The following is a 122,823-nucleotide window of genomic DNA, read 5'->3' on the forward strand; positions in this document are numbered from 1 at the left end:
ATGTTATATTATAAATTATAAAACAAAAGAATAATCATGGAAGCCATAGAAATCGAAAAACACCCCCTCAATATGAATAAACATGATTATACGTTCCGCCTACCAAAAATTTCGAAGCCAGCCCTAACCAAAAAAACCCATCACAATCACTACCATGTCAATCATCTAACTAAATGTGATTCCACCAACGATTCAAATTATTAAAAAACAGCCACCCAATCTACTTGCAACATTTAAACCAGAATTCCACCCCCCACCACTATTTATAAGGAACAAATGGCATTTGCAAACAAACCATATTCAAAGCAGCACGACTATAATATAAAGTATAACTTCACGACTATACAGTAAGTTCAGCCTGATGATGGTGAATGTGATTTTGCCAAAACATCGCATAGATACTCAAAATATTACACGGGGTAAAACCCGAACTCAGAGCAATCTACATACATATACCTGTGAAAATCTACGAAAACAAATATAACCCATTGATATATTTGGTTTGCATTAAAAAAATATCTTCCAGGATAGAAAAGCCTATGCCTCAGTAAATATATTAGCCCTGAGAATGCCACTTTGGTTGGTTGTTGCTTTCATCTTGAGATGTAACATTTGCTTGATGTTTGTTTTAAACATTTATTGATCAATGAAAACTAAATGCCTGTTCAGTTGGGCTGTAGAGATTTTCAATTCATATTATGCAAGTATATTATATCAGGAGCTGGTTTTTTATCAAGACTGGTCACTGCCACACTTTTATCAGGAGAAGATGGGAAGTAGGATCTAGTTTTGCTCTGCAAGAAGAAAACAAATTGATTGATTTATTTATTAGGTTTGTATGCCTCTCCGTAGACTCATTGTCTCTGTAAAATGGGCTTAACAGCCCCCCTATGTTTATTATTCGGTTGTACTATTGGCTAACAAGATTATTTTTCCTGGAAAACTGCAGAATGAATTCATGGGGTTCGATCAAATTTGTGCTTCAAACAAGAAGAATTAAACCTTTGGCTTGCACTGCAGTCTCACCCTGTACCAATCTACATTTGTGTGCCATTTGCACTGGAAGGCAAGAAGGCTGGCAGGCAGGCAGGCAGAGGAAATAAATTATTACTCCCGTTCCAGATTTTAATGCAATTATAGAAAGCTGTATTCTACAGTTGGCCTGTTGATGAATACTAGCAGGGGTGAAATCCAGCAGGTTCTGGAGAAGTGGTAGCAGAAATTGTGAGTAGTTTTGGAGAAGTGGTAGTGGAAATTGAGAGAACTGGCAAATACCACCTCTGGCTGGCCCCAGAGTTGGGTGGGAATGGATATTTTGCAGTATCCTTCCCCTGGAGTGGTGAGATTTTGCAGTATCTTTCCGCTGGCATGCCCACCAAGCCATGCCCACCAAGCCACATCATGCCTACCAAGCCACAGAAACATAGAAGATTGACGGCAGAAGAAGACCTCATGGTCCATCTAGTCTGCCCTTATACTATTTCCTGTATTTTATCTTAGGATGGATATATGTTTATCCCAGGCATGTTTAAATTCAGTTACGGTGGATTTACCAACCACATCTGCTGGAAGTTTGTTCCAAGCATCTACTACTCTTTCAGTAAAATAATATTTTCTCACATTGCTTCTGGTCTTTTCCCCCAACTAACCTCAGATCGTGCCCCCTTGTTCTTGTGTTCACTTTCCTATTAAAAACACTTCCCTCCTGAACCTTATTTAACCCTTTAACAGATTGAAACGTTTCGATCATGTCCCCACGAGGCGCGGGTTCCAACTTACCACTGCTACTGGTACTGATGCGAGTGCAGCTCCAGGTAACTGGCGGGTGCACACATTGGAGAGAGATTTGTCTTCTTTGCATGCGCAGGAAGGAAATCTTGTGAGAAGACACAAGGGTGCATGATATTTGGGTGATTTTTTTTGCTTCTGTGCATGTGCAGAAGCAAAAAAAATCACCTAAAATTGCTGAAATCTTGCACACTCACAGGATTTTGCTTCCTGTGCATGTGCAGAGGCCAAATCTTGCTCCAATGCATGTGCCTGCCAGCTGGTCCCTCAGAGCTGTGCGCACAGCTCCATTTCTGCTACTGGTGAGATGTCATCCCCCCCAGTCTGTTAGGAACCCGATATTGATGCCCACACAACCGGTAGTTTAAAAATTGGATTTCACCAATGGATACTAGTCTTGATAGCTGTAAGAGCAAACAATCATAATGGGGGTTTTTTTTGGAGGGGGGGAAATAATTTTTTTATTTTTCTCTCCAATCACGTGTACAGAAAAAAGAAAATACAATTAATTTTAATTTATATTACAATTCCTTGCTGAGTTAAAGCTATGGTGGGCATTAACATAGTGGCTTATGCCTCTCTCCCAGACGTTTCCTACTGGGAATGACAGTGATGGCATTTAGCTGCCACATTCCAAAAAGGGACACGCTGCAAAAGATCTGATCTTGCCCCCAGGATGTGAGGGCAAATCCAGATGCCACCTCCCTACAGCACAAACCATAAGTTCAAGTCCACGGAGAGGGGCGGCATAGAAGTCCAATTAATAAATAAACTTTGCAACCTTCTGCAAAGATTCCATCTCACTCGTTGCATTCTACTAAAAGAGACCCAGTTGAAGAACCAGTGAAGGGGACAAAATATGCACACACCTTACTTTCGCCAGACCCACCCTCGAATACAGCTCATCTGTTTGGAATCCATATTGCATCTCAGACAGTAACACCCTTGAAAATGTTCAAAGGTACTTCACAAGAAGAGCCCTTCATTCCTCCACTTGAAACAGAATACCCTACGAGACTAGACTTTCAACCCTGGGCCTAGAAAGCTTAGAACTATGACACCTTAAACATGATCTAAGTATTCCCACAAGATCATATGCTGTAATGTCCTGCCTGTCAAAGACTACTTCAGCTTCAACCACAACAACACAAGAGCACATAACAGATTCAAGCTTAATATTAACCGCTCCAAATTTGACTGTAAAAAATATGACTTTAGTAATCGGGTTGTCGAAGCGTGGAACTCATTACCGGACTCTATAGTATCATCCCCCAACCCCCAACATTTTACGCTTAGACTATCCACGGTTGACCTATCCAGATTCCTAAGAGGTCAGTAAGGGGCGAGTACAAGTGCACTAGAGTGCCTCCCATCCCCTGTCCTATAGTCTCTCCTATATCTCGTACGTCTTCTCTACTATATCCTCTATAACCTTCATTGTGTATTATTGTGTATTGGACAAAATAAAAAAATAAAAAATAAACCTTGAAACTGTAGTTGAGCTGCTTTCTTCATTGCCTTCCCCGGGGACACCAAAGAAAGAATGTCTGTTAAGCACTTTCTGAGTGATATTGACAATGTTAAAATGCACAGGTTAGTGATCATGACATTGGCAGTGTCGTGACAAGGACAGTATATTTTGTACAGCGTATCTGTGGCAGAGTGTGATGGAAGATTGATGATTATTTGCTTTGATGTGTGTTCCACCTTCGCCACCACCAATTTAGGGATAGTCCCACCAACAGGCTATGCTTTGTGCCTTTGTTTGACTGCTTGCTACTTGATTCAGAACCCATTAGAAACTTCTTAAAGTTAAATACTTTCTAATCTTTCAGAGCCCATTAAATCCTTTCTCGGTTTGGTTGCAATGGGCTATCGTAACTACCTTTCTGGAATTATTTTCCCTGATTTTCATTTGATTCAAGGAATCTAGTCATAAAAACCCAAAGTACACAAGAAAATTAATTTGATTCTGCTTTGCAATGGACCCTTTCAGCTGAACTAAGTATTTTAGTTATCGTTGTTACAGTAACCATAATGCTATATTGTGGTTCTTCTAAAGCAGTGTTTCCCAACCTTGGCAACTTGAAGATATTTGGACTTCAACTCCCAGAATTCCCCAGCCAGCATTGAAGTCCAAATATCTTCAAGTTGCCAAGGTTGGGAAACACTGTTCTAAAGTAAAAGTGAAGGTATGTATGCAGGGAAGAGCTACCAAAAATTTTACTACCACACTGTGGGTGTGGCTTACGCAGGACGCCCTGCATTTTCTTTCAACATCTTTCAATGCAAATTGGGTGCCCTTGGGTGGAGCTCCATTTTCGCTACCCCACTGCATCCCCCCCCCCGTCTGAGCAGTAGCCCACCCCTATATGTATGTGTATGTAAAAATTGGCCTAGTGAGTTAGTCCCTTTTTTATGTGTTTTATCTCCTGGGACTGTCTTTTATTACATCAATATATCTATGCCAGAAGGGATTTTTTTTTAATGTTCACAGTAGAGATTAGGAACACAGAGCCAACCAAATTTCTATAACTCATGCTGCTTTCTCAGTATCCCTTGTGCTGACCTCAGCATTTATATCTGCTGCGGAAGGGAAGGGATCTCAGGAGCGGCTGTTGGGGGAAAAGTCAACAGCCGCCATCAGACTTCAAAGGTATCCAAGAAACAATAAAACCTTGATTATGCACTGAAATGATCTTCTGGAAAAAGACTCTGATTTTAAAAAGTTATAAAACAAAGCAGATTTTATTTTCCCAGGCTCCAAGATCACTGGACATGGGGACTTCGACAGTGATAGGTTGCTGCTGGTTCAGACTGTTTGGTGGAAATTTGCCCCTGCTTGCCAAACTGGTAGCGATGGTTGGCTGGCCCCGCCCCCAAACCGGTCTGCTGGTTGCCACTCTTTGTAAGCGGTTTGCAAAGAACCCTAATGTTTATTTCTCTTTTTTTCATAATAAAATATAATCTTTACTGAAGATAGATGGGGGTGGGGATACAGAAAGCAAAAGGACTATGTAAATATTAGTACACATTTATATGAATTTAGGGTATGCCGTTATAAAATAAAATACACACTTACATAAAGGAAGAAAATAAAGAGGAAAAGTTAAAGAGAGAGAAAGAAAAAGAGAGAAAGGAGGGAGAAAGAGAAAAGAAGAAAAATAAAAGAAGAAGAAAGAAAGAAGAAATAAGTTCATCTATGAGTTTATCAAATGTCAAAAATAGTGTCAACTTATCTGTTGACCTGATTACTCTACAGCTTTTATGATCTTTACTATCAATAGAGATAAAAGTTTTAAGTTTCTAAACTTGGGTTAAGGTTTGAGTTTTGTGGGGTGGTTTAATTTCTATCCTTATTTTTTTTTTAATGTAAAAGTTTCTGGAAGTTGAAATTCACAAATCTTAAAGTTACCAAGTTTGGGGACCTCTGGTTTAGATACACCCTGGCATTTAAATATCTTTTCCAAGGCTTCCCTGGCTGTCCTATCATGTGCATTTTGTGACAGCTTGTTTCTTTACAACTAAAAAAAAATCCATGATAGAGGCACCATTAATTATGCATGGCAGAGAGGAGGTAAAAGGAGTCCCCTCCCTTTTAGCCAGTTTATCCACATCGTACAAAGAAAACAGATTAAGGAATTCAAGACAGATAAATATAATACATTTTCTCATGGCACATAATTAAACTATAAAAATCACTATCTATAAGATGAGGTGATAAGACAACTGACCAAAATGAATTTAAAGGGCAATTGGATACACTTATGGTAGATAAATCATGTTAGCTGTACCTTATCTCCATTATAAGGGAACTATACTGTTTGAACATGGCAGGCTCCCCCAGAGTATTAATTTAGCACAACGAGATGTCACAGATTACTTTATAGCAATAGCAATAGCATTTAGACTTGTATATGGCTTCATAGTCCTTTGCAACACTCTCTAAGTGGTTTACAGAATCAGCATATTGCCCCCAACAATCTGGGTCCCCATTTTACTCACCTTGGATGGATGGAAAGCTGATTCAACCTTGAGCCAGTGGTAAAATTTGAACTGCTGATCTACAGGTAGCAGTTTGCCGAAATAGCCTGCAGTTGCTGCATTCTAACCACTGCGCCACCCCGATGCAGTGGTTAGAGTGTTATTACAGGCATCCACAATGATAACTCACGGTTATAATGTGATTCTTCTGCAGTGTAACCTTTCCCATTGTACAAGTAAAAAGAGGTTGAATCACCCCGGCTCTGCCCTCATGCTGTTCTACATGTTGCTTTTACATGCTGACTTCCTTAGTGAAAAAACAAAGAACCGGCTGAAATGTTCTCTACAATTACCCATCATCAAGGGTCAGAGCCAATAGGCAATTTCCTTGCCTCTCAATTTCATTTATAGTGCTCTTTCAAGAGCCCATCAACCATTATGCACAGATGTGGTCACATATAAAACTACATTACCCAGAGTGCAACCTGACTACATTTCCCCTAATGCAATATATCTTAATACAAGCCAATTATTTCTATCTGTGGTGACAGCACAGGAACTACCTCACTTTTCTTAATGTCACTGCCATATTCCTAACCACTCTTATTCCTGAATTATATCACTCTTCACTATTCTTCCTCTACTTTCAAATTATTTATACAAGGTGCTGGGCTGTCAGCCAGAAAGTTGGCAGTTTGGAACCCAAATACTGCATGATAGAAGGAACTCCTGTTCTTGTAGATAAATAAATACCCCTTTGGTGGGAAGGTAACAGTGTTCCGTGAGCCTTGGTGTTTAGTCATATTGGCCACATAATCCACGGAAGTGTTTTTTGGACAATGCTGGGGCTCCCTGGGCTAGGAAATGGAGATGAGCAAACCCCCTAGAGTTGGACACAACAAAAGGGGGGACATGATCGAAACATTTTAATATGTTAAAGGGTTAAATAGGGTCCAGGAGGGAAGTGTTTTTAGTAGGAAAGTGAACACAAGAACAAGGGGACACAATCTGAAGTTAGTTGGGGGAAAGATCAAAAGCAACGTGAGAAAATATTATTTCACTGAAAGAGTAGTAGATCCTCGGAACAAACTTCCAGCAGAAGTGGTTGGTAAATCCACAGTAACTGAATTTAAACATGCCTGGGATAAACATATATCCATTGTAAGATAAAATACAGGAAATAGTATAAGGGCAGACTAGATGGACCATGAGGTCTTTTTCTGCTGTCAGTCTTCTATGTTTCTATGTTTCTAACTAGACAGGAGAATTTAATTTAATAATTGGATTTATATGCCTCCCCACTTCAAAGAATTCTGAGAGTCGAAGTCCACAATATCGCGCTGAAGTCCACAATGTTGCGCTCCAACATTTTGAGTTGGAGAGTTTGGCCTGCCACAAGTAGAATAGTACTGTGGGAAATGGCAGAGTGGTTGCATGAGGGGGAAAGATACTAGCCACAACAAATTCCTTCCAGAAGATTCAAGGTCATCCTTTGTTCAGCACCAGCGGAAGTACAGGGGAGGACCGTGGACATTCAGAGAACCGGATTTGTCCACATGGTAAACTCGTGGGTTTGGGGATGAAGGATGAACCTTAACCTGGGTGGGGAACTGTAGGAAAAGTCAGTGTCGGTTTGACCACAGTCTGTATCCCACATGGCTCTATTAATAAATTGGAACTTGGAAGAGGCCAAGGTTTGGATGCTGATTTATTTCTCGGATGTTTACTGGGACACTGACATTAAACCGATACTCACTTTTCCTATCCTGAGACACAAGTCTTAAAGTTGCCAAGTTTAGTCAGAGTTGCCTCTGACTAAACCTACAAAGATCAGAATTCTGCAGGCAATGGTTTTTTCCTGAGACATTCTGTGGAAACAAAAGCTGGACTTTAAAAAGAAGGACAAAACGAGTCTTGCCCTTTTTGAACTTTGTTGTCCAAGATCCCTGAGAATACTGTGGAAACAAACAAATGAACCATTGAACAAATCAACACAGAGTTCTCGCTTGAGGCACAAACGTCTGATTTCAAGTTATTTGAATGCATTATGTAAAGGCCTAGCTTCTCTCACAATGAAGATGTATCTATAACGCTAGGAAAGATAGAAGGGAAGATGAGGATAACCAGCAGAAAGGTGGGTGGATTCATTTACAGGTAGTCCTCAATGTACAGGTTCCCAACCTACGACCACAGCTGAGCACAAAATTTCTGCTGCTAAGCCAGACAGCATTGAGTGAGCTTTGCCCCATTTTATACCCTTCTCTGCCACAACTGTCCATTGAATCACTGCAGTTGTTAAAGTTAGTGACACGGTTGTTAAGTGAATCAAGCTTCCCCATTGACTTTGTTTGTCAGAAGATCACAAAAGTTGATCACATGATTCTGTCAAGCATTTGATTATGTGACCACAGGGATGCTGCAGTGGTTGTAAGTGTGAAAAACACAAACATAAGACACTTTCTCCAGTGCCATTATAACATCAAACAGTCACTAAATGAATCTATACAGTGGCAATAAGTGCATCATTGGCAAACCTGGAAGATAAGATTAGGGATTCTTTTGCAGGAAATGTCTCTACATAGTTACTACAAATCAACAATTCTCTCTCTCTCTCTCTCTCTCTCTCCCTCTCTTCCTCCACTCCCTCCATCTCTATCTCTCCCCCCCCCTCCCCTCCCCACTCCCTCCCTCCCTCTCTCTCCCTCCCTTCTCCCTGTTCCCTCCCTCTGTCTCTCTCTCTCCTCCCTTCCCCCTGCTCCTTCTCTTCATGTCTCTCTCTCCTCCTTCTTCTGTTCCCTCCCTCTGTCTCTTTCTCTCTCTCTCCCTCCATCTCTCTGCCTCCTACACTTCCACCTGCTCCCTACCTCTCTCTCCTCTCTCTCTCCCTCCCTTCCGCCTGCTCCTTCCTTCCATCTCTCTCCTTCTCTCTCCCTCCCTTCCATGTTCCCTCCGTCTGTCTCTCTTTTTTTCTTTCCCTCCCTCACTTCCCCCACTCCCTCCCTCCATCTCTTCCCCCACTCCCTCCCTCTCTCCTTCCTTCCTTCCTCCCCCCCTCTCTCTTGCAATTAGGTATAGAGAAATGGTTAAAACTTTTCCATTGTGTAACCAAACGGTTCTGTGCTTTCTGCACAATTACAGTCACCCTGCAGGGAATTTTATAGATGCTCTATGGCAGCTGTTGTGTACACAACCCATTTTGCTAGAGGGGGAAAAAAATCAGGCAGACAAAAAATAAAATTCAGGGTATTAACAGAGTCTATATCAATTCCATGGGCAAAAGTAAGAATAGTTATTTGTGTCTACATTTGGGGAACTTTTGATGGATCAAGCTAGCATATACAAGCCAGAATATTTATTTGAGTCCCTGCCTTGAGGCATTGTATTTTAATCTATTTTTCCTACATTTTTTTTTCAGTCTAAGGGGATATTCACACTGCCACATTGCTCTGTGGGTGCAGGCCACCAACCATTCCTAGTTCAGCTGCTAGCCCCCTACGAAAGCAACTTCTGGCCATATTTTTTGGTGAACGCATTATGTTTTCCATCTTCTGGCAGCTCAAATATTGCTTCAGTACAGTAGTACCTCTACCTAAGAACACCTCTACTTAAGAACTTTTCTAGATAAGATCTGGGTGTTCAAGATTATTTTGCCTCTTCTCAGGAACCATTTTCCACTTATAAACCTGAGCCTCCGAAACCGTGACCAGAAAAGGCAAGGAGAAGCCTCCGTGGGCCTCTCTAGGAATCTCCTGGGATGAAACAGGGCCAGAAAAGGCAGGGAGAAACCTCTGTAGGGCGTCTCAAGGAATCTCCTGGGAGGAAACAGGGACAGAAAAGGCGGGGAGAAGCCTCTGTGGGGCCTCTCTAGGACTCTCCTGGGAGGAAACAGGGCCAAAAAAGGCAGGGAGAAGCCTCCATGGGGCCTCTCTAGGAATCTCCTGGGAGGCAACAGGGCCTCCCCACTCCCTGTGGTTCCCCAATCGCACACATTATTTGCTTTTACATTGATTCCTATGGGGAAAATTGCTTCTTCTTACAAACATTTCTACTTAAGAACCTGGTCACGGAATGAATTAAGTTCGTAAGTATAGGTACCACTGTGCTTGATTTTCTTCTAGGCAAATGACTGCACTTGGAGAAAGAAGGGCAGAATTTTCATTGCTCTCCTATATCTCCTATACCTTTCTTCTATTCCTATATCTCTTCTTCTATTCTTTCATTAATATGTTCATTGATTTGTTCCTATATCTTCTATTCTATTCTTTCTTAGATATATTTTACTATGAGTATATCCTTTATAACCTTCATCGTGTATTTTACTATGTGTATACCCACTAAAACCCTCATTGTGTATTAGACAAAATCAATCAAATCAATCAATCAATCAATCAATTTAAAAAATGCAGGAGAGGATCTAAAATAAATCTAAAGTACCATTGCTGAACTGTGTAAAATATTTATCTTCAATCCATTGGGTTTTTTTTTATCTCTGTGGTTTCTCTTTCATAGTCCAGTCCATGACCCTTTGTCTTTGTTAGAAATGTCATTTGAGTTTGGGGCATTGGCTGGTCATTGATTGGTTCCTCAGTAACCCCAAAAAGAATCAATGAAGAGTAAAAGCAGAGCCCTCTTCTTCCAAAGAATGCCCTTTATTGGCTCTCCTGCTTTACCATCTGTGACTTCTTAGGAAACAAAAGGAAGAGGGAAAGGAAGACACCCAGTTGCAACGCATTTGCTCTTAATGAGGTATTCAGGGGGAAGAAGCAAGCAGGAATTACTCATTTTGAGTGTGTCATTCTAGATTAATGGCCTCTGCATTTCTCCTCTGCAGAGCTGCACTGGTGAACGTGGTGACTGTCCAAAACTTTTCAATAAATGATGGATTAGCACTGGGCTCTAACTGCAACAACTTTCATCCTGTTCGGTTGCCAGGTGGCTTTTTGCAGAACCGAGTCCCAGAGCCAATAAAATGAATCCCACCCCGCAGCATTTTGCATATCCATACATAACATAAAATTAATGGGTAGGGTCCAGCCAAAGGATTCCTCAACCATGGTGATTTCAGTGAGATGGAAGAGAAGTGGAGCCTCCTTCAAAGTCAAAGTTAGAAAAGGAGGGGGAGACGGAGGAAGAGAGGGAGGGAGAGAGGGAGGGAGAGAGAGAGAGAGAGAAAGAAAGAGAGAGAGAGACTACAATAACAGCTGAACAGTTCGTGCATATAACAACTTGGAATGCTCATATCAAATGACCTAAGTGCCAAAGCCCACTGCAACAACATCGCCTAAAAGGATTCAAGAGTTATTAACTTAATCCTATGTAGCTTTTGCTCCGGTAATCTCACACTACTAATCAGAGCATGCAAAACTTTCACCAGACCAATCCTTGAATACAGCTCATCTGTCTGGAACCCACACCGCATTTCAGACATAAACACTTTAGAAAATGTCCAGAGATACTTTACTAGAAGAGCCCTCCACTCCTACATGCACAACAGAATACCTTACACAACTAGACTTACAATCCTAAGGTTTAGAACTACTGTACGTCACTTTAAACATAACCTAAGCATAGCTCATAAAATCATTTGTCCTTTCTGTCAACGACTACTTCAGCTTCAACCGCAACAACACACGAGCACACAACAGATACAAACTTAAAGTAAACCACTCCAAACTTGACTGCAGGAAATACGACTTTAGTAACCGAGTAGTTAATGCGTGGAGCTCACTACCTGACTCTGTAGTATCATCACCTAACCCCCAAAACTTTACCCTTAGACTATCCACTGTTGACCTCTTCTGATTCCTAAGAGGTCAGTAAGAGGCATGCACAAGTGCACCAACGTGCCTACCGTCCCCTGTCCTAATGTTTCTCTCTTACTAGTATCATGTATATAAACACTGTTATATCTTTGTATACCTCCAATAAGTACTTGGCAAAATTAGTAAGTAAGTAAGTAAGTAAGTAAGTAAGTAAGTAAGTAAGTAAGTAAGTAAGTAAGTAAGTAAGTAAGTAAATAAGTAAATAAGTAAGTTAAATTAGACTACAGTAATAGTTGTAATTGGTGCATATAACAACAAGCCACTGATGCACACTCATTCTGCCTTGTGAAAAATATGCGCATCAGCTCTGTTCCTAAAGATGGGCAATGACTAAGAAATGGGCGCCGCCTCCAACAAGCTTTGAGGAATGAGTATAATGCAGCAGAATCCTGTACGTCAGGTATTATCTCTAATCTCCAACAGGCCTTGGGTAATGCGCATACCTGGGCAACAGTCATTTTGCACATTCCCTGGACTGTATGCTTATTCTTTCCTTTATCTCTAGTTTGGAGGGGCAAGCTGCTATCTAACTTTTCTGTGAATTATAGCATTCTCCCGGCCACTCAGCAGAAGGGAAAAGAGGGGTATTACTGCAGTTATTCAGCTGTTTTCTAACCACCAGCTTTTTAATGGGAGGAGGAGAGAGATAAACTTTCCATCGCTCCTAAACTCCTCATTAAACTGTCCCTACATTCCTCCATTGCTATTAAGGTTTTTATATTATCAAAGGCCATAATAGTCCCAATCTGAATCTGATCTTAATTTGCATTTCAGGCCAAAAGGTGTAGAGAGCCAAGATGATAAAAGCAATGGGCAGCGTTGGCCAACGCTGAACCAAAAATGAAATGGAGTGTATTTCTCAGAACATATATATTGGTGCCTAGTAGTGATGGGCAAACCGAACCCGCACAATTCGGGTCCGTACCGAATTTTGTGGTGTTCGTGTATGCCAAACATGAACCCAACATTTTTTGAAACTTCAGGCAAAGTTCGGGGTCGCGTTCAGCGTTCGGAGCTTTGACGTCACCGGCAGGTTGCTAAGGATGCCAAGGTGATCACTTCCTGGATTCCAAACAAAAATAAGCTAAAATTAACTATGCTGGCCCATGATGCAGAAAAATTCATACTTGGGCAAGGATTTTATTGGGTCAGTATAGATTCCACAAAGGAATGTGCAAGAATTTGTATCTTCCATAAAAAGTCTAAGTTACAATAATAATAATAATAATAATAATAATAATAATAATAATAATAATTTATTGGATTTGTATGCCGCCCCTCTCCGTAGACTCTAACCACCTGTCATCAAGGAACTAAACAGCCTCTGTGACAGAACTAATTCATTTCATTGGAACAGCAAACTTTTGAGAAAAATAAAACCCACCATCATGGTGAACAACATTAAAAAAGGGTTCAAACTAGATCTACCTCTGAAGTAGACCCAGAGGCAGGGTTTTGAGCAATCGGTACTTTTATTCAGCTCAGAGAACAAGTGACAGCTCAGCAAAGCAAAGTGACAATTCAGCGAGTACCGACTGACTCTGCCTGGAGAAACCGCTCCTTTTATACATTTGCGGTTCCCGCCAAAGCTAGAGCCGGCCGCGTCTGAGCCAATCAGGAGCGACTTCCTGCTTGGGCTCAGACAGCGCTGGAAAGAGGAACAAACTATTTACAGAGTTACAAGGTAGCCATTTCAGGATACAACACCCCTCCCCTCATAGTTGGACACATCCATCAAGAAAGCCATGTGACAAAGTCGTCCAATCGGTGGGGCCTCCGAGGAGCTCGCGCTGACCTGTGCAGTTCAATTTCTCCTTCGCCACCGACTGTGGAGGATGGCTCGCCGCTGTTCTCCCGGCGCGGCGGACTTGGCCTGGCGGGCCCAACGAAGGCTTCGGAGGACGAGGATGGCTCGGCGTCGCTGGATGGTTCCCCCTGGCCCGATAAGTCTCTTTGCGTGTTTCTTAGCTCGGGCAATGTACTAAAGTCTGTTGAAGGGGGAGAGTCCATGTCAGCGGTTTGTGGCAATTGATTTTCTGCTCGCTTTCGAATGTGGTCTATGTGTCGTTTCCACAAACGACCATCCTCCAGTTTTACAATATAAGTCTTGGGTGCATTTTGCTTAACAACAATTCCTTTCATCCAGTTTACATTTCCATCAAAGCTTTTTACATATACATTTTGTCCCAAATACATTTCTCTTTCAGGTTTTACACACATTTGGTTATTATTAATACAGAACCTTGGGTTTAACCTGTCTAGTGGTGACCTCAACTTTCTTCCCATCAATAACTCTGCAGGGCTTACATGTGTGTGTGAGTTAGGGGTAATGTGCTGGGTTAGTAAGAATTGGTCCAAGTTTTGTTGCACATCCCCAGGGCCTGACCTGCGCAATGCCTCCTTTGCCACCCGAACGTAACGTTCTGCCAATCCGTTAGCCCAGGGCGAATAAGGTGAGATGAGGGCATGCCTGACCCCTAGGCCATCTAAGAACAATTCGAATTGCCTGGCTGTTAGCTGAGGCCCATTGTCAGACACTAAGATAGCTGGGCAACCATGGGATGCAAACAGTCTACTCAATACCTTGATGGTGGCACTTGTGGTTATATTGTTCATTGCTATTATTTCCACCCATTTGGAGAAGGCATCAACCGCTATTAAAAAATACTGGGACCCCACCGGGCCAGCAAAATCAATGTGGATTCTAGACCAAGGACCAGCAGGCTGTTCCCACTCAGCCGGAGTTGTTTTGGGGGGACTAGGCCGTGACTCTTGGCACGGGTCACACTTTGAAACCCAATTTTCAATATCAGCATCCAGCCCTGGCCACCATAAATGCTCCCTTGCCAAGCTCTTCATCCTGACAATCCCAGGATGACCCACATGTAACATTTTGAGTACCTTTTCCCTTAGATTTTTTGGGATGATCACTCTATCTCCCCACAACAGACAACCCTTAACATACGATAACTCAAGTCTTTTGTTTTTAAAATCACACAATTCAGGTTTCACAACATCATTCTGCCATCCCTTAAGAACACAGTTCACCACTTGTTTAAGGATTTGATCTTGCTGCGTGTGTGCAGCTACCTCTTTTGCTGTGGTTAGTGGGTTTTCCTCGAGATCTATCATTAACACATCTGTGGAAGGAACAGGGTCTTCCACTAAGTCTGTTATGGGGCACCTGCTGAGGCCGTCTGCGTGATTGATTTCCTTTCCCCCCTTGTGGGTGAGCTCATACTGATACCCTGAGAGGAAAAGAGCCCATCTGATTAGTCTTGGAGACATAAAAGGTGGAGTGGGCTTGTTGGGGGCTAGCAGACCTAGTAGGGGCTTGTGGTCAGTGACTAGCTCAAAACTTCTTCCAAAAATATAATTGTGAAACTTCTTTACCCCTGCCACTAATGCTAGAGCCTCCTTGTCTAACTGGCTATAATTCCTCTCTGTGCTGGTCATGGTTCTTGAAAAAAATGCTATCGGGGCCTCTGTCTTATTAGGTAGAACGTGAGCTAGGACTCCTCCTATGCCGTACGGCGAAGCGTCGCACGTGAGTCTAATGGGTAGCGAAGCACTATATTGGACTACTACGCTTTTAGAAGTTAATAAATTCTTTATTTGAGAAAAAGCTTCACGTTCAGTTTTCCCCCATGTCCAGCGGGCTTCCTTCTGGAGTAAACGATGGAGAGGCTCTGCTACTGTTGCCTTCTGCTTTAAAAAAACGGAATAAAAATTAAGGAGGCCTAAAAATGCCTGCAACTCATTCTTATCTCGTGGCTCTGGGGCTTCTCTAATTGCTCTCAGCTTCTCTGTTGTGGGGTGGATACCTTCCTTATCTATTTTATATCCTAGGAATTCTATACTGTTGGTTCCCCAGACACATTTATCAGGCTTGATCCTTAAACCTTTGTCCTGCAACCTCTTAAGTACTTCCCTTATTCTTTTGTTTACTTGTTCCTGGTTTTCCCCTGCAATTAAGATGTCATCAAAGTATGGAATGGCCCCATTTACCCCTGACAATAGGCGTTCCATAATGCTCTGGAATATTCCTGGGGCTATGCTTACCCCAAACTGTAACCTCGTGCATTTGAAAGCCCCCCTGTGCGTTACAATTGTCTGAGCGTTTGCTGTTTGTTCATCGACCGGAAGTTGCTGGTAAGCTTGCGCCAGGTCGATCTTTGCGAACCTTTTCCCCTCCCCCAGGGAGTGTAGAAGTTGCTGCACAACTGGGATGGGGTAGGGGTGGTGTTGGAGTGCCTTATTCAGGGTCGATTTGTAATCAGCGCAAACTCTTAAAGAACCATCTGGTTTCAGAGGTGTAACTATTGGAGTTTCCCATGGCCCCTGTTCCACAGGGACCAAGATACCTTGGCTAATGAGTTTATCCAGCTGTATGTCTAGTTTGGGGAGAAGCGGAAGGGGGACCCTGCGAGGTTTTAGTCTGATCGGTGGGACCTTGGGGTCAATAGAGAATGATATAGGGGGCCCCTTGTACAATCCCAAGGTGGGGCTGAACACTTCAGGGAATTCTTTAACAAAGTTAGGCATATTATCACAGTTAACATTATACACACCCGAAATCTCGATTCCCAACGGTTCCATCCACGCTAAACCCAGAAGAGAGTGCTTGGCCCCCGTTACAATAAGCATTGGAAGGGTACATTTAACATTCTTGAATGCGATAGGTACATTAGCTGTTCCCAGGACCGAGATTACCCCCCCTTGGAAGTCTCTGATTACCAAAGAGGTTTGATTTAGGTCAGTCTTAGACACATTAGGCATATACAGTTTAAATTTTTCCCAGGGCATGATGGTATATCTAGAGCCCGTATCCAGCTCCATTGAGCAAGGCTGGTTATTTAGTAACAATGAGATAACAATTTTAGCCCCCTTTTTAGTTGCCGTGTTATTCACGGAAAATTGAGAGTTACCTCTATAGTAGTCGCGGTTAGCGTTTGGGTAGTTCCGTTGACCCGAGTTGCGGAACGGTCTCCTTTCTCGCGATTGGGGGGTCTGGTTTTGTGGTCGCTGGTATTGTGGCGTGGCGAAAGTGTCTTCCGGTGTTGTCGCTCTGCAAGCGATGGCGATGTGGCCTCTCCGGTTGCAGCGGCGGCATGTAGCGTCTCGGAAAGGGCATCGATGGCGCTGGTGATTTCCCCGGCAGCCCGCGCAGGGGGCTGGGTGAGTAGCTCTCAGGTGTCTTGGCTGGTCTTGCACCAGGAGGCAGTTGTCTCCGCTGTGAGTTGGTTGGTTGAGGTCGTCTGATTCCACGGCGCTGGAAGACGCGGAGTCAATTTTGGCAATGAGTTCTCGCCTTCCGTGCTCTTTTAATTCTCTAGCCGCTGCGTTGGCTGCTTCTGCGGTTTGCGCCAGTTTAATCACGGTTTGTAGAGTCGGCTCTTCTTCGGTGAGGAGTTTATTCCTCACTGTGCTGTTTTTCATGCCGAAAACCAAGGCGTCGGTTAGGCGAGCTTCCGGGTCTTTAAACTTGCATTGGGCAAGTACCGTTCGAAGCCGCGTTGTAAACTGGTTGATCGACTCGGTTTCCTTCTGAGCCATCATGGAAAATTGATGCCGAAAAACCATGGCCGGTTTTGTCGGCTTGAAGTGGCTCGCTAGCTTTTCCTGTAGGACGTCCCACGCTACGGTTCTTGCTTGCTCCGGTTCGGTGAGCGTTTGGGCCAGTCCACGGATTTCTGCGCCACAGTAATTAAGGAAAATAGCCCGTCTGCGATCGGCTTCGGCGTCCTGTATTCCCGCCGCCTCGAGGAAGATCTCGAAGGTGGTCATGTATTCGTCCCAGGTCGTTTCCTCGGGATTGAAGAGTTCCGGAGCCTGGCCGATCTGGACTTTGTTCATTTTTGCACGCGATGTTCTTTCGTCCGTTCGTCGCCAGTGAAGTAGACCCAGAGGCAGGGTTTTGAGCAATCGGTACTTTTATTCAGCTCAGAGAACAAGTGACAGCTCAGCAAAGCAAAGTGACAATTCAGCGAGTACCGACTGACTCTGCCTGGAGAAACCGCTCCTTTTATACATTTGCGGTTCCCGCCAAAGCTAGAGCCGGCCGCGTCTGAGCCAATCAGGAGCGACTTCCTGCTTGGGCTCAGACAGCGCTGGAAAGAGGAACAAACTATTTACAGAGTTACAAGGTAGCCATTTCAGGATACAACAACCTCGAAACCACACTCACCGTAAGTGGCTGCGAAAGGGATCTTGGAGTCTTGGTAGATAACCAGCTAAACATGGGCCAGCAATGTACAGCAACGGTTAAAAAAGCCAACACAAGCTGCATGAACAGGGGGATACACTCCAAGACTAGAGAGGTAATGATACCATTCTATAATGCTCTGATCAGACCGCACCTGGAGTATTGCATCCAGTTCTGGTCACCACACTTCAAAAGAGATATAGAGACTCTGGAAAGGGTGCAGAAAAAAGCAACTAAAATGATAAGGGGATTAGAGACCAGGCCATATTTATTTACTTATTATTTATTATTTAGATTTGTATGCCGCCCCTCTCCGCAGACTATGAGGAGAGGTTGCTGGAACTGGGCATGGATAGTCTAGTAAAAAGAAGGGCCAGGGGGGACATGATAGCTGTATACAGGTACTTAAGGGGTTGCCATGGAGAGGAGGTGATCACACTATTTTCCAAGCCAACAGAGGGCCGGACGAGGAACAACGGTTGGAAGCTGACCAAGGAGAGATTCAACCTGGAGATAAGGAAGAACTTCCTGACAGTCAGAACGATCAACCAGTGGAACGGCTTGCCAGTGGAGGTTGTGAACTCCCCAACTTTGGACATTTTCAAGAGAAGACTGGACTGTCATTTGGCTGGGGTGCTGTAGGATTTCCTGCTTAGGCAGGGGGTTGGACTTGATGACCTGCAAGGTCCCTTTCAACTCTAATAATAAATAAATAAATACCTACATTTGCCTGTTTTTCTTTCAGGAAGAAGAGTACAAATAGTTGTGGGCCAGGAAAGAAGTTATTTCTGTAGGAAATGCCTATACAAATCAGATTGCCATTTCCCCTGCCTTTAAAAACTGGAAGTACAACACGCAAATTAATAAAACAACAGTGTGACTTTCCAACACACAAATCAAGTGCAACGGTTTCAAACTTAGCAGATACTTTTACTATCCTATCTGTGACCTAGATCTCAATGTTGACTAAATAACACACTTGCAAAGTCCACAGCCCACAACCAGGCACCATCTCCTGCTCCTTCGGTAACAGGTAGCCAAAAAGGACACACGGCGATCTCCCTTTGTAGACCATTGCAACAACAACCCAAAACCTCAATGCATGAGGTGTTAGTTTATACAGCCTACTTCTGTGTGTCTCTCAGTGGCGTGGAGTTGACCAGGATGTGAACAGTTCTAGATGGACTTTGATCTGAGTTCCCTTTATGTATTCTTATTTCATTAACTAGGGAGAGTGCCAGAAGCAGAGGGAGTTGGCTTGGACAACCACTATATACTTCTTGACAGCAATTAATAAAATGAAAAATAGATCATAAAATAGCCTTTTACGTTGCGGTTGGCTTGGTGGATGTAGGCATTTGAGATATGTAGAAGGCTTTAGCAAAAGCCGTCTGTGCCTGGGAAACGCAGAAAACATATTTACAAATTCTGCTCCTAAGCTGTGATAACAATCTCTGAGAACAGGTCCTCATCTTTGAAGGTGTTAAAGCCACAGCATGTTTGAAATGCAGCTTACAGCATGCTTTGGAAGGCCCAGGATTCAAATTTGCTTTGAACGGCTGCATTCTATAAATCCTTCAACATGTGGGAAGAATTATGAAAACAATAACAAACATCGATTCTGCTTTTGGCAAGTGTGTGCAAGTGGTCTTTGGAAATGCAAGTTTCAAAATGACAACCCTCTTACTACATTTGGTCTCACGATGCATTACAGACCTCCACATATCATAAGGTTCAGAGCATTCCATGGTTCCCCACGACACGGTAAAACTAACATATAAGGAAGTTTAGTGGCTTGAGGCAGGCCACACAAGAAGTATTTGCTCAGCCAAGAATTATGATTTACCAGGTCAGCGCTGGGCCATTTCCATCTTAGCAATGTTTCCCTAGGTCTTTTTTTAAAAAAATGCAGTTCATAAACAAAATACTAATTAAAAAAACCCAGTTCCTAGGGAACTTGCTGACGCAATGATTAAGGCTCAGGCAATTCCTTCTGGGCCAGGAACACAGTCGGAATATTTATACTGTACTAGGTACAATCCAAAATGACTGTCATCTGAAAACTGGACTTTGAACAAATAGCTATGATTGTTTACAAAATGCCAATTTTCCAAAAGATGAACTAGTCCCTATACTGTAATGGGACCTAATTTACTAAGTCCAAAAATATGTTGTTGGAAAACTGTGCTTTCAGTACGCCAAATCTCTGTTGTTGCTATTGCTTTTTTTTTTTTCCAAAATTTAAGATGGAAACAGGAGCTTACCGTATTTGTGAAGTATAAGACGCACCGTTTTGCCCCATAAAAGAGGGTGGAAATGTTGGTGCATCTTGTACACCAAATATAGTCATTTTTGGCCTCCCAAAGCCCCACCCTGTTCTGTCGGGCTCTCTGGTAGAATCCTCCCAAAAATTCACAGGTACAAATTTCAGACACAAACACGTTTGAAAATTCAAAACAATGTTCTTTATAATGAAAATTCACTTAAACTAAGCACTCTTTTGGTATAGCATAGAGCACTCGTCTCCAAACAAACTGGTAATTTGTATAAGTCCCTTATCAGTTCTGTGATACTTAGCTTGCAGCTGTGAGGCAATTCAAAGTCCTTCTTCTTTCACAAAGTGAAACACACTTTGCCCTGGTTTAGTTTGAAAGCGGGGGGAAATCAGCACACAAAAGGTCAAAGTCAGTAAAGCAGTCACGAAACACAACGATCAGATAATCCTCCACAATGGCCAAACCCACAGGCTGCTATTTATAGCAGCCTCACTAATTACCACAGCCCCACCCAACCACAGGTGGCTTCATTTTCTTTGATAATAATCTCTCAGTTGTTGTTGCCTATGCATCGCTCTCCGCATGCGTGGCTGTATCATTAACTCTTGTTCTGAATCCAAGGAGGAGCTAGATAATTGATCTCCTTTGAGCTGTCTGCCCCACTCCCCTCCTCCCTGTCACTCATGTCTTCTTGGTCAGAGGAGCCTTCATCAGCAGATTCCACCGGGGGCAAAACAGGCCTGCAGCATGTGGATGTCTCCCCCACATCCACAGTCCTTGGTGCAGGAGCTGGGCCAGAGCTAACCACAACACACCCCATGTCCCATTTTTGGAAAAAATGGCCCTGTTTTTTGCAAAAATTGGGTGCATAGAGGTTTGAGAAGCCTGCAGAGCACTCCTAGGGGATGTGGAAAGGCAAAAACACCCCTGTTTTGCAAAAAAACAGGGCAAAAAATAGGAAGAAAATAAAATCCTGGATCAGCATATCCTGAGGTCACCTATGATGGGAATCATAGTCCAAATTATCTAGGAGCTCAAGATTGGTGAGCTAAACCTTAGTGCCATGATGGTGAACCTATGGCACAGATGCCACAGGTGTCACGCAGAACCATATCTGAAGGCACATGAGGTGTTGCCCTAGGTCAGCTTCAGCACATATGTTTGCGTTGGCCAGCTGATTTTCAGCCTTCCGGATGGCAGGGAAGTCATTTTAGCCTTCTCCAGGCTTCAGGAAAGCCTCCTGAAGCCTGGGGAAGGCGAAAAACAGCACAATGGGCCTATGAAAAGTTCAGAAATGAACTTCCGGTAGGCCTGTTGGGCCCATTTTTTGCCACCCATAGACTCTGGAGGCTTCATGTTATCACAGGCATAAGCGCTCTTTCAGCACCCAAATTAAAAAAAAACGTTTGCCATCATTGCCTTTGTAGTTACTAAAACTACTGCAGTAAAGAAATGGAGCTTTGAAACATAAAAACTTCCTCAAACTGAGGAACTCAGCTTGTGGAGATTACATAGACATATCCAGGTACTGTTGTGTGTTTTGGCAACTTTCATAAAGTTTGGGCCAAGTTATTTTGCTGCTGCAGCTACTGTTGCAATAAGTACCCCCTCTCTCCATTTCATGTACTATAGAAGTCAATTAGACCACCAATGAAATATTATTAAAGGCTGGCAATAGAATAGCCTTTTCCAGTGGATCTAAGGAACCAGGCTCCTGGCATATGTGGAAATGGAGTCTGTAAAATATAAGCCTTGCATTCAACAGAAGGAAACAGCTGGGGTTTTTAAGAAGAGAGTGTGGGAGTGGGAGTGGAACTCTTCCAACATCTGAGCATCTACCCCCCAGGGTAATTGCCTCACTCTGCTTATTGTTAGAGCCAGCCCTGACGCTGCAAGAAAAAATAACCAAGGTGTCAGCATAATCATGGAATAGGACCCATTTCGGACCACGCCGAGTGCAAATACAGTTGAAGAAACAAGAGGACTCCTAATCAGAAGAGATGTGACACACGCCAGACTAACAGCTGAAGATACACCGGACTACACGGGATGTCAGTAACGAAGACTAAATGATCTCTTTCTTTCAGAAGTCATCCGACCAATCACGGAACGAGACAGGATCAAATTCCATAACGTAAATTTTACTAACAAAGTATATAGCACATTGATTTCTTCTCTCTGTCATTAATGAAAGGGTAACAGTCCACCTCTTTGGAACAATTCCATGGGAATAAGGGCGGAAGGTTTTTCCCAAACAAGTGTGGGGCCGATTCAAACACTGGCTCTGTGAATCTTCATAACAGTGCAAAGATTGTAGAGCTCATAGAAAGCTGAGTCAATTAACCTTGGAAGTTCATCTGCTCACTTTCAAGCCAGAGGAAAGAAACACTTTCAGTTATACAATCTAGTATGTCCTAGGGCACTGATTGCGGACCTTTTTCTCCTTGGGTGCCAAAAGAGCGAGGGTGGGCTCTATCGCGTATGTGCGAGTGCCCACACCCATAATTCAGTGCCTGGAGCCCCTCTGGAGGCTGGAAACAGCTTGTTTCCCAACTTCTGTTGGGCCCAGTAGGCTTGTATTTCGCTCTCCCCAGGCTCCAAAAGCTTCCTTGGAGTCGGGGAGGGTAAAAACGCCCTCCCACATCCCCCCAGAGGCTTTCTGGAAGCCAAAAACGCCCTCCCAGAGCCTCTTTGTGAGCCAAAAATCAGCTGGCTGGCACACACATGCACATTGGAGCTGAGCTTGGGCAACGGCTCAGGTGCCACCAGATATGGCTCCACGTGCCACCTGTGGCACCCATGCCATAAGTTTGCCATCACTGTCCTAGGGAGTTTGTTTGTTTGTTTGTTTGTTTATTTGTTTATTTACTTACTTACTTACTTACTTACTTACTTACTTACTTACTTACTTACTTACTTACTTACTTACTTACTTACTTACTTATTCAACTTCTATGCCGACCAATCCTAAAGGACTCAGGGCGACTTACAGCAACGATATAAGTACAATAAAAATAAATACAACACTAAAAGAAATCGGACAGTTAGCTAAAGTTAAAACATAACAAACTAAAAAACCCTATAAAAAGGTTATTATAAAAAGAAAATCACACTCATGTGCATACACCCCATTCTTACAGTTGGCCATAAAGCTGTGAATTTATGGCCCCCAGGCCTGTCGGCAAAGCCTGGTCTTCGTAGCTTTGCGAAAGGCCAGCAGGGTGGGAGCAGTACGCATATCAGGGGGGGGAGTTGGTTCCATAGAGCCGGGGCAGCAACAGAGAAGGCCCTCCCTCGCGGCCCCACCAACCTGCATTGGTTATTCGATGGGACCCGGAGGAGGCCAACTCTGTGTGATCTTACGGCAAGAGGTGGTCCCATAAATAGTCTGGCCCTGAGCCATGTAGGGCTTTATAGGTAATAGCCAACACCTTGGTTGGTTATTGCAGAACAGGAAGATTCTTCCCTTTTTCCCATGGCTTCCCATCCCCCACCAAACAAAAAAGTAACATTGCTGCTACAATAAACAATTTGCTTTTTGTTGTTGATTCCCTACCCACAGTTGCTCTGTGAGCTCCACTGACTGGAAGTTGAATTCTGATAACAGAATAACAGAGTTGGAAGGATTCTTGGAGGTCTTCTAGCCCAACCCTCTGTTCAGGCAGAAGATAGCAGAGATAGCGAACTTTTTTTGGTCCACGTACCAAACGTGGGGTGTGTGGGTGTGCTAGCATGCGTGCATGTGCCCCCCCTTCCCCACATACACATGTGCACACACACCCCATGCTGCCCCTTGCATAGGCGTACAAGCCTTTCTGAAGTCTGATAGGTGAAAAAAATGCCCAAATGGGCAAACCGGAAGTTCAGGAAAACACACTTCCGGTTTGCCGTTGTGCTGTTTTTTGCACACTGGAGGGTCAGGGAAGGTTCCTGAAGCTCTGGAGTGTAAAAAATAACACAATGGGCAAACCGAAAGTTCAGGAAAATGTACTTTCGCTTTGCGCATTGTGCTGTGTTTCTTGCACTTTGGGGTTTCAGGAAGCTTCCCTGAACCTCTAGAATGCAAAAAATAGCACAACAGCAAACCAGAAGTGTCTTTTTCTGAACTTCCGGTTTGTCTATTGGGGGAAGTTTTTGTCTTCGGAGCTTCAAGGAAGCTTCCCTGAGCCCTCCGGAGGACAAACCAGCCTTTCCCAAGGCCAAAAAACAGCTGGCCAGCGCACACATGCACACTGGAGTTGAAACATGGTACAGTCTCGTGTGCCCTCCGATATGGCTCCGAGTGCCACCTGTGGCACACATACCATAGGCTTGCCATCATGGTCCTATAGCATTTTAGATGAACAGCCTCCAGTGTTGAAGCACCCAGAACATTGGGAATATTTCTCCTTAGTTGTATCAGTTGAATTCTGAGTTAATTCAAAATGCTGATTGTCATCCATAAAACTCTTCCTGGCATTGAGCCTGGCTATCTGAGGGAGCATCTCTCTCCAATACATTCTGCTTATTCTGTCTCATCAGCACAGAGTTGGCATGGTCCAGGTCTCACCAATTATACAGGGTTATCTGACAGAATCTACAATGTGGACCATCTATTGTACAGTGCATCTATTGTACTTCACCAGAAGAGCCTTTCACTCCTCCACTCGAAACAGAATACCCTACGAATGCAGATTATCAATCCTAGGTCTAGAAAGCTTAGAACTACGTCGCCTAAAACACAATCTAAGTATTGCCAACAAGATCATATGCTGCAGCGTTCTACCTGTCAATGACTATTTCATCTTCAATCGCAACAGCACAAGAGCACGCAACAGATTCAAACTTAATATTAACCGCTCGAAACTTGACTGTAAAAAATATGACTTCAGCAACCGAGTTGTCGAAGCGTGGAACTCATTATCTGACTCAGTAGTGTCAACCCCTAACTCCAAACATTTTTCCCTTAGACTATCCACGATTGACCTCTCCAGGTTCCTTAGAGGTCAGTAAGGGGCGTGCATAAGTGCACCAGTGTGCCTTCCGTCCCCTGTCCAATTGTCTCTCCTTATCTCATTTATCTTTTCTTCCTTTCAAATATGTTCACCTATACTTTTATATCTTTTCTTTACTTATATTATTACATATCTTTCTCTTCAATGTGTATTATGTATTGGACAAAATAAACAAACAAACAAACAAATAAATTAATAAATAAATTAATAAATTAAATAAATAAATTAAATAAATAAATAAATAAACAGTGCCTGCCTTCTGGAGCATCCTTCTCCAAGAGATTGGTATATTTCCTACCCCAACTTCATGTCAAAGCTCTTTTTTTAAAAAAAATGGCTTTCCCCCAAGCTTTGGGCTAAGATGGTGGGCAATTTTGTCATAAGATTTTGTTGGTTTTGTAGGGAAAAATGCTAGGCAGGAAAAGACATCAGAAATAAGCTGTAGTAGCAGCCTATTTACTTTGATAGTTAGCTCACTTTGATGGTAGAATGGGATTGGCCTATAATAAGGATAGCGGATACACACTTTCTGAAAATATAACATTAAACTAGTAACTTGGATCTGCCCCGGTACAAACCGGACAATTATTTCCTTTATAGCACAAAGAAAAAAGAAATATGGATTTTTTTTTCTCACATAGAAATCTGTTTTAAGACACATGAGACCTGTTGCAGTCCAGTATTGCCTTAAGTGCCCATGTACAGGAATCCAACCAAGTCTTCTTCCTCCCCTGATCTCAGCCACAAGTTTTAAAGCCTCAGTTCTGGAAAAATCAAACACTGTTGCCTCTTTCACAAGGTGGATCAATGACGGACAAGTTGGTTGATGACCAGTTCCTAGTCTGAGTTAGAGCTCCCTTGGGCTATTCCAGGCCGTTTGCTTTTCCATCCCCCGCCCTTTCCCTCAGGTCATCCCTTCCTTTAACATTTGACATACGATAAACATTACTCTGTCCCCAGTTTTACATTTTACCCTACAGCTATTTGATGGTGGTGACTATATTTCTGTAAATAACTCCCTCCCAAATAAAGTGATGATGCATCTCTCCAAGTGGCATTGTGGACTTTTAAGGACAGGTACTGAGAGAAAAGGTTTGCAATGACTATATGGCAGTCATATATAGCAGCCCAATATATAGAACATACATTGGACTCTTCACAGTGATGGGCTCCTAGGGGTATGGTCAGGTACGCAGAACTGGTAGAAATTTTTTTGATCAGGTATGCAGAACTGGTAGAAGAAATTTGAATTATTTTCTTTTTTTTCCCTTCTAGGCTCTGGGTATGTTTTTCCTGTCGCAGTAAATGAGGTTGAATGTGTATAATTTAGAAAAGCTGTGCATATGTGTGTGTGTGTGTGTACATACACATACAGTTTATATAGTAGATAATGTATATTTTTGTATGCCTGTGTGTAATATGTATGTACACATACAAATATAATAATAATAATAATAATAATAATAATAATAATAATAATAATAATAATATATCCATAGAATTAAATAGTGTAGTTTGGATGTTCAGTAATAGTAAATAGGGAAATTGTAGCTCTTTGAAGCGAGGAGAGGCCAGGCACCCTAACCCTAACCCAAACCTTTGATGCAAATGACATCAAGTTTTAAGCCAATCACATGACATTTAAGCCAACTCCCCCAGTCACATGATTATCAAGCCACTCCTACCTGGTCATGTGGCTGGCAAGCCACACCCACAAAATAAGCCACATCCACAGTGTGGTAGTAAAACTTTTTGCAGCCCTTCACTGGCTCTCCAAGTATCTTGGATAACAGTTCCCATATGCCTAGCTATATTATATTGTACTACAACTAATCAGAGGTGGGTTCTTCCCGGTTCAGACCAGTTCTATGAAACTGGTAGTAACTTTAAAAAAAAATACATCTTTGTATAAGATGATACCCCTTTGCTGGTTGTGGTAGGCGAAGAGCTCCGATTACAGAAACACCATCCCATGTGCCTTGCTAATTATAGCAACAAGGAGGTGGTAAGCAGGAGAGAATGTTTATATGAAATAAGTATTCCGGATAAGTGGATAAGTGGTCTTTCTAACTAGGATTGGGGATCCTGCAAAAAAAAAAGACGGTCCAGCAGTCCAGCTGGTTGCCGCTAAAAGACTCCAATGCTGAGTCATTTGTGCTGTTGGATATTTTTAGATCCCTGATCCTCTGGGCAAGGAACAGCTTTATTTATTTATTTTTATTTATTTATTATTAGAGTTGGAAGGGACCTTGCAGGTCATCTAGTCCAACCCTCTTCTGGTGCAGGAGATCCTACATCACAGTAGTCTAATAGCAGTCCAGTCTTTTCTTGAAGGTCACTAGTGTTGGAGCGTTCACCACCTCTGCGGGCCAGCCGTTCCACTGGTTGATCGCTCTCACAGTCAGAAAGTTCCTCCTTATTTCCGAGTTGAATAACAGTCTTAACCCTCCTTCCTGCAGATTACCAAACAAAATCAAGGTTTGTGGCAAAACATTAGATTTCAAGCATTATTCATTTTATTTTTCTAGAGCAGGGCTCTTGGCAACTTTAAGACTTGTGAATTTCAACTCTCAGAATTCTCCAGCCAGCTATGAAGCCCTCTGTTCTTGAGAATACTATAGCCATTCGGAAGGGAAGGGGAGGCAGAAACCCAGATCACATAGAGTTAATTCCAGATACTTTTCCTAGACACTTTTGTTTGCAGAAGAATCGCCAGCTTTGGGGGTTTTAAACGCTTTCGGGAAGAACGCAGAGGCTGCCCAAAGAGGATGCCCTGCATTTTCTTTCAATATCTTTCGGTGTAAATTGGGACCTCTGGGGTGGAGCTCCATTTTCAATACTGCACTGCATTCCCCTTCCCCCAGTCCAGGCAGTAGCCCACCCCTGTATATAATGCTTCACAATGCTTTTGCAGGCCTCTCTAAGTGGTTTACGGAGTCAGCATATCACCCCCAACAATCTAGGTCCTCATTTTACCCATCTTCATGGCACCGGACCAGATTACGTCTGGGACCGCCTTCTGCTGCACGAATCCCAGCGACCAGTTAGGTCCCACAGAGTGGGCCTTCTCTGAGTCCCGTCAACTAAACAATGTCGTTTGACGGGGCCCAGGGAAAGAGCCTTCTCTGTGGCGGCCCCAGCCCTCTGGAACCAGCTCCCCCCAGAGATTAGAATTGCCTCCACACTCCTCGCCTTTCACAAGCTCCTTAAAACCCACCTCTGCCGTCAGGCATGGGGGAACTGAGATATTCCTTCCCCCTAGGCCTATACAATTTATGCATGGTATGTTTGTGTGTATGTTTGGTTTTATAATAAGGGTTTTTTGTTGTTTTAGTATTGGATTGTTACATGCTGTTTTTATCATTGTTGTTAGCCGCCCCGAGTCTACGGAGAGGGGCGGCATACAAATCCAATAAATGATGATGATGATGATGATGATGATGATGATGATGATGATGGAAGGCTGAGTCAACCTTGGGGCTGGTGAGATCTGAACTGCTGAACTACAGCCAGCAGTCAGCAGAAGCAGCTTGCAGTACTTCACTCTAACCACTGCGCCACCAAGGCTCAATGTAGAAGAAATAGTTTCTGCTACTGCTCAGGTCACATTAGTGGGCAGAAATCAGCTCCTAGTCTTTAGGGAACAGAAGTGATTATCACTATTTTATGATGTAGGAGTGTCTAACCCCTTGTGAAAAAACTATCTCCATACAGCAAACAGAATAGCCATCTCCTCAACTTGCAGCATTCTCTTCAGATTGTCCAAGATATTGAAACAGCTTTCTTATATGTATTTGTTTTTATTGGTTGATTTAGATTGGATGGCATTGGACTAGAGTACCTCCGGAACCCCCTGCTACCGTACGAATCCCAGCAACCGATAAGGTCCCACAGAGTTGGCCTTCTCCGGATCCCATCAACCAAACAATGTCGTTTGGCGGGCCCCAGGGGAAGAGCCTTCTCTGTGGCAGCCCCGGCCCTCTTGAATCAACTCCCCCCGGAGATTAGAACTGCCCCCACACTCGTCTTTTGTAAATTACTCAAGACCCATCTGTACCACCAGGCATGGGGGAGTTGAGACACCTTTCCCCCAGGCTTTTTTTATATTTATGTTTGGGTATGTATATGTTGTTTGCTTTTTTAAATATGATAGGGTTTTATGTGCTTTTTAATATTAGATTTGTTTTCCCTGTAATATTGTTTTTATTATTGTTGTGATCCGCCCCTAGTCTTCGGAGAGGGACGGCATACAAATCTAATAAATTGAATTGAATTGAATTGAATTTACTTCTTATTTAAGAAAAGAGCTAAGGAAGGATTAGGCATGAAAAATGCCAGCATGTGCCTGCTCCTTTTTTGAAGTGTTGTTTTTTTTTTAATGAGAATTATATTATTGCTTAGTGACAGAGCTGTTAGAAATTCACTGGAGATTCTTGTTTCCCCTGCAGTATAGAAAAAGACTTTAGCATTAGAACTGATTCGTATTCCAATTTTTAAGGTTACGGTGAAACATTTCTCTTTTCCATTTATGAACAGGAACACAAAACAGTACACTTTCCCCAGCCTCCTTGGGAGAGACCGGTATAAGATCTAAATAAGTTAATGAACATTGGGAGACATTTGCATATCACAGAGATGTTCATAGAATTAGCATCTAACAATTAGTGTCCAAATACTTCTCTTATATCGAGCACAAATTAATTTCCATCACAAAATGGTTTGTCTAATGAATGAATGACAATCTTGTGAAAGGAAGAAGAGAAACTGAGTGGCCCATTTTCCCCTCAAAGTTTATTTAATCTATCTAAATTTGTATGAACGCATTCTATCACATATTAACCATTCTATTAACAATTAACCAGTGGAACAGCTTGCCTCCAGAAGTTGTGAATACTCCAACACTAGAAGTTTTTAAGATGTTGGATAACCATATGTCTGAAGTAGTGTAGGGTTTCCTGCCTAAGCAGAGGGTTGGACTAGAAGACCTCCAAGGTCCCTTCCAACTCTGTTGTTGTTATTCTTGTTGTTGTTCTATTCACAAAAAACAGAAATACACAGCAAACAAGATTGATATGCTGGATTTCATACCACAATATCATAAGCCGAACACTTCCAAAGCGTCTAGGACTGTGTGATGTATTTTCGTATGATTTGTGCAGATCCAGTGGCCGTTTGCAACTGACAGATCATGATTTTGTCAATGTTTATTGTTTTCAAATACTGGCTGAGGTATTTTGGCTATTATTATTGTTGTTGTTGTTGTTGTTGTTGTTGCTATTATTATTATTATTATTATTATTATTATTATTATTATTATTATTTCAATACAGCACAGCAAATGAGATCACTAATGGCCTGTTCTTGTGCTGTCGGTATCAGTCCTTCTGTCTCCTTTTTGAGTGTTCCACTTGTAAGCCATGACCAGGTCTTTTCTTTATCCACTTTGCCTTCAATCTTCTCCAAGAACTGGCCATGCAATGCTTTGTTCCACCAACTGTCCATATGACATTGAGTTACAGTTTTTCTGTACTGGTCCTTAGTTTGCTCCACCTTGAGAAGCTTCCTATTGTTGACCTCCATCAACGCTGACTCTTTGCTCTCCTTCACATAGTCAGCTAATGCATGCTTCTCTTCTTCCACTGTCTGCTTCACTTGCAAAAGCCCTCTGCCGCCTATTTTCCTTGGTAAATACAGCCTGTCAACATCACTGCGGGGGTGCAGTGCATGATGGATTGTCATTAATTTTCTGGTTTTCCTGTCCAAGTTGTCCAGCTCTGCTTGAGTCCAGTTCACTATGCCAGCTGTGTATCTAATGACAGGTATGGGCCAAGTGTTTATAGCCTTGATAGTGTTGCCACCATTCAGTTTGCTGTTCAAAATTTTTATTATTATTATTATTATTATTATTATTATTGTTATTGTTATTTGTACATACACTGTTATTTAAATTCAACCATCAGTACTTTAAAAAAAAATAAAGAAGGAAGATCTTCCTCGAGTCACGTTTCCTTGCTGGATAGATAGTATAGATACTGTAGAGATACTATGGAGTCTGTGTTGCTTTCTTGACAATTTAAATAATATGATCCTCTCCCCCCAAAGATAGTGTTATCTGAGATCTGCTTAAAGCAAATATTTTTAAGTTTATCTAAGAAATAAATTGCTACTTAATACAGATTCCTGGTAATGTTTTCAGGTAAACACTGAACTCTGAACTGGATTTACACCACAGCTGCCAAACAGTAGTGGAGATATAATTTCATCTCTGGTAATATATCATCCTTCAAATTGCTCAGCTAGAAGTGTCTCCTTGCTCAAAAGCTACATAAATTGGCTTTCTTTACACCGGCTCACGCTACTGCATAAATCAAGGTATCTTTCCATTGTTATCCTCTTAAATCCTCTGCTGCAGTTTTGCAGCTTCAAGTGAGTTTTCTTACTGCTGTGCTCCAGACTTCCACTGAGCTGGCCGCTGTGAATAATATCGGAATAAGAATATTACATTTGGATGGGTAAACCAGGGTGTAACCATATATATAGACATATTGGGTCTTATCAATAATGTTCAAGGTTCTTTTGTGAATGTTATGCAATAGTCTCATGAATTGCTGGGTTATTCAATTAATTGGAATAAGATTAAATTGGCCTACATTTCTAGTAGGAAAAAAAGAGTTGTTTATAGGACAAATTCATATAAACATCTTTGAATTCCTCTGAAAATATAATCTATTTATTTCAAATTAAGTCAAATGGATATTGTTATAGATTGGTGATGGTAAACCTTTTTATTCTCGGGTGCTGAAAGCATGTGTGCGTGTGTGTGTTATTGCACATTCTTGAGTGCCCACACCCATAATTCAATGCTTGGGGATGACAAAAAATGGTCCCCCTCCCCACGAGGACCTCTGGAGGCCTGAAATAGCCCATTTCCCAACCTCTGGTAAAACTGGCAGGCCTGTTTTTTGCCTTCCCCAGGCTACAGTTCTTCTCTGAAGCTTAAGGAGGGCAAAAATGCCTTCTCCCATCCCTTCAGAGACTCTCCGGAAGCTGAAAATACCCTCCCAAAGCCTCCGGGTGAGCTGAAAATCAGGCAGCCAGCACACACATGCATTTTGGAGCTGAGCTAAGGAAACGGCTTGCGTGCCAGCGGATAAAGCTTGGTGTGCCTCCTGTGGCACCCGTGCCATAGGTTCGCCATCACTGTGATAGGTGGTTTCAATTTACTTCTTTATAGGGAAGAATGAATGTTCTTAAAATAAATCATTTATCGGGTGGATATACTGTACTGTGCCATCACTGCCCTATACTCACAAGCACAGACTAAAGAGACTAGCATTCTTTTGAATCCAAATAACGATTTTGTACTAACTCTGTAGTCTTCTGTCTAATTGTAGCATTGCAATACACTAAATGGGTAAATAACAATTACCTTCCATCTTGATCTTAGTGTGGAATCTAAATGATTTATTTCAAAACCAATTATGGGCACGAGTGGAGAAAGATTATATCATTGCTCTCATATCTTGGCAGCAAGTTGGTTCTTCTTTCAGCCAAAATTCAGCTGTTTTTACGGCATTAAAAGCTATGAGACATCATTGGAAGGGCACAAGATATAAATTTAAATTTGTTTTATGCTTCCGCAAAAAGTTAACACTTGGAGATCATCCCAATCTAAAAACTGAAGAATTATTTTTTGAAAAAGGGTTAAAGGCTTTAAAATCAGTTGAATTTATGGCCAGGAATATGGCATCATCGACATATAAAGTACATGCTCATTCATGTTTGGAGCCTATACGACAAATTTAAAATAAATATTTATTTCACAGTTATATATTTTTCAGTAGTTTGATGAATAGAACTAGCTTGATGAAAAAGCAAATGTCTGGTCTGCATATCCCCAGCCTAGCATATTGACATACTGCCTTTCCAAATTTTGATGTTTGAAAGGATAGAAAAGGCAATAATCAAAATTCTACCAAACAGTTTCACAGATACATATAACAAATCAATTTGTCTGTATTTATTGGCCTTGCACAGGGAAAGAAACACATACCTATTGGGATAATGTTGAAAAATGATAAGGCTTTGGATATAACTGAAGAAATGTGAAATATATACATGGTTTGCTTACAAAGTGGCTATATAAATTGTTTACGATGTGGAAAGATGTATATGTGTTGAAAAGGGAATGAATGTCATTGTTCTACTATAACAAGGAGAAAGTAACAACTGATGTTTATAACATTTTTTGATGAATCACTATTATTTCCATAACAAGTTCTAAATTTCTTTACATATCCCTCAACTAAGTTACATCCTTAATGATTTCATCATTTTTATGGCACCGGACCAGGGTATCTACAAGACTGCCTTCTGCCGCACGAATCCCAGCAACCGGTTAGGTCCCACAGAGTGGGCCTTCTCTGGGTCCTGTCAACAAAACAATATTGTTTGGCAGGGCCCAGGGGAAGAGCCTTCTCTGTGGTGGCCCCGGCTCTCTGGAACCAAATTCCCCCAGAAATTAGAATTGCCCCCATCTTCCTCGCCTTTCGTAAGCTCCTTAAAACCCACCTCTGCCATCAGGCATGGGGGAACTGAGATATTCTTTCCCCCTAGGCCTTTACAATTTATGCATGGTATGTTTGTTTGTATGTATGTTTGGTTTTTACAAATAAGGGTTTTTTAGCTGTTTTAGTATTGGATTTCCATGCTGTTTTGTACTACTGTTGTTAGCTGCCCCGAGTCTACGGAGAGGGGCGGCATACAAATCCAATAAATAATAATAATAATAATAATAATAATAATAATAATAATAATAATAATAATAAATTTTTTTAATTCCATTCACTTTGCTGAAGGTGCCTTATTTAGCCTTTTTAATCCACTTTCATTTAACAGAAGAATCCCATTAAAATTGCTCCAAGTTTTCTTTACCTCTTTGAAGACAGTTCCTTGTTCATACTTTATACTTTTTGACATGCCTCAACAACTGGAGATAATTTGCATACTCCTCACCTATACCGGAAAGTGAATGAAAGGTCACCGTGAGCAGCGGAGAAATCAGATTTCAACTCATCAGTTCAAGTAGCTGCTCATATACCTAATGGAATCTGAAATATAAATCATTAGCTTTCCTCCTTTTCCTTCTAGGCAAGAAAGTGAACAGAGGAAGGAGCTGTTTGGAATTGGACAATCTTCAGCAGACATTGGCTGTGCTTATCTGCAAGATCGGTACCCTAAGGGACAATTCCAACTACACCTGTGCTAAGTGCACGTTCAATGCATTGCTGGAGGAGAAACTGGAAGCTCTGGAGGCCCAGCAGTTCATGTTGAGACCATTGGGAAAGATGATGAATTTCTGGAGAAGGGAGAAAGAAGTTTCCCGAAGACTAGTGCAAAGAAAACAAGAGCTCTGGGGGAGGAGGATTAACAGCTGTAACTTGGAGGACCAAGTGAGTCAAGGAAGACAGCTCAGATTTCCTTGGAAGTAAAAACAGCAGGCAAATCGAAGAACAATAGTACTAAAGGACTTAGATGCCTACAGCAGTGCTCAGAATACAAGGAACAAGCGGGGAAAACATGAAGACAGTATGATATTTAAAACTTTCCTGATAAAACATCAGGAAAGACTTAATGAACTCAATCTGTATAGTCTGGAGGACAGAAGGAAAGTGGGGAAATGATCAAAACATTTAAATATGTTAAAGTGTTAAATAATGTTCAGGAGGGAAGTGTTTTTAATAAGAAAGTGAACACAAGAACAAGGGGGCACAGTCTGAGGTTAGTTGGGGGAAAGATTAGAAGCAACATGAGAAAATATCATTTTACTGAAAGAGTAGAAGATGCTTGGAACAAACTTCCAGCAGATGTGGTTGGTAAATCCACAGTAACTGAATTTAAACATGCCTGGTATAAATATATATCCATCCTAAGAAAAAATACAGGAAATAGTATAAGGGCAGACTAGATGGACCATGAGGTCTTTTTCTGCCGTCAATCTTCTATGTTTCTATGTTTCTATATTGATATTACTGACATCTGGTGGGATGGAACTTTTGATACGAATATACTGTACTAATGAAAGGATATAATTTCTTCAAAAGAACAGAGTCAGTAGAACGGGAGGAGTTATATTATACATAAACAATCTGAACCAAATTCATGACCCCAATGGTTAAAGTTTGCTGAAAATGTCTAGGTGTGTGCTTCCAACCAAAAGAAGATGTAGTCTCCCTTCATTTTCAATTCAGCAAAAACATGTTACACATACAGAATACAGTTTGTCGGCTATGAAAAAAATAATTAACTGTTTGCATATGGCCCTGGGTTGGGCCGAGAGACAAAAGGAAGCATTAAGCTCCTCCCATATTTGGGTATACCAGCGGTGATTTGACAGAAAAAACATATAACACTTCCCTGGTACAAAGCTGAATGGATGAGATCCTGTGGTCTAGAGGTTAATTCTCTGCCTTACAAGACAGAGGCTGCAGGATCAAATCCCAGTAAGGGTATGGCTGGCTGATGAGAGGAAACAACCTCGAAATAGATCTATACTAGTCTCCCTTCATTTTAAATTCAGCAAAAATATGTTATACACACACACACACACATACACACATTTGCTCAATCATTGGTAGTGACTTCTATCTAGGTAATGGAAATTCACCCGACTACAAAGCCTAAAGCAGCAGCATGAAGATGAAGTGTGGGACCTTGTTCTGTGGGGCTCTCTGATAGACTCCTCCCAAAAATTCACAGGTACAAATTTCAGACACACACACGTTTGAAAATTCAAAACAATGTTCTTTATAATGAAGATTCACTTAAACCAAGCCCTCTTTTGGGATAGCAAAGAGCACTGGTCTCCAAACAAACTGGTAATTTGTACAAGTCCCTTATCAGTTCTGTGATACTTAGCTTGCAGCTGTGAGGCAATTCACAGTCCTTCTTCTTTCACAAAGTGAAACACACTTTGCTCTGGTTTAGTTTCAAAGCGGGGAAAAATCAGCACACAAAAAGTCAAAGTCAGTAAAGCAGTCACGAAACACAATGATCAGATAATCCTCCCCAATGGCCAAACCCACAGGCTGCTATTTATAGCAGCCTCACTAATTACCACAGCCCCACCCAACCACAGGTGGCCTCATTTTCTTTGATAATAATCTCAGTTGTTGTTGCCTATGCATCACTCTCCGCATGCGTGGCTGTATCATTAACTCTTGTTCTGAATCCAAGGAGGAGCTAGATAATTGATCTCCTTCTGAGCTGTCTGCCCCACTCTCCTCCTCCCTGTCACTCATGTCTTCTTGGTCAGAGGAGCCTTCATCAGCAGATTCCTCAGGGGACAAAACAGGCCTGCAGCATGTGGATATCTCCCCCACATCCACAGTCCTTGGGGCAGGAGCTGGGCCAGAGCTAACCACAACAGACCTCGTCGAAACATCACCAGGATTCTATCAATCTTACACGGGAAAAGATTTGAATATGCGAAGACCTACATACCTATACCTATACCCATAAAAATCAAAGATTTGGGAAGTAGAAATCATAGGAACCTTGGGAGAGAGTAACCATATAATTCTACAATCCTCAATATTGCAGGCAGAAGGTGGGTAATCAGATTAGTGCTCTAGATTTCAAGACAGTTGACCTCAATAACTTAAGGGGAAAAGTAGGAAGGGGGCCATGAATGACTATCAGATCAGATCAGAAAAACAGATGGTTAGCAAATTCTGGGAAATAAGAAAACCAAGGGCCAAATTCAAGTTATAACCACGAGAAAGAAATATTGTGAGACAACTGACGAGACAGCTTCATGATGGCATGAAGAACAAAAACACCACGTTTAAAGAATAGAAAGAGGGGCATATAACGAAAGCAGAATTACTGGGAAATAGCCAAGGATGAAATCAGAAAAATTCTAAATTGGCTGAGGCCAGCAATGAATGCCAAAAATAACAACAAAAAACAAAAGGATCCTAGGATGATATGCAGAACAAGAGGAAAGTTAAGGAAATGTCAGTCAGTTGGTGAAGATGGCAATATGATGACGGACAACACAAAGAAACTGGACTGCTTAATTGCTATTTGCAAAATAAAAAAGTGGTTTCATCTGCTAGAAGCTGCATCATGGGAGGTAGAATAGAACTTCAGGACAAAGTACCATATATTTTGTTCTATAAGACCAACTTCCTCCCTTTTTCAGAAAGATGAAATATGATGCAATTACAACGATTTTTTGTGAAAACAAATCTTTATGTAACTAAATTAATTAATCAAAAAGGGTATGGAAGGCGGTTGAAAAATAATAATAATAATAGAGAAGACATTGATAACCAAAAAGAACAACAGTGAAAGCCGATGATTTCTATTCAACAGAAAATAATTTGATATGCAACAAGATTGTAACTCTCCTTCTCTCAAGAGGAAATTGATGATATTTCTATGTTATTTGTAATTTTGTAATTGTCCAGGTGTTTTTTGTTGGTTTAGAAGTGTATGTATGTTTTTCTATTTTCTTTTTTGTGTATTGCAAATATTGCAAATATGTCAATGTATATATTTTCTTGATTATGCTTTTTAAAAAACAAATTAATAAAAATTACTTTTTTAAAAAATAAGACCAACTTCCTCCCTCTCCAAAGTGGGTGAAAATGTCTGTGCGTCTTATAGAATGAATTTTGCCGAAGCCCTACCCCACCCCACCCTTCGGCCATTGCTTCCCAGCAATTTGCCTCCTTGCAGCAAACAGCAAACACGTTTCTGTTAATGTAACCTTAAAATAGAGTTAGCACTTCTAGATGAGCTTCTTGTCAGAAGGCTGCCATACATTAAGAGGGGAATCATAAATATAGTCCCTTTGATATGAATTATGGAAAACCCAGATTACTTCAATTACTTTTACAGCAATTGTAAAAACTGGAGACCTTTACATTCACATGTTCTGTCTCCCCCTGACATACACTTATCTGAACTGAAAAGAGCCAGCAAGGGCATAAAGTGCCATGGAGCATATATGGCCTGTTCACTACTACTCTATATTCTGAGATGGTATGTTAGACCAGAGGTCTCCAACCGTGGCAAGTGTAAGACTTGTGGACTTCAATTCCCAGAATTCCTCAGCTAGCAAAGCTTCTGGAAGTTGAAGTCTACAAGTCTTAAAGTTGCCAAGGTTGGAAACCTCTGTGGTAGACCACACAGTATAGCCTCTGAACTTTCAAAGTTAGGATTTCGCCATGTGGGGGAAACGGCTCATTTTGCCTGGAGTGTCTTCAATCAATTTCAGCTTAGTTTGCCTGATTGCGTAAGTGAGCCCACCCAATGGACTCTTTAGAAAAGGAAGCAAGTACTAAACAATGGGAACCGGCTTTGTTATCCAACTGGCTTCTTGCAGAAGTCTTGGCTTTTTCTCCATACAATTATGGAATTACTAAAAATTGAGCCTTTTGCACGTGGCCAAGAATGACCCCTATGATTAATTTTCATCAGTTGTTATCATAAAGAAGAGAGAATAGCCAATTTTATTTTTTTTTAAGCGAAGCGTCTAATGGTGAGGAAATTAAAAAGCTGGGGCTCTTTTTCCACCATTTATTTACTTTTCCTTAGGGCTTGTTAAAATTTGGCACAGCATCTGGCCCAACCAATAGAAAAACAAAATGTTCAGGATGTATGTCTCATCCTTTGTAATTCCCCAGTTATTTTGTAAAATTTTAAGACCATCTCTGTCTACTATAGTGGACAAATACTATATTGAGGAGTTTACCTGGTCCCCTAAGCGGACAATATCAGTTTGATCGTCCTGATTATCATTATTATTATTATTATTATTATTATTATTATTATTATTATTATTTATTAGATTTGTATGCCGCCCCTCTCCGAAGACTCGAGGCGGCTCACAACAGTAATAAAAACAATATAGTAGTGGAACAAATCTAATATTAAAAAACATATAAAAACCTATCATTATTTTAAAAACCAAAAAGCACATTGATATCAAACATAAAACAAAGTAAAAAAGGCCTGGGGGAAAGGTGTCTCAACTCCCCCATGCCTGGCGGTATAAATGAGTCTTGAGTAGTTTACGAAAGACAAGGAGGGTGGGGGCAGTTCTAATCTCCGGGGGGAGTTGGTTCCAGAGGGGCGGGGCCGCCACAGAGAAGGCTCTTCCCCTGGGGCCCGCCAAACGACATTGTTTAGTCGACGGGACCCGGAGAAGGCCAACTCTGTGGGACCTTATTGGTCGCTGGGATCCTTAGAGCTTTGTCTTCATATATCTACTTAGTATGCTAGTACATGTTGACTGCAATTTTGTGAATCACCTTGATGTCCTTTCAGGTAGAAATGATAACCTGGCTATATAGCTTGGGAAATTCTAAGCCCTCCAATAGTGATTCTGAGCAGGATAAACACTGCAGAGCACAGCAACAACATCCTACAAAGGCATGCACCTTTCCACAGGTATTTTGTTCTCCTTAAGATTGCAAATCTGCAGTTAAATTTCATTTTACAGGTATAACTCTAAAGATAAACAATGCAAATCGGTTAGGCACGTAAATAACATGGGATTTCTCTGCTTCCCTTGAGCCAAATTGTGCAGAAGTGCAGAAGGGAGCAGCTAGGATGATTAGGGGACTGGAAACTAAAACATACGAAGAGAGGTTGCAGGAACTGAGCATGGCCAGTCTGGCAAAGAGAAGAACCAGGGGAGACATGATAGCAATGCTCCAATACTTGAGGGGCTGCCACAGAGAGGAGGGGGGTCGGGCTGTTTTCCAAGGCACCAGAAGGCCAGACAAGGAATAGTGGAAGGAAACTGACCAAGGAGAGATTCAACCTGGAAATAAGAAGAAATTTCCTGATGGTGAGAGCGATCAGCCAGTGGAATGGCTTGCCTGTGGAGATAGTGAAAGCTCCAACACTTGAGACTTTCAACAGGAGACTGGACGGCCATTTATCTGAAATGGTATAGGGACTCCTGCTTTGGGGGGGATTGGACTAGCTGACCTACTGTTCTGCCGGCGTGTTCCAACCGCCCATAATTACAGGGTAATTAATCCAGGAAGACACACCACACGATAAAAGGAAAACCCACAAGTTTTTATAAACAGAAAAACAGAAACAGCTCCCTTTTTAAATGTCAAAGGGATTTTCTGGTACACACAAGGCACAGGTTAAATGCAATCCAATTGCTCACCCAAAAACTGGGAAATTGAGTCCAATTCTAAAGTCCAGAGAGTCCACACACAATCTTGAACAGCGCAAAAAACACGATCTTGACGAAACAATGAATCAGATAAACTGCCATGAGGCTAAAACACCAGGCTGCACTTTTATCTGTAGCACTAATTACAGCAGCCCCACCCAACCACAGATGGCCTCATTTTCTCTTGTAATAATCCTTCAGTTGTTGTCTCCTATGGATGTGTCATTAATTCTTGTTCAGAATCCAGGGATGATACAGATGATTGATCTCCTTCTGGGCTGTCTGCCAAACAACCCTCTTCCCTGTTACTCACACTTCCTTGGTCAAAGGAGGCTTCGTCGGCAGATTCCATCGGGAGCAAAACAGGCCTGCGGCATGTGGATGTTTCCCCCACATCCACCTGCACATTCCTTGGGGCAGGAGCTGGGCCAGAGCTAACCACAACACCTACAAGCAGTGATGGGCTCCTATGGGTACGGTCATCTTTTTTCTTTTTTTCCCTTCTGGACTCTGGGTATGTTTTTCCTATCGCAGTGAATAAGATTGAATGGGTATAATTTTAGAAGAGCTGTGCGTGCATGTGTGTGTACATACACTTTATATAGTAGATAATATATATTTTTGTGTGCCTGTGTGTAATATGTATGTACACATATGGCATATATACATAGAATTAAATAGTATATTTTGAATGTTCAGTAATAGTAAAGGAAATTTATCTCTTAGGCGAGGAGAGGCCAGGCACGCTAACCCAAACCCTTGACGTGAGTGACGTCACGTTGGCCATCTTTAAGCCAGTCACATGACCTTTAAGCCATCCCCTGGTCACATGATTGTCAAGCCACTCCCACCTGGTCACAGGGCTGACAAAATAAGCCACACCCAGAGTGTGGTAGTAAACGTTTTTGCAGCCCTTCACTGCCTACAAGGTCCCTTCCAACTCTAATAATAAATAAAATAAAATAAATCCAGAAATGACAGTAGGGAAAAATAGTGAGCCTGTGTGTGTGCGTGTGAGTGTGTGTGTCTGTGTGTTTGTGTTAAAAAAAGTGTCTAAGTCAAACTTTTTATTCAGTTTTGTGTCCTTCAAATACACGGGTAGAATTCTCAGGCTAGGAAGTCTGGCCTATATCTACCCAGAGGTGCCCTTAACTTGTACTGGCAAGCAATTTTGGTCTTGTTTATAAATACCCAAGAGTAAAACTGAAAGAAGGGAAAAAAGAAAGAAAGAAAGAAAGCAGAAAGTCAGCCCTACCACCACAGCTCAGTTAATTCCCATTCTTTACTTTGGGAAGCCAACACAGCAACAGATATGGGAGGTCTGGATATATGATGTTATGTGCATTACTTCACTTTCCTTCTTCTAACATTTCCCCTGCCTCCTTTTGTGGGTCACACATCTGGGCCTTGTTTGGTCTGACATTCACAGTTAAGCAAGCTGGATAAAGGAATAACCATTTTCAGAGAAAAGCCCTTCCTCCTTCTCGTTGTCATCAGTTATCTCCCGGAGAAGATAATCCAAAGGTACTTCAAAGTCTTTTGGAAATGGCCATGGTTCTTTTTCAATTAGAGCCTAGATAGGAACAGTCCCTTCCCCTCAAAGACGTCAGTCACCCAGCCTTCGTCTGCATAAGCATTTGGTGCCTTCTTATCTAAGCATGTGTTGCCGTGGCAAAAGTATCAGACTTTACCTCTTGGCTGTCTCTTTCTATTGTTTATCACTGTCAGCAAAAGCCAGCTTTATTTTTTTTTCTCCCCTGAACTTTGGATTCGTTTGATTGCTGCAATTTGATGAGGAGTGGATGGGCACATCCATATGTGATTCGTTTTGAAGAAGGGGAAAAGTCGGAGTGTGGAGACTATCATTACTGAAAGGTTAGGCCAAGAAATATTTATTTATTTATTTATTTATTTATTTATTTATTTATTTATTTATTTATTTATTTATTTAGTTAGTTAGTTAGTTAGTTAGTTAGTTAGTTAGTTAGTTAGTTAGTTAGTGTTCTGTCTGGGTCCCCCCAGACGCCAACACCAACCAAAAAGAGTAGCCAGACATACTGGTAAAAAGCAAAGGCAGTTTATATAATTCAAAGCAAAGGCAGTTTATATAATTCAAAGCAAACACAGGTAACAAAAACTGTTCTTACAGACAGCAACACTATGAAGCTTCACAGAGGTTTCATGAAGGCCAGGCACTGAAACAGGATTCTTGCTGGCAAAAACAACGCTGGAGATAATAAAACCCACGCCTCCCTCAAGTCTTCCAGACTTCTAGGCCAAAAGCCAAGATCAGAGACGCCAAGAATCGAAGCAAGGTCACAGGACTCCCAATTGATAACTCTCCACAAGACTGTAAGGGCGGGCCTGCCTTTTCAACCCTGGTGAGGAGAACCACACCCAAACCCAGCTGTTGCCAATTCAGGGATGGAAATACCTTTGTAATTGGCCCCGTCTTTGAGCTGCTCGTCGCTGCCTCATGTCTATTATAGCCTGTGCGTCTTCATCCAATTACTCCAGGCTACTAGCTGGGGAGAGCTCCCCCCCAGAGGTCTCAGGCTGCTCTCCCCCCTCCTCTTCCTGACGTTCCTCTCCCCCGTCTGCCTGGTCCTCCCCCTCCTGTTCACTGTCCTCTTCCTCTGAGCATGGATCCGGCAGAGATCCGGCCGGTCCCTGAGGAGCCTCATGCTGAATCACAACAGTTAGTTAGTTACTTAGTTAGTTAGTTAGTTAGTTAGTTAGTTAGTCCAATACACAATGAGGGTTTTAGTGGGTGTATATCTATATACACATAGTAAAATACATGATGAAGGTTATAGAGGAGATACTCATAGTAAATATATATCTAAGAAATAATAGAAAAGAAGGTATAGTAATAGAACATATCAATGAAAGAATAGAAGAAGAGATATAGGAATAGAAGAAAGGTATAGGAGATATAGAAAAGCAATAGGACAGGGGACGGAAGGCACTCTAGTGCACTTGTACTCGCCCCTTACTGACCTCTTAGGAATCTGGAGAGGTCAGCCGTAGATAATCTAAGGGTAAAGTGTTGGGGGTTTGGGGATGACACTATGGAGTCCGGTAATGAGTTCCACGCTTCGACAACTCGGTTACTGAAGTCATATTTTTTACAGTCAAGTTTGGAGCGGCTAATATTAAGTTTAAATCTGTTGTGTGCTCTTGTGTTGTTGTGGTTGAAGCTGAAGTAGTCGCCGACAGGCAGGACATTGCAGCATATGATCTTGTGGGCAATACTGTACTTAGATCTTGTTTAAGATGTCTTAGTTCTAAACTTTCTAGGCCCAGGATTGAAAGTCTAGTGTCGTAGGGTATTCTGTTTCGAGTGGAGGAGTGAAGGGCTCCTCCACTCCTCCACTCGATATGTATTCCTTCAATACATGCCGACAGCACCAAAACCAGACAAAGGGGGCCAAGCGTCACTTTCAATTAGAAATAAATGAAACACAAACAGACTCTCAATTTGCAAGATGAGTTGAGGAGGCTAAGGAAACCTGTTTCTAGTCAAAGTGGAGAACAAGACCTAACCATGAATTGTTCCAAACTACAGGGAGCATTATTTAATCTCAGAATACAGTGGATCACACAAAGATGTGTGTGATCCCTGAGGGGAAGGGGAAACCACACACAAAATGTTAGGCTACTAATCCTGTACCCTCTATGTAGTTAATTTAGAATTTTAAAACAAGGAGCACCCATAACTCGCTTTTCAGAGTTCTGTTTTTTTTCCCCTCCTCATGTGTACTGGTGGTATAATCAACTTCTCAAAGCTTGTTAATGGCAATGTTTTAAAGATGAATATTGGCTATAAGCAAAAAAAAAAAAATACAATGATACAAGGAATCCTTGCTCCTCAAACTTTTTGTCTTTTGTTACACAGCCTGTTGTCCTTCTGGGAACAGATAAGCCTGTCACATTCCAGATTTCCTCTGTATAACTCTCTGGCTCTCCAAGCAACTCCAACTTTACTTCCTTACTTTCAAAGCAATGGATTTTATTGAGAGCCTGGAGGCCATTTCACCACCAAACATAAACTCACAATGATAAATGTGACATTTTAGGCAACAAAATAGAAGTTACCTTCCTTCTTACTGGCTTTTGTACTTCTTATTGTTGATAGGTTTCATTTGTTTATTTTTACTTCAGGAATGTTTCACCTAAAAATAGCTCCAGTCCCATACAGCCTATAATGCTGAGAAAGAGGGAAGGAAAGAGAAAAGGATGATCCACCAGCAAGGGAAACAGACATCAATTATACATCAATTGTGTTCCAGGTTGGTAACCAAATTCTAGCTGGTGGTTGTGCACATATGCACATCAGAAACCGGAAGAACAGGTAACCGGTGTGCATGCGTGTGCCCGAAACCAGATCATTTTCCCAGTGTGTGCATTCTATCTTCTAAAAGACCTGTCTGTTTCAACTCCTAACCCCAAAACACTATGTACACCAGAACAACTAGACACAGAAACCATTTTTTTCCTGAATGCCATCACTCTGCTAATCAAATAATTCCCTTCAACACTGTCAAACTACTTACTAAGTCTGCACTACTATTAATCTTCTCATTATTCCCATCTCCTGCCACTAATGACTGGACGACTGTAACTTTGTTGCTTGCATCCTTACAATTTATATTGACTGGTTCCTAATATGATTGGACTGATTGTTTGTACACGGACTATCATTAAATATTGTACCTTAAGATTCTCGAACTTTATTTATTTATTTATTCATTCATTCATTCATTCATTCATTCATTCATTCATTCATTCATTCATTATTTCCCTTCTCCTTAGAATCAGGGCAGCTTACAACATGTTAGCAATCCGGATCCTCATTTTACCCACCTCGGAAGGATGGAAGGCTGAGTCAACCTTGAGCCGGTGATGAGATTTGAACTGCTGACCAGCAGGTCTACAGTCAGCTTCAGTGGCCTGCACTGAAGTACAGTACAGCACTCTACCTGCTGCGCCACCCCAGCTCATCAACTTATCTTTTCTTTTATGTACACTGAGAGCATGTGCACCAAAGACAAATTCCTTGTGTGTCCAATCACACTTGGCCAATAAAGAATTCTATTCTATTCTATTCTATTCTGTTCTATTCTATTCTTCCAGGTTTTAGGGAAAGGTAGTTGATAAGCCTCTGTAAAGTTTTGTGTTGTTTGGAGCAGTGTTTCCCAACCTTGGCAACTTGAAGATATCTGGACTTCAACTCCCAGAATACCCCAGCCAGCATTTGCTGGCTGGGGAATTCTGGGAGTTGAAGTTCAAATATCTTCAAGTTGCCAAGGTTGGGAAACACTGGTTTGGAGGATGCAAAAATAGATGGAAGTGGCAGCTAGATGCAGCCTCCCCTGGGACTCCTAAGGAAACCTGCTGTCTTCAGCATGGGTATCACTTATAACTGGAATAGAAGAAGACATCCTTAGACCTTGAGACTGCTCAGCTGATTTATGCAACCCGGTTAAAGTAAACATCTGCTGCAATTGCCCCTTTGGCACAGCAGCCAGCTTTCAATACTAGGGACCTGTAGAGATTCTGCAGCTTGGTAGACACGTAATTCCTTCACAAGAGCACACGTAATGGAGGGAAAGTTTCCTTGTAGCGAGACTGTGCTCTTGTGAATCAACACATAAGCAGTGCCTTGTCTTTTCCCCCTAATTACAACTTCTCAAAGCACATGGTTTTAATATAAAATCCCATTCCGGGAATGTTCATCCACCAGAAAATGACAGAGGATTTAGTGTCCTGGGAAATCTTATTTACAATGGACTTACTTCAATGCATTCTTATCAGACTCGGCTTCTACTTCACCCCATATTTCAGACCCAGAGGCTGAAAAAGCCTTTTGATCAAACCACGGTGCACATGTACAAGTTACCACAGGGCTAAGCACAACCAGATCTTACTAATCCAAGTTGGGTGCTCTCCAGATGTGTACAGCTGCAGCTTACAGGGCAGCAAAAATACATAAGGCCTATTAGCTTGTTACATCACTTAAAGCTTATCCAAGCAATGCTTCCATTTTCGGGATGATTGGGGTGGGGTGGGGTTGAATAACATGAACGAGGCAAAATGTTCTGAAGGTTAACAGGCAACCAGAACTGTTCAGGATATCACCATCACATCTTCCAATGAACAAAACAAGAGTTGTTTACATTTCAAGGCTTTCCAAGTTTCAAGTTACATGGATGGTTTAAGTTGAACCAGCAGTTGTCAAAGATGTAAGCCATCTCCAAGATATTTGCCAGAAACAGGAAAGCTGCAGATACTTCTGATGTCCACTAACCCATATCTTCACTGGGTGTCAAGATTGTCCAAGCTAAACTTCATGAACTTCACTTTTCATCCAACTCATGAAAAGTATAATAAATATTGGGCTGGTGGACGGGAGGGCTCTTTTTCAAACAGCGTAAGAGGAGAAGCCATCCAAACAGGGGAAAGTTCATTAACAATTCCCCCCCAAAATAGTGGGGCCTATGGACTGGCACCGACCATGACATCACCAGCAGGTTGCTACCGGTTCGGGTGTTCCAGTCTGAACCGCGAGGAACCTAACCCTGGATGTTGCCATGTGTTCTTTTTCACTTCTGACATCTTGTATTCCCGATTCTTACAAATGGGACACCAAATTCCAAAGCTCTTAGCAACAAACAATCAAACAATCATACAGGACTGACACAAACTTCAGAGCATAATCAGAACTGCAGAAAAAACTATTGCTGCCAACCTGACTTCCATTGAGGATCTGTATGCTGCACGACTCAAAAAGAGGGCAGGGAAAATATTTACTAATCCCTCGCATCCTGGATATAAACTCTTTCAACTGGTTCCCTCAAAACTTCGCTACAGAACACTGCACACCAAGGAAACTAGACACAAGAGCAGTTTTTTCCCAAATGCCATCCCTCTGCTAAACAAATAATTCCCTCAACACTGCCAAACTATTTACTAAGTCTGGGCTACTATTACTACTAGTTTTTTCTCATCATTCCTATCACCCATTTCTTCCCACTTATGACTTATGACTGTAACTTGTTGCTTGTATCCTTAAGATTTTTATTATATTGATTGTTTCCTCATTGCTTATTTGACCCCTATGACAATCATTAAGTGTTGTACCTCATGATTCCCCGCCCCGAGTCTTCAGAGAGGGGCGGCATACAAATCTAATAAATCTAATAAATTGAATTGAATTGAATTGATTCTTGACAAATGTATATTTTCTTTTATGTACACCAAGAGCATATGCACCAAAGACAAATTCCATGTGTGTCGAATCACACTTGGTCAATAAAAAACTTCTATTCTATTCCATTCTAAATTAATTATGTTTCTCCAAATATGAATCCTTTGGTAACCAAATAGAGAATTATCTGTGTACTAACATAATGAATCAGCGGGCTGGCATACCTACAACTTTACAGAATTAAAAAAAATAAAAAAAACACCTCTTGGGCAAAGATCCCTGCGAATATCCAATCATTAAAACTAGGAACTGAAACTAGATGAAAGGGAAATGAAATGGAGTCTATTCTGCAGGGGAGCATCACCTCTTCTGCAGAAAACCTGCATTCTGCAGACATTTTATTGTATACCACAGTGGTAGAATTAAATTTAGGGGATTCTGAAGTGAAATGGCTTTAGGAAAGCAGAGAAAGTCCGTGAAAATTGCTCAGGGCAGGAAAGGGAAGTATAGAATCCAAGGACTCTTTTGTAGTTATCTTCGGGAAATGCTGTCACCCACTATCATTCCCAAAACAGACGTGACAAAAGCAGTCATAAAATGGCACCAGATGCCTATCTGCATAAGTTGAGAAAAGTCAGGCTTGCTTCTAAGATCCATCTGTGTCTGAAAAGGCTCCAAGAATAATTATTGCCTGAGCCGTATCCCATGCCAACAGAGCAGACTGTCCAAAGCTTGGACTTTGGCAACAAATAAATGAAGCTCTCCTTTCTCACACTCAAGAGGCGCCAATTGTGCCTCCACATCCCCTGGAAATCATTGGCCAGTGGGGAATACTGTATAAAGGTTAAGAAGTAGGACTTGGACCAGGAAACTTCACTCAGTTTCATGTTTCCCGGCAACCATCAAGTTCACAGAATGATTCTAACTTTCAAGCTTGCAAGATGGTGGGGCAGAGACACCAGCTATACCAGTGTTTCCCAACCTTGGCTACTTGAAGATGTTTGGACTTCAACTCCCAGAATTCCCAGCATTCGCTGGCTGGGGAATTCTGGGAGTTGAAGTCCAGATATCTTCAAGTGGCCAAGATTGGGAAACACTGAGCTATACAACAGTGATTCTCAATTATTTTGTTACACACACACACACACAGGAAAAAGTAAACATTTTGTGCCCCCCAACTCTCCAATCTGGGGCCCAATGGAATTTTAGCGCTAATATTTATTATTTTACTTATTATAAGCTGCAAATAAGCTATTGGCTGGGGAAGGCTGCTGTACCCACTTACCTGGGAGTAAGTCACACTGAACTCAGGGGAGCCTGTTTTCGGTTAGGCAGGCATAGGCTACTGTGGTTATGGCCTTCTTTCGAGATGGGGCCAGGCCAGCTTAATCAACCTGATGTTTTGGGGTTTCCGGCCTGGCCCATTAGCGCCGCCTCTGCTGGGCACCCACAGGAAATGTGTGGAAGGAGGCTTTAGGGTACTGTTCGAAGCTTTCACCCAGCTGCAGAGGATGCTTCTCTCCAGCAGCAGGTTCGCCAGCTGTTCATGGTTACCGTGGTGACTGCTGAGAAGAACAAGAACCCACGCAGTTGCCCTGCCTCACCTGGCCACCTTCTCTTTCGTGCTTGGAGCAACGTGCCACTGGAGAAACACTCCCCCTCCGGGGGAATTGAGAGGGACCACACATGTTCATAGGGGTCACACGCACCCCCTACCATCTCTCTGCGCCTCCCGGGAGGTGCCCCACTATTTGAGAAACACTGCTACACACTGTCCTGAATATTGTCTCTCAATCTTAACAACAGCCGGGGTGGCACAGCAGGTAGAGTGCTGTACTGCAGGCCACTGAAGCTGACTGTAGATCTGAAGGTCAGCGGTTCAAATCTCATCACCGGCTCAAGGTTGACTCAGCCTTCCATCCTTCCGAGGTGGGTAAAATGAGGACCCGGATTGTAGGGGCAATAGCCTAGCTCTGTTAAAAATTGCTATTGCTAACATGTTGTAAGCCACCCTGAGTCTAAGGGGAAGGGCGGCATAAAAATTGAATAAATAAATAAATAAATAAATAAACTTTAAAATGTCTGCACTTGCTGGGGAATTCTGGCAGGGGAAACTCCAGTATCTTTTACGTTGTTAGGGTTGAAAAAAGAACCTGGCTTTGTGGGAGCATGTTACTTCCAAAGAAATATGAGATTATTATGTAGTAAATTTGACATTAAAAGTTCTGAAATGACATAATTTATCCATGGCCTCCTTCAGCAATCTCAATGGTTTCAGGAGTAGGCCGATCATGCTAGCTCAGGAATTCTGGGAGTTGAAGTCCACATGTCATAGAAGAGCCAACTTTACTTATCCCTGACCTAGGTTAATTCAGGATCTTTTGGGGGGGGGGGGAGAAGAGATATTAACATCAGATGCACAAATTTAGGTCAAAATGTAATGTATTTACTTATTTGTGATTAATCACATAGAATTAAACTGTCAGTAATTCACTCAACAGATGGGACTGCCTTTTGTATAGCAATGAAGGTTCTTCATCTTCCTGGTTTAAAAAGAAATACTGTATTTCCTAAGACTAACATTCATTCCAGCAATAAACTAAGATGTGAACTTCCCATTACCGAAACTGCATCCAAAGTCAGATGGACCACATCAACTTGAAAATTCAAGAGGTCGGGCAGGCTAAAGATGGTTTACTGGAGCTCCATTCATCCTTGCTACGGTGAAATCACATTGATCCATTTTAGGACGTTAAAGTGGGAGGGAACTTAAGCCACAATGATAGACAATTGAAATGCTTCTCTTTGGATGGAATTCTTCTCAGGGTACCCAAGAAGCCTTACCTGTCAGAGATTGTAGACAGAGATTGAACAAGAGGAAACAGTGAATCCTAAGCCCCAGGTTCTAGGTTTATTTCAGGATTTATATAGTTCTTCTGGAAAACTCATTTTTCAACGCACATTACACTTTTGAAAGCCCTTTTCATAAGGCACAGCAGATAATAAATGTTAGAAAAAAATATTCCAGTAATCTTCCAAATTTCTAGTAACATTCTTAAAACAAAAAAGTCATCCAAAATCTAGAAAAATGTAGGCAGCCGGCAGTATATTGGTATCTGCAGCACTTTAAAAATGCTGTTCGTTTGTACCAAAACAAAATGTTTATTACAAGTTACATGCTTTCTTCAAACAAAACAGTCTTTAATGGATTACACAAAGTTAATTGCTAGTCACTTACGGAATGCATCTATTCTCTTTTCTGTTCCAACATTTTAGCAGCAAAAAGGGAAGTTTCCATTTCTAAAATCATCCATCCATATTTTACCGGGTTTCATGACACGTAATAAAAGCAGAAGGGGAAATATAATATTTTTTTTCTTTAAAAAATTGAAAACTAATTTACATTAGATATTCTAGTGAGACTGTAGGATGTGCATTCTAGATTATGCATTCTTGGGATTAAAAAATGAGTTCTTCAAAATTTATTTTCTCCTGGAAGAATATATTTATTGTTGTTTTTTCATTGGAAAAATGAAAAAGAAGAGGAGACAATAGAATTTTATTTTATTCTAACCCCCACCCCACCCACCCTTTTTTAGTTTTATAGGCAAGAACAATGTCCTGGGCTACAGACAGCTGTCATCTTTCTTTTTGAACAATGTCTGTAGTTTCCAAACAGTGTGTTATAAATTTTGAGGTGCCAAAGCTTGGTATTTTCCTTTGTAATGTGCCAGTTTCCCATCGGAAAAAAACACATTAATCAATTGATATCTACGGAGATTCTCTGTCATCCAGGTCATAGTTGTCCTAAAATTTCCTGGTTTTTCTTTGGAGGAGTTTTGGGTCCAGAGAACTACTCTTTAGCCACACTTGGTCACACCATTAGGTATCTATGCTTTCACTTATTATCTATAAAGATGATCCCACATCTATTTTTTCTTCTACCGAATAGATGAAAAGAGGATAAAGTGAAGCAGTTTGCTCAGTCTGTGCCCTTCAGATTGCATTAGACCAGTGTTTCCCAACCTTGGCAACTTGAAGAGATCTGGACTTCAACTCCCAGAATTTCCCAGCCAGCATTCGCATTCGCTGGCTGGGGAATTCTGGGAGTTGAAGTCCAGATCTCTTCAAGTTGCCAAGGTTGGGAAACACTGCATTAGACTATGACTCAGAGTTTTCCTAGCCACTGTGGATACTGATGGTTATAGTCCAAGACAGCTGGCAGGTAAAACGTTGGGCAGGCTATTGCATAGCACAGGTGGAGGAGAAAAGATTCAAAGTGATATGAGCAATGAAGAACCACCCAAAAGGAATTATTTGCCCTGCTTGCCCTCCCCCCCAATTTACACATTTGTACATGCAATTTCTATATGACATTATTTCTCCGTTAAAAGAGTTAAGAGTTCATGACTTTGCAATAAGAGGCACATCATGATCAATTTGCTTTTTTTAAAACCTCAAAATCTTTAATCAATTTCTTAGGCAAATACTCATGTATTTATTTACTTAGAAAATTTATATTGCCCCCTATTCGCACATCGTGACCCAAGGAGGCCTAAAGGACAGAAAAAACACTCATCCCAAAGGTGAGATAAAATGGATTCCTAGACAGCAAAAGCTTCCAGCACTTCGACCATCACGTAATTGGGAATTTTCCAACTTGGCGTCTTACACAAGACTTAAGACAAATTTGGTAGCCATCTACAGCGCTCTCGTGTCAGTTTCATTCACTGGACTTCTCAGATGGTAACTATGGACTCCAGTGAGGTCAATTCAGACACAATAGTGTTGTGATAGTACCAACACCAACATTTGTCTATCAGGAGGAAATCAAAGCTTTTATGTCTTCAATTATCTACAGTTTCTCTTATACCAATGCAAGTGCACTTAGCATAATCACAAAGATTCTCAGGGATTAAAAAATTATTTGATTATTTGGTCAATTACCTCCACTTCATCATATGCATAGAATATTCATTTGATATGGGCCTCTGATTGCAATGCTGCAATTCAGCAATGTGATAAATCAAAATATAGTTTGTTAAATACCTTTTAACATGGCTTGTTAAACAAGTCCCAATGGCCTAATTCATACAAAACTCTTAACCCAAATCCAAAATACACAGAATTATGTCACCACTGTATAGTGGTAAAATAAGTGGGAAAGATAATGGATGATAAATTACTATTCTCGATATTCATACAACAGTTGTGATGCAGGGTGATGCAAAAATTCTTCTTGGAGTGTAGTCACATGATCTAGCATCTATGATCCTGGTTTAGTCTTCTCTCTCTAGCATCTGATATGAGGTAGCTATATTAATTTTACATGATACAGGTGATGCAAAATAAATTGCTGGTAGTTTGTAGAAGGGAGATAAATCAATGACCCATTTAATGCTAAGCTATGGTTAGCACCAGTCATGGTGTGCTAATGATCCTGCAATGTGATTTTTTTTTTAAAGACAAAAAATGATTTGAGACAAAATAATTTTGATCCATTCCAACATGTTTTGTTCCTGGAATTTTAAAAAAAAGTTTTTAAAAATTAGAAATCCCACATTCAGATGATATAATGTAATGTAGTTAGTATAAAAACAAAAGTTAATAATGGGGTTATTTTACCTTGAACATGAATATTATATATTTATATAAAAAAGAGAGCGGTGTGAAGAAAGAACACTTGAAACCAAGGCTCATCCAGGAATGATAAAGAATTATTTCTTAAATTCAAACATAGGTTGATCATAGTATAAATGCAAAGGGCTACATCAAAAGCAGGGGAGGAAAATTAGACAGAAAAAACAAGCTTCTAAAGTAGCCCAATTATAGTTTAAATTAATTTCTGTATTGCATTACTTAATTAGAACCGGAATCCCCAAAACAGATGTGCAATTACATAATAAATCTACAACAGTTCAGACACAGTTTAATCTATTGCAAAGAAAGGCTGTTTCGCTTTTGTTTTTCTTTGCATGGTCCTAAAAACTCACCCAAGCCACCAAAATAAGTGGCATTTAGCCAATGTTCAGTTTATTCAAATATGGAAGACCAAATAAAACTTGTACAAAAGCATGTCCTCCAAGTAGTTATGAGCACTGGTAATCAGCGTTTGCCATCATTTATTGCTACACGAACATTGCCGGTAAAAGATTTGGCATCTTTTGAATGAAAGTCATTTCCCAACAACTATGCATATTTACTCAAGGTAAATTTCCTGACTTTAAAAAAAAATAGACTTTCTGGAATTTTGAACAGATAATAAGGGGTTTTTTTTCCATTCCAGTTTATCTTACATGAGCAAATATTGTTTCAATGACACAGTATTGTGATAGCCGAGACTCAGCAAAGAAGACTAAAAATTAGTTGAGATTATCTTATGGAAAAAAGTTTCCATGTGAATTTAGACAAGAGTTCCCCAACTTAGAACCTTTCATGTTATAGATTACAACTGACCAATGGTGAGTCAGGCATCATATTTCTGCAGATATTAATACATCTTTGAATGAGCTGTCATATATCCTCTATAAATAGAAAACAAGCCCATTGCTATTCAAAATACGATTTCCCCTTTTTTTCCAAGCCAACAAACATGCACATTTCATGGTGTAAAATGGATCTGTCAGTCGGGGTATACAAGGAAGATACAAATTTTGCACAGCTCCTCTATTTGTTATGACATCCCCACACTGTGCATGAAGTAGGCATATCGTTATAAGAAAAATATATCAGATTCACGTGCAGTTTCTGCTAATTTAGCAACACAAATGTACATTTCAGAAACGTGCTGTAATATTCCTGAAGCCTACAAAACTAAAAACGCAGGCAGGGAAATTCTCCGTTTTTGAGTTAAACGTCCTAAGAGGCACAGGTTTTAGACATCCACTTGGAAAACAATAATTTGGCTATGTGGTACTCTTCACGGTCGTTGTGCAGATTTCTTAGGAGAACCCTCGGTTCTAGCCCTTCCTACACAATGAATTCATGGTTCAACTTTCAGTTCCACCAAAGTGTAGGCCAGCAGTCCTCCACAAAGAAACTACCACTAGTGGGAAAACCTTCAGTTTGGTCAACTTCAGCTTTTCAGCTCACACTCTTCCCCATCTCCATTGGAAAGGGGTAATTTTAGCAGCATGTTCAGGGGTGGATCTTAACTGTGCATTCTGGAATAGAGAGAGGTTCTCAGCCAAAGTCACCTCAAACCACCCTTGATGATTAAACCACCATTTCCAAGGCCTTTGTAAAGACTAAAAAAACCCCATCCTATACAAAACAACAATATTTTTTCCACCAGGATTTAGAGAGGTTTTTCATCTTGTCTGGAGTCCGGCTTTTGGATTTCTTTGGCTGTTGCTGAGCATCCGAGTAGTGAATGCCAGCCACAATGGCTGCATCAAAGACTTCTTTGAGGTTTTTCTGAGTCAAAGCGGAGCATTCGATGTAAGAGGCGGCTTTGATTTCCTCGGCACACAGCCTTGCGGCCTCCTCCGCCACGGGCTTCTCTTTGCATTTGTCAAGCTCAATGAGCACTTTGACGTCTTCTCGGAGGTCCGATTGGGTCCCGACAAGAATAATGGGGGCCTTGGGGCAGTGACACCGGATTTCAGGGACCCACTTCTCAATCACATTCTGGAAAGATGAAGGGCTCACTACACTGAAGCACAGCAAAAAGATGTCGGTGTTGGTGTAGCACAGTGGGCGGAGCTTGTCGAATTCATCCTGTGCAAAAATAAAAGTAAGGGGAATAAGTAACTTTAGAGTAAGAAAAGGGTTTTTCTCTGCTTCCCTAAAAGTAATGTGCCGGATAGAAAGTGGTGGTGTCCCTTACTAATATAGAGCGAAATTATTCTTATCAGCTACTAAATGAGCACAAAACACGTTCTATGAAAATAACAGCCATAATTGTTTTGCAGAAACATAGAAACATAGAAGATTGGTGGCAGAAAAACACCTCATGGTCCATCTAGTCTGCCCTTATACTATTTTCTGTATTTTATCTTAGGATGGATATATGTTTATCCCAGGCATGTTTAAATTCAGTTATTGTGGATTTATCTACCACGTCTGCTGGAAGTTTGTTCCAAGGATCTACTACTCTTTCAGTAAAATAATATTTTCTCATGTTGCTTTTGATCTTTCCCCCAACTAACTTCAGATTGTGTCCCCTTGTTCTTGTGTTCACTTTCCTATTAAAAACACTTCCCTCCTGGACCTTATTTAACCTTTAACATATTTAAATGCTTCAATCATGTCCCCCCTTTTCCTTCTGTCCTCCAGACTATACAGATTGAGTTCATTAAGTCTTTCCTGATACATTTTATGCTTAAGACCTTTTCCTTCTATCCTCCAGAGGGTCAGAAGAGGGTCATTTCCATCCACTCCACCAAGTTGACATGTAGCAAGGAACCAATTGTCTGAATACTAGCTCAGAGAGAAGGAAAGAGGACATGGAAGGCAAAAGTCCCTGAACAGAGAAAGCTAACAACTGTAGAGGAAATTAGAACTCCATGACACAATTTTATTTTTGTTGTTTTATATGGAAAATTATTTAGTTGTGCATACTTGGTAAAACCTCAAGGAGGCTGTCCCATATGGTTCCACAATACAGAAGTGAGTGCGCAACCAACTACAGCATTCAACATCGCCATTAGCTGACAACCATATTTGGAAAACAGAATTGAGTCAATGGGTTGGCTTTGCTGTGATGCGTCTCTGGTGAAAGATGCCACCTTTAACAGATGCCGGGAATTGTCTGTTGGGCCATATACCCATGGTTTGCATATCTATGTGTGCGTGTGTGAGAGAGGTTTTGACACATTCATTAAGTAAATTATGATGTTGTTATCCATGATCATGAGATGGGAATGGAACTCCCCTTCCAAACGCAAGGGTAACCTGAATTGAATACGTATATAAATTAGAGAAAAATGGTATTTACTCTCCTCTGCGACCGGTTAAATCGCACAGTCAGCCTTTCCCTGATCCCATCAGCTAAGCAATGCTGGCTGGCGGGACCATGGGCAAGAGCCTTCTCTGTTGTGGCTCCAGTTCTCTGGAACCAACTACCCCAAGTTCGTAAAGCCCCCACTCTCCTCGCCTTCCGAAAGGCTCTGAAAACACATTTATGCCGCCAGGCCTGGGGCCATTGAGAGATAGTCTTTTTCTCTGGCCAGTAGTATGAATGAGTGATGATTGTATGCTGTTCATACTGGGTTTTAATTTTTCTATTCGTTTTTATTCTATGTATTGGGGTATCTTAATTTTGTAACCATTTTATTGTTGTAAGCCACCCTGAGTCCGCTATGAGAAGGGCAGCCTATAAATTTGAAAAAGAAATAAAAAGAAATAAATAAAATGAAAGCACTGGAGACCTTTATGAAGTTATTATTTCAGGAAATATTAAAGGATTCAAAATATTTTAATTGAAAAGAAACACTGCCATATGTAGTCATCTTCAATTGAAGAAAGTGAGCCTAACATATCTCAGGGATCACAATCGTAAAATGATCAATAAATTACCAATGGAAAATGAGGAAATTCAATTCAGGGATAGATCAACTCTAACATACTAGCTCCTAGCAAACTAGCATTTTAGCGATGAGAATTAGTGCATGTGTGTGTTTGTTTGTATGTATGTGTATACACACACAATTCTGGGAATTGAACTCTGTAAGTCTTAAAGTTGCTAATGTTGGAGACCCCTGCCTTAGACCAAATGTTTCCCCACTCCATCCCACCCCAGGGATTACATTGCTCCTTTAAAGAGGCACCAATAGACAAAGCATGCATGCCCAAACTTAATTTGAAGCATCTTTTACTTCCCAAGAACAACACTCTTTTACCTGTCTACCTTTACATAACTTTCACTTCTCTGATTGGGGAAATTTGTTTGAACCATGAAGGGTTTTACTACTAAAGACAAGGTCTCTAGAAATTTGAAACTTCTAACTTGAAACTCTTCCTCTTGGGGGTTTTATCAGAAATTTATAGTAAAGAAAATGTATACTTGAATATCCATGTAATAACTGCAGCTAGAACTGTATTTGCACAAAATTGGAAAAGTGAAGAGATCCCTACAGAGGAGAATGTAATTAAGAAAATATTAGAATGTGCAGAAATGAATAGGTTAACACTGGCAATTAAAGAGAAAGAACAAACGTAATATTATATGATATGGGAGTCATTTAGAAACATAGAAACATAGAAGACTGACGGCAGAAAAAGACCTCATGATCCATCTAGTCTGCCCTTATACTATTTTCTGTATTTTATCTTAGGATGGATATATGTTTATCCCAGGCATATTTAAATTCAGTTACTGTGGATTTACCAACCACATCTGCTGGAAGTTTGTTCCAATGATCTACTACTGTTTCAGTAAAATAATATTTTCTCATGTTGCTTTTGATCTTTCCCCCAACTAATTTATCGGTGGTTAGAGAATAAATATGAAAGTTAGAAATAAAAATGATAATAAATTTTTAAAAAAGAATAAAAAAAATAAAATTAAAATAAATATAGAAAATGTATTAATAGAGTCAAATAATTTAAGAAGAGGATTGTCATAGTATTAGATATTTAGGGTATTGATATTAACCTAAGAATACGGTATATTAAATAACGGTTATGGCTGTAAAATTTAATTGTTATTTCACAAAACATTTGTACCCAGATGACACACTGTTTAATGGAAGATAGATTGTTTGTATTAAAACAAAATTTTAAAAAATGTATATAAAAAAGAAAGAAACCAACTTCTGGAAAATTTAACACACCAAGGAAAGAATACAACACTCCAAAATCATGCTGATAACACAAAAGGCTGCTTTAGATTAATATTTACTATTGCCTTCTATTGCAATGATCTGAGCTAAAAATAACCCCTTTCCCAACTTCCTGGTTCAATACAATGAACGTTGTCCTATGCTTCATTTTGGAACTCTTTACACAATACACTTTTGAAAAACTTGGCTTTTATTGTTAGATCTGAACTCAACTTTTTTCTTGAAAAAAGAGAGATCTCAAACAGCCTGATAATTACACACGTTCCAAGAGATAGTCAAGGAAAGTAAACAAGAGGAAAATATTAATATGACAACAATGGCCTCTGACGAGGTAGGATTTATCTCTTGTGTTGGTATTTTAATTAAAACCCAGCAATGTTTGACAAGGGGCTTTAAATTAACGTGCCAACATTTTGCTGCCAAGGTAGAATTTGTTTGTCAATTTGCAAATTTGAGGGTTTGAGATCTGTATTTGGAAAAAATACAGCTGTACAGCTCCCTTTTTACTTGAATTCATCTGCAGGGGTACTTGCAAAAGAAAATTGACATCCAGGAGGCAAGATTTCATTAACTCACGTATTTGAAAGATGTAACTCCCCTCAAGAAAGCAAAGAATAAATAAAACATAGCGCTCATCTCTTGGCTAAGGAATCACGCATGTGGGGTGCCGTATGGCAGTCGTATGTACCTATAAGGTTTGCCGTCCTAAATAACTGCATAATTAGAAATTAAGTTATTCATCTTGCAGCTCAGGGGAACAATTGTAAATTTACACAACCGAGGAATAAATGGAGAGGTCAGGGCAAGGTAGAAATGTGAAAGCCCCTAGATAATCAAAGGCTCTTGTCTCATCCCTTATCATCACCAAACACACTATAGAAACAGTCGTGCTTGACAAAAAAGAAGAAGAAGGCATTAGCATCCATAATTCCGAGACGCTTTCTAAAAACCCAGAGGGGAAAGGTTACCAGGGCCTACAGCTGATGCTTCCTCTGACTTGATTATCTGACGTCAATCAGGAGTAGTAAAATACGGTAAGTGTTATTTCTTACAATGCATGTCCCTACCCCCACTATGCTCATCATCACAATGCGGATGATTTTCAATCATTAAAAGGCAGTGAAAACTCCAATCTGAACCGCCCCTGAAAACTTCATAAAAAACCATAATACAATCCAGTCTCCACAACTTAAAAAATCAATACAATGAATAGCACTAGACTCCAGTTTTTTACAGAATAGCAGCATTGTAACTGCCTTTCTTTATAACATGAAGGGGGGGTAGCCTCAAGGGAAGATGTTCCCCCAGGCAGGGGCAGTAAATGAAAAAAAACTATTCCAGGAGTGCCCCCCCCTCTCTCCTTCTCCCTCCCTCCCCCCCCCTCTCTTTGAAATGTACATCAGAAATGTACTGGATGCCCAAAGCTGCTTTATAGAGTGAGATGGATAGCATATACCAGTGATGGCGAACCTATGGCACAGGTGCTACAAGTGGCACGTGGAGCCATATCTGCTGGCACATAACCCGTTGCCCTAGCTCAGCTCCGACGTGCATGTGTGTTCCTGCCAACTGATTTTTGGCTCATACAGAGGCTCTGGGAGGGAGTTTTTGGCTTCCAGAGAGCCTCCAGACTCCAGAGGGATGGGGGAGGCCATTTTTAATACACATCCCAGCTCCAGGGAAGTCTTTGGAGCCTGGGGAGGGTGAAACATGAGCCTACTAGGCCCACCAAAAGTTAGGAAACAGGCTGTTTCCGGCCTCCAGAGGGCCTCCGGGGGATGGGGGAAGCTGTTTTTGCCCTCCCCAGGCATACAATTATGGGTGCGTGCACTTGCGCATGCGCGACAACATGCCTGCATGCTCTTTTGGCACCCAAGGGAAAAAAGGTTCGCCATTGGCATATACATTTAATAAATAAATAAAATTAAAAAATAAATTGGAAATGGAATGCAGTACTGCAAGAGTCTTATTATTGTGCAGCAGGTGTGCAGCAACAGCTTCCAAGTAATCCTGAAAGGGAGTTCTGGGTAAAGCCCATTGCACTAATCCAATCTTGAAATAAGGGTATTGAGCCCTTGTTCCTGCAAACGCCTTCCATTAAACACACAAGGAATACTTTGATAAGAAAACAGGAAGCACCTAAAGCAAGTAAGATTTAGGGACAAAACACAAGGTTCTAACTCTTTAAAGTACTTAAAGTCAAACACAATGTAGTGGTTAGGGCACTAGCCTAGTTATTAGGAGAGTGTTTTCTGGCCTTCGAGCAGGGTGACTCTGGGTCAGTTACTCTCTTTCAGCTCAAGAAAGAAAGCAGTGACAACACAATTTTGAAAACGTTGCCAAGAAAACCGCAGGAACTTGTTGAGGCAGTCGCCAGGAATTAAAAACCTTCCTCTAACGATGGAGACAGAGACAGAGAGAGAGGGAGGGAGGAAGAGAGATCTCTATTACTGTTGATGGACATAAGTTTCCAAGCCAGAGGAGCACAATCTAGCCCTCAAGGCTTGACTAGACCTAAGAGACCTCCAAAATTTGTTACTGAACTCTAATATGCCATGTACCAAGAAGAGGAAAATGTTTTAGTACATGACCAGAGGGATATCGCAATCATTTTTAATTCTAACTGGATGTAATTGAAATGACCCCAGCTTAAGGTTTCTGTCCTGTCCCTGTCCACTTTTTTGGATTTGAAAGCTAATGTAGCCTTCAGCCTAGAAAATGTTATGCAATCCTGCTATAACTCCAAGCGCACCAATGGCCAGATCCCTGTAAGAAACAGAAAAGCCTTTTCTCTGCATTCTGAATGGCAAATAGGCTGCCAGATACAAATATAAACGTGCCCACAGGTACAAGTTCCATTCTTTTGCACTTTCTCTCTCTCTTTCTCTCCACCGCACATACATCTCCATACGCCACATGCTTTCTTTCACACATGACACTCTTTTTTAAAAAAAATATATTTATTAGTTATTTACATTTAAAACAGAAAAAAAGACATAGACAGACATACAAACAAACAAGAAACATTACATAATAAAGCATAATGCTTTATACAATAATATACTGTATATTGGTATCAGAACTCAATATAAATGCCAGCTGTTTGGCTGAACCTTGTTTACAGCTTGTTTATTTACACCCATTTCATTTTCTAATTTCATTATAAATTAATCTGTTTAAATTACCTTGTTTCTATCTCTCTATACTTATTTCCTAGGGTTATATTTAATTACGAATTAGTGGTTCAATAAAAGTCAATGGTTATGTTTGGCAACAGTTTCTTTGTTTCTCCATTTTTCCCATTTTCATTTGAATACGTTTGCAGTATCAAAGTTTCAAGGTTTTTTTATTTATTTATCCAGACATACCACCTGTCCCAAGTACTATGGAATTCTTTATTGTCTCTATCCTGTAACTCCTGTCACACATGACCCTCTTGCAAACCAATAAAGCAACTCTTTTCTTCTCCCCACAGTTGCCATATCCCGTTCAGAGACTGTCAATGTCCTGGCGACAAACAAACCATCATAATCTCAGGCCAGTGGGCAGGTTGCTCCTATCTGAATCCCAGTGCGCTGCACACGCATCATGATGATACGTGTGAATGCATGCTTGCTATGCTCGTGTGCACACGTCCCCTCACTATGGTTCTGTACACGCACGTGTCCCCTCGCAAGAAGCAAAAAAGTGCCAACATCTTCCAAGGGGACGCGCACACACATGTGATTTGAATGAACTTTTACTTCCGCGCATATGCGGAAGCAAAGAATTGCTGAAGTTGTGCATGCATGTCCCCTCACGAGATTTTGCTTCTGCGCATGTGCAGGAAGCAAAATAAAGTGAATTTAAAATTAAAAAAAAGATGGCGGTGCTGACAGACCAGTGAAGACCGCACTGGAGCCATTATGCACAAATTGCATCATCCGTGGACTGCTACCAGAACTCTGAGGCATGCCGGTAGCAACCCACTCCTGCCTTGGGCCCTCAGGGTAACGAAAGAGCCACTTCCCAGCCATGGGTCAAGGGGGGTGGGGGGTGGACTCCTCATGTCACCCTGGGAAACCATCTGAGACAGAGTGGCACTGCTCCCAGGCTATCACCATGGCAACCCAAGGGCCCAACCAAAAGCTTCAGGGGAAGGTTCAGAAAAGCAGGCCCAGAGATGGGCAAAAGGGGGGGGCAGTTCCTTAATGGCAGCTACGAGAAGGGTCTTAGGGCAAATCTGACATGGGAAACCCACACGCCTCAGGAAAGCCCCTTCCTCCAAGACTAAGGACTTCTGGAGATCTAAGAAGGTGGATGGAAGCTTCTAAAGAGTTCAAGGTTGATTTTTTTCCATCACAGATTCACAGACGTGTGCTGTATGTGACACACATATGCTCACAATATACACACACTGTATCATTGAAAACCACTGTATCGACTACGTAGGCATCTTTACTGACCTGCCCGGCTGTGTCACAGAGTTGGAGTCTCACTGGTCGGCCATCTACAGACACCACAGCTGAAATGGAAAGAAGGGGAGAGTTAGAAAAACTTTTTACCTATGAATGAAGAGTTACATCTGTCCTGGGGTAGGAAAAATTGGCTCTTCTGGTGACTTGTGGATTTCAATTCCCAGAATTCCTGAACCAATCATGCTTGTTCAGGAATTCTGGGAGTTGAAGTCCACATGTCATAGAAGAGCCAACTTTGCCTACTCCTGCATCTGTCCTTCTCACTTTAATCATTTACCTTTGAACCCTTTTGAGTCCATTTTAACAGCCTTCAGAGCCCCTAGTCAGCTTCTTCTCCCCAGCCTCCCCCTTGTTTATTCCCAACAATTCCTGGGTTTACACAAGCCCTTCAAGGGCTTCCGGTTTTCATTACAAAGCAGAAAATTGTGACCTAAAGACATTTGCCCCATACAAAAAGAGAGTTGTCCAAAGCACAAAGGAGGCTTTTGCTCCGCAAACACTCTCTAAACATGCTTGAAGATTTATTTGGGGTGGGGGAGAGTCAGGTTCTGTTTTAAAAGCTTACAAACTAGGAAAACCCTTCCCCAATGCTTTAAATCACAAAGGAGACAATACAAATATTTACATATTTCCCCTGTGGAGATATAGTCTCCTCTTATTCTGCTGTTTCTTCTTTGTGTATTAGGTTGAAGTCTGCCTCTCTCTCCCCCTCTTTGGGGGGAGAGAGACTGATTGATTGATTGATAATAAACAAAGAAACAAACAAATAAATGTTGCTTTGGTCTAAGCACTACTCTATCAATCTGCAACAAGGATAGCAAAATTGTGCCCTTCAGGTATTTAGAACAGCACTTTATTATACTAAAAGCATGAGGCAATAAGCATGAAATTTCAAAAATTGTACAAAATTGTACAAATGTCAAGTATTTCATTGGAGATTTTTAACTGGTGGATTATAACAAACCACAACAGTAGCAAAATATAATACACTGGTGATTAGACAATATTTTTAAAAAACCCAAATATATACTACAGTAATTAAAACAAACATTTAAAAAATGAATACCAAAGGCAAATCTTTGATTGTACAACCACAAGTCTACAAAGCTTATTATTTGGGAGTCAATTTGGCTAAATTCAAAGGAACTTATTGTCAAGTAAGCTTAAGAGTGGCTTACAGGTTTTGCAGAAAACAGGGCAATTTAGAGTTCAGATAATTAACTCAACTCACATTTTATATTACAGCAAAATCCCTTGCATTTTGACATCAGGTCAATGCAAGTGTGCATGTCCTTTAAATGCGGACTGGAAAAACATGTTCCCGCACCGAATGAAACACACACGAAACTCCCACAATTGGAGCCCTGTGTTTGCTGTTCAGTGTTTGCTTTCAAGCACATAAAAGCTCTTCAGACCTTACAGAAAAGATTCAACTAATACAGATACTGCCCGGGAGGAACCACCTTTTCGGGAGGCGGAGTGGGGAGTCAAGTAACAATGAATATCTACTTCCAAAGACAAGCATGATGAACTAGTGTTTCCTGGCTTCAGAGCACCACCCTTTAAAAAAAATTAAATATTAGTGAAGTTGTCAAGGGGAATGTAATTACAAACATTCACAAAACACCCAGCAGAAAGCTTCTCTCCACTGTGGTTTTCAATAAAAAGAAAAGGAAGTTTAAAGTAACCTGCTGGGAAGAATGAGGAGTAGGAGTTACCCCCTGTCTTAAAGGGATAAGGATTATTGTGAGTTAGTTAGCTCAAAGGATTTCCCAAAGCAAAACTGCAACCTTCTAGAAAAGGAAGGAATCAGAAATGCAAGGCTAGAGAACACAGTGCAACTTCCCTGACCCTGAGATAACAGAATAACAAGAGTCAGAAGGTCTAAATCCAACTCCCTGCTGTATAAATAAGATACACCAAACTATGCCAACACCCCAAAATTACTCAGCTCTATATGCTGTATATCACAACAGCTCTCCCTTTCCAGCAAGGATTAGCAACAGTTCCTAAAGTTTCTGACTTTAGGGCAGTGAACAAGTTACTAGTCCTCATCACTGGGACTAGTGGAAAAATACAGCAGATAAGGATCACCTATTCCAAAATGAACTAAAGAAAAAGGAGGGGTTTTTTTTTAATGTTGAGGGGGAGGATAAATTCCCTAAATGGGCTGAAACTTTCCAATAAGCCTAGGAAACATTGTGCTACCTTTATAGTTTTAACAAGAGGTGTGTGCATATATGTTTGTATGTCACGTGGGCATATAAGGGTATGGCTAATGAGAACAAAATAGCTTGAAATAGATATCTACTAGTCTCCCTTTCTTTTCAATATCAGCAAAAAAAAGTCACACACACACACTTGTGTGTGGTTTGTTTTCTTTCCATGGAAGCTGAGAGGAAGAGACGCTATGGTCTGGTTAAAGCTATTACCTTACAAGCGGACTCCCTAGGTTCAAATCCCAGTAAGGGTATGGCTAGCTGATGAGAGCAAAATAGGTTGAAATGGATCTCTACTAGTCTTCCTTCCTTTTCACTATCAGCAAAAATATGTTTCATACATACATTCCCACATACACACATCTGACAACAAATAAAAGATGCCCAGGATTTAACACTGGTAACAAGAACTCACTGCAAAATCGAGTATGCAAAACTCTGTGTGTGTGTGTGTGTAAATATATCCTTCCTTTTCATTATCAGCAAAAAAATATGTTACATACACATATATATATATACACCGCTCAAAAAAAATAAAGGGAACACTTAAACAACACAATATAACTCCAGGTAAATCAAACTTCTGTGAAATCAAACTGACTACTTAGGAAGCAACACTGATTGACAATCAATTTCATTTTGTTGTCAGCACATCAGCTTTGTACAGAACAAAGTATTCAATGAGAATATTTCATTCATTCAGATCTAGGATGTGTCATTTGAATGTTGATTTTTTTTGAGCAGTATATATACATATATAAAACTGTGTGTGTGTGTAAATATATCCTTCCTTTTCATTATCAGCAAAAAATTATGTATCATATATATGTGTGTATACGTTTTAAATAAATTTTAAATATTTCAGAGATTGTGATGGCTATTGCCTCTTCATTTATAACTATACCTGGAACTCGCATTTTTAGGACAATTCTTGACACGAGCGAGTTCTTGTTACCAGTGTTAAATCCTGGGCATCTTTTATTTGTTGCAAGGTGTGTTTGTGTGTGTAAATATAGGAATGCACACACATACACACACACCTTGCAACAAACAAGAGATGCCCAGGATTTAACACTGGTAACAAGAACTTGCTGCAAAACCAACCTCGGCTCTTTTAACTATTGGCTCAACCAGAGTAAAGATCAGAAATGGGCTCGTCCACCTTAAGGGAGGGAAAGGAGGCGTCGTCCGCCCATCCTTCCTTCTCACAGGTTGAACAAAACAGCTATCGGAGCCGCTTTACATGCCTATCTCTCCTCCAGGCCCAGAAAGTTGGGTTGTGGGCTTTATTTTTATTTTTTCCCTCTCCCCCGCCCCTGCCCACCCCCCGGGCAGGGATTTAGGAGGCAGTGAACCCCGCCCCACTCGCCATTAGGGATTGATCCCTACCGTTGGTTTGAGAGCACTCCTTCCTTAGCACTCTCCCCCTCCCCAACCCCTCTGATGTGAACCGGCGATCAGGCCAGGTTGACCTTCGCTTTCCCAAGCCTACCTTTCTTTCTTCTTCAATCGGCGGGCACCACCCCTTCCCTGAGTGGGCAGCTTCAAAACCCACCCTATCTCGGCCTGGGGCCTAGAGGTAGAGCTCTTGCTTCACCATCAGGAGGTTGGGAGTTCGATCCTAGATAGAAGCAGGTTTAGGGTTCCCTGCGTGGCCAAGGGGTTGGACTAGATCAGTGTTTCCCAACCTTGGCAACTTGAAGATATCTGGACTTCAACTTCCAGAATTCCCCAGCCAGCATTCGCTGGCTGGGGAATTCTGGGAGTTAAAGTCCAGATATCTTCAAGTTGCCAAGGTTGGGAAACACTGGACTAGATGACCCGCAAATTGGTCTCTCCCAACTCTGTTAAGCTGTCATTCAACCAGGAGGAGACGCCAACGAGCAAACGGGGCGAGCAGGCAGAACAAATTAAACCCAAGTCAGAAGGGACCTTCGGTTCGATCCCAGGTGGTGCTTGAGCTAAGGAAGCGAGCGGAGGGAGTGGGAGAAAGAAGAACAGCGTGAAATCCTTCCTTGGAAACCCAACCGGGACCCAACCGATCGATCGATCGATTTCTATGCCGCCCTTCTCAAGCCAACTCAGGGCAGCATACAACATTAAATATAACAAAATAATAATAATAATAATAATAATAATAATAATAATAATAATAATAATTATTATTATTATTATTTAGATTTGTATGCCGCCCCTCTCCATGGACTCAGAACGGCTCACAACAAAATAACACAGTGTTAAAAATCTAATATTTATTTATATTTAGATAGACAGACAGACAGACAGATAGAGATAGGTAGGTAGATAGGCAGGTAGGCAGGCAGATAGATAGATAGTTGTTAGAGTTGAAAGGGACCATGCAGGTCATCAAATCCTACAGCACCCCAGCCAAATGGCAGTCCAAATGTTAAAAAACATTTAAAACCCAACATTAAAACCATGCAACACAACCATTCCATGCATAAACTATATATGCCTGGGGGTATCTTAGTTCCCTCATGCCTGCCGTATAAAAATCTAATAACTATAACGATATGAAAATTTACTAAAACATTTTTAAAAGACCCCCACGTACACTCACACCCATCCATCCAATCCAATCGTATCTCGTCTCAGCCGGAGACAATCCCAGGCCCGCCGGCAAAGGTAGGTGTTCACCTGAGAAATTATCGAAGGCGGTGGGGATGTATTCCGTCGGGTAGCCGTTGGTGGTGTAACTCACCACCAGGCTGGTTTTGCCCACCGCGCCGTCTCCCACCAGCACGCACTTGATGCTGCGCCGGGGCTCCGCTCCGATGGCTCCGGCTCCGGCGCCGCTAGCTCCGGCCCGGCAGCGGTTCCCCAAGGCGGCTCCCAACGCCGCCGCTCGGCCGCCGCGGACCCGACGCGGAGGCACCGGGGGCACTTCGCAGCCGCCCGGCAGCGGCTTGCTGATGTAGCCGCTCTCGCCTTCTTGCTGCTGCGGCGGCATCCGCCCGGCTCCGGTGCGGGAGACCCCCAAAGACCACGAGATCCGCCGAGCCACAGCCGCGGGAGGCAGCGCTGCGAGAGGCGGCGGCGGGGTGGGCGCGCCCGCCGGGGAAGAGCTCCCGATCTTTCCCCCTTCTTCCAGATCTCGGCGGCTCCCGGGCACCGACGGTGCGATGATCTCGGCTCCTTCTGCTCGCGGGGAAGACTGAGCCGAGCAGCCGAGCGCTCGATCCGCCGCCAGATGACATAATCCCCGAAAAGACCGAGGGGAAAAAACACGAGCCAAAGAGGGCGGGGCAGCCTGGGACGGGCGGGACTTGAAGGGGGGAGAGGGGGGGGAAAGGCTTTTTTGCCGGTAGGTGGCGCTCCAACCAATCCGCAGCCGCCGTTCGGCCGAAAGGAGGAGGAGGCGACGACGTGCGCGATTTCTGGCCGGCATGGACTCGACTTAATCCCTCCCCCCGCCCCGCCCCCGCCCCCGGCTGCGTTCCGCGGCGCTTCCTATTGGTCGATCTTGCTTCTTTTCGAACATTTGACGACAATGGCTTATCTCGTTCGGCTGGACATTTGAACGGGGCCACGTAAGCCGCGCCGCCTGAGGAGGCGTCGCGCGATCTTTTGGCGCCAGTCCTTTTTTAAAAAAACCTCTTTTTAAACTCTTTTTAAAGCTTTTTCCTACGTTTCTTAAATCTTTATAATTTCCTTTCCGCGGTCATTTCTTCGATCTCGTCAGGGGTCCCCCCCCCCTTTTATTTGCTTTCCCCTTTTCCCTTAGTTTTATTTATTTATTTGTTTTATTTATTTGTTTTTTCAAGTACGTATTGGGGATATGTAAAAATATAATAATATTCATATACATGATACTAGTAAAAAAACATTAAAAAGAAACGTTCTTTTTTTGAACTTGTCTTCTCCCATCTTCCAGAACAATTGCAATTTGTTTTCGAAGAGGTGATCGGTTTTAAGATCGGCGTTACAAAAAATAAATAAATAAAACTTGCAAACGCTATAAGGTGTAAATGCTTATTTACCGAATTAGGACTCGAATACCTTAAACTTTCCTAACGTAATAAAATATATGAGACAATGTATACTGCTAAAAAAAAATAAAAGGAACTCTCAAATAACACATCCTAGATCTGAATGCATGAAATATTCTCATTGAATCCTTTGTTCTGTACAAAGTTGGATGTGCACAACAGCATGTGAAATTGATTGTCAATCAGTGTTGCTTCCTCAGTGGACAGTTTGATTTCATAGAAGTTTGATTTACTTGGAGTTATATTGTGTTGTTTAAGTATTCCCTTTATTTTTTTGAGCAGTGTATAAACATGAAATACTGTATATGGATAAATAAGAATAATGTATGAAACTGGGTGTAGACCTGTGCCAAAATAATAAGATATTTAAAGATAAAAAACAAAAAATTTAAAAATGTATTTTGGAGCTTCCCCCCCCCCCCCCAGCCTAAGAACTAATATAAATCTCACTGAGGTTATCCTTATGGCTACAGTATCCAGAACACCTGCTGTACAGTACAGTGGTATTGAGAACTGAGATATTCCAGGTTAGGCACATTACTAGTAGTAATATAAAGAAGTGTAATATGGGTGGGTGGGTGTGTTTTACAGTAATAGGCAACCGGCAACCCTAGCTAATCTGGTATGTTAATAGCAATCACATTTAGATTTATATACCGCTTCACAGTGCTTTATAGCCCTCGCTAAGCGGTTTACAGAGAGTAAGCATATTGCCTCCAACAATCTGGGTCCTCATTACCGACCTTGGAAGGATGGAATCTCAGCCTACTGAGATTCGATCTGCCAAACTACTGGCAACCTGTGATCAGCAGTAACTTGCAGTACTGCACTCTAACCACTGTACCACCAAGGCTCTAAATCGAGTGGTGGGGTTGGACTAGATGACCTTAAAGGACCCTTCCAACTCTGGTTTAATTTGTTATTCCTCCTCGCCCCATTTGCTCGGCGGCGTCTCCTCCTAATGGATTTTAAATCTGATTTTTTGGTCAAATGAATGATTTTGAGAATCCCATTGTGTAGAAGCAAAAATTACCGCAGAGATAAAAAAAATTACTTAATTAAATGATTCATGTTCACTTTTGAACATGAAGTCCAACTTCAGTTGAAGAAGCACGAACATTCCGCTTATTCTTAAATGTTCAGAGTTGCTTTATTCTTTGGACAGTATTGAACTGTAATGTGTCTTTCAGAGTACAGTACACTGGCCTTTTGTTCAACAGGATGATCAACTAGCTGTTGTGCAACACCCCCACCCCTTTCCCCAGTACCGTATCAAGTTAAACCATTTTCTTGCGATGGCGAAATTAAAGAGACTTTGTTGGCGATGTGACATTTCTATACTGTACAACGAAAGGCCTGTTTATGTGTAAGATCTATAGATTTCTTTCTGAAGATTTCTGAATACTGTACTTGAACCTTTGGTATAAACAATACATAACAAGAAAGAAATGTGTGATTCAAATTTAGGGACAGAAGCCATCAAACAAAAGTTCAGATCCTAGGATGCGGTCCAAGTGTACAGGTAGCATCAAAGGAATTTTTTTAGATTCAGTTATAGACTAGAATTTATATTTAATCTCACTTCTAATGTTAGGTATGACTACACTGGTTATGGATTGTTCTGCTGCTTATGCGGCAAGCACAGGTTAGATATGAAGTGCAGTCAAAATAGAACAACTTATTCACGTATTAATTTGTAATAGGATCAGAATAGCCTGTCTCTTATTTTATTGTTTCTAATGCTCTTGTAAGCTGTTAGCATAGACCCTTTCCCCATATTTTTCTCTAAGATTATATCACAAAGTTTTAATATTTGTTAGAATCCCTGTGTCTTGAATTTTTCCCCTCTTCAGGACACATTGTAGGGAGAACTTGTAGCATTTACATTTAAGAAACTTTATATATATATATTTGTTTAATATTCACTATAGTGACTAACACAAAAACAGAATAATATTTCTTCTTTCAAAACTAGCAACTTCCATCCATTTATAATGAACAGGACAGATTTGCAAAAGTAGCATGTGTTGGCTTGTTTCTGGTGAAATCGAGTTGCAGTTTGTCCAATGTTATAAAATCAATACTAGATAAAAAAAGGTAGATCATATATTTTGTGGACTGTGCTTTTCAAAATTAACTCCTGAATTTTAGAATTGCTTTGTTGTAATGGAATTTATGGATTATATGCTATTCAGTATTTGGTTTATTGATCTTAATCAAACAGATTTCTGGGATTTCTCAGTTTTACCCAGAGGTTTTACCCTGTGGCGCACCTGCGTATCGGCATGTGATTTCACTACCTGCCCAGGTGCAGTAGCATAACTGTTAACACTCAGGGCCACAGGGAAGAGCACATGTCACTGTTCCACTTTAGCAGCCCACCTCTGGTTTTACCATTATACCATTATATACAAACCTAATAAATAAATAAATAAATTCCTGACTTTGCATCCACAAGAATCTCTAGGAACACAACTACTGAGATGTGTTCCCCTTCAAGTCTCGTGGTGTTTGCCTACTTTTGAGGGGGAGGATCAAAGAATAATGAGGATGTACACCAAGAGTTCAGTACTACAGGCCACTAAAGCCAACTGCTAGATCTGCAGGTCAGCGGTTCAGATCTCACCACTGGCTCAAGGTTGACTCAACCGTCCATCCTTCCGAGGTGGGTAAAATGAGGACCCAGATTGTGGGGCAATAGGCTGGCTCTGTTAAAAAGTGTTATTGCTAACATATTGTAAGCTGCCCTGAGTCTAAGGAGAAGGGTGGCATTAAAAAAATTGAATAAATAAATAAATATTCCCAGAAAAGTGTGAAAATCACCTCAACTGCCAAGCTGAAACAAGCAGATACCTCATACCCAGTAATGAGCAGCCAAAATTTTTACTGCCACACTCTGGGTGTGGCTTATTTTGTGGGTGTGGCTTAATGGTCATGTGACTGGGTAGGAGTGGCTTGCCAGCCGTGTGACCAGGTGGGAATGGCTTGAACAATCATCATCGTTCAAGTGAACTGTTAAGTCCTCGACTTACAACCTTACCAGTGTTGCTCGCTGGGGTGACAATTTGTGTATCCCGCACTCTCATTCGTGGGTCGCCCCCCCACCTCAGGCTGGGTAGATAGGCGAACAGGTGCCGCCACAAACATAAATGCTGACAGCGGCGTTTCCACCCACACCTGCTTGCAGCTCAGGCGGGAGGTGGCCGTGTGAGGCTGGAGTCGAGCCGAGCAGGAGAGAGGAAAGCTCATCTGAGGCCAGGAAGGAGGAAAGAGGAAAAAAGCAAGGAGCGTGGCCCTCTGGAATCAACTCCCATGGAGATCCGTATTGCCCCCACCCTCCTTGCCTTCCGCAAGAGACTCAAGACTCACTTATGTCGCCAGTCCTGGGGCCATTAGATTCTTGCCCCCTGGCTGATGAATGGACTGAGAGAAACCGATTGAATGAGAATGACTGGTTTTTTAGGTTTTTTAGTGTTAGATTATATATTTAATTGGACCCGAAATGTTATGTATTGTTTTATTATATGTTGTGAGCTATCCCGAGTTCTTGGAGAGAGGCGGCATAAAAGTCCAATAAATAAATAAATAAATAAATGAAATGATCAACCCCAGCAAAATATGTCTTTGTATAGTATTAGTGGAAGGTACTATACTTCCAGCATATAGATATTGAAACCCGACCATTTCTTTAAAATCTTCTAAGGTGGTTCATCCAATAAATATGGAAAATAAAATTTTATTGAATGAATAGCATTTATGGATCATAGTGTTACATTCTTTAAAACTCTGCCCCACCGACTGAGTATTACAGGACATTTTTATCTTGATTAAGTAATCTACTGTCGCTTTCTTGGGCTCATGTCTCAGGTTGAAAGAATCCAGTGGGTGATGCTTAGTGCAGTGTTTCCCAACCTTGGCAACTTGAAGATATTTGGACTTCAACTCCCAGAATTCCTAGCATTTCCCTGCAAAGGCAAGATTCACTTGTGTGGTTTTTTTTAAATCAATGAAATATTAATTAATTGGTTGTGATAGGAGTTGAAAACTGTTAGGCACATTTTGCATTTAAAAAATGAACTTATGTTTTATGGCTTTGATAATTATAGAAAGAGTTATTTAGAGGCAGAGGTTAAAATATAATTGTACTGCTGTGAAGAATATTGGGAACAATTTATTTGTATCTTTGTTTTCTATTCTTTAGGGTTTTTCTTTTCTTGCACTTTCGGCTTTTACTTTTTTTCCTTTCTTTTTCTTTTCTCTTTCTTAATTAATAAAAGCATATAAGATTTCAGGTTCCCTTTAAGGAGAGAACACTATTTCACCCCCATTCCATTCAGAAAGTCTTTCATAAAATAAAAACTACCAAACATGAACCTGTAAAAATACTGCTAAAGAAAAGGATGGAAAAGGATCTTCTATTCTTTCAGTGATATGTTCTATTACCATACCTTCTTTTCTATTATTTCTTAGATATATTTTACTATGAGTATCTCCTCTATAACCTTCATCATGTATTTTACTATGTGTATGTAGATATATGCCCACTAAAACCCTCATTGTGTATTGGACAAAATAAATAAATTAAATAAATAAATAATAAAATAAAATAAAATAAATAAATTATTTCATACTAATCTTCTGGCCAGGGTGGGTGCATGGGAGGGTGTTACCCTTGCTGCTTTCCCCCAAAACCATAGTTGCTATGATGCCTTCACATATAAAAGAATAAAATAAAAATATTACATAAAATATTTTAATCACATAAAAGGCTGGGCCGTATTCCAAATGCAGTCTTAGCATAAACCAGGCATGTCCAACTTGTGACCTCTAGCTGCATTCAACTAATAATGCAACCCCATGTTATAAAAAAAAAATTAAAAAGGGAAGTTTGCTGTTTATATACATTAATTATGTATTTTATATGTGGCCCAAGACAATTCCTTTTCACTCAATGCAGTCCCGATAAGCCAAAAGGTTGGACATCCATGACACAAATATTCCAAGCATTGGCAGAAAACCTCATTATAAAATGTCAGTGTCACAGGTTGAAAGACTACAGGAACTATAGAATAGCCTTTTGGGAGTCCCTGCATTCCAGTGTCAGTTTGCCCAACTCCTGCTTACTTCTGTGACTTTCAATATATTTCAGAAATGTTACTGTCGATGGAAGGGATGTTTATCTTTACTGCATCTATCGGATTATTGGCCATCTACCAATTACGTTACTCTCGTTGTTTATCTCAATCCTACTCAAGCTAGAAAGTGGGCAGGTTTCATCTTGAGTATACAAAAAGCTGAATGAGGATCCAAAGGTTAAAAAAAGACCAAAAAACATGGAAGAATACCAGGTCACCAAGGAAGAGACCATAAAGATAATTCAGAAAAGTAAAGATGTTGTCCGGAAAGAATATAGATACTGATCACATTATTCCCTTTCAAGCTACAAAATACCTGAACTCCATCTCTGCTCAAAAAAATAAAGGGAACACTCAAAGAACACATCCTAGATCTGAATGAATGAAATATTCTCATTGAATACTTTGTTCTGTGCAAACTTGAATGTGATGACAACATGTAAAATTGATTGTCAATCAGTGTTGCTTTCTAAGTGGACAGTTTGATTTCACAGAAGTTTGATTTACTTGGAGTTATATTCTGTTGTTTAAGTGTCCCCCTTATATTTTGAGCAGTGTATTTGCCTACAATACATGGCTAAATGCATCCCTCCCTGACTCCATTATCACATTAAGAGACGATCATGTTTACCGGTCTGATCGTATAAGCCGTAGAGGAGGAGGAGTTGCCATCTTCTATAAAAATCACTAAACCTAAAAAATATCCACGTTAGACATGATCTCAATCTTCAAGAAACCATCATCTGCAAATTGATGTTAAACGCCACACTTTGCTTCCTATTGTGTTATAGAGCCCCTGATTATGACATCATACATGCAGACAAGTTAACCTTACTACTAACATGGCAACGCTAAATGAATGTACAATTGAATCCATACACTCAACTCTTTACAATGCTATTACTAATCTAGGATTCGGACAAATAGTAACAAACAATACTAGACTCAGCAATTGTCTTGATCTCATCTTCTGCAACAGTTCACACTCAATTTATGGACTACAAATAAAAGAGCCCTTTTCCAACAGTGACCACAGTATGATTGACTTTTGTCTCAATCTACGTCCTTTCAATAATCACCATAATAATAGGATAACCAATTACAACTTTGAAAAAGACAACTATAATATCATAGACGTCAATCTCTCAACTCTTGATTCGCAGACATTATTCTCTGGCTGTAATACTGCCAAAGACTATTGCAATATTTTTTAGCTTGAAATGCAGAGTCATTAAACTATATGTACCACTAATAATCACCAAAAAGAATCAGAACACAAATACAAGCTTGGAGGACACGATCTTGTAGATGACCCTCACTCTGTCAAAGACCTTGGAGTACCGATATCTAATGACCTAAGTGCCAGAGCCCACTGTAACAACATTGCCAAAAAGGCACTAATCTAATCTAGCATAGCTTCTTCTCTGGCAATATTACACTAATAACCAGAGCTTACAAAGTATTTGCTAGACCAATTCTTGAATACAGCTCAACTGTCTGGAATCTGCACTGCATATTGGATATCAATACAATCGAGAGAGTTCAAAAATATTTCATAAGAAGAGTTATTCACTCCTCTGCTAGCAAAAGAAGACTTTATTCCACCACACTTAAAATTTTGAGCTTAGATAGCCTAGAACTTCGTCGCCTCCGATCTGACCTAAATGTAGTTCATAGAAGCATCTACCACAATGTCCTACCTGTCAACGATGTCTTCAGCCTCAACTGCAACAATACATGAGCACACAATTGATTCAAACTAAATGTAAACCACTCCAAACTCGATTGCAGAAAATACGACTTTAGCAACAGAGTGATCGATGCCTGAAATGCACTACCTGACTCTGTGGTTTCCTCGAAAAACTTTAACCTTAGATTATCTACAGTTGACCTCACCCCATTCCTAAGAGGTCTGTAAGGGGCGTGTGTAAGTGTACCATTGTGCCTTCCGTCCCTGTCCTACTGTCCTATTGCCTAATTTAGCTGTACCTACTTTGCTAATGTTTATATTCATAACAATTCCTACTACCTTGTATATGTTTGACAAGTAAGTAAGTAAGCAAGCAAGCAAGCAAGCAAGCAAGCAAGCAAGCAAGCAAGCAAGCAAGCAAGCAAGCAAGCAAGTAAATAAATACAGGTAAATGGTAAACAGTGTTACGCAAAGCACAGGCAAGGGCATGAAGTAGTAGGCCATACTGATTAAAATAATGAGGAAAAGAAACATCTTTTTAAATATGGTGCGGTAGTGGTAGTGGGGAGAAGAAGAAGAAGAAGATGATGATGATCCCCCTGATCAATGAGTGTATCAAGTATGAGTGTTGAATGATTGGTTTGATAGGTTTTACTTTCTTTTAATAGAATTTAATGGTTGTTTTTAATGTAGTATTAATTGGATTTATATGATTGTTCTGTTTTTTGTATATGCTGTGAGCTGCCTCGAGTCCTCGGAGAGGGGCGGCATACAAACCCAATAAAATTAAATAAATAAATAAATAAATAAATAAATAATCTTATTATTATTATATAATATTATATAATTATTATTGTTGTTTTGTTGTTGTTATTATTATTATTATTTATTAGATTTGTATGCATTAAAAAACTACAGCTAAAGACCCAATATATTACTCAATCAGACAATTCAATCATATTGCATCATATTTATTGGTCAGGGGGGCAAGATCTAATTGCCCCAGGCCTGGCAACATAGGTGAATCTTAAGACTCTTGCAGAAGGCGAGGGGGGGCAATACGAATCCATGACGGGAGCTGATTCCAGAGGGCCATTGTCTGGTTGACGGGACCTGGAGAAGGCCAACTCTGTGGGACCTAACCAGCCGCTGGGATTTATGTGGCAGAAGGCGGCCTGCCCTCTTTGTTTTTCTCCTTTTTCTTAAATAAGTTCCTCTTTTATATAAAGAGACAGCCAATTTTTTTTAAAAAAAGAAAATCTTCATCAAATCTTCATCACACACAAGTCTACATAGTTTATAGCATGTACTTTCATGTGTAAGTCCTGTGTTTCTGGGTATGAGGCCAGAGCAATGAGTAATGGATCATTCTGGCCTAAAAACACACACAAACACACACATGACGGAAAGGATCCATCAGGTTGCAGAAGCATTAAAGTACAGAGATTAAGTACTAACAAGGGTTCAGTGACATAAATTTTACATATAACTTTACTATAACTTTCAAAGTTTCATTTAACAAAGTATTTAATTATCAATAACATTTCATCACCTTTCTGCGTCCTATTCTGCCTGGACAGTAACAGATTGAAGGTTTTGTCTTATTAAAACTGACCTGATAAATTATCACTGCATTATAGCCATCTCTGTTACAATAATAGATTTAGATTCTGTCCATTAATTTTTGGCACATTTATTCGGCTGCTTTAGTTTAGAGGGAGAAGACTGCCCCCTGCTGCCCATATCCATCTATTGCTTATATTCGATTCAGCCATTGCCAATGTTCATAAATGCCAATCCATAATTAAGAGAATAATTGTTTGCTGAATTAACCCAATTTCTTGAACTGTAACTTGTAATGACCATCAAATTTGCAAAACACTCTAAGCCAAAATTAGCCAATCCCAGCATGATGCAGCCAATGTCTTCAACCACCGGTGACTGGACAGATGGGGATTTCTTTAAAAAAAAACCTGCCCTGGAAACTCTTAAAATGATGGGAGAAAAGTCAGACTAGCTCAGAGTATGCCAAGACTCCCCACAGCTGATATTCAAGGGTGTCTGGATCAGCATAGCTACCAGAGGTTGCTAGTTGTTGAGGCCTTACAATTCCTAGGAACTCTAAACCAGAGTTTAGTTCAGTAGTATCCGATGTGAGGCAGGCTGCCTAGTTTTCTTGCATGTAGCTATTGATAATTTATTTTATCATTAATCATCAATTTAATTGGGTAGATCAATATCTACATAATTAGCCCCATGTAGCGCTCTACATGGGGCTACCCTTGATGAGTGTTCGGAGACTGCAGATAGTCCAAAATGCAGCTGTGTGAGTTGTCACGGTTACACCCATATAACACCAACGCTCCGCGCACTGCACTGGCTACCAATTAGTCTCCAGTCACAATTCAAGGTGTTGGTTATCACCTATAAAGCCCTACATGGCTTAGGACTATCTTCTGCCGCATACCTCCTAGACCTATAAGATCGCACAGGGTTGGCCTTTTCCAGGTCCTGTCAACTAAGCAAAGCAGGTTGGCAGGACCACGGGGAAGGGCCTTCTCTGTGACTGCCCTGGCTCTATGGAACCAACTCCCCACCCCCCGATGTCTGGACTGCTCCAACCCTACTGGCCTTCCGAAAGGCTGTGAAGACCTGGCTTTGCCGGTAGGCCTGGGGGGCATGAATGTTACCATCTTGTCACGGCCAAATTATGATTGTTTGGCTAGGTTTGTTTGATTGGACAGTTTTATTGGGAATAATAATAATAATAATAATAATAATAATAATAATAATAATTTATTAGATTTGTATGCTGCCCCTCTCCGAAGACTCGGGGCGGCTCACAACAATAATAAAAACAATATTACAGTAGAACAAATCTAATATTTTTTTAAAAAGCATATAAAACCCTATCATAGCCCATAATAAGGCACCTTTCCCAAAAGCCTGGGGGAAAGGTGCCTTATTATGGGCTTTACTGTTGTTAGCATTTATTTTTGGACTTTTTATTATTGTATTGTATTTTATATTATGTGTGGTTATGATTGTATAGTTATGTGCGGTTATGATTGTAATGTTGAGTGTTGATTGTGTATTATTGCTTGGGTTTTTTTAAGATAATGGTTTTTAGCCATAGTTTTAATTAAATTTGTACTTATATTGTGTTACTGTTGTGAGCCGCCCTGAGTCTCCGGAGAGGAGTGGCATACAAGTCTAATAAATTATTGTTGTTGTTGTTGTTGTTGTTGTTGTTGTTGTTGTTGTTGTTGTAAGCCACTCTGAGTCCCATGGGATTGGGCGGCAGAGATGTCAAATAAATTCAATACGTAATCTATACTGAGCAACTATGGAGATCTAAGTATTCTAGACCAGTGTTTCCCAACCTTTTTTGAGCCGCGGCACATTATTCATATTTTCAAAATCCTGGGGAACACTGAACGGGGGGGCGGGGGGGGGGGGCGGGGAAGCTAAAGAAAAGTTTGGACAAAAAAAATCTCTTCCTCAATTTCACTCTATTTCTCCCTCCCTCTTTCTCTCCCTTCCTTCCCTTCTTTCTCTCTCTCCATCCCTCTTTCTTTCTTTCTTCCTCTTTTTTGCTCTCTTTCTCTCTCCCTCCTTCCTTCCCTCTATGTCTTTCTCTCTCCCTTGCTCTCTCTCTGCCTCTCTTGCTATGTCTCTTTCTCTCTCTCTCTCTCTCTCTCTCTCTCTCTTGCTATCTCTTTGTCTCTCTCTCTCTCTTGCTATCTCTTTCTCTCTCTCTTGCTATCTTTCTTTTTTCTCTCTTGCTATGTCTCTCTTTCTCTCTCTGTCTCCCTCCCTCTTTCCTTTCTATCTCTCCCTCCCTCTTTCCTTTCTATCTCTCCCTCCCTCTTTCCTCCCTCCCTCTTTCCTTTCTATCTCTTTTCTTTCTATCTCTCCCTCCCTCTTTCCTTTCTATCTCTCCCTCCCTCTTTCCTTCCTATCTTTCTCTCCATCCCTCAGCGGGGGCAAAGAAGGAAGGCAGGCTGCAGAGGGCACCGAGGACAAGAGCGCTTGCTCGCTCCCTCGCCCTCTGACTTCCCTCCCTCGCTGCTGAAGGGACGAGCGCGGCACGCTGCAAGAAGGGGTTTTTTGCTTTTTTTTTTCCTTCCCCCGCCTCACGGGAGAGAGAGAGAGAGAGAGAAAGAGCAGCGCCCTGTCGGTTCCGAGCGCAGCCAGGGAAAGCGGCCTCGAGCCGAGTGCGAACTGCGGGATGCGGCAAAGGACTCCTTGTCAACCAAAAAAGGGTGGGGGTGGCAAAGGCAAAGCCTGGGAGGTGGGGAAGGGAAGAGCGGGAGACCCCCAGACAGAACGGCTGAGGGGAAGGAAAGACGGAAGGAGGGAGGGATTGAGAAGCGAAGCCAGGGAGGGCTGAGAGAAAAGGGGAGCGGCGCGCGCGAGAGAGGGGCGGGGCGTGCATTCCCGAAACGAATGGAGAAAGCCCTCTCTCGCAGCGAAAGCGCTCCCAGCCAGGGGGCTGCGAGAGAGGGCTGGGAGCGCTTTCGTCCCGAGGAGCTGAAGCTGCAGCCGTAGCCACCGCGAGAGAAGTCGCGCCCCAAGGCAGGGGGCGGCGGCGGAGGAGAGGGGGCAGATCGGGCGGGGAGCTTGGCGGCACACCTGCCTGTGTCTCGCGGCACACTAGTGTGCCGCGGCACACCGGTTGGGAAACGCTGTTCTAGACACATATTGTTTTAAAACAAGGATGAGTTAACTTGAAATCTTTTCTGACTGTGATTGCTGAAAATTGGCAACAAGGTTTTCTGCCATCATGAGGGAAGCTTAACATGCATAAAGAATATTGATAGGTCCCCAAACCTTTGCACAAAATCCAGAAAAACATGCAAACTATCTTGATGCACTTTACTATGATCTCTATGGCAGCCCTAAATGTGGTCACACAAAACCCAAGATTATCTGACTTAAAATAAAATGCTAAAAAAAATTAAAATATGAATTGTTCACTGCCTTCTGAGGGTTTTTTTAAAAAAAATTGCAAATATCAAACTTTACCTACAAGCAAGGTAAAATGCCTTAATTTTGATCATTACATAATATTCCCACCGCATTACATAATGGTATATCCAGTATTATAAGTACAGTGGAACCCCGACATAAGAGCTGCTCTACTTAAGAGCAACTCGAGATAAGAGCTGGGAGGGGAGAGATATTTTTGTTCTACTTACAAGCCCAAATTCGAGATACAAGCACCAAGGAGCTGTCTCCTGAAGCCAAACGCTAACTTCCGCGTTCGGCTTCAGGAGACAGCTGCGAAGCGGCGCGTGTTTTAAAAGGTTGCAGCCGGCCTGGGGGGCTCGGGGGGGTGCTTGCAGCTTTCTTTCTTGCTCTTTTTCTTTCTCTCTTTTACCTTCCCTTCCTCTATTTCTTCTTTTCTTTCTCCTTCCCACCTTCTTCCCTCCCTCCCTCCCTTCACTCATTCCTCTCTTACTCTCCCCTTTCATAAGTTTCCTTGCTTCCTTCCTCTGTTCCTGTCCCTTCCCCCTTTCTTTCTTTCTTTCTTTCTTTCTTTCTTTCTTTCTTGCTCTTTTTCTTTCTCTTTTACCTTCCCTTCCTCTATTTCTTCTTTTCTTTCTCCTTCACACCTTCTTCCCTCCCTCCCTCCCTTCACTCATTCCTCTCTTACTCTCCCCTTTCATAAGTTTCCTTCCTTCCTTCCTCTGTTCCTGTCCCTTCCCTCTTTCCTTCCTTCCTTCCCACCCTCCGTCCATTCATTCACCCATTCCTCTCTTGATCGCTTAAAGCCGGTCCCTGGTGCAAAAAGGGTTGGGGACCTCTGTCCTACAGGATTGGGTGGCAGAGAAGTTGAACATATGTAAATTTAAAAGTTTAAGAAAGTTTACAAGTTAAGTGAAAGAAACTTCATTATTCATTTATATGTACATGTACATTTCTTCATTAAAAACATGTCTTTCTGCATAATTTAGACTAACTTTGTGAGTTTTTTGAGGGCTGGAACCAATTAAAATTTTTTACATTAATTCCTATGGGGAAAAGTCGTTCGAGATAAGAGCTGCTCGACTTAAGAGCCCAGGTCCGGAACGAATTAAACTCGTATCTCGAGGTACCACTGTACTGTATTGTGCAACCACAGGGATAATTTAAAACTAATCAACCTCAAAAGTTATCAGATTACGCAGTGACATTTGCCACGAAGGAAATATCCTGACTTGTAATCTGTGGAAAAAGTACACTAATATGGTGGGTTTTGTGCCAGCATTTCTGAATAAGATTGTATATTAGCCAACATATTCACACATTTCCCAGAATACAGTATCCTGAGCCAAATTAGAAGCAGATTATAAAACAAAGAGGAATGAATCCTTCCTTATTCTCAAAGTTACCAATATTAATTGTTTTTGTTGATTGATTGATTGATTGATTGATTGATTGGATTTGTATGCTGCCCCCCCTCCGAGGACTCGGGACAGCAATATGTAAGTAACAACATAACTGATTTTTTTGTATGTTGAACATGAGGATAAAATTTAGAGAAGAAACTATGTTCTGAAGTCTCTGAAATAAAGTGATATTCAAATGTTTCCTTGAATAGTTATTGACTGACCCAGGAGTGAAATTCTCCTGGTTTTACTCATGCCTGTCGGTCATTGGATAGCCGGTCATGAAGGGAGTGTGAGGCTCCGCCTACCTGCCTGGACAACGCCATTTGGGTTCTTTTACCCTCTGTGCATGCGCCAAGCGTTCTGGGCATGTGCAGAGAGTAAACCCAAATGGCAACTTCTGGGCGGGAGGGCAGAACCTTGTGGTCCCTTCACAACTCTCAATAGGCACGAGCAAACCGGACTGACTAAATAAATAAATGTCTAAAATCAGAGCAATTATTTTAGAGATTCAAAACTATTAGAATTAAAGCTGTGCCCTACAGCAAATGATAAATATGTATCATTTTCCAGCTAATTGTCTCCCTAAGCAGTTATGCTGACCAAATAAATAGGTAACTGATGGACATGCAATATAAAATGATTGATCACAGCTAATTTCATTCATCTGGAGGTTATATACCACTATCCACATAAGCATTTAATGTGTCATTCCAGGCTTCAGTGAAAAACTAAAATACATTTAATACTCTGACAAGACTTGTGCCTGATCTGATTAGCATCTGAGTATTGAAATAATAATCTGTGTTGTATTGTCAGTGACAATGTGTATTCAGCACTCTTAATCCCTGTACCTCACAAATTCGTGCATATTAAGAATGCTTCCCATAAATCAATCCAAGAGCCACAGTATCAAATCTCCTCTCCACCCTACCCTCTGGGCTAATAGTAATGGGTATTATTGCTATTAGCCAGCTATTATTATTTATTCTCTCAAAAAAGGCATCTATCCTTTTTATAAAAGCTGCCTTTAAAAATAGGTTTTGGAGAGGGGCAATATACAAGTAGTAGTAGTAGTAGTAGTAATAATAATAATAATAATAATAATAATAATAATAATAATAATAATGGATCTCTCCTATCATTTGTGAATTGAAATGTTGTGGGCATATTACAGGCATTTCACCAAATGGCAGGTTGGTCTTTCACAAAACAGTTGCCATAATGGACAATTACAAAATGTAATTGTAATCTCTTGCTACCTTTAGGATCCCTACCATCAATTTTAACTTTTTGTGTGGTTGGATCAGTAATCTTGGTTCCTTATATAGAAACACAGAAGAAACATAAAACTGTGTTTTCCCAAAAATAAGACCCTGCCTTATATTTTTTGGAACCCTGAAATAAGCGCTTGACCTTATTGCCATGCTCTCAAAAGCCCAATTGGGCTTATTATCAGAGGATGTCTTATTTGGGGGAAAACAGGGGAAAACATGGGGGGGCAGTCAACCTTTTTCTCCCCTAAATGTCTTAGGCCTGGTTTTTTATTAAAGTCTTGCAAACAAAATGATTTGTTTATTAGATTTCTATGCCACCCTTCTCGAGATGACTCAGGGCGGCAATACTGAAAATTGGTGCTTTGATGATACTGAAAATTGGTGCTTCGGTGATACTGAAAATTGGTGCTTCGATGATACTGAAAATTGGTGCTTCGATGATACTGAAAATTGGTGCTTCGATGATACTGAAAATTGGTGCTCTGCAACATTAGCAGGCTTCTTTTGGGCTTCAATGAATGAAGAGCAAGTGTCAATATTTAAACCACTCTCCAATTTCATCCTTTGTTATCAAGTTCATGTGAATATGGCAGAGAAGCTTCTTAGGTGACCTTAGGGCAATCTGTCTCAGCCCAGCATATTTAACAGGGTTGTTAATCTAGGGCGAAAGTATGCCAACTAGTATGCAAACTTATTTGTTTGTATTCAATAATAAATTAATATTAATAAATTTTAAAAAACACACCCCTGGACATTGGGCAGTGTATCCCTTCTTTAAATCTGCATGCAATTTTAGGGCATGACATAAATAGAATTCCTACATTACAACCACTTAGTGTTGTTCAGATACTTAGATCTGCCCTATAAACTTCCCTCAATTAAATTGTAGCTTCTTTGGCCTTCTGAGGCTGTTAGAAGCACAGTCCTGAGAAACAATGTCTTCTTATCTATACTAGAGGGACAAAACAGGTATAATCCTCAGCATTAGGGCTTTTTCTCTTCTTGTCGCAAATAAAATGGCAAAACTGAATTGTGTCCTGTAAAATACAGGCCTATATACTCCCTGTGTACATTAGATTGGCTATGCTCAAAACATATTTATACCCACATTCCTCTGGGAAAAGATGATGCAGATATCCTGTTAAATGTTTTTTCTAGGACCATCAGCTAGAACAAAACATGTATGAAAGTCCCATATTCATATAATTTGATTCAAACATTATTGAAATGCGAGGTAAGAATAACTTTTCTCCTTGCCTCTTTTTTCTGGAATATTTCACCCAATCAATTCACCCAATCGCCATTACACAATTTTAAAGGCCACAATATAGTAGTAGCAAGTCTTTAATATTTTCAAAGTAGCATTTCATTTTACATTCTACTCAACATAATGTTTTTTCTAACAAATTGGAGCACTTCCCTGGAATTATTAATCCTGGCTTAGTACTCATTAGATAATTATACGCCACCAGTATATTTTTCATAGGGATTCCTTCAATAGGCATTTACCTGTACTGTACAATGTACTTGTTCATTAAAAAAGAGAAATAAATCCAACCCTCTACCCATATTAATACATAATCGCTGTGGGCAAAAGTATGGAAAGAACTATAGTACTAGTTTTACACCTTGAATATTGCCTGGGTAATTTTTTTACTTTTTTAACTCAGGTAAACCTCCACCCAATTTCTTCTTGCAGTGCACTAAATATTCCATCCTTCACTACTTATTTGTATGTGGGTGACATTTTATTTGTATCATGAAATTTTCAGGGAGTCAGATTTATTAACACTATAAAATTGTTCTCCATTTCTTTCCAGTTTTCACTGCTCAGTGGATCACTGATCACCACGTAAGGACATAATGAACTGAACAGATTACATATCTTCTCAAATGAACAGGTTTCCAATTGAAAGGATATGTGTAGATGGGTACATGAAAACTAGATCAGGCACAACTTGTTTTATAGTTAGTTATAGCACTTTCCATTTCTAACTAAGGAGACTTTCGTTTTTTTAAAGTAGATTTGGCTTCAGTGAAATCAGGAAGCTGTAGCAAAACTGCAGCAAAAGTCACAAATAGTGGAAGGCTTACCTTTTTGAGACAACTATTATATTATTTAAAATTATTCATCTTTCACCTGCTGAGAGTCAAAAGCCAATTTTATACTTTAATTAATATTTATTATTGCCCAAAATGTGTGTGCAATAGAAATGCTACCATTTTAGGGCACAGACCCCATGCTGGATGACAGTCTGCAAAGAATTTTTGAAGCTGGATCTTTTTGAACTGAACTATTGACTGCAGCTTTTTGTAGTATTTCCTCACCATCCGAGAGGGATTCATGCCAAGGCTGCTTTATTTCCTATACAATTTCTGCTACTTTAGAAACAAAGGGAAATTGTCTGATACTTAAAAGATGTATAAAATCTTTTCATGCATGATATAGCCAGTTTTAGGAGGCCAATGCCTAAATTGATATGTATGTTTTGGCATGATGGACTGTGAATAGCAAACAAGAGGTGTTTTATTTCAGGCAGAAATGATTTTTGGGGGGACGGGGAGAGAAAGGGGCATGACAGGAACCCTGGCACTTGAAAGGAAGGCAAATCCTGGCCCAATCAGTGAGAAAGACAAGCCAATGAATGCAACATGCCATTCTGGAATGTCAAAAACAGCACAGGGGTGGGAAGGCACCAGGAAAAGGGAGGCGAGGGCCACTGGTATATGCCCTACCAGAACACTGGAGGTGGCTTAAAGGGAAAGCACTGAAGAAATGCATGGCACAGATCTCCCCCGTTTCCTTTCCTCCCTTTGGCTGTTCTCAGTATAATGAGATATGGCTTACTGGGAAGCATTGAGGGAGAGGAAGGAAACAGGAGTATTGCATGCTATCTAACTCTATTTGGACGGCTGATATGGAACAGCTCAACAAGACACTGGAAATACAGCAGATTGTTTAAAATGTTCTTCCTATTTCATGTACACACCCCCTTCCTAATGAGGAGAAATCAATAGTCATATCTCATAATTCACATTCCTAAAAAGGTCAGCATTTTCTTTTCCTGGAGCACCTAATTACATACATTATTTATAAACAGATGTCATCATATATTTTGAAATCTAAAACAGTCACTTTTGGACCTTCAAAAAAAAGATGGAGCTTTCTAACTACACTATTTGCTTTCTTTTCCTTTTTTTACTTGCTGTCTCTTGTATTTGCAGAACATAATTAACTAATGAGAGCTTTGCCGTAGTTGATAATCATCAGGAGTTTTATGTATGTATATACAAAGTATATACAATCTCTAAATGAAAACTACTGAGGCGTTACAATTCACACCACTGAGGTAGTACTTTCAGGATTAATACGCATTAGTCTTGAAACATTCCTCAGATCCTGCAACTGCTTGGCAGGCTTTCCAACACCTTCCTCAAATCTTTTTTCCACAACAGGAAGGACAGTTTCATAAAGGAAAGATGCATTTTGCCTGATGAATGCTTTCTTCTCAGGATCCTGTTCACACCGTAAACTGTAATCAACATGTTGGATGGCCACAAGGATTATCTCCATCAGACTTTCTAGCAGAACCATATGCAGCTCAGGGAAATACAACTTGAGAGCGTCCTCCAAGAAACCCATGGTCTGTTTCGTGAAAGCCACAACAGTGTAGCTAAGATTCACCCAACAGTCATCTCCAGTGTACTGGTCAAAATTGGTCACACCACAGCTCCTCATTTCCTCTCTAAGCTTTCCTAAGGCTTCAGGAGTCATCAGGTTCATTCTCCTCCACATCTCTTCAGAGTTGCGATGTTTTGTGGCCTCAATTATGATGTCTTTGTAGCTCTGCAGAGCCCCTTTGATATCCTTTACTAGTAGGGCATGAATAATGAAGGTCAAATCCAGACCAATATCGCCAAGCTGCTTACAATGTTCCTTTGCCACCTTCAACAACAAATGACATTATTAATTTAATTAAATCTAAAGATATTATACAACACAGAGAGGGCAAAATAATATTCCTATTGGAAACAGTAGAGAACACTGAAACATAGCTTTAAATCAATCCCTGCATAGTATTACAGGATCATTAATAGATAATTGTCTAATCCAAGGATAGGCAACATTTTAATCAGCGGACAGCAGGGATGAAATGTTCCCAGTTCACTCGTGCCTGTTGGTCGTCAGAGACCTGTCACGAAGGGAGCACGAGGTTCTGCCCACCTGCCCCGGACACTGCCATTTAGGTTTTTACCCTCTGCACATGTGCAAAGTGTTCTGTGCATGCACAGAGGGTAATAGAATCCAAATGGTGGCGTCCAGGCAGAGCCTCATACTCTCTTCACAACCAGCTCTCCAAAGACTGACAGGCACAAGTGAACCGGGAGCATTTCACCCCGATGGACAATCACATTTCTTGGAAGACTTTGTTGCCAAAGGTCAATAAGGGATGTTAATACCTATTACATATACATAGTAGTCAGAAGTTGAAGGAGATGATGGATAGAAAGTAACTAATTATTTGAATTCAGAAGGTGGTTCTCTTCTTCCAGGGCCTTACTCCATATAGGACACAAATACCTCAAAGTTTGTATAAACCTCAAAAGAGGCTTTGTGCCACTCAACAAAAATGACTAGACATTGCTCATAATTGGAGCCTCCACTTCAAGATATATTACTTTTTACAAACTTACATTTCTTACTTAACATGTGACAGAGGAAGAATGGAATCTATACACAGTTTGAGCCCCATTCTTGGCTTTTATTGTCCCATCTAATGTTAAAGACAGTGCAAATCTAATCCATGTAATACTTATGCAAAAATGTAAATAAAAAATAATAGGTTTGCAGTAACCATCTTAATTTAAAACATATAACTGAAACCTATTTTGTACATTTAAAAGAAATATATTTCCAGTAATTTAAGTATCCCTAATGTTAATGCTAATATGAAATAAAACTGGGTAAAATACCAGTTTCATTTCTATTACAGTACTCCTACCATTCAGATTAACAGAAAAGAGTAATTTGTACCCCATTTCAAAGATACTTTTCAGAGATAAATAAAAACTGAGAGCATATGGTATGTGTTTGCATCTTATTTTGGACAGTAAAAAAGAAACATTCGGATTATAGAGACTCATCCTTTGTTCTATAAAGCAAAATGTGCTTTTTCAAGTAAGACAGGATCTGTGGTTAAGATCCAGCTGCACTGCAGAGGCAGTGCATATGACTAACCTGTATTTTCCAATATGAGAGGGCGAGTCTGTTTACTGCTTGCAGAACTGGAAATGAAAATGTTGCTGGCTTCCAGACCTTTTACCAACTGGTCATAGGCGTTTTGTTTGTGTAACAAATCAACTGTTTACCAACTGGTCATAGGCATTTTGTTTTGTGTAACAAACAAGATGCTGTATGTGCATTTCTGCTCTCCTGTGTTACATTTATGTGTGTATCTGCATTAGGAGGCTCCAGCATAAAATCCATGATTTTGATATGACAAGATGGGAGAAGGATTTAGAGCTGAGCAGCCATTCCATTCCAAAACATTGCCCAAATACCTCTCCCATAAGGGATGCACTGATGGACTTTTTTTTCAGGTCTTTACTCCATTCTCCCTTTACTTACCTTCACACACTCAGCCGCAGTGGATAAACTCTCCTTACTATCAAACACCTGTTTGCTAAATGCATCTACAAACATCCGCATGGTAGACCGGGCCCAGACCACAAAAGCTGAGTAACACCCACTGTTTCCAGCAAAATCTGTCTCAAACTCTCTTGCAGTCTCTAACAGGCTGGTAAAGAAGACGTGACAAAGTTTGTGAATATACAGCAACGTGGCGCCCTCAATGCGCAACTGTCGGATGGCTGTGTGAACAGCGGCTTCTCTATTTTTCAAGAAAAGTTCACATGCCTTCGTTGACTGGCCCAAGCGAATGAGCTGAGAAACAGCTCGCCGGGTAGCCCTGGGTCCTCCTCGGAGAGACCTATCCGGAGACAATTCAAACACGAGGACCTCAGTGAGCTGTCGGACTCTTTCATCCACCTTAGCTCGCAATTCTCTAACCATCTGAGTCACAGGTTTGTCGCTCAGATATTCCTTCAGCTTATCTAACAAATCAACCGCCCCTTCAAAGTCTCTCTGAGCAATGCAGACATCCAAGTCTTCTGGCAGCTCCTGAATCCATTCCAAAGACAGATCCACCGTTTCTTCTTCCGGCATCGCTTTCTCTTCCTTCTCCTCCACCTCCTCCACCTCCTCCTCGTCTACTTCAAAGGGATTCGTCGTCCCCGCAGGCATCGGAAGAGCCCGCGTTGGGACCTCCTGCTCCAGCCTTCGTTTCTCGCTGAGGACCCGGTTCCTTTTCGCCTCGTCCAGCACTTCCAGCCACTCTTTCTTGATCTTGGCATTCTCCGCTTGGAAGATGCGGCTCTCGGGGAACATCAGCAGCTTGAACATATCCTTCATGGGGGGGTTGTCCTTGACGTTGACCACAGCCAGCCCATCCAGCGGGTAGAGGGCGTCGTAACGGTACATGCCCCGCCGGTTGGGCAGCCAGGCCGCCACCAGCAGGCAGTCGTTCATCAGGAAAGCGTGGACCTTCTGGATCTGGACCATTTGGTCAGCATCATACTCCACCAGGTCCCCGTTGTATACCAGGTACTTGCCGGGGCTCTCTGGGAGCAGGTCCCGGCAGCCCTCCACTTTCTCCAGGAGGGTGGTGAGAGTGCGCTGCCGGCCTTCCTCGTTGGCCGAGGCATCCTTGGCGGAGAGAGAAAGGAAAGGGTCGGCTTGGGAACCGGCGGCTCGCCGGACTCCGGCCACGGCCGGGTCTTCCCTCTCGCCCACGTTGGCCTGCAGCAAGAGGGCCTGGGTGACGGTCTCCATGATGCCCTTCTGCTCGGTGAGGATGTGGCTGAGCTGGTACATCTCGCTCTCCAGGTAGCTGATCTCGCGCGCCGTCTCGATGAACTGCCGGTAGTTCTGGTAGACGTTGCGCTTCAGGCTCTGTGCCGTCTCCTCGCTCAGCGCCTGGATGCGCTGCCGGTGCTCTTGCAGGTCCCGGTCGCCGTCCGACTGCTGTGACAGCTGCTTCACGTACTCTTCCGCCGCGTAACTCCCGGACTCCAACTGCCGCCGCAAACGGCTGGCGCCCATCGCCGCCACCTCTCCCAGAGACACCGCCATGCCCTCAAGCAGCCGGAGCAGCAAGAAGACCCTCCCAAAAAAAAAGAAAAAAAGAGCGGAAACTAAGGAGCGTCCGCGCCGGAAAAGGAAAAAAAAAAGGAGCGAGAAGAGCCTTGCGGGGAAACGTAAGACGTCACGGAACAGGCGACACGTCGCGTAGTTAGACGTATCTTGTAGAGGCTTTTTAGCTCCGGAGGTGCGCAAGCGCTTTGGCAGCGTCGAAGAATGTGTACTTAGCGCATGCGCCGGGTTGCGAACCCGCTTCCGGCCGGGGAATGGAGATTTGTTGGTACAGATACAGATGATTAGAGGTGGAAGGGACCTTGTGAGGTCATCTAGGGGGTCCCTTCCGGTGGTTCGGTACCGTCGCTTGTTGGAGGCAGGATGGACGAGGACTTTCTGCTGGCCCTGCAGTTGCAGGAGGAGTGGGAAGCGGAGGACGAGAAGGGGCGGGTTCAAACCATCTCCGCTGATCCGCCGCGGCCGCTCTCGCTGATGGACGATGCCTGGGAGTTGCTGGACCCCAACCCGGACGTGCGAGGCCTCTTTCTGCAGTTCAACGAGACCCTCTTTTGGGGGCGCCTGGCGGCGGTGGAAGTAAAATGGAGCCCGCGCATGACTCTGTACGCCGAAGGAAGCTCTGGGGAAGGAGGGAGGCAGGCAGGAGAGAGACATCCCTAAAACGGACTCCCTTCCAGGCATGGTTGGGACTAGCGCTCCCATATTTCCCTGCTGCTTTGCAGTCCTAGGACTGGTAGTGCAGAGAATTATCTCCTGGAGGGATATTCTCCTCCAAATGATTTATTTCTTACAAAGAATCATATTTACTTTCAAAAAGATTTCACAGTACCAATATCTCCAGGACCGCCTTCTGTCACACGAATCCCAGCGACCGGTTAAGTCCCACAGAGTTGGCCTTTTCCGTGTCCCGTCGACTAAACAATGTTGTCTGGCAGGACCCAGGGGAAGAGCCTTCTCTGTGATGGCCCCGACCCTCTGGAATCAACTCCCCCCAGAGATTAAGATTGCCCCCACCCTCCTTGCCTTTCGTAAACTCCTTAAAACCCACCTCTGCCATCAGGCATGGGGAAATAGATTCCCCTGGGCCGTTTCCGTTTTATGTATGGTTTGTCTGAGATGTATGACTGTTTTTTATATTAAGGGGTTTTAAATTGTTTTTAACAATTGGATTTGTACTGTTTCGTTGTTGTGAGCCGCTCCGAGTCTTCAGAGAGGGGCGGCATACAAATCTAATTAATTAATTAATGAATTAAAATTTAAAAAAAAACTAATGCAATTTTTGTATTTGCATGTTAATAATGCTGTAGCAGTAAAGAAAAGAGTTTAGGATTTTTTTATTGGCCAAGTGTGATTGGATACACAAGGAATTTGTCTTAGGTGCATATCCACTCAGTGTACATAAAGGGTTAAATAAGGTTCAGGGAGGAAGTGTTTTAAATAGGAAAGTGAACACAAGAACAAGGCTGCACAGTCTGAGGTTAGTTGGGTGAAAGATCAGAAGCAACGTGAGAAAATATTATTTTACTGAAAGAGTAGAAGATGCTTGGAACAAACTTCCAGCAGATGTGGTTGGTAAATCCACAGTAACTGAATTTAAACATGCCTGGGATAAACATATATCCATCCTAAGATAAAATACAGGAAATAGTATAAGGGTAGACTAGATGGACCATGAGGTCTTTTTCTGCCGTCAATCTTCTATGTTTCTAAAAGATAAGTTCATCAAGAATGATAAGATGCAATGCTTAATTTATTACATTTATTTATTTATCTAATTCAATTTCTAGACCGCCCTTCTCCTGAGGTTCTGGTTACAAATAAACAATCAAATCATATTAGGAACCAGTCAATATTAATTGTAAGAATAGAACGAACAAAGTTACAGTCAGTCTGCCATTAGTTGGAGGAGATAGGTGATGGTTCCACGGCCTCAGGTGTCAAGAAAGGTGTCTCTACAGCTGCTCCCATTGTGGCACATCTATCAATTAAAGCACATCTACCTGTTGAACATTTGTAAAATGTACTTTGGTGATGGTTTGATGGCTTAGGTTACAACCCTGATATTAGATTCTGATTATCAGATCTGATCCTGGTAAGCTTTCCTAGGCAACCAAGGTTGGATTGCCTGATTGCAAGCAGCCTTTTTTTTTTACCTGACAACCAAGCAGGACAGGCATATTCAGACACGTATACTGGTCAAGATCAGTGATAGCTATAAAGGTTTTGTACTAGAAATCTGGGATTTTGAGCTAGCACAAATCAGCAGGATGAGGTAGCAGGGTGAACTGTGCTAATTCAGATTGAGAAGTGGGCTGCTTTTAAATACTCTTCTTTTTCTTGAAAAACCGTTTCAGTCAAACTCTGTTGAATTTTTGCTATTGAGAAATGAAAATTGATAGCTTTTGCTTTGCCTTCCAGGTGTGCTGGAGTTTGCTGTTATGAAGGTCGTGGAGGAATGTGCTCCATCCGATTAAGTGAACCACTTTTAAAATTACGGCCAAGGAAGGACCTCGTTGAGGTACTGTAAGATAATAATAATAATAACTTAACAATAATTTATTAGATTTGTATGCCGCCTCTCTCCGAAGACTCAGAGATAGAATTCTTTCTACAAAGAGGGAATGCAGCGTGTAAATTTCTTGCAGCCTAGCGTGGTTGAATGCTTACATAAACTGGAATATAGTTTGTCAGGAATAATCACATTTTTAAATATGCTTTATAATATAATAGTAAGAGATAAAAATGTAACAAGTAATCTTGTGAATAGCCAGATATTTTCTATGAATAGACTGATTGATGCCTTAGTGTTTTCTGGTTGCAGAAGTTCAGTACTATATCCATCTGATAACATACTTTTTCCTAGAAATTATTTTTCATTTATTTATTATTTATTCATTGGATTTATATGCCACCCCTCTCATTTGCTTTAAAGATAATGTTTTAATTCTATAAAGATAGAAGAAACAATGACTCCTATGTTGTAAAAATACCAGGGAACCATAGTCTAACACTACGTGCCTTATTTCTGATCTATAACAATATTTTACTTTCTTATATAATGGAATGACGAATGTCTCATATTGAAAATATAAATCCAAGATCGTCTTCTCAGATTCTTTTTCTTCCTCATTATAGCATAATAGTCATTTTGGCAAAGGTATTCTCTTAGTTATTGGACTCCCAACAGGGAGTTATGAAATTCTGTTTTTATGAGGATGGAGACTCTCTGGTCTATGGCCAGTTAGCTAAGATATCTATTTTGGTTTTCATGGGACCAATTCTCCATGATCATTTTGTGTGAAAGAAACAAGCTATCTTTCTTAAATTATTTTGCTTAGCTCACTAATGGGACAAAAATAGATCTATTTGCATGGTAACTACAGACAATATTACATAGCAGTGGAATAAATGCAAAGTAACAACTGTTTTATGAATTCTTATTGTAAATCAAGTATATTTGCACAAGCCTGAATTGTAAGCACTATATGTCAAATTTTTTCTTACCATATAGGATAAACTGAAATTGATCAATTTATTTTCAAAATATGGATATGCAATTGTCTTTTGCTAAAAAATGGATACTTAAGTAATTTATTAATTTCAGACTCTCCTACATGAAATGATACATGCCCTGTTGTTTGTTACTAACAATGACAAGGATCGCGAGTCCCACGGTCCAGAGTTCTGCAAACATATGCACCGTATAAATCACTTAACAGGAGCCAATATTACGGTAAAGGTTTTTTGTGATATATAAACTCATTTTCATTTTCAAGCACAAAATAAGAGACTGCGTGATGAGAGGTCAAGCCAGTTCATGGCAGGATGGAATGCTTAGCAGAGTTGATATTTTCATCTAATTCTAAGAGTTTTATTATTAGCAGATATAGTTTCATCTTTTGGGTTGAGTGCAACTCATTGAAGTGAAAACACCAAGCTATAATGATCAGAAAATATGCTCTGAGTTACTACAGAACAATCTGAGTGTATCTAAAGAAGAGAATAGGAAAAATGAGAATAGAACTGTAGAAGAAAAAAGCATGAATCCTATATAAAAAGTGTTAGAAGATCAATAAATCTCTCAGACAGAATGAATGGAAAGAATGTTTCACGTATGTTGGTTGTTAATAGCAATATGCTTAAGTGTGAAAAGTCTGGCTATAATATTAACATGCTGAAGAGATAAATTGAAACATGCTATACATTATATAAAATCAAAATTTACACTTGATTTTTCCTCTTTGGATTAGAGCCCAAGGGAGGAAAAAAGGTGAAAGTAAACAAAAATGGTAACATGTATAAGTGGAGCAATTGGAAAAAATATGTAAATATAATTTGGTTAATAGATTGACTATGTGAGATGTTTCAAACAAACATGAAAACTGATTCTGCTGAACAATTGGAAGAGCATGGTTATTATTCCATATACAAAAAAGAAAGTTGTTAGTTGGTCATCTGAAGAACCTTTTATTGTATGAGAACCTGAATGCCCTGTGTGAATGTTAAACAGATTGTATGTGGCAACAAGGGGTGTGGAGCTGAAAAATCAAAGATCAGACATCTTTGTTTGCACAGGTAAAATGGCTGAAACAGTTACTAGTTATATATAAATGCTGAAAAATGAGAGCAAGTAGAAGAATGTGTTACCTTCATAAATGTTTACTGAAAATGGGTAGACATGTAATGCAAATGCTTGTAGAAAAATATGTATTTTGGAAAAAAGAATGAATATTTGTTGAAGAAGTGAAAAATAGCTGTATTTAAGAATGTTCTTTTGTCCATGTTAGCCATGTAAAAGTAAGGATTTGGATATACAGTAGAAACAAAAAAGTAGTGAGAATGGGAAAATTAGACTTCTGGACAATGGATTAAGGTCAAGAATGAATGGGTGGTTAATTTATATGGACTAAACATTGTCATCAGTAGTACAAAAGAAGTATATTGAAATAGTTTCCTTATGTTAAAAAATGTATGTTAATCAGTTTGAAAAACAAATATATGAAGGAAGAGTGAGTACACATAGACAGAAGATTGGATAAAGTATCCAGACCCTCTTATACCTTCAATTGGTTTGATTTACCGTTTCTCAATCCTTTTCTGCACTCTGCTTACCCTGAAAGGGAATATAGTAACATGTTAGAAGTGTATGTATTTATATAATATGAAAGTGAAAGTTGTACTGTACACTTTCCTTCTCTTTGGATTAATTTCAGATCTATCATGAATTTCATGATGAGGTGGATTTCTATCGACAGCACTGGTGGCGTTGTAATGGGCCATGTCAAAATAGGAAGCCTTATTATGGCTATGTAAAACGTGTAATGAACAGGGCACCGTCTGCCAATGACTATTGGTGGGCAGAGCACCAAAAGAGCTGTGGAGGAACATATACCAAGGTCAGAGAGCCCGACAACAGCTCCAAGAAATGCAAGAAAGATGATCAAGCAAAAATCCTAGATGACGGTTCACGTATGTACCTTTTGTTATTTACCAACTATGTAACTAAATTCTGTAAGGCTAAATGAAAAGATTAATTGGGAACTTACGTTTTTTCTCAATAGTGCTGATTCATATTTTCAAGTATATAGAATTGTGTTCAGTATAAAAACAAAAAGCACTGGAAATTGAATTCCTAGACGAGGGTGATTTGAGATGAACTTTAACAGTGATTTGGATCCTAAAGGCACTTGGATCAGAAGAATCCAAGTGTACTCCACTAGTAAAAAGGTTTTCCATCCCAGAATCCTTAAATAGGTTTATAGTGAATTTTGTGCGCATGAAGACCTTAAAATCAATCTTGATTCCTGGTAACTGCCTGGAAAAGTCCTTATAATTTTCTTGGCATTATTTTCAGAAATGCTTTGCCATTGTTTTCTTCCTAGATCTGAGAGAGAACTAGGCCTAGGTACCTAGCTGGCTTCATGCTTAAGGTGGGATTCGTGATTTCTAGCTTTGTAACTTAACTCCTATATTAGACAGGTTCTCTAAAATAAAAATAGAAAAAATTAAATTCCACATAAATTAAAATATAGCTTGTTGTGCTCATATTCCATATTGGTTTTGCAGAATTATCTCTACAAATACAATTTTATGACTGATACATCAAAATACTCTGGAAACATTTATTCTTGGTTTTTTACCCCTCCTTACAAATTAATCTGCTAGAGTTCATTTTGCTGGGGACGGTCCTCAGTACATGTAAATACATTGAGTAAAAACCATTTGTAATATGTGTGATGTTTACTTGAATTAAAACAACTTCTGGTGTAATTTCAGGAAAAGCTCGTGGAAGCAGCATACAGAGCATAATACCTTTTAGTGGGAAAGGATATATCCTTGGAGGAAAAAGAAGTGAATCATCATTAGAAGGATCTGTAAGTTCAAACATTAAGAACAGAGAACTGTTCCAGTCACAATATCATTCACCTGCTAGTTCATCTTGGTCAAATCCTAAAAATGAAATCAAATTTCAGCAAAACGTTTCCTGCACAACTGTTTCCTCTCCCTTTTCTCCAAGCAGTCGTGAAAATAGCTCTACTACTAGTATCACATTTCCTAGATTTTCAGTTGCTAACCATAAGGTTTATACTAGCGTTAATGGCTCACCAGTTAAAAATACTTCTTTGTGGGGGAAAAGGTCAGAACCAAGTTCTACAAAGGCTCTAAGAGAAATACCTCACAAAGGGACTCCAGAAAACACAATTTCTATATCGGCTACAATGACTCCAAGATCACAGTCGTCACCATCTCAAAAAAAGAGCAACACCCAGAATGGTGGCCCAGCAAAACGAGCCAGAATGGAAGATTATTTTTTAAAGAAAGGAGAAATCAAAGAGACTAGTTCTTCTGTGAATAGTACAGCTAAACCAGCAATCTCAGAAACATCCACTAGTGACCAAAGTAGAAACGTATGTTGCCCTGTCTGTCAATCTGAAGTTTTGGAAACCAAAATCAATGAACACTTAGACCTCTGCCTTTGAAATCTTCTAATGCAATTCTAATCTAAATCTGCCTTGCTAAAGATTTCTGTATTTGTATGTATTTATGCACTTTCTGTGTTTTATGGAGAAAGGTTTATATTTGATTTTGTTGTGTGTATGAAACTTTCCCGAGTTTGAAAGTTTTTTCTCAGTATGTATATGCCAGTGAGGGCAAACCTTTCTTCGTTTGGGTGCCAAACACACGTGCAGGAGTGGTATTGCCCACACCCAAATTCAATGCCCCCCATGTGTCACGCCCCCTACATATGCGCACACGGCCTCCCCCATTTTCCCAATTCCAGTGGGCCTGGTAGGCCCATTTTTCATCCTCCCCAGGCTCCAGAAACATTCTTGGAGCCTGGGGAGGGTGAAAACGCCTTCCCCTGTCCCTGGGGGCCTCTCAGAGCCTCCATGTGGGCCGAAAATCAGCTGGCCGGTACGTGCTGGAGCTGAGCTAGGGCAAAGGCTTGTGTGCCAGCAGATATGGCTCCACGTGCCCTCTGTAGCACATGTGCCACAGGTACGCCATCACGGCTATATGCTAACACTGAATGCAACATGGCCTTGAGAAATGTGCATTTATTTTGTAAGATGGGTTCAATAGCCTATGGTCTGTGGCCCACTATCAGACTGTATGCTAATCGCCACTGGGCTGTGTGAGGAGCCAGCCAGTGCACCTGGACGTGGCCCCACTCACACGAGCCTCATTGTATGAGCTTCCAGTGGCACAAGCCTCGTGATCACTCATGGCCTGTCATGCAAGTGTCTATGTGGGCTCTTGCGGCCCCACTTACACAAGCATTGTCATGGGCATGTTTGATTTAGGAAAACATCTTACCTGATCAAAAATTGCATAAGACAAGATATAATCAGTCTTAACCACTCGTACAAACATTGCCACAAATGTCACGAGCTTGCCCCTCCCACAAAATCATCTCTCCCCCCCCCCCCCCTTGGAAACTTTGGTGTAAGAGAGAGAGATGAGATTGTTTTCCCCTGAACTTGAAAGCTGATGTCATACAGTAAAGAATACTGGCTATTTTTCTGTTTGCATCTAAAGAAATGGCTCAGCAAGTGTTTGCTTTAAAATTGTGGTGTCTGCTTTTTATCACCCAATTTATAGATTTTGGCTGGGTTTCCAAAGCTTTTTTCTGTTGAGTTCAGAAGGGGTTAGACTCATTTTGGATCAGGTAGATGTTCTTTTAAATCATACATAGAAAATACTATTTTATACTACCATGTCATTTATAAAGTGCCTATAACAGTGATGTATGCCTAACTATATATTAATAACTTTTGAAACCTATTCCCTCTGAGATGGAAATTATTCTTGCACACAATACAGTTGTCGGCCATTTGTAAAATGAAGAATCAATAGCTTTTTTTGAAACAGTATCTGAACAGAACCATTTTCCAAAAATAAATCATAAATTTCATAATCTGCTTTCAAAATAAAATTTAACATTTGACTTGTGTCTTTATAGGTCAGTTGGGTTTTGGTGATCTGATCTGATGCTCCTGTACTAGCTTTTGTTTTTAACAGCAATATTCATATAAGCAGACAAATATCTATTCAGGCTGGTATTTTACTGATGACTGGAAACCTACAATAGACCAGTGCTATGAAATGAACAGCAGCGGCATCTTTCAGTTTTTTGCTCATCAGGGATTCTGCCAGCCTGCTGGTAATTGTCCATTGTTAACAGCCTGGAATGATAGATAAGTGATTGACGAGGAATTGTTGTTTTGCTTACATGTACACTACCAGTCTCAAAAAAATTATTCAAAATGCACAAAGTAATCTTGAGATTAAGAAAGGCATCCAGAGAATGCATTGAAATAATAGGATAATAAAAGGCAATATAAAATACTTCTATTGCAGTTATACTACGGTACATATTTATACATGATGATGTTGGCAGATTTGTTTAGGAAATATGACCTTGATGCCATCAATATCAACTTTAGGTGTAAGATGCAAGACACAATCATATACTGCTCAAACAAATAAAGGGAACACTCAAATAACATATCCTAGATCTGAATGAATGAAATATTCTCATTGAACATTTCATTTGCACAACATGTGAAATTGACTGTCAATCAGTGTTGCTTCCTAAGTGGACAGCTTGATTTCACAGAAGTTTGATTTACTTGAAGTTATATTCTGTTTAAGTACAGTATTCCCTTTATTTTTTTGAGCAGTGTATCTTTAGAATCAGATGATAGAATGAGAGGAAGGAACTACATAAAAGGAAATTTGGAGAATCAAGAGAACCAATTGTCCAAGATGTGTAATAATAATTTAAAACCACAAGATCAACTAAAATATACACCAGTTATTCAAAAGGTACACCAAACCAGTGTAGTGAAACAGACTGTAAAAAACATTTCCACTCAAAAATATGGAAAACAAAATCTGCCGAAACAAATCAAGTTGACAGTTGTTGTGTTCACACATCATGGATTATGCTCTGTTAAATAAGCTATATTTTGGCTACATTCAGATAATGCAGTGTTTCCCAACCTTGGCAAATGCTGGCTGGGGAATTCTGGGAGTTGAAGTCCAGATATCTTCAAGTTGCCAAGGTTGGGAAACACTGAGATAATGCATCAAAGGTACCCATAGGTATAAAAAAAACAAATTTTAGGGTATTAACAGCAGACATATTGTACAGATAGAAAAAGCACAGGATTGTCCCCAAAGCTGAATGGATTATGGCAATAGATCAAACTTAAAATTGTGCATTAGAATATTGAGGTAAATTGAATATGAACTTTTAAAAGAAAAATCTGAAGCCATGGTTCTAATCACAGGCATCTATGAAGGGGCCAAAGGATTGGACCTGTCATGATGCAAAATCTACAACTTATGTGCTTGCATTAGACTGGTACAAATAGGTAAGGATAGCATTTGCATCATGACATGTGAGGCAAATAATTGTTTATTTACATTTAAGAGGCAATTTGTGGCCAAGCGATATATATTATAGCACAAAAGGCTGCTAGGAATTTACATGTTTATACTGTAGTTTTTCTAATCTGCATTGTATTTTACTATTTTTACAGGGCTGGTTACATTCTTATATACTTTATAGAGGGGGTTTCCCTAAATATTAGAAATAACAATACTACATCAAAACATAAATCAAGGCTCTTGCATTTATGTGTGGTTGAAAGACATTTGCTTATTGTTTTGATTTAAAACTTTTTAAGTTAAAAACACACATTTATAGTAAAAAGATGGTCAGAAAATTATATTTCTCAGAACAAAGTTCTAACAGTGCAAAAAAATGTAAACTATTGATCTGATTAGAAAGCATTTTTATTTTAAGATTGTACAAACCAGCTATATGTAATCAATTGAAAAACATCTCATACATCTGCAGCCAGGGTGCTTTATGTAGGTGGTTAAAAGGGAACCCTCTTAGTGTCTTCTGACAAGTATATGTAAATGTCCCCTTCTTAGGGAGATGGCTAGCCTTGAAATGTACCCAGATAGCATTTTCCTTTTTGTGGATTGGAAGACACAAGGGCAGGCAGAAGACCCTGCCTGTTTACCTAGTGATTGTGAATCTCTGAATTCATTTTTTGTATATATACTCAGAATACCTATCTACATCTCTCAATCAAGAATTGTGTTTACAGCAAGGGAGGCACTAAGGTAGCAGAGATAAAATGTTTATAATCATAGTGTTGACTTACTAACAGGCCACAGCACTTTTCTCCCTCTGCTTATTTTCCCTCAGCAGCCTCACTTTTAAAAACAATCACAGCTAGATTAGATAATTAAAAACAGGGTTTATAAATAAAGCTAACAGGACTTTTGACTACAGTTACAGTGTCACTGCCTGCTAAAAACAGGCACGTGTGTGCACACAGTTTATCAGATTACAAATTAGTTGCTGTGGAATAGGCTATAAAAGAGTTACATAATTGCAAAATAACCACATTGTTTCAAGAACTTTTATAATCTTTTAATTAGATTAGCTTTACAAGCAACTCCAGAGCTCTTTCAATAAGGAACACTGATTTTCAAAAGTTACATGACTTTATAATAAATCTGCAAATGAATCCTGAATTTCTTTGCCTGCTAGATAAAAGTCTTGTTTTACAGCTGGCTAATGTCAAGAAATAAAAATAGCATCATGAAGCTTTATCTTTAACCAGGACTAAACAGAAATACAGGCCATAAGACAGTTTAAAAATAGTCTGAAACAGGTTTCTGTTTGGTGATGCCCCAGGCTGAAAATTTAACTGAAGTGAACCGTTTTCAAATGGGCATCAGAGGCCCGGTTTGGTAACTTTTGTAAATAATTGAGCTATCCAAGAGATTGTATATCTCCCCAGCAAGCGCAAATGTAAGATGCTGATTGATACCTTTGAATAAAGGGACAAAAAAGTCTTAGGTTTGCATTTTAACACATTAAACATAATACAAAAGCAGTTAAAAGTTAGGTTTACTAGGCCTAAACTCTGCATTGCACTGCAGACCAGTCAGTAAAGAATTAACACTCCTTGGCCAGGCTTCCAGAGGCACTTAAGAGCAAGATGCGTTTTCTTCTGATTTACCAGGATGAAGAGAAAAGTCAAACCATTACAAGTTTTGACTAGTAAGTAATTTTTGGAAAAGGGAACAGAAGGGGGGGAAAACAACCAAACTTTTTAATTTAATGTTTCCCAGCATGTCGTTATGTTGAATTTTCTCCCTTCTGTCAATGATCATCAAGCACAATCCTTGTTTTTCATGTTTTACATGAATAGTAAGTTTTTTTTAATAAAAATTACTGAGCTTTCCATAGAAAAGGACTTGTAAGAATATAAACTATACAGATATTAAGTTGTATACAGAAAAACATTTCTGCACACTTACTTTATTTTTGATTAAGTGAGGCAAAAAGGGATTGGTGATGCTATCAGTAAGGCTAGGAGAATTTAAAAGCTTCCCCCTTCAGGGAATCACATTTCAGCAGAAAACTAAAATAAATTTCACATAGCTGGTACATGAATGTTATTGTTCCTCACTCCCCCCCCCCCCAGAAACATTAGACCATTGTAAAAATTTCTCTGTAGTATGAAATCCTTCACATATTAAGCCTGCAGTGATGCACTTCAGTCTTAATGTATTTCATATACACCTGACATTATGTAAAAGGATCAAGGGGCAAACAGTAAAGGGTGAGAGATTGTAATGCTTTGAGAAAAAAACCTATCTCTGCTTTTAACTTACACAAAAGAGAGAAAGCTTTAAAATGAGTTAAGACAGATCTCCCATCAAAGGTAGTAGAAGGGGTGTTGCTTCATCTAAAAGCCTAGAAAAGCCCTTACAGTTTAGATATTGAATTATATTTGTGGACATAATTCATCTATTAATTCATCTGCAGAAGTAGCACAAGAGCCCAGCTTTTCTTTGAAGAATTGCATTTCTATCAAATGGGTTCACAGATAAAGTTCCCAGTGGAGTACACCCATAGTGTTCAACACTATGACAGTACAGATAGTATCAAGTTCACTTAGTGGCCAGCCAGTTACTTAGAAAACCCAAATGAGACAGGTTAAAAAATGTTTACTTTCCAGATTCAGTAAATAAAGTCATAAGTAAGTGACAGAAAGACAGGCATCTGCTTCATGTTGCTTAAGTTTCAGAGAAAACACAATACAATCAATCAAAATCAGTATAAGATATGGAAAAAAGGGTTCTCAGATGATGATTAAAGTGCTCCTTTTTGGGTTTTAGGTAAAAAGACAAACATTTACTGGCATTTTCATTTTTTAAATTAAGTTTTATATGGTAGAATAATGGGGAAAATAGAAGATTTACAAAAATAGAGAAATGCTACTTTGAAGAATGTTTTGTTCAATTTCAATCACCAAACCTAGTTATACAAAATTATTTAAAGTCAATGTTTATAACTTTTTTAAAGAGGAAGATGAACAGCACTGAGCTGAATGACTGAATGTCAAAAGATGAATGATAGAAAAATCTCAAATGTCGGGCACTTCATGTGTAAACTGTTTCTTGTCAATGCTTATCTTTACATTAACAGTCACAGGACTGGAGTCACAATCATGGAGTACAATGCTTCAGCAGTTAAAAAGCCATTTGATGCAACATTGAAACTCATTGTTTACCGATTCAAAATCTTGATTTGGTGCTGATTTTCTTTTTTTTTTAATTATTCACATTCAAAAGTTAATAGAGATCACCAAGGTTTGATGAAGGTGAGGTGAAAAGAGTCAGGATGTAGAGGAGGGAACTGTAGACCAAAGGCTTTACAAATGTTCTTTCCCATCTGAATCAGAAGGTTTATTTAATTCAACCCTCACACCTTTTTCACCTGCAAAAAAAGGGAGGATATTATATGGAAAGGTGGTACTGATACTGATTTGAAATAAGTTGTAATTTTTCTTTTATTAAACTTTAAAACAAAATACATATTTTTAGAACTTCATAATTAATGCCTGTTTGAAACCAAGTTAAATATTAATTGACTATTAAAATAATTATGAACTAACAGGACATACTGAAATATACAAAGTTAAGGCACAAATTTTAAACAAAACCCCCAGCATCAAGGCACGTCTTTGTACTTGGCTTTTGAATCTTAAAACTATTTTGTTATAACTAACGTAACATCTAATTTCATTTTTATGCATTCATCTAAATTAGAGGTCTTCAAACTTGGCAACTTTATAGGTTAAAACTTGAAGTCCACAAGTCTTAAAATTGCCAAGTTTGGGGACACCTGATCTAATTTATATGGCCACATCTCACAAAAAAGTGCCTTTGTAGGCCCCAGAAATATAACTAAGTCCACAATTAGTCCTTGAAGTGGGTGACACAGCACAGAAATCTGCCTCCATAGTTCCCTGACAGGACCTCCCTTTTCGGCTGGAACTGATAGGACAGGCAAATATAGTTGGGGAGAAATGGTCCCTCAAATAATATGGCCAATGTAGGGCTTTTTAAGCAAGAAAAACAGCATCTTGAATTGAAACTGAAAACAGACTGATAAAGCTTGTGAAACAGTGTTGTAGTGTCTGTTCTGGGGACACAGATAACTGCATGTGCCACTGCATTTTGTACCAGCTGAGGTTAAGGGTGTTATAGTATTAATTCTAACTTAACTTCTGTGGACCTTACTCCATACTTAAGAGGTCCCATGACATGCCTGTTGTCCCTGTCACATTTTGTTTTTTAATTTTCAAATTTGTAAATTTTGTTTAACTAAATAAATAAATAAATAAATAAATAAGCAAAATGTCCAGATGCTTTTCAAGATATATAATTCTATTTTTGCCAAAGTAATCCATTTTAGTAAACTATACCCCTAGAGTGGATAGAGTATGAGCCGGGGTGGCACAGCAGGTAGAGTGCTGTACCAGGTCAGCGGTTCAAATCTCATCACCGGCTCAAGGTTGACTCAGCCTTCCATCCTTCCGAGGTGGGTAAAATGAGGACCCGGATTGTAGGGGCAATAGCCTAGCTCTGTTAAAAAAGTGCTATTGCTAACATGTTGTAAGCCACCCTGAGTCTAAGGAGAAGGGCAACATAAAAATTAAATAAATATTTATTTAAATAAATAAATTAATTAATTAATTAATATTGCTTAACATTTTAATACAGAGATAGTAGCTCAATTTCTATGCTCTAGATTTAATTTTGATTAAACACAATCTTTATAAAAATTAATTAGGATAGTCCTACTGGACCAAATTCAAGTAAGAAATTTGTAAAACACTCAGTAAGAAAATATGGCAACTTACTTACCTGTTAAGTATTTTACTTTTGCACGGGCTCTCTCATCTGCATCAAAATACCACACTGTTATTGCGTACCTTTAAAGGAATAAAATAGGTAAAGTAGTAATGATATAAGATTATTTCTATCACACTTGAAATTTACAATTCCAACACAATTTGTCAATTTTATAGAACTAATTCTCCCCTTATGTGATGCCTATGAATATCATGATCTTTTGTAATTTATATAAATTATTAGGGAACTAGATATTATTTAAAGTGAAGCTCAAGATATTTACTATCTTAATTTCTCTAGAACTGAGACCTCTGTAATTTATGGAAATTCATTTATCAATATGAAAATTTAAAAAATGAAGTATGCTGTATCTTTGCTAATTAATGTTCTTTGTAAAATAATTATACCAGTCTATTAATTCTTAAGAAAACATTTGATATTTCTCACTTACCTCACATAATGATTGCTTAATTTTTCAATTTATAATTGAAAGAGTTTACTTTTTACATTAGTTAAAATTGTGATGTCTTGATCTTCCTGGAAAAGTTACTATCTCTAAATTATCTAAATATCATTTCTGAAAGTACAATATTCCCTGATATATGAATTTCAACCTCCAATATTCCTCAGCCAGTATGGCTACTGATGAGTGGAAACTGAAATTTATACATCTGGAGAGCACCAAGATAGTAGGAGGCTATTTTAGCCTTTAGATAAATAATACCACAATAGATTTATTTACTTTTGCAATCGCTGAAAGAAGATACAGACAGGCACAGCCCAAGAACAACATAAAATAATCCAGTCAAAGTTAATTTCTTTATTTCTTACAATCAATTGACAGAATCACTAGACTTTCATTCACTAGACACAATTCCAGTAAAACAAGATCCATTAAATTTCATTGTTGCAAAATTAGTCCAAAATTCTAACCTTTTTATTTATTATATATTCTATAGTACTTAAACTGATAGACTTTGACTTTGATGGCACACAAATAGTAGCTGCAGGATAGACCCACAAATTGCAATAAGCAATTTAAGAGTGTTTTGTTCATCTCAGGTGGGTTCCTCCCAGTTCACACTGGTTCTATTGGACCGGTAGCAAACTTCTGTTGACATCATGGAACCGGTTCTGTCGGTTCTGGTCTGTGGACGCCGCCATCTTTTTTTGGATTTTATTTTGAAAAAAAATATTTGGAGTGGGGGATTTTTTGCTGAATATTTTCTTCTGCGCATGCACAGGAGCCAGGTTTTCAGCACTGTACATGCACCACCATCTTGCTTTGGCTTTTTTTTAAAAAAATATTTTTTTGCCAATGTGTGTGTGGCTACACAGCGCAGGCTGAAGCGAACTGGCAGAAAGGCAAGTTAGAACCGACCCCTGGTTCATCTGTAACTTTCTAGAAAACAATTAATGTATTTTTGAAAGCTAAAACAGCAAGTGTTTAACATTTCACACCCTGACAGGCTTCTTCCAAATCTATATATATGATTCATTCATCTCACCTTGTAGCAAATGCAGGCTGCACTTCATGAGGGTTGCGGCGATCAGACCAGAAGAACAACAATCTATCAAATTTAGGTTCAATATCAGCAAATTGGGCTTTGCCTTCTGGGAATATTCGAAGAATACCTCCACTTATCTTGAAAAAAATCCAACAGGAATTTACATATATTTATCAGTTATTGTATGATATTATTATCTGGTATGATAGATAACAGCAATAATGGCCAGGCTTGCTAATATTCCCAAATTCTTCAGGATGAAGCAAAAGTAACAGAAAATTACAGTTACAAATGGCCATCCTTGTATGATACAAATTAGGTTCTGGCTGTCTTTCCATAAACTTTCCTAAAGATAATTCTTCCTCCTCCTTCCTTTTCCTTTTCAACATATAGCACCACAATTAAAGGTAGAACACATTTGGTACTTTCTTATAAGCTTACTACATTTTCATTTGAATCACTTTACCAACAACCTCAAATCATGCTGTTGATAAAAGCATAAACTCAGGATTGTAGAATTACTTCAGGTTAAAGGTCTGAGTTTACATAATAGAATTTTCAATATATTTTCCAAAAGCAGGACCAGATAATATTTTAGATCTTAGACAGAATATATTTGCCTTAGAGACTCTGGCTTGGTTGCAATCTTAAGAATGAGTTTGCCAGATATTCAAGGGAGCTAGTTAAAAATGTATGGAAAAACCAGCTTAACTATTTTTAAACTTATTTAAAACAATTTAGCATAACACTCAACCACTTATTACAAATAATATAACAAGAATGCCATTTCTTAATATATATATACTGTAAAACCTTCTCCAAAAATAGAAAGTACCTTGGCATCCCAGTCTTTATTAAGGTAATATATACATGTAACACATCTTCCATCTCCATTTGGATTATCCACATGTCGCACATATCCTGTTCCATTGCCTGGGTAACAAGCTACCATTGCCTGCAATTATCAAGAAAGAATAAAACATGAAGATAAAGGGACTTCTTCTCTATCTCAAGACATGGATTTATAAATTTCAGCAAAATATTTAATAAATGTGTAAGTGAATATGTGTAACATCCCTTAAACTATTTTTAAAAAACATATTCATTTAGACGGTTGTCTAAAACGTTAGGGTAATTATAGCCTTATACACATTGACAATTTGTAAGCTTTAATCTGATATAATTATTGTGCCAGCAGTAACATGGAGAATTTTTTTAAAAAAGTTAACCTCATAGGTCAATGCTCAATAGAGTTTACCAACTTATATTTCAAGATTTAAACAGGAAAAAAACCCTAAAATTATCCTGCAATATCATTTTCTGGGCCTAGAGATATGAAGGGTCTCATCTCTTAATTGTCATGATGGCTTTCTTGGCTGCCATGTGTTTTAATTTTTGTAATTGTTGTTTTATTGCTCACTTCTCAGAGTCATTCATTGAGATGGGAAGCTATATAAACTGAATGAATGAATGAATGAATGAATAAGCAAGCAAGCAAGCAATATATCTATATTCAATAATTTCCAAATTAATTCCAAAATTACTTTTTTTGCTTTTTCCTCTACAGTTTTCTCTTGCGTCAGGTTTCCTTATCTCCCCAAACAAATGGCATACAGGTAGTCCTCAACTTACAACTACAATTAAGCTCAGAGTTTCTGTTGCTAAGTGAAACACTTGTTAACTGAGTTTTACAACCTTTCCTGCCACAGTTGTTAAGAGAATCACTGCAGTTGTTAAGTTAGTCCACACACATGTTAAGTGAATTGGGCTTCCCTATTGTCTTTGCTCATTGGAAGGTCACAAAAAGGGATCACATAATCTTGGGAGACTGCAACCATCATAATTATGAGTCAGTTGCCAAGCACCTGAATTTTAATCATATGACCATGGCAATGCTGCAACAAATCTTAAGTGTGAAAAATGATCATAAGTCACTTTTTTCAAGGTGGTTGTGACTTTGAACAGTCACTAAATGAACTGTCGTAAGTCAAGGATTGCCCGTAAATCTTTCCTGTCAATAAACCTGAATGATCCACATTGTTTTACTATTAAGAATATTATAATCTGGAGGAGAATACAGAGGCCTTTCCATTAAATTTTAGTCTGCTGTTTTAAACTCTATCATATTATTAAAATAATGTAAGAAACAGAAGATTAGTGTTTTTGCTAGTTGTTAATACATTTATATGTAGTTACCCGCAAACAAACAAGAATGACTGTTCACTGGCATTTCAAAACAGTACAATTTTTTTTTCAAAAGAACACTTAAAAGCAGACACATGAAGGAATTCAGATATTACTTTCCTACAAAGAATTGGGAAATTACTTTATATACTACACTAAAAACTAATTTTCAAAATAGACATGGCAAGGAATTCTATACACCATTTGAATCCACACAACCTTCTACACCTTAAAATACATTAACAAAGCACAACTGCTATATTTGGATAATATGCTGTTAAAATAAATACAATACACTAGAGCTAAATAAGACTGCCTATTTTATACAATGCTAGGACACTGGTATAAATCCCAAAAATACAGTGTGTTGTATGAAGCATATTAAGCAACTCTGGGCAGCTCATAACAGTAAAACCAGTAACTCTAAAACAACCAAAAAATAAAGAGTAAGCCAATCAAATAAAAATCTTATGCCATAATTATCCCTTTAGGACACTGATGCCGAACCTATGGCATGCATGCAGAGCCATATCTGAGGGCATGTAGGCATTGCCTTATGTCAGCTCCAGCATGCACTAGTCAGCTGATTTTGGGCCTTCTTTTTTGCTGTTTTCACTCTCTCCAGGCTTCAGGCAAGCCTCCTAAACCCTGGGGATGGCAAAAAATTGTCCAAGGGCCTAGCAGTAGTTCAGAGGCTTTAGTGAAGCCTGTGCATATGTGTAAGGGGGAGGGGGTTGTGCACATGCATTGGGGGGGGGGGGGCAGAGCCTGGGTTGTGGCACATGCCTGCAGAGGGAGGGCATTTTAGGTGTGGGCATATGTGCGTGCGCGACCATCACTTCTTTAGGATGCTTCACAACAAGCTCTCATTATCCTCAGTATAGTTAGCTGAAATATAACTGTAATCTTTTAAAGATGACCCTTTTCTCCATTTATCTGCAATAATAAGTTATTTTGTTGTAAGTACCTTTAGATTCCTCTCTAAAGACATCCCAGAAAAGAATAGTTATCAAGAAAACTACATAGAGCTCTTAACGCATTAAGAAATTGAATATAAAGGAATATTTTTTTTATACCAGAAGCAAAATAATTACAAAATATATAGTTTTAATTTTTATAGCTATATAATTATTCCTTTTTTGATGAGAACTTCCCTAGAAATCAAAAATTAAAGAATTGAAGGCGACAGATGAATGAAAAGACAAAACTTAAGATTTTTTTTTACTACTTCTACATTAAACTATTTTCAGGCAAGTCATTTTTACTACTCCTACATTAAACTATTTCAGGCAAGTCATGGTAAAAAATTGGATCAAAGAACATGCACAATTTGACAAGTCATGTAATTTAACTGTAGTCTCTCTCTGTGTGTATGTGTGTGTGTGGTCATATATATAAAATGAAACATACTGGATTGCATCACATAATATAAAATAAGCATAATTGGTTTGGGCATAGACCACATCAAGTTCGAAGCTTGAAACTTTTAGCACATTCGTACTGTGAAAGCATTTAAGTGTTCCTGAGAGTTTTAAGTATAGTAGTCATTATTTAGTAAGCAATTAAGCAAGCATGCATCATTCTTGTTAGTTTTGGCTTCGCACTTGACAGTTGCAGCATGATGTGTCTATTTTTGCTTCAGGCTTCTTTGTAGCCAATCATGTTTTTACATGTCTATAGTCCCTTGTTGCTTGATGATAAATAAACCCAGGTTTTTTTATTTCAGGGTCTTGCTCTTGAATATTATTGAACACGCCTCTGTGTGTCTGGTTCAGCTTTGCAAACCCCTTTCAATAAAGACGGGAAATCAAACAATCACTCCAAGTCCTGAAAGTAGAGATGAGTCCTTTAAAAAATATATATAGTTATCTTTTTTCCCATCCTTGCCATTGTATTTGTTTATAATATAAAATAGAAAAATACAAAAGCAAATAATAGGAAAAATAGGTGATGAAAAAGAGAAAAGTATAGAGAAAAAGGGAAAAAGAAAGAGAAGGCATTGACTTCCGTCTGCCTTTGGTGCAATAGAACAAGAAGTAAGATCAACTGTGAACTTTTAACTTTTACATAATAGTATAAATTAGCCATTTCTGCAACAACAGATCTACAGGAGTCCTAAGAATAGGAAAAATGAATTTCGCTGCATTTTATATAGAATTTTTTTAAAAAGTATATGGCTTCTTATAGATTTTTCTCCCATAGTATGTGTTAAGAGCAGAAGTGGGATTTGATTTTCACATCAAGAGCAGGGATCTCGAAACTTGGCCACTTTAAGAATTCCCAAGCCAGCAAAACTGACTGGGGAATTCTGGGAGTTGAAGTCCACAAGTCTTAAAGTGACCGAGTTTGGAGACTCCTGATCAAGAAAGTTGCTTTACAAATCTTTAGCATCAGTAAATGAACAGCAAAACTGTCACTGCTTAGAAAGGGCAAGAGGAGAGGACTCAGGATTTAAGCCTTGGAAATATATAATATAGCAAAATTCTGGATTTGGTGAGATACAGAATGTCTTTTCTTTAAATGCTTGACTTTCTAATTGTTATCAACAAATCTAACTTTGCCTCTGCTTGGGAATACAGTAAATAGCGTGTTCAACTGGTTCATCAGGCACAATTTTATTGATTGATTGGATTTATAAGCCGCCCCTCTTCGGGGACTCGGGGCAGTATATAAACAATGTCTTGATATTCACAATAGGTAATGATTTTATTGATACTTATCATTAACATAGCGCTTGGTTATTTGACAGATCACTTCTCTCCAGTTACATCTACCTGTCCCATAGGTTTGACCGAAGGGGTACAGAACTACCCAGATAGGGAATATCTTCAAATGGGATCTAGGAGGAAAGCCTTTTCTTCTATTGGGCTTGCCGTGTGGAGCATCTTTCCCTCCCCATACCTCCTTCATGAGATGATGGGACCTGGTGCCTCCTTGATGATGAATATGGGTCTGAGTGGCCACATTGTTCATCGAGACTAATACATAGGAATTCTGTACTAAGAGTTGGAAATGTTGTAGTACCAGAAATACAGCCTGAAGCTCTAGGAGATTGATGTTGACCTTGGTCAAGTCCAATTGGGACTAACGATGATTTCACTTGATTCAATACATGGGCTCGCCACCCGTACAGACTTGTGTCCATTGTGATGGTTATCCTGGTGGGTCCGTAAACAAAGTGCCCTTCTGTAGAGCCTTGGATGTCCATCAACACAATGATTGATGGACTGCTGAAAGCATCATTATTCTGGACGTGGAGTGGTTAGTTTGCATTCGCTGGTGCACCAAAAGACACCACTGTATGGTATGAACATGAAGCATCGCCCATGGTACCAAGCCGATGCATGAAATCAGTTTCCCAATAACTGGGAAAGAATACCCAACAGAACTCTCCGATATTGAAGGACCTGGTGTACAAGAGGGATGATGCTGGCTCGTCTGTCAGGCGACAGGAAGACCTGGCTTGTTGTAGAGTGGATGGTAGCTCCCAAGTGGAGGAAGGTGGTGGTGCAACTGCAATAGTGAGGACTCCTCCCCTCACTCAGCCAACCAACAAATGTTTAGAAGCTGTAACTGCAAACATTGGCGGTTTGTTCTGGCGCGAAACTTTGGCAGGCAAAATGGCCTCCGCAAACGAGCCAATCTCTCTCTGTGGCTTTGCTAGACAAATTACAGCCAGGGGCTTTCCCCCTCATCAGGAACAGCTGAGCGAATAAACAGTAACACCTGAGGGCAGGGACTGTGGCTGGCTTCAACAATGCTGAAATATAGCCCAAAGAGGGCAGAATCTCCAATACAGCACTCACATTTTCGCTTGTCAGCCTCAGCAATGAAGACAGCCAGGAAGCAAGCTGCTCCCAGTGCCTCATAGCTGATCGTAATTAACAGCGGAGTATAACCTTCAGGTCAGGGACTCCTACGGCTGCTCGTATCTGACCCAGCTGACAGGCAAACTGAGAGTGAAAGCACTTTTATTGTGTTAAGGAACTGAGGAGAAAAAATTTATGCGCCCCTTATCTTGACTAAGTAAAAAAGAACTGAAGCAGATCAGAGCTGGTGGAAGAGGTGTGATCACATTTACTTTTAACTCAGTCCCTTAGCAACAACATTAAGTTAATCTCCCATTCTTGGACTCTCCAAGCAGCGCACACTAGAATTGATGGAAATTATTTTCCCTGCTGTGTTCCCCTATTAGCAGATGGGCTTCATCAAATACAATACAAATTCCCAAACACAGTCTAGTTCAGAAGCTACATTGGAACCCACAAAGTTACAATACTTTTAACAAACATATAGTATTAGCAATTCTTCTTGGACTAGCTCAAATTTTCTACAGAAAAAAAAACAGAAGAGAGAAAGGAAAACTAAAATACCTAGAGTAAAAATTGGTATGTCACAAAATGAGTCCAATATATCCTAATAAGTTGTGTTTTTTTAAAGACATATCAAATGAGAAATTAACACTGCAAGTGAGAAAATGATCCTTTTCCTATGAAAGTGTCAATTCCTAAGTCAAGAAAAAGCCAACCTGGAAAATAACTAATTTTCTATTAAATAAGCTCAGGCAATCTTTGCAGTTTTTTACATTATTTTGCACAAAAAGAATATATAACTTTAAAAAAACAGAAACAACAACAATGAAATAATAAATTTCAAATTTATTATTTAATAATAAAAAGTTATAAACTTTAAGATGCATTAATGTATTCTTCCTAGTTTGAGATAGAGCTAGAAATGCTGAAATATTTTATTGACTTCATCTTCTGGAACATTTTAATAAGAACAACGAAGAAGATGAATCCAAACTAGTATACCATGAAAAGTTATTGGGTGCTGCAGAGACCAAACTGGTCTGTAAGAACAGACTAAATGAAGAATAGAAGAGAGACAAAGCAAAATATTACATGGCCAGTATATTTTTTAAAAAGCAAGCAAAGCAAATAACAAAACTTGGCAATGACTAAAAGCAAGAAAGCTGAAGAAAGAGACAGGCTAATTTTGGCTGTACAAGACCAAGCCTTAAGAACAAATGCATAGAAAGTCAGAACTGAGAAGACTTCAACAAGGAACAAAGAAGAAGCTAAAGAAACAAGACACCTATTTAACTGCTGCAAGAAGACTACAAACAACAGTAGCAACAATGGTGCCTTGGAAGATCTGCAAGAAATACCATTTGCCAGCAAACAAGAACTAGTAAGTCCACAAAATAGACAAGTAGACAATGAAGAAGCTAAAGTGTTCTTGGATTTCAGAATTAAAACAGATAAGTACTTGCCACATAACGCTCCAGACGTAACAATTGTTGATAAGAAGGACAAAAAAATCTGGATAGTGGATTTTGTGGTGTCCAGAGATAGCAGAACATAAGAGAAAGAAGTGGAGAAAATCACAATATGCAAAGACCTGCCAACAAAAGTACGGTGATTATGGCAAAAGAAAACAATGATAGTAACAAGTGCCTTAGATGTAATCCCAAAACACCTGAAGCACAGTTTGAACCCCAACAGCATAGACAAAATGACCACCAGCCAATTACAAAAAGTAGTTTTCTTTGCAAAAGCTTACATCCTATGATGCTGATACCTTTAACACCATTCGATACATTTAACACCTGTCCTTGAGAATAAATCAATAGGTGGATTAAAATACCAAATGCAGTCTAAACAGCTGGTTTACAGTACAACCAACCATAATACTTTATTAAATTTATATGCCACTAGATTCCCAGTTATACTGGATGGTTTGGCAATTGTAAAAAAAATGTAATAAAACAAAAAACCACCAAAAAGGAAAAAAGATTGCATAAGTAACAAACTCAGATGGGAATTTTAAAAAAGACAAAAGAAGGTCTACAATCTCTTTTGCCATTATGTAAAGAACATGGTATTCAGAGCCATTCAAATCTCAAGAGAAGCATCATTCCAGAGGGCAATGCTGCTACATAGAGGAGGCCCTTCTAGGATCCTAGAGATGACACCATTTAAAAGAACCTGGAACGTTCTAACTCTATTCTACTCCTAATAAAATGAAACCACGGTGAACAGCCAGTCTTTACAGATACCATCTTAGCATTTCTTAGGTTCCTTGATAAATATATGTATAATTCTTTTAATAATAAAAAATGGGAAGCTGATCAGTTTCAAACCAATATCCTTATAACATCAATTTTATTTTTATCAATGCCTATGTGGTCTGGTTTTAGAAAGTAAAAGTGAGTAATGGCTACAAGCTAATATTTGGTATGAAATTTTATGAGCCTACGGGTTTTTTTTAAAGAGAATTAGAATTGCCTATTGATGTATTAATAACCATAAGTTGTCATCATATACTTTTGAGTAAGTCGCATATGCGTAACTTTAATAAAATCTTTGTTTTGAGGTGAACAACTATTTAAAAACTCCACAATAGTTAAAATGGTCATATAAAAACCTTTAATTGTAAAGCATTATTTAGAAACCTTTGTCTTAGTTTTCTTTGTAGAAAACATTTGCAAAATCATATGTATTGCACTATCACACATATTTCATTCTTAGAATATTACTGCCCTTAGTACACTCAAAATGAATTTGGCTTATTTGAAATGAAACTATTTTGTATAATGAAAAATGAATGTTGCTTAAATGGGCAGGCTTGCATGTCACTTTTGAGAGTTGGCCACTCATCTAGTATCCCTCTCTATCCTAGTTTAATCCTGTAAGATAACTCAAAACATTAAATAGTTCAATTTGAATAAATTTTGCTGTTCTGATTTTAGTGTCATAAATGTGTTGGTAAATTTGGCATTAGATCACACTTTGTCCTATTAGCTCACTTATTTTAAAGGTCAGTAAACATTTACCATAAAACTTTCTATAAAGTTGTTTTTATTCCATTTTGTTGCTTTTTATCCACACCAGCAAAATTGATTGGCGTTATATAACTGTTGAAATATATGCAAGAAGTCTTTCACTTATGAAATGATGATTAAGTGAGATGCTATGTAACCATTTCAGTTTTCTGGCCAATGAGGTCGTCTTAGCTTCAGAAAGCAAGCTATTGCTGCTTTGTTCTGTTACACTTTCTGTTCTTCTCCCCCCCACATGTCATTTTCTAAAACTGTGCTAAATTCTATTCAGCTCACAAATATTATCATGGTCCCTTCATAAACAGGTTATATTAAATATATTAAAGTTGCAGTACAGAATGAAATTTTTAAAAAATGAAATTGAAAAGTAACAAAGCTAGATAAAACAAGTTCATTTAAGAAATTCAGGTAGTCCTCAACCTCTGACAATTAAGTCCAAATTTATGTTGCTAAGCAATGCAGTTATTAAGTGAGTTTCTCCCCTTTTTACGATTTTTCTTACTACAGTTGTTAAGTAACATGGTTGTTAAGTGAATCTGGCCTCCCCATTGCTTTTGCTTGTTAGGAGGTCACAAAACCAGGATACTGCAACCGTCATCAATATGAGCCAGTTACCAACCATCCAAATTTTGTTAATCTGACTATGGGGATGCTGAAATGGTTGTAAATGTGAATAATGGTCCTAAGTCAGTGTTGTCGTAACTCCAAACAGTCACTAAACAAAAGATTGCATATTGAGCACCACCTGTAATCAGGGAGGGGGGGGGACAGAAGAGTTTTGAAAGCAGAAATAGCTAATCTGACACATTGAAGTCACTGTACTACATGTAGAGGTAGCATGTTATGAAATAAAGCATTTAAGTTTTACAAGAGTTGAATATAAGAAAAATACTATAAAGAAAATTGAATTTTATATATAATATTACGAGAATCTAAAAATGGAATGAGGAAAACAAAAATAAGTGTTAAAGCACTGAAGGGAAATTTTAACAAATACAGTTTGAGTAGTAATCTGAGCTACTCCTGCTCACCAGTGTTCACTAAGAAGTTTAACTATTTCCTGTGAATAAAAAATTGGTCATATCATGTGTCAAATCAGCTCATAGGTAGAAAAATCTAGAGAAATGCATTTTTCTCAAGTACTATAGTTACAAAATCTGTAACTTTTACATTTCATTTTACTTTGACTTCACAGTTCAATCTGCTTTCTTCCATAATGTTTTTAAATAATAATAATAATTTATTAGATTTGTATGCCACCCTCTCCGGCATACAAATTTTATGTATATTGCACATATTTTGATTTGAGGACATAAAGCAACCTTACGTCTCCTTGGAGTTGTGTTCAGGAGGCTTGCCTTCTGAAACTGCTGTATAATTATGGAAGAAGATATGGGTTTGTGTCTTCAAGTCTAAACTGCTATATGGCTATAATATACCCATTCATTTTTCAGAAAAATATTCCCTGAAAGCCCTAAATTATTTTGTTTCTTCAATTGCCCATAAAAATATAGAGGGGCTTTCACATAATCTTTTTGTTAGCACTATCAAATGCACTGTTCCCATAAGGTTCAAAAGCTAGCAAATATTTGTTTAATTGAAACAGATTTAAGAAAGAATTCCTCATTCAAAAATTGTATCATTTTGTCTCATTTTATAAACCACAATGAGCATTTCCTCTTGATATATGTGGGACACAGAGCAGTGTGGATGACTCTTCTGACTCTTTCTATTAACTGCATGCTTCAAAAGTATACTCTTAGTTGAGCAAAAATAAAAACAGACCTGATTCCCTATTCTTTCCCAGCACAAAGATTTATAGAAAAATGGGTACAGAAACCTTATCTCTAAAACTACACTGACCTATGAAACATTTTAAATAATGCTACCCAATCAGTTATATTTTAACTGATAGTTAGCAAAATAAAATTCTAACAGATTGGACTTAAGCAGCATATTAATTCTAGCACTTTATAATTATAAACATTGCCCAACACTTTTTCTAACAAGTGGATACTTCCACATTTTAAACCTGTTAATTTTTCCTCCTTCAGTTCTTTCCAACAAATGTTCAAGTATTTATATCAAAATTTGCTTTATCCTCTTGGTTAAAGACTGAGAAGAGAGCATATACTGTAATCCCAGGCAATTTCTTCATCTTCAACTAGCCTAATGAAACATTTATGATTAAAAAGAGCTCATCTACATTTGTTTACCTGTATCATGTGCAGAGCAACAAAACCACAATAAAGATTTAGAGTACTTTCTAATCATAATACACTGCTATGTAATGTTGCAACCCTATGAAACTTTGGTCCTATTTATCAATGTTAAGTTCAATAATGTATTATTTCCTAAATAAAGAAAATTTTAAACTAATTTTATGCCTACCATAATACCCAAGAATGCATTTTCAGCTTATTAGAAGAAATAATCATTAAATCTCAGTAAGCATAATTATGCAATATTGGCATTAAGTCTTATGCTATATGTAACCAGATGTGCATTTAGCATTACAAAATAATAAAGACTGGATTGGATGCCAAGCAGTAAATTCAAATACCCCAGGATTACACCATGATTAGTTCTAGCTAATTCAACATTTAATACCTATATATTATTATCAGTATATGAATAAAATAAGAGAAGATAAACAGCACACATATTGACACAACTGTGCTCTATTTTACTGTTTCTCTTCCACACATTTGCTCAACTACAAAGCTGAGCCTCACTTTACCAGCGTCTCATTTCAATCACCCAACACAACTCTCTAACACCACTGTGTCATCACATTATATGAAAATATATGAATGTGACATTGATTATAGAGAATAACTTGGTTTTTTTCAATGTTTTGTCTTCATTTCGCCTCCAGGAACCTTAAAATAGTATTACTGTACTATCATTGAATATGGAGCAAAATATTACATTATGTTTTGGGTGGTTTAAGCAAGTGCTTATTTAATAAGCAATTATTCAATCTGAAGCATGTAAATTCTACTGGGATGTAACCCCAAGCATACATAAATTAAGAAACCCTCAGGGATACAGAAGCTGTCTGGCAATCTTTCTCTGACCCTTACCCACAATTTGAGGCCTTCAATTAATCTATTAAACTGCCCTAAAAATAAAAGTGCTTAGGGAACATTTAAAAAGGGGCAGCTTAAATCTACAGCTAGAAGGCCTCACTGCCGACAACTACTTAAGTAACACTACAGCAGGGATAGGCGAAGTTGGCTCTTCTATGACTTGTGGACTTCAACTCCCTGGTGCCACTCACGCTAGCTCAGGAATTCTGGGAGCTGAAGTCCACAGGTCCTAGAAGAGCCAACTTTGCGAGGATGGCAAGAAGAGGAGGGCGCCACTCACTTTCGTCCTGCCGTTGATTTTGTAGTTACCCAGTTTGCCATTGCAGTGGCGTATAAGATCGTCCATACTGTTCATGAGCTTTCCGATGGTTTTGCAGCCAGGCTCTTTGCCTTCCACCCAGGTGATTTTATCGCCGCGGATGTCCCTGGAGGAGTCGCTCTTCTGACTGACCAGCTGCCCGTCGGTGAAGCGTCCGGTGTGGTGCAAAGCCCGGACCTCCTGCTCGATCTGCCCGCCCAGCTCTTTGCCCAGAAAGTCGTCCACCACGCAGATGCCATGCTTGTTCATGCAGGGCACGATGTACTCCAAAGCCAGGCGCTGAGGTACCAGCGATTTCATCTGCCCATTGGGCCGCAGGGCCGTTTCGACCGTCAAGTTGGATTTATCCCGGTAGAAGTGCCCCGCCTCCACGGCCGGACCTGCCGCGGCCACCGCTGCTTCCTTCTCCTCCTCTTCCTGCGCTCGGGCTCCTGGCGCCACTTTGGCAACGTGGTTGTTCGTGACCACCACGCTCTCCTCCGAGTTGGTGTCCCACTGCGGCTTGGCGGGGAGCGCTGTTGCTTTTTTGGAAGGCGCCGCCGCCCTCTCCTCGCCGTCCCGTCCTGCAGCAGCATGCGGTCGGCCGTGGCGAGCGCTCTGGTGGAAGGGCTGCTCGCCGCCAGCGGACTTTCGAGACTCAGCAGCGCCCCCTTCCGCTGCTGGGGAGCCACCGCCGTCGCTTCCCCGACAGAAGAGCTTGTGCTTCTTCCAGTCCTGCCGCTGATGCTCTTTGCTACAGTAGAAAGAGCTGCGGCAGCGGCCGCAACGCAGCAGGTTCTCCATCTTCCCGCACAGCTCGCAGTACTGCCGGTCCCGCTCTTGGCTGGCGCTGCTGCTGCTGCTGCCGCCACTGCTGCCGCCGCCGTCGCATCCCCCGCCTTGGCCGGCCCCCCCGCCGCCGCTGCCACTCCCACCACTGTCATTGGCCATGTTGTCGCGTCCCCCTCCTTTGGTCGCCCCTGGTTTTTTTCTTCTTCTTCTCCTTCCGCGGCCTCGGGAAGGCGGCGAGCGGCTCACTTCATCATGGCCGCCCGCTCTGGCCCCGTCAGAGCTGTGCCGCGGGCTCCGCCGCTGCTGCTTTCGTCCGCCTCCTTCTCTCTCCTCCTGGATGGGCGGAGGACCGCCACCGAACTCCGCCGCCTCCTCGCCTGCCGCTTCAAGAAGCGCCCTCCCTTACCTAAGCCTCATAGCAGCCTCTATGGCAGATGGGGGCGAGAGGCGTTCTCTCTCCACAACTCCGCGGCTCTTCTTTTTTTTTCCTACTCAGGCAGCGGGAGAAGCGAGAGAGACGCGTCCGCTGCCGGCGCGAGCTCGTCTTCCCAACCGCCCACCGACTCGTCCTATCTCCTCCTCCTCCCTTTTCACCGTTGCCCAGGCCTTGCAAGGGGGCGGGGCTTGCGCCGCCACTCTCCGGCTCGGCTCTGCACGTACGCCACTTCCAGTCAGTTCAGAAGGAGCGAAGGGCCGGTGGGGAGGAGCGAGCGCGCGCGCGCGTTCCCCAACCACCCCCGGAGGTTCAGTTAGAGAGGCGGGACCCGAGAGGTGGCCACGCGCGTTTAGGGGCTTTCCTGTCTTTCTTTTCCCTGTTTCTCTTGCGCGGGTGTCGGGACCCGCGTGGCTCCGGGGCGGAGGACCTCTGAGGCGGCCGCTCCTCCACCTGCTTGAACCCTCAAAAGCTCCGTTGTAGCGGAATGAAAAGGAACTTTGATTGTCATATACTACTAGTAAAATCTATACATATACAGTGGTACCTCTACCTAAGAATGGCTCTATTTACGAACTTTTCTAAATAAGAACCAGGTGTTCAAGATTTTTTTGCCTCTTCTCAAGAGCCATTTTCCATTTACAACCTCGAGCCTTCTAAAGCCTCAGTGGGGCCTCTCTAGGGATCTCCTGGGAGGCAACAGGGCTGGAAAAGGTGGGGAGAAGCTTATGTGGGGCCTCTCTAGGAATCTCCTGGAAGGAAACGGCCAGGAAATGCAGGGAGAAGCCTCTGTGGGGCCTCTCTAGGAATCTCCTTGGAGGAATCAGGGCCTCCACCCTCCCTGTGGTTTCTACACATTATTTGCTTTTACATTGATTTCTATGGGAAAAAATTCTTTTTCTTACAAACTTTTCTATTTAAGAACCTGGTCAGGAACGAATTAAGTTCGTAAGTAGAGGTACTACTGTATATGGCTACATATTATACAAATCTATCCATAACTAGTTGAATCTCATTCGCTTGAGTCGTTCCCCATGACTCATTTTTTAGGTTTGGTTCTCCAAAGCTGTAATGCAACTGGCTGGCTGGCCCGCCCCTAACTCAGTGGGGGGGGTAGTTTATTTGCTTTGCTGGCCAAACCAAGAAAATCTAGTTGAATAAAGCAAAAAAGGAAGCCCATTCCTTTGAACTTGACTGGGAAATTTACAATGCCAATAAACGTAGCCACTAATGTGAAAACACAACAAGCATTTCTGGGTTTTAAAAAAACCCCAATATTCCTTCCACCAGAAGAAGGCAGTAAAGCAGTGGTTTGCAAACTTGTTTGCTTTTAAGTTGTGTTGACTTTTTAATCATTTTTATAAATATTTTGGTGTGTAAATTGCTGAATTCTTGAACTCCACACATCTGAAAAAGTTGCCAAGTTTAAAAAAACACTTTGGTAACTATACATGCAAGTTGTATCCAGCTATGTGTGATCCTTAGTGTAGACGTTATTCATGTAGTACATTGTAAAAATTTAGAAAGTTCACATTAAGAAAGATGGACAAGAGTAGAGTCTATTGCGTTGTTTTGTCTATTTGGAAATCTATTCATGCCAGGGGAAAAATAAGCTTATTTGGTCTATCTGTCCCCAACTTGCTATTCATAGATGTATCAGATTGATTGGTTTTGAATGATTATGGCTGTCAAGTTTGTGTCAGCTTTTAATGATCACATATTTCCAATTATCTGTGGGCTTGCTTTTGAGCAGTTTATGTCATGGGTACATAAGGATGAAGAAAAATTTGTATAGCTCCTTCCTTGTTCATGATAGCTATCTGTGTAATATGCGTTACTGAAAAAGAAATACATTAATATTTAAAACATATGCACTAAGATAGATGGAAATTTGAGAAATAATAAATAATAAAACCACCCTGAGTCCCAGAAGGTCAAAATCAAACAAACAAACAAACAAAAAACAAATGGTGAGTAACCTATATACAGTACCTACTGGTGGTACTGCTGTCTAGATGCTATCAATAAACAACTTTGAGCCTTCTATAGTTGATGATCTTGGATACATGTATTCAACTAAAGAATATCTTCACAGAATCTTTCTGAAAAAGTAGCCAAATCAATTGTTTGTGTTGTGATACTATAATGTATCATGGCCTAAATATTTTATTAAGAATTAGTGGTATCTTCATTGTGAGCTTGGATTTTCACATTACTGTATATCAATCCAATATTTATTTGTAATTTATTGATTACACCACAGTTTGAATTAGACAAGAACATAAAATAA

General features: G+C 40.2%; 4 protein-coding genes and 1 long non-coding RNA gene across 7 annotated transcripts; 2 read left to right on the forward strand and 3 right to left on the reverse strand.

Moving 5' to 3' along the window:
* The first annotated feature begins 42,062 nt into the window (after positions 1–42,062).
* On the forward strand, positions 42,063–45,381 carry LOC139161426 (uncharacterized). Its single transcript, XR_011558104.1, has 3 exons — positions 42,063–42,149; positions 44,439–44,566; positions 45,090–45,381. It is a non-coding gene; the product is annotated as an uncharacterized lncRNA (long non-coding RNA).
* A 7,802-nt stretch (positions 45,382–53,183) lies between these two features.
* Positions 53,184–68,201, reverse strand: RHOU (ras homolog family member U). 2 transcript variants are annotated; one of them, XM_070733956.1, is made up of 3 exons: positions 67,603–68,201; positions 62,714–62,772; positions 53,184–55,203 (listed from the first exon to the last, which is right to left on the reverse strand). In XM_070733956.1, exons 1-3 carry the CDS (start codon positions 67,913–67,915, stop codon positions 54,748–54,750), a joined length of 828 nt encoding a protein of 275 aa, XP_070590057.1. In that variant the 5' UTR covers positions 67,916–68,201; the 3' UTR covers positions 53,184–54,747. The 2 variants fall into 2 exon arrangements, with proteins under 2 accessions (XP_070590057.1, XP_070590058.1); XM_070733957.1 differs by lacking the exon at positions 67,603–68,201 and adding an exon at positions 63,957–64,397.
* Positions 68,202–84,758: 16,557 nt separating this feature from the next.
* Positions 84,759–90,775, reverse strand: EXOC8 (exocyst complex component 8). The gene is made up of 2 exons (XM_070733958.1): positions 89,060–90,775; positions 84,759–87,376 (listed from the first exon to the last, which is right to left on the reverse strand). Exons 1-2 carry the CDS (start codon positions 90,620–90,622, stop codon positions 86,768–86,770), a joined length of 2,172 nt encoding a protein of 723 aa, XP_070590059.1. The 5' UTR covers positions 90,623–90,775; the 3' UTR covers positions 84,759–86,767.
* Positions 90,776–90,820: 45 nt separating this feature from the next.
* Positions 90,821–99,092, forward strand: SPRTN (SprT-like N-terminal domain). Its single transcript, XM_070733960.1, has 5 exons — positions 90,821–91,245; positions 93,062–93,161; positions 94,248–94,376; positions 95,857–96,112; positions 96,920–99,092. The coding sequence occupies exons 1-5, from the start codon at positions 91,007–91,009 to the stop codon at positions 97,621–97,623; spliced, it is 1,428 nt and encodes a 475-aa protein (XP_070590061.1). The 5' UTR covers positions 90,821–91,006; the 3' UTR covers positions 97,624–99,092.
* Positions 99,093–101,578: 2,486 nt separating this feature from the next.
* EGLN1 (egl-9 family hypoxia inducible factor 1) lies at positions 101,579–120,787 on the reverse strand. 2 transcript variants are annotated; one of them, XR_011557459.1, is made up of 6 exons: positions 119,291–120,692; positions 107,726–107,845; positions 106,891–107,027; positions 105,395–105,462; positions 103,756–103,961; positions 101,579–102,003 (listed from the first exon to the last, which is right to left on the reverse strand). XR_011557459.1 is itself a non-coding variant. In XM_070733961.1 (5 exons), the coding sequence occupies exons 1-5, from the start codon at positions 120,257–120,259 to the stop codon at positions 103,897–103,899; spliced, it is 1,359 nt and encodes a 452-aa protein (XP_070590062.1). In that variant the 5' UTR covers positions 120,260–120,787; the 3' UTR covers positions 101,579–103,896. The 2 variants fall into 2 exon arrangements, 1 of the variants encoding a protein (XP_070590062.1); XM_070733961.1 differs by having other exon boundaries at positions 101,579–103,961; positions 119,291–120,787.
* Between the last annotated feature and the right edge of the window lie 2,036 nt (positions 120,788–122,823).

This window comes from Erythrolamprus reginae, chromosome 1 (genome assembly GCF_031021105.1).
Source record: "Erythrolamprus reginae isolate rEryReg1 chromosome 1, rEryReg1.hap1, whole genome shotgun sequence".
Taxonomy (NCBI): Eukaryota; Metazoa; Chordata; class Lepidosauria; order Squamata; family Dipsadidae; genus Erythrolamprus; species Erythrolamprus reginae.

What these genes read in the sequence shown, in the direction of transcription:
- EXOC8 (XM_070733958.1), bottom strand. Translation starts at nt 90,622, where the DNA reads ATGGCGGTGTCTCTGGGAGAGGTGGCGGCGATGGGCGCCAGCCGTTTG. An exon ending in CTGCGGCTGAGTGTGTGAAG is followed by an intron (nt 87,377 to 89,059) that starts GTAAGTAAAGGG and finishes TTGTTGTTGAAG; the next exon opens with GTGGCAAAGGAACATTGTAA.
- RHOU (XM_070733956.1), bottom strand. Translation starts at nt 67,915, where the DNA reads ATGCCGCCGCAGCAGCAAGAAGGCGAGAGCGGCTACATCAGCAAGCCG. An exon ending in CGCCTTCGATAATTTCTCAG is followed by an intron (nt 62,773 to 67,602) that starts GTGAACACCTAC and finishes TTTCCATTTCAG; the next exon opens with CTGTGGTGTCTGTAGATGGC. An exon ending in TCTGTGACACAGCCGGGCAG is followed by an intron (nt 55,204 to 62,713) that starts GTCAGTAAAGAT and finishes ATTTTTGCACAG; the next exon opens with GATGAATTCGACAAGCTCCG.
- SPRTN (XM_070733960.1), top strand. Translation starts at nt 91,007, where the DNA reads ATGGACGAGGACTTTCTGCTGGCCCTGCAGTTGCAGGAGGAGTGGGAA. An exon ending in TAACAGGAGCCAATATTACG is followed by an intron (nt 94,377 to 95,856) that starts GTAAAGGTTTTT and finishes GATTAATTTCAG; the next exon opens with ATCTATCATGAATTTCATGA. An exon ending in AATCCTAGATGACGGTTCAC is followed by an intron (nt 96,113 to 96,919) that starts GTATGTACCTTT and finishes GTGTAATTTCAG; the next exon opens with GAAAAGCTCGTGGAAGCAGC.
- EGLN1 (XM_070733961.1), bottom strand. Translation starts at nt 120,259, where the DNA reads ATGGCCAATGACAGTGGTGGGAGTGGCAGCGGCGGCGGGGGGGCCGGC. An exon ending in AAATCAACGGCAGGACGAAA is followed by an intron (nt 107,846 to 119,290) that starts GTGAGTGGCGCC and finishes TGATAATTGCAG; the next exon opens with GCAATGGTAGCTTGTTACCC. An exon ending in ATAAAGACTGGGATGCCAAG is followed by an intron (nt 107,028 to 107,725) that starts GTACTTTCTATT and finishes ATTTTTTTCAAG; the next exon opens with ATAAGTGGAGGTATTCTTCG.